This window comes from Lepisma saccharinum, chromosome 2 (assembly GCF_977018435.1).
Source record: "Lepisma saccharinum chromosome 2, izLepSacc3.1, whole genome shotgun sequence".
Taxonomy (NCBI): domain Eukaryota; kingdom Metazoa; phylum Arthropoda; class Insecta; order Zygentoma; family Lepismatidae; genus Lepisma; species Lepisma saccharinum.
Window position 1 is genome coordinate 77,651,915 of NC_139230.1, and position 144,179 is coordinate 77,796,093.

Sequence of the window (144,179 nt, forward strand, 5' to 3'; positions counted from 1 at the left end):
CTTGTTATTTTCCTTGTTCAGAAAATATGTGTTAGCAAGATAGAGATCTAAACATGCCTCTACGTTGTGTAGTCCAGGACATTCGATTGTATCTGGAGAAAAGCCGATCTCCCTACGCCGTTTTATGAAATCACAGTCTGTAGTCACATCTATTCCCTCGTCCATCGGTTCGTTCTTGATAGGGACAGTTTCGATTTTGAGGGGTTGCACACGTTTGCGAGTTTTACGTTTGGAAGCATCATCCTGACGGGTCATGCGCTTCACTAGTTTGTCGTGTTTTTCCATTCTCGAATCCCTACCAGCCTCCATGATGTTTTCACTGGAGCTGTCTCGACGGCACTGAGAGAAAGATGCAGCAGCACACATTTATATAGCTTTTTGCATAACACGACACCGGATCGCGTGGATAGAGCAACACGATTGATCCCCTCTCGGGCACTTGCAATGGGGTAAACATTTGAAGATCTGACGAAAACGGTGAAGGATATATCCATCTTTACTGACACCGGGCGGAAATGCTTAAATGAAATCCTTGGTCGTAACATGGCGTGCTTTGTAATAAGCATACACGCAACAGTAATGTCCGCACGTCGTGGCCAACACCCCCTGTAAGGGAATGTTGTTGTAAGTCCAGACCGAGGAATGACGGTTCAGGAAAGTTACGAATTCTTGATTCAAAGGATGCAATCCTTATGAATCGACATATTCAGCCACATTGTTTTTGCCAAAATAGAAGGCCACCCAGTGAGTACCCTGGAAGTTGGAAGTGTCGGTGTTTGCGATTATCAAGGCAGGGGTAGGAAACGTCCGAGGTAAAAGATCTCTCGAGTAAACACCGTAGAAAATGTTCTTGGTGGAACAGTTTCGAGATAGAATCACCTTGATCTGCGACGTATTCATGCTGCCTATGTTTTCGAAAACGGAAAATGAGAGTACAGCGTTCTGTTATCTCTATACTCTCAAGATGATATTCTTCTAATATTTGGGGGGACGGTTGCGTGTCAACAGGTTTTGCAGACAGTACTTCCAAAGAATCACTATTATAAATATCATCACAGGTTGTCAGTTCGATGAGTTTTCCCATCTCACGTTACATATGTTTTCATATGTTTATAATAATATTTCTGTCTTTGGTCATTTCTATGCTCCCAGGGCTGCTGTCAAGTAGTTCGGGAAACGATTGTATGTTCACAGGTTTTGAAGTTGTCACTTTCGAAGAAACACTACTATGCTTAATAGTACGTGTTATGACTTTGGTAGGTTTTTCCATCACAGGTAGTATAATGTCTACATCAGAACTGTCTCGATAACACTGCGAGCCAGAAACACGAGCACACATATTTATATACAAGTCGGTCTCACTGATGGAGGATAACACTTCTGTCTTTTGTTATATCTATTGCACATTCGAATTCAGCATACAGAAGGCATGTTATATTTTCCAACAGCTGGGGAGAAAATTGCATCTCGGCTCCTATGATAACTTGTTCCTGGAGACTGGTGTGCGTGTCGTTTCCTGAAGAGTCAGGCGTTATGTCGAAAATCAGGAAAAAGGATCCGTTCTCGAACATTTTCCTTGTGATCTGGTGTCCGTAATTGGCGTGGTGAATGCCTGTACCGGAAAATAAAGTTTGATAGGCACGTGTTATCAATCCGCCGTTCCCTCCTGTGGTGACCCGCAAGGGTTCGTAAGGTACGAGTTCTCCATTTTTCACAAGATGGAAAGAAGATAGATTGAAACTTCTAAAGTCGAACGGATTTTTCTTAGAGTCTCCGAGAAAGCTGGCGGTGGATACCATAGCAAAAATAACAACATTCGGAAAAGCACCTTGAAAAGCATTATCGATCGAAATCTGCTGCGTTCCGGCAACGTAAGAATAAGCTTTGATGACGCTTCTGGTGAACGAATAATGGGCTGGAGCGTAAGAGAGTGCTCTGTCTATGGCCAAACTGGTGGTAGGAGTAGGAATGACGTGATTTATTTCGAGAACAGCCTTTAAAATTTTTATTCTGGTGGTTGGTGAAGTCTGATCTCCCCAGATGTAAAAAGCATCACGTGACCTGGCTAGATCGATACGTACTTCAACGCCGTTGACCAGGTATTTAGGCTGGTGGAAAAATCTATGTGCAGTTTTCCCATAAGTTCGACTACGGCAGACACTTCCGTAGGATTTCCGGTTGTCGGAACGTGCTGGAAAAAGTTTTTTTCTGGCGGTAAAACCTTTGTTGTCGGTGGTGATTTGATTTTGATGTCCAGGTGTGTCCAAGTACCACAAGGCATTTGTGAGATGCGTGTTCGCAGCATCGCTGCCGTAATTGATTTCTGCTTCGAAGATTGATTTATATGCGTAATTGTTATCGGCAACTGTTACAGCGATACCGTTGAGAGCCACTGTAACTTGTGAAAAAAGTGAATGGAGAGGATAATTTACGACCCCGCAGTTTTTTGTGAGGGCGTTGGAAGGTTCGGAAGCACTCATGGGAGACCCATCTTGATTGACCATCTGCGTTAGCAGACGAAGATAGGCAGATGAAAGATCTAGAAAATCTGTTCCTGCCGGCGGAACGGCAAACTGAAGTATGTTCTGATTATCGATGGAAGCGATAGGCTTGTAGGCGACCGTGTAAGTTTTTTCGACATTTTGCTGAATAGGTTTTTTACTGAAAAGATCGAACTGCGAGATCATGCAAGTGTTATTCTCCATCATTATCCAAAAATATCTTTTCCTGCCGCCTTCTGTTTAATTTTCCTTTTGCGTGTTGTCCTAGATTTTGTGGATGTTTTTCTCCGGTTTTTGGATGCGCTTTTTTTACGGATCGTAGATGTTCTAATACGGGTGGCTGAACGTTTTAACATCGACTGAGCAATTTTTGTTGCAGGTTTTGTTCTTATACCGGAACCTACCAGAGAGTCGATTTTCCGTTGCGCTTTACTTTGAAGATTTTGACCCGCTTCACGTACACGTTGACGAACGATAGTTCTCGGAGTTTGCTGGCTTGTTGCAATGTCGGTGATAATGTTAGCGCCTGTTTTTAAAGCTTCTTTTCCGATCGCTTTTGCACCACTCCAGAGTAGAGGTTTCACCATTCTAAAAAGTCCTGCAAAGAGAGACCCCAATCCTCTCCCTTTCTGAATTCTAGTTGAACGATAGATGGGTCCAATTCCCCCACGGATCTGATTACTGTAATATTCGGTCTGCGAATTCATGGTGATTCATCAGCTTTTCGACATAGACTGAGCAAAATTATTCCTTACTGTTTTTTAAAAGGACTTTGCTTTCCTACGAAAATGTAAAACAGCTATTGTAGGTACGGAGCCGTTTCTCAAAGGCAGGAAATATCCTTGTCTATCATACATCGCAATTTCTATTGTTTCGAAAGAACCTTTATCCAGAGAAACGTAATGAATCGGATTAAATGTATGATGGGCTACGGGTACTGTGCAAGATGATTATGTTTCCGAATACTGTTTTCGGGCAAGACGTAAAAGACGTAGCATTTCTCCTCCGACCAATTGCTGTTTCACGAGATCGGAATAAATGAATATGTAGGGGTTTTTATCCACGACGTTATTGGACACTGCGTGCGTAGAATAAATAGATTTCAATACGTCATATCGAAATTTAGCGTAGTCATCAGTTTCGTCTATGGGTGTAACAGTATTTGTTGGAACACCTTCCGATTCAGGATCGGGAACCCCTATCACGGACAGATGTTTGTTCACAGCCTGTTTAAAGAAAAATCTGAGATGAGTAGGAACAACGGCATTAGCAGGGTTTGTTTTCAGGAACTGAATGAACTCCTCTATTGTATATGTTGCTGCAGGAAAATAAAATGCCTGCTCGTTAATATAGAGTGTATTATCCGTAGAAACAGAAGATCCCGACGCGTCCCATTGCGCTTCCAACAGAAAATGCCAGAATTGCTTAAGAACGTTTCTCCGTATTTCCAGGTCGTTGGGGAGGGATTCTTCGATGGTAGAGATCAGATCCTCAGCACTTGCATACGTCCGAACAGGAAAGGTTACCGTTCCGTAATCTGTTTCCAAAACATTGTCGTATAGAGTTGAATAATGCAGTTCTGCTAATCCGACTTCCCACAATTCTGGAGACAGATCGATCCGTTTTGCAAGTTTTACGTTGAAATGGGTCAGCGTGTTGTTCAGAAAATACTTCTCCGATGCAGATGACGGTAGGTAAACATAGAAATTATCGTCCATTCTCGCCGAACACAAAGAACTCACTGGATCGTGGTGACGATATATTTTGATATAAATATGTTTTGGAAATTATTTTTCTGATAACTGTTTTACGGAAGATGCCTTGATCCACGAATCGAAACTAGGTGGATATCCGAGCCAGCGAACCAGGTATTCCAAATTTTTTACCTTTTCCCCGGCTGTTCAAAATCTTATCAATTTTATACTCTTCGTCAGGATCCAAATAAACTTTTTGCAGTTTATGTTTGTAAAATGTGCCTTTTACAGGTTCTTCGTTTAAATCGTCTAATATGTATACAGGTACAGATGATCGCTGAACAAGGGAGTGGATTTTGAAAAGTTCTCGTGACCACGATTGTTCGTATCCCTTCTCAAAATGTCCTTTGACGACAGAGATTCGTATGAAATCACCAACATTCAGATCTGAAGACGGTTGTGAAATATGTCTGTCAGGTTTGTTGAGACGTTTCCACACGATGTAAACGTTAGACTCGTTCACATCTCGAGGTGCGATCCCTATGGAACTGTGGATAGTTGTATTGTAACCTTCGAGAAGTTGCGGTAAAATGTCTACGTAACGTCTTGTTTGTTTCGATGTGAAATATTTCCACATTCGTTCTTTCAATGTTCTGTTGAAACGTTCCACTACACTTGCTTTCACAGGATAATTTGAAGCGATCGAGAAATTTATATTCTCATTTTTTAAAAACTTCTGGAATGTAGAATTTGTGAACTCCGTTCCTTGGTCGGTCTGTAGTGTGACAGGTTTTCGTCTGCTTTGTCCGAAAATAATTTTGAAAGCTTCGGTTACCGAATTGCTTGTTTTATTTCTTAGTGGTAATGCAAAGGCATATTTTGAGAAAACATCGATCACTGTCAGAAGATATCTGTATCCATCGTTATGTTTTTGTATCGATGTCATGTCGTTGAGATCAGCTTCCCAAAGCATGTCTATGTTCCACACATTGTAATGATTTCGGGGGAACCTTTTCCTTGCAGGTTTGTGGAGAGTGTACGTTTCCTGGTGCATCAACCATTTTTTTACCGTATTGCGGGATATATTTTTATCCCGTACCGCGTTCCATAAACGATCTACAGATGAGAATGAAGCACGGTGTCGGGGATCGTAATATATTTTGGTGAGGATTTTATCGTGTTTTAACTTAGGGACTCCCATGACTGATCTCTCTGTCTACGGCTTTTTCTCAGAGGAACCAGCTTGTATGCGTCAGGTGTTCTCAGAAACGGTGTAGTTTTTCTGGAAACACGGACAGCCGCTTTCTTCTTCTTTTTCTGTTTCTGTCGATGAGACGGTCCAGGGCTTTCCGTTGACGACGCTGAGAAGTTCAACGTCTTCGGATCAGGAAGTGTTTTTTCCTGACGTTCGTCTATCAAATGTTGAGCCGTAGATTGGTACTCGTCGATGATATTTTTTTTACTGATGACGTGTATTACGGGGTAACGTCTCAGCCAGGTTCGGAGGAAAGAACGTCGATCCTGGCGAAATAGTAGAAGAACCGTCGTTATCTTGAACAATAGGAATTTGTAATGGTTCTTTGGATATTCGACTCAGCCATAAATACTCGTCCAGTTCCTTTCTGTAAAGACACCATTTCTGATCGTCTGATATATTTTTCATTTTTAGAATATCATTCATTTTTTTATCCAGAACGGATAATTTCTGAGTTACAGACGAGTCGGAACCGCGAATACGTGCTAACTGTTCCGGTGAAAGGACGATCATCTTTTTGTAGGAAGATGACATTTCTCAATGAGGAATGAGAGTACCGAGAATACCCGATAACAAAGAACCTAGAAGTAAGGGTAGAAATCCACCTTTTTGCACAAGTAGTTTTCTTCGTTTTTCGATGTTCACTTTCGGTTTCACGAGATTGCGTAAGACCGACTTGTAAGGTGTCAGACGACGTTTTGTGGACGGTTTAATTTTCACGTTTCCTTTTAAAACGTTCAGGCAGCATTCGCTGATGAAACGAATTGTCTTTTTCGGAGCACTTTTCAATAATGATTTACGGATTTTGGTCGGTGAATTTTTGAACACGTGCAAGAAAGGTGAATGTTTCTTGAAAGAAGACGAATGTCTATTCCTGTTAGAACGTGATTTGGTACGTGTCTTCCTCGTTCTCCTGATCTCGATGTTTTAAACATTCCTGAGGAAGATATGCAGTTGAGTAATTCTGGTTAAAAATGTCTGTCCGATAACGTAAAGGATCCGGTGTTGACTGTGAAAGATCAATATACAAATAACTGAAAGGTTGAGTGGTAGCATCTATATATACTTTTTCGAGTTCCTTCATGCGGTGAGGATGAAGTTGTCGTGCAAACACAGTGAATTGGTTCATATCTCGCGGATTTTTAAAAATAACGAAATGCTTCACGTTCAGCGAAATGTCTCTGCAATTTTTCCCTTGATGAAAAAGATTCTGTGTTATGAACACAACCGAAATGTTTTTGTGATGACTGCCTTTTGTGAAAAGGTCGGCGACTTTTTCTCCTTGAGCAACCATCATAAGATCATCAAGGATTATGAGAGTAGGGGTTTTTCCGTTCCACGACTGCCAATCGACGATCCCTTTATGATATTGCACATCTCGAAGATTTTGTGGAATACTGTTTTCCTGATCGTAACACCATACGATTTTCTTGACGGGTCCTTCGACAAGATGAACGATGGAGTCGACCATATTTGTCACAAAAGTAGTTTTTCCACTTCCTGATGCTCCGCAGACCATCATGGTGAAAGGATGGGAAAGTGTAGGAAACATGCTTTATACTGGAGATTTGAAGAAAAATGAAGATCTGGCACATTGTAAACACATTTTATACACTGACTGTCCGAAGAAGGGTTCAAACTCTTGACCGCTACAGACATATTTTAGTCAGCACAGTATCCGAAGGGATACGATAAATGTTCATCGTCGAAACGTCGTTTCAACAGTACCGGCTGAAACAGCTTTTTTTCATATGTACTGATTACTCGGAACTGTTTTGTTCTTCTGATCCTGAAAATATTTTCGACCATAACTTCAGGTTGCTCACTGTTTATCATGTCGCACATGGTATCAAAATTGACCAATTCCGATGTGGAGGTATTCAATGTGATTCCTTTCACTTTACAGATATACTGCGGTTCGGAGCACGGTTTTGTTATTTTCATGCTGTAACTTTTCGGTCCCGTTGAAACAAACTCTTCACAAACTGCACCGGGTCCGAAATCTGCCAATTCATCGGTGAGTTCTCCTAGTGCGTCACCTGTCTGGGGATGATATTCCATTTCAGGACTATCTACGTAAATTACAGAATCTGTTTCACAATAACATATCCTGTCCCCCAATTTTTCGAGAAGTTCGTACAGTTTCAGACGAGCATGGCATTTTGTGAAGGCTCCGATAGGAACATTTACTTTCCTGTTCAGACTGACAGCCTCTTCAACATATTTCCAGTTCACTAAAACGGTGTCCTGATTGATGAATACGACTCCTCCAAGCATTATATTTGGATCAGTCATTTTATCGAGAAAATCTTTCGATTCCTTGATGATGGACGTCTGGGAAAGGTTGTCCCGTTGACAGAACTTGCCCCATAAAGAATTAAGGCAAAGTTTAGCCAGAGTACGTTTACCAGGATTGACTTCGATACTGTTTTCTTCCAATAGAATACCCTCCTTATCGAAATATTTCTGTATGTACTTCTTCTTATCCTCGTCGTTCTGACACCATGAAGGCCAACCGCTCGCTTCCTGTTTTATTTTCAAGAAGGTGTTGACATAACCAGCAAAAAGTCCTCCAGTTTTTGTGACAGGGTCGTACATCGATGTTTCATACTTCCACACTTCCCATACCGACAACACTTTGTAGCCTAAACTACAAGCTTTACGCACTTCGGCGATGACCCAAGTCCCCGAAAGTGCGCGTTGTTCATCGGAATGACTGCATGTACCTTCACATTTTAATCTGATAGCACATTCGTTACACAAGACAAACATCAGTTTTCCATGCATTTTTGTAGGTAAAACAGGATGTAAAAGGGCTTTTTGTGGCAGAACAGTACATTTTATGAGCCCCTCCATGTTCAAAACCTCATTTACCGAAGGAATAGATGTTCCTAGAAATATGGTAGGATGTCCGACAGGATAAGCACAGTATTTGTTCACATAAGGGTACAAACTTGTAAAATCATAGTACTGTAATTTTTCATTTTCCTTGATTTTGTAATACGTCCTGACTGTTTCAACTCTTCCTCCATATAAGGCGTCTCGTGGATTTAAAGGAATGCAGCAAACGATAGGATGTGTCGATAGATGTCTATCGAGTTCAGGATCTGCTTGCAATATTTTTTTGAAATCGCATTCCCACATTGTGACGACACGGTATCCTTCAGAACGCAATGCCTCAAGTTTACTGCATGTTGTCTCGTATCTAAAGGCTGCTGTGTTCAACATGTCGTTATATCTCTGACTGTTACTATCCTGATCTGTTTTTTCTTCTTCTTCTTCGTCTTTCGGATACATATCTCTGTTAATTGATATGCAATGTTGACAACCATGCCAGTAGCATCCAAGCGCCTCGTACACTGTCTGCGTCTCCTCGTGATAGCCGTCCACTTTGTAACGTCCTCCTATGACATATTTTTCACGAGTACGTCCACCGTGAAGAAGTATTACATGATTCTGTTCTTCAACGTAGGTTAACCATTTCAATGCGAACTTGGACATCTGATCTGCATGATGGTAACCTCCTTTAGGGATTATTCCAATAGTGTTAGACGGCATAAATTTCTGTCTGTAAATTAATGAACAGGCAGATGCTATTGTGATGCAGTCCCTGAAAATGTCTATTTTGCATATTTCTAGAAAATTCTGTCTCAACTTTAGACATCCTTGTCTCAACTTTAGACATCCTTTTCTCAACAGGGTCACATCCTTGATGCAATATTGGAGAAGTTCGTTTTTGTTGTTAAAAGGTATATTTCTTTCACATTCATTGTTGTACCAGAACATGAAACGGTGTTGATCTTCAACCGTTTTCATATATTCATATCCGTATGCAGAAGGAGGAGGTGGCTGTCCTATGTAATTTCTATTTTTGTAAGTGTTCCACAAATGTGGATAATATCCTTTCTGCACAGGTAAACCAAACAGTTTTGAAAATCCTGCAAGATTTGACTGAACATAGTTGAGACTGTCCACAAAATGGAGATTTTGGTATGTCATGCAGACAATTTTGGTTCCATCTAAGATAACACGAGGTTTCATTTCTCTTTCCAGCATTCTCCGTAATAGAAATGTACAATCGTAACCTCGTGCATTGTGTGCACAGATGGTTATATTGGTAAACTTATGTTGCAATTCGAGATACGACAGAAATGTATCTACAGGGTCATCCCAGAATATAAACTGCCTTGTTCCACAAACAGAACACGAAACTGTTAAATCCTCTCTTTTGTGACATGCGTGACAGGCTGTCTGCACCACGATAAGATTCGGAAAATGAAGAAAAGTTTTTTCTTTGTCAGAATAAGGAATATCAGTGTAGCATTCGAAATCGTAAAACACAAATAGAAATTTTGAGTTCTGTTTAGGTTTCGGTATAGGCATGTAGCAGAAATGATTTACAGGTGTCACACAATTACACACAGTACAATATTTCATGTTGCATCTATGTACTTTCTCATATCTATTGTTTGTGAGAATAATTCTGAAACATCGGGAACACTGTTGGATTTCGCTACAGACAGTACCGTTCCGGAATGGTGTAGAAACATGATTTGTGAAACATTGTTCATTTCTGAAATTTCTGTGACATGTCTGACATGTTCTACGGACACCCGGTTCAGGTACACACGGTGGAGTTGCACGGCACATACAACATAATTGCTTACACATGTGACTATGAGGTTTACCAAATATGAGCTGGTTACACCCATGACATTCTTGTTTTGCTGCAAATGCTCCAACACGGTTCACTATCACATCATAATGTTGTCTGGTATTATCATACAGAAGGTATATAAATTTTGAAACATGTTCAACCTGTCCTTCAAACAGAACATCTTTAGCATCACGAAGATTGTTGTACACAATAATTTTATGATCTGTGAGAACTTGCTGAAATTTTCTCAGTTCAGGAATTCCACTTCCGGCACACGCATTGTCTGTCAGATCTACATCTGCTTTCCGCATAAGTTCGAAAACAGGTTTAAGAAGATTTCTATTTCTTCGATACTGTGAATAGGACGGATCATTATCAGCATGGGCTTTTCCTATTACCAAAGCTTCAGCTAAACAGAGTGTTTTTTTCCTATTCGGCACACCGACGATACTCCTTTTTTGCGTGCTTAACATGTAATTAGGTAAACAATATGTTCGCTTACCCCCACCTCCGACAGGTATGTTGACATGATCAGCACGCAAAATTAAGCGATCTGTAGCAGTGAAGGTTTTCGCACTTTGCAATATTTTGTACATGATATTCCACACCATATCACTTTGTAATTGGTCACACCTATGCCACCCGATGTAAATATCTTTCACGGTTGGGTCAGATATGTTAGAGAGAGTTAAACCTATCTTGTCTTCATCCTTGGTGTCTTTCTTATCGTAGGTGATAAGATTTTCAACACCTTCACGGATCCATGTGTGAGGATCGACATTTTCTGGAGGGTGCGAGAAACTGAATTCTACACGACGTCCTTTGGAACGGAATTTGGGATATTCACGTTCTTGAATGTTATGTAATATTATGTTCCCTATTTGTTCACGAGGCACTGTATCACGTTTTCTTTTCTTACCTCTTCTATCTGATACAGAAGCACTTTGGGATGACGGTTCTGCTGAGGGTAAGGGATCCGGTCTCCATGACGGTCCTGGTAAAGGTTCCGGGTTTGATCCGGATGCTGTGTTTCTGGAAGTTCCTGGTGGTGTGACGGTTATCTGCTTCTCCTCGGCAACTCTGGATACAGGATCGGGTGTCGATGACGGGCCTGGCGACTCTTCGGAAATATATCTCCATCCTTCTCCGGTAAGATTGGGTACGAATGATGTCACGGTCTGTAGTAGACGGTCATACTCCTCTACTAGGGAGATACTTTCTCCCGCGATGATTTTTTGCGCGATGATAGTCAACACTTCCCGCAACTGTCCATGTGTTGTGTAATATCCATCACGATAACGTGCTAACAGATCGTCAGCGGATAACTGTACATCCATGACCGTACGATGACTGTTTCACGAACACTGTGTTGTGGGGAGAACACTTTTCTTTATATACGCAAGCATGACAAAGCAGTTATTTCCGTTCCTGGGCTGATCTGTAAACTCTCCGGAAATCTGTAACAGTCCTCTAGTAACCGTCTTCGCCTTTTCTGGCTGATATGAATGCTCATGTTAAATTCTCGGAAAAAGCTAACTGTCTTCACCAGATGTTTTCCTGGCTGATATCAAACCCATGTAAAATTCTCGGAAATAGCTAAATGTCCTCACCAGATGTTTTCCTGACTGCTATGAAACCATCTAAAATTCTCGGAACTACTTAACACTCTTTTCCAACCGAGCCTAATTGGACTAGAGTGAAGGCAATTGTAGATTCGGAATCTGTACGTCAACACCTTTAAATAGAGTATATGGACGGAGGTCTACGGCCAAAATAACAAAAACCAAGATGGCGGCCAAGATGGCGGCACCCATTGTCATGACGAGCTGAGATGACAATTAATTGTATAATATTACCTAGTAACCGTCGGTGATGTTTACTGGCACCTATCTGTTGTAGGTAAATTGAAAAACTCGAAAAACATGTCCGGAAAGTTTCGAAGGGGCGTCCAGCCGTCCCTAATTGGACTAGAGTGAAGGCAATTGTAGATTCGGAATCTGTACGTCAACACCTTTAAATAGAGTATATGGACGGAGGTCTACGGTCAAAATAACAAAAATCAAGATGGCGGCCAAGATGGCGACCCCCACTGTCATGACGAGCTAAGATGACAATTAATTGTATAATATTACGTAGTAACCGTCGACGATGTTTACTGGCACCTATCTGTTGTAGGTAAATTGAAAAACTCGAAAAACATGTCCGGAAAGTTTCGAAGGGCCGTCCAGCCGTCCCTAATTGGACTAGAGTGATAGCAATTGTAGATTCGGAATCTGTACGTCAACACCTTTAAATAGAGTATATGGACGGAGGTCTACGGTCAAAATAACAAAAACCAAGATGGCGGCCAAGATGGCGGCCCCCATTGTCATGACGAGCTAAGATGACAATTAATTGTATAATATTACCTAGTAACCGTCGGCGATGTTTACTGGCACCTATCTGTTGTAGGTAAATTGAAAAACTCAAACTCGAAAAACATGGGGGCCCCTATTGTCCGGCCCTGTGTGATTTAACATAAAATTGATTTGCCATATCTGTGCATTTTCAAAGGGCGATTCCGACTCGGTTTGGCCCCGGGAAGACATAATAGAAATAACTTTGCATTTTCAAAGGGGTTCGACTCCCCCTGTGTGTTCTAAAGACAAAAAACAAACTGATTGCTTTAATTTTGTATTTTGCAACGAGTCCGCTCAAACCCTGTAAAAACGAATTTTCCATATGTGTAGGTCGACACTGATTCTGTTTATTTAAGAAACAAACGCAATTACAATAACGCTACATTTTCAACATCATCTATTTCACAATGCTCTTTCTCAGACGTTCTCTGAGGACCTAACAAGGAAGTTGGTTTTGCAATTATATCTCCATAATTTTATTATCTGTCTGGATGAAACAAGGAAGTACTATGTACATAACGTTATCAGAGTCAACCGGATGCAACAAGGAACTACTGTGAAACTCATCTCAGAACTGCAGGCCTCAGTCCAGCAATTTCCTCCTTGTAAATCTGTCATGATGTAATAAAGAACTCCAGCCACCGCAGTTTAATTTCTTCTACAGATTTCCGCGTAACACGCTTGCTAATGACTTAAGCATGTAAGGAAGTCTGCAGAACTTCTGAAACAGATTTTCCTCCACTCATTCTGTTACTTCGTGCTGGATCAAGAAGAACGTGCGATGGCTGATGGAAATTTGGTACGTACCTATTTCATATTCGTATTAAAATAACATATTTTCTGTATACACCATATATTTTTATTACAAAAAACTATTATACATATTTCATTATACCCATTAAATGCAACACCACTCAATGTAGACGTTATATGTACAATCTCGGGTTCGATTCCCGATGGAAACCTATGGTTCTGTGCATAAATTTAAAATCAGATAGATTGTTTAATTATCCCACAACTGAACGAAACGTCTTAGTGTATTAGTAAGATTAGTAATGTTTATTCGTTCAGTTTTCTCTTTTTTAACATCTCCACCATCCGTTCCTCTAGCTCTTTCCCCGTTCCCCCTGTTTTCTTATTTTCTGCTCTTTCATTCCTTACACTTTTAAATAGTTCCATTAACTCGAAACAGATTCTTAACGATAAATGCGAGGGTACATATTGGACTCTCTGTATGTTTTCTACAAAATCACCAAACACTGCCGCGTTTCTTTTTTTTTCAATAATGAAGCTGAATATTTTCACCAATGTGTCCACCTTCACTTCAAAATCTTTACACGTTTCTTCTAGTCGGTGCAATAAATCTTCGGACAATCCGTTTTCTTCGCAGAAATTGACGTAGCTGGCTACATGCTTTTCTACTTGTCGTGCGTGAACTTTGCTCCACAAATTTCTTCTCTCGTCTGTTGTAGTCCCCGTCTCCTCTTTTACGTCACCATACAGTAGACTGAACCCTAGTGGCAGCGTAGTCATCTGAAAATAGACAGAAAATATATTAGTTATATATATATGTTTCACACAAACTGTAATCACTGTTATATATTAATTCACACATATTTTCAGGAACGTAACATGCAGCAGGGGGAGGCTCTGCGGAATGCTTTTGATCAATATCAAATAGGAATAGAAGAACAAGAGCACTTCGCAGAGCTCACCAGGGATGTTAGGAGGTGCCTGGAGGAGCAGGCGGACATCCATCGGCAATACGAGCAGACGTTGGCCGTATTCGCACTTCGGCGTCGACTCAATCGGGAAAGAATGGACGACACTTTCCGTTATTATCGCCAAAGGTAATTATTTTAATTTATTTCTTATAACATTGTATATTTTGACATGGCCCGACAACCTATCGACTATCCTTGTAGCTCAATTATGGACAGATGGAAATTTAAATCTGAAAAATAAAATCGAAAAATAAAATCGAAAATATAAAATCGAAAAATTAAAATCGAAAATATAAAATCGAAAAATAAAATCGAAAAAATCGAAAAAGTTTAAAATGTTTTAAACAAGTTTAAAACGTTTTTGAACAAAATTGAAATAAAAGACCCTCAGTCACGATCCTGTTTCTCCCAGACCTCACGTTTCAAAATGCCCTCAGTTGCGGCCTGGTTTCACATGCATGTTCACCATTTTCCGATTATATATGTCACATACCACTTTTTCTTTTATAGCCAATATCTACATGGAACCGAATATATTTTTAATTATTATATATTGTTTTACAGCATGGCTCGACGCAATGCTCGTAGGGCCGACAACCTGCTTCAACTGATACCTCTTGCGGTCCTCAGAGGCGATGTTCGTCCTCCTTCTCCTGCTCCGGATGAGGAGGAACATCCACCCCTCATTAATTTGGTGCAGCGGGAGGAGGAGGAGGAAGAGGAGGACGGACATCGTACGCCTCCATTACCTCCACCAGAGGACCGGGAACAGCCAACCCCCCCACCATAGGCTGTACATCTCCAAAATAAACCTCTGCTGCCACAGGTAATGATTTTTATTTTCTCACCTTTCAAGCTGTTACGTTTTCTGCTTCCGACGTGTCAGTCTCCTCTATTATTTCGGGGAACTCACGATGTGGTCCTGTACCTCTCGAAAACTGCTCTTCAACTTTATGGACACTGGAAATAAAAGCATATTTTGATCTTAGATCGTTACGCCGTAACGGGTTGTAACAATAGTCGGCTAACTCTTCTAAATCTAATGCAGTACTTTTACTCCTAATGTATCGCTTACCGACTCCTGTAGGGGTACACTACTGTTAAACCACTGAAATATTTCACCCAGTGATAACATAGACTCCCGATATTGTTTTCTAAATATCTGCATCAGAGTTGCAACATCACTATAATCCACTATCATGTATTTTTTGTGACACCCCACTCGGTACAGCAGGGGAATCTCCTCATTCAGTAAATGTTCCAAATTTTCGTACCGTGTCAATTCGACAGCGGCACGCCCACAATTTAAACTCTCATCCGCCATCATGATATATTTTGTAACCAGACAACGTAGGGGAACATGCAGATCGGATATATCTACATGTTCCGAATTTAGTTCCGATTCTGTCTCCATACAGATGCAATATTTTGAGGAAATTCCCGATACTACAGTAAAAGGTCCTGCATTATATCCGTGAGATGCTATCTCACCGGCTACACGATCGCTCCACACATGGTACGGCAAATGACCGTATACAGGTGCTCTCTCAAAAAGGTAATGTGTCTCACATAATCCTGTTCTACGACTCTTGATGTACTGCATGCTGATTGGAAAACCATTACTTTCAAGTTCCATAAAATTCTCATTCACTAGATCTCTATTGTAAAATGTTATTAAAAGAGATTCCCTGTACCTTACCGGACTATCAAAAACCAACACTTTGGGACTATTACTCTCAAATATTCTCGATTTAACACCATGCAGTCTTTTCGAATCGGAGACTGTTACAGGGTATGCAAAACACATTGCCTTCCTCGGAGAACACTCTATGTAACCGTACAAAGGATTATACTGCATATTTTTATCAGCATCATGTTTTCTTTTCCTCAACGTTTCACCCCTACCACCACTACTTTTCTTTCCACAGCGTCTCAACTTCTCATATTTGTGTTGTGCAGCATTATTCACTTCCCACGATCTACTAAATTGCTGTTCCGTAAAATACTTAGGAACGCTCACGTACGGGCTGTCATCCTTAAACATTTCAGGCTGTACCGACGACCGTGGTGTCCGTGGAGGAGACGGCAGTAGACGGCTACTTCGTGATGTCGTCGTCGCTGGCAACAAATCTGGAGCAGCAGGTTTCATCCCCATTACACTGCCGACAAATTGCAATATCCAGCCCCCTATACCCATTTTACACTTCTACTCACCTCAAGATAACCCACTATATATATTATATATATACCAGGTAGGATTGATCCGTTGAAACTGATCACTTTTCTCACTATAGTATCTGCAACCTGACAGGCGATTGTGCTGGCTGAGCTGTGGACAGTTATCCGGCGGACAGTTGTACCTCTTATGATGCATATCTGGTTCGTTCCATTATATATATTTTCCTCCCGACGATCAACACAGTCATATTCGATACGTAATCTCTCGCGCAGAGCATCCAACGCCCACGTGCCTCTCCTATCTTCTTCCTGTCCTGGTACACTGTACACACTCAACTCTTCCGAGAATCGTACTTTTTTTACTCTGTATAATTTATCTACATCCGTCTTCTCCGGCACTTTTTTCTCCTTATGCTCTTTCTCCATCACGTGCTATCCCACATGCTTTGCAGAGAACCCTCCTTCCAGCACAGCATTCAACCATTCCGCACATCATTCATCCGGTCCATGCATATCACTCTCAACCGTCCACACACACACACATATCGCTCACCAATTCCTGGAACCATTTAACGATAATCTTTCTCGCAACACCAAACCAATTAACACCAGATATCAAACATTACTCATTCCCCGAAACCATACTCTCATCCCACACAATTCCTAGAACTCGAACACTCAACACTTCAACGTCATCTGCTCGAACATTCACCAGACCCTGAAATAATCTCCCGTCAAATTTCCTTGAAAAACAGACCTTAAAACACTTGACTCAAAACTGCAAAAGCAATTACCATTCCCGACCCATTACACAAACCACATCCATTAATTCTCACAACATTTCCTCGAACCAACACTCAACAAACCCCATTTTCCAAGAACAGGCACTTAACCTTCACCGCATGCCTTAAAAGCCTCATCAACGCCATCTGTTTTCAGACGCCGGAAATTCCGAGAAAACCAACCGTCACCGGATAATCGTCGATACTTTTCCTCCTCCCCAACCCACATTCCCAGAATTTCAGAATCATCCAACGACATCTGTTTCCAGACGCCGGCAAAACGGGAAAAACCCGAATACTTTTCATCCTACCCAACAACCAATCAAAACGCTCCTCACAAAATTAGGCCCCCACCCATTTTAAAACAGCCCACCAATCAGAATCATCCACACAAATTCACCCCGCCCATTTTATGACGTCATCGCGAACAACAATAACACTTGCTTGCCCACACAACTACATCATCAATTGATCTTTGATCGATCTTTTCCAATCAATTGATTTATCGACTTCAAAAGGGGTGCATTACTACTGTTTTCACACTCCTAGGCTTCCCCGATGGCGCAGTGGTAACGTCGTCGCCTTGTAATCAAGTTGCCCCGGGTTCGATACCCGGTGGAATCACGTAGTGGTTTGGATCCTACTTTAAACTGTAGGTCCAGACCCGATTAGCCTATCTGTGCATAAAGTTGACTTAAAACAACAATTGAATCAATCAATTTTTACATGCTGTTCTCAATTATCCTCAATTTTCTGATTCTCCGTAGTCAACGCACAAAAGTTGCAAATTTATGGTCGGTCACCTTATCGAAAGCAATTTTTCATAAGTGTAGAACACAATTTTTGCACGCGTGGAAGGTAACAGGTTTGAGTTTGAGTTTTGTTTTAAGCCCACTTATATGGATTTTTAGGGTCGATTACTAGCACCAGCAATGTTCTCCCCAACAACTGGCTGCACTTAATAATAAAGCTCATTACAGAGAAAGATTACGTAATCGTAATCGATAATTTTCGCAGGAATGCCAACATAAGAACAAAAAGAAAATTACTCTGGAGTGGTTCACCACCCCTGTTGCCACCGAAAGGTGCTTATTACTGCTTCCCCCTTAAATATTAATACACATCATTTTCGACCTCCATGCACAGTGATTTCTCGAATGAAAGAAAAAGCCGAACTGGTGGTTTGGTTTTACACGGTTTTATGAAATCAAGAAAATAAACGAAAAAGGGAATAAAAATGAGACAATGGAGAGAAGTTAGACAGAAATAGAGATGGGGACAGCGAGACAAGGAAAGTTAAACTCAGGAAACAAGAGTGGTGTGCCTGAGAGCCATAGTTCTCTTGTCCGTCTTCTATACCAGTGGTTCTCTTCTTTGTGTAACTCCGGCTCCTATTTTTTTTTAAGTCGATGAACCGATTCGAACAATTTTATTCGTAAAGAGATACCAGGATAAACGTACCAATAATACAGCCTAATATTTGGCCCTGGCTTACGTACAGACTGCTGGCCTCCCTCCCACGCGGGCAGGCTAGGGGGACGGGTGGTCGGCCCGACCAACCCTCAGCCGTTGTAGGACTTCGCGACTGGATTACGCTCACTCACTCGGAGCTCCCCAATTTCCTCACGATGGTGGGTTGCCACCGGTCACAGGGCGAAAATTCCCGGAGAATGAACCCGGGATCGAAACCATGCTGTCCCGCAGCTTCCGTCCAAAGCAAGATGCCTTAGACCGCACGGTCACAAACGTACCAGTAAAAAATAATAATAATGACAAGAATAACAACATTATTATTATTATTAGTAGTAGTAGTATCAAAGACGTTATTATCGTAAATTACGCAAAAAAGAGGTAGAAGACGATCTTTTTAAACGTTCAATTTCACATTAATAATGGGAAAACAGCACATAAGACTGTATTTTTTAAAGACAGGAAATGAATGATAAATGCATTCCGAATATAATTATTTTTTACATGTAACATGTGTAAATATCATGTAGAACATGTGTTTCGCACATATGGAACATGGAGCGAAGTAAAATAACCAAACACATACAACTTTCTAACACTAAATTGTGCACGTATTCAAAGTTTATTTAACACAATGTATACTACATATATTATTTAATTATTTTTTTACCCCCTACAAAAATTTCTGACGACTCTCTCTAAGCCATATGATAAAATTAAAGAGGCTGTGTTTGACTACATAATGTCGAAAATTATACATTGTACTGCTGTAAAATTGAAGTATTTCAATGTTTATAATTTATGTAAGCTTTATTTCAACCTGCAGAAGTCTTAACACAAACTGTTGGTATATCAATATTGTCTTGGAAAATACTGCCATTTATCCATAAATCTTATCCAAAGGATCCTGAAAATTGCCAATCTTTTCTAGGTACCTTTGTGTCTCTATATCACTCAAAAATGTTAAGTTATCCATTTTGTATCCGATCTTTTATAAGAAAATAAGCTCGGTGACTACCTGTATTCCACTTGTTTACATTGGAAAATTGCCCAAACCGGAAGTTCTTTCCCCACCATCTAAAATCGAATTGTCTGATCGATTATTTTTTGTTTACTCAGGAATAACCTCCATACTAGAAAAATAAAAAAAAATAAAATGTTATACTTTACTTACACCCTGATGAATGTTCTAGACACCCCAAGGTGCCCTACTTGAATTGTTAGAATTGCATTGCATCCTTTATTGGTCAAAACTTTGACATTCGACAAATATGAAACCTTTCATTACTGAAATGATTTCTTCGATTATAATGCCATTAATGCTTAGTATTAATTTTCATATTAAGCTTCATATAGGGATTTTTTTATACACTTTACGTTATGGAACCAAGAATCCTTAACGTGGTACAAAACCAACCAGCCACATAATGACGTCACGTGGTTGCATACGTAGAGTACACAAAATGTCGTATTTAGAGTATTCAGAAAAACAACTTTAGGAAAAGAGTTCTTCGCCTTCATGTTCTCAACACGCCGTGAAAGTGTATTGTTAACATAGGGTGGCCTAGGCGTTACTTGAGCCCCTCTCCCACCAAATTTCACCATAAGAGTATTTTTGTCAATCTCCTGGATCCTGAGGATCATTATAATTACATGCTGGGGTGGTATTGTCATAGAAGACAACATACTTCTATGACATACCCTTTCCTCATTTTGAAGTTTGCCCTCTCCCTGTGTTTGGCACAACGGTACAAATAAGATCAAATAGCATGTGGAGGTGTGGAAAAATTGTAATAATAGAAATAAATGAGTGAGCCACTGTACAAATAAACCCCAGGAGCAGAATTAATCAAGGTCGATGCTATTATCTCGCAATTGCATTGTTTAGAAATTAAAATTCCAACTTTTTTACTTTGTAAGCACATTTTATCACGACTTGATGAGTCCTTAACTACAACTTAAATAATTTAGCGTGCAATTTTAAGTATACCCTTTCACCGTGTAAACATCGTATGTATGCACACACTTCCATGAGAACAGAATAATAACAACATTTATACAAATATAAGTACAGACAATAATAATAAACCGTAAATGGCAAGATAGTGAAGGCAGGGCCGAAAAAGTGAAATCACTTTTCGGTTTTCGAAAGTCAAATCACATAAAACAAATTATATACCATACGCTTACAATAGATTGATTGATTTTTATTCGCATTTCTACTACTTTTGGCTAATCGCGAAGATGCCAATGAGTACACTCAAAAAAGAACGCCCAGGCCGGGATTCGAACCCGATGTGCCGACCACTTCGGCTCGTTTACAATAGACCTTTCAATCAAAATATTTTTTCATGGCAAGGGGGAAAATTAAGTATGGTAAATTAAGGAAATGAATATGCAGAATTTTCAGCAGGGTACATTTATTTCAACACAAAATACATGTATATAGCTAACAGCAACAAAAGAACTCTAGGTACCAGTTCCTCGTAATTCACAATCTCATCAATCTAGACTTCTGGTTCTTTTTACCAATGAGAGCTCTGACAAGAGAAAATGAAAAGTTGTAAATACAAATTTTAGTATATATTGCACACACACTAAACTACAGATAAAGGAAAAAATAATGAAGCAAATTTATGAACCGTAATAAAAAATAGTAAATAAAGGAATAAATAGTAAAAAAACACAGAAATTTTCCTATTCCGTCTGAATAATTCACTTTTATTTATTGCATTATCAAAATTATTCCACCGATAATTGAAACAGATATTTAGAAAAATGTCATGATTACCATAGGATGAACACAAGACACAATTAAAAATCTCGTACCTTCAATGGACCTCTTCCTAGTTTTCAGCTGCTTGTTTCTAGAAGCAAATGGTCTGAAGGCGTCTCTGATGAAAGTCAGTCCACTGGACAAAGGGTTGACCCGCTGCTCCTTCATCTTCCTCAACACCCTGTCCGATTTGCAAAGGGAAAACCAGCGGAAGCTCACGAGGGCTGCAGCCAGCAACGAACGGTTATCAAGGGTCCTGATGATAAAGAATATATATATTAGATGTAATATGATGAGCATCATGATCCACACTAAAAATTACATTACAATATAATTGAGGGGGGCATGGGCGATTACGCTTTCAAAACATTTGAGTAAGATCAATAGGAGCCAAAATGTGTATATCCCTGAACGCAATATTTATTTATTCTTTCGATGGGCACTCTAGATTAGGTTTTCTTCTTTCAAAACCCTTAAATAAATTCTGGGAAAATGCACACATCAAAGTAGATTCGAATGAGTATAAAGTGAAGTAGAATAGGTAAAAAATATTCAGTACACAGGCTAAACATTCTAGAAGTTACCTAAAACTATTTATTTAATAGTAAAGGAACACAAGAGCATGTGAGAATCTTCTCCACATCGACATCTAAAATTAAGCGACTCCCCCCCCATTCAGACAACTTTCAAAACTTAAAACAAAGCTCCACGATACAAAAGCCTACCAATATCTGAATTCACTTGACAAACAAGAAAAAGATTTATAACCGAACGATAAAATTTCATAATATACAAAGAGACAATGTTCAAAATAATACAATAGAAATAACGTAAACGTATCTCAGAATAATAACGGCAATTTCCGGGGGCAGACTTCCAAGGATATCCATCTTGCCTTCCGAAGTAACACAGCTTACGCCCATTGCAAGAAGCAGCGAGTAGAAGTTTTCCATAGCTCACAGGATATGGAGAATAACACGCTCAGAGGATCACAGCCAGGTTACAAGTGAGGTCAGATTTTTTTTTTTTTTTTTTGATTCGTTGACATGTCGGGATTTTTAGGTAGTTTCTAGTTTATTTTACTACAATCTCGTTATTTTTATTTTTACATGATTTACTAGTGGGCATTACATAATTTGAGTTTTACCTCCCGCATCTGTCGCAAGGAGGGGAAATCTGAAGTGTTCCCTAGACGACACAAAGACGATCACCACATAAAACATATAATCAGTCAGATGGCAGCTAGCAGTTCCTGAAGGATCTGAAGTCTGGCATCTGAATCTTCAGTGCGGCGAATGGCTTGAAGTCCGTCCACCAGCACTCGTAGCGGTTGGAGTAAAGCTGGATTCAGCAACGTGTGTATCAGCCGACGAAGGACTTCCAAATCGTTAGCTCGCTGTGGTTGTGGGCTTGGAGATGAGTCCATTGATTGGCTGGGAGAAGGCGCAGCCTTTTCTGATTGGTTTTCAAGCTTCCTGGGTTGGGTGGCACTCTGCTGGTCTCGATGAGATGGTGGAATGGCGCTCTGTGACGAAGTCGAAGCTGGTTGAATGGACACCGGCTTAGGTGGTGGCTCCTTCTCCTGGGTTGACTTCTTTGTAGTCCTACTTTGGGAAGCTTCCAATAATCGGAGAAACACAGGACAACCCTTATAGCTGGCTGTGTGTGCACCTGAACTGTTTGCGCACTTCGGTGGTATGTCCGGAGAGCGCTGTGAGCATTTCGCTATCAAATGACGCTGTCCGTGGCCGTAGCGTTGGTAGCGGTGACATTGAAGTATTTTTTGGGATCGAAGTTTCTCCACAATGACTTTGAAGCCTTTGTAATTATCGAGTCGATATATTTCCGATGAAGGTGTGGCCGTCTCGGAGTAGAGTTCTGCTCGTCGGAGTGTGATGACAACTAATGGTTGTCTGTTGTCCTGATGTTTGCAATCGGGACTTGAAGAGGCTTCCGTAGGAGGTGAGGGTAATCTGGAAAGACGTCTAAATTTCTCCACATGAAAACCTAATGTTTCCAGGCTGAAATAGATTTGGGCCTCTGAATACTCCAGAGGAATATGACGAATCACCACCTTTCGGTAGTTTTTTGCTGCTGAGCCAGCCGCCACCTTTCTGTTGTTGTTAGGGCCGTGCAAATATTGCCACACCCTCTTGAAGTCAGATGCAGTTGCACATATAACCTTGAGTTGAACATAGAGCATGGCGAAAGTAGGACACGTGTCAGCGACACGCCGGATATTATCAGCTATGGTAGCGCAATGATTCGTTCGAATGAAGATGGGTCGGACATATTTGTCCGTACAAAATGGGACCTCGTCGCATCGTTGATAACCATACGGCGTTGACGAAGTTGTGCTGCTTGAAGTCTCACTCCATGTCGTGCTCTCCCTGCGGCATTTCGCCCTCGTTCCGGGCAGGGAAGATACGGACATCCTGTCCGATCATGGTCTAGGCAGGGGGTGAGGTCAGAATGTGAGCACCCCTTAATATAAGGTTACTTTCACTCGGCGAAGTCAATTCTGATAGGCTGGCGCTCTTGACCTTTCACTTAGCAAGGTGAATGGTGGGAGGTAATTTTTCCAAGCGTTTTTCCTAAATTTGATATCGATAATCTGTGAAATATTCATATGAACATTATATTGCGAATAAATAAATAAGTAATATCGCTTTTGCATAGTTACGGTCTTGTGTTTCGACAATCAGCCATATTATAGTGGTATAGAATATGAATCAATAATTTCCACGAATGGAAGCCCGCTCACCTAGAATTAAACGGCATAAAATAGAACATTGCAAATTATATAATTTTATATTAGGAGGCCTGGAACTAATAACATCGCGTGTCTTACTAACTGACTACTATTTCTCGCCGTAGAAATATGAGAAGGAGGTTTTCATGTTCGTCTGTTGTGATGTGTAAAAATCCCGGGGAGAGGTGATCTCAATAACTTCTCTTGATGCACCAGATATTTTATACACAGAGTTTACCCCCAAGAGTAAAAAGTTAACAACAAGAAGGGGAATACTCCCTTATACACCTTCCAAGTACGCCCTGTCGTCGTGCGACAAATAAGGTACATAACGCATGCTCCACATCCTTTTGTTATGTAACACCGTGCGTCACAGTCGCATGCTACATGTTGCTTCATTGGAAAGGTTTGTTTACTGATGTTTACTTTCACGAGATACTATGTCTCCTTGTTTCGAAATTATATTATATATTTGATTTCATCTCCATCATTTTATGTGAATAACTAAATGAAAATAAATATGAATATACCACACATTTGTGGTCTTAAGTCATTGACTTCAGAACTAGAAACTGTGTTGAGTTGAAATGGTTCCTGGAAAAACCGTCATGAGTCATGCTAACTTTTGGCGGAAAACAGCGTCGTCTTCATCCCATAATATACGCCAAAATAGAAGCGGTGAGTTTTGTGGTATTATGACGACGGGAAGTAATAAGTATCAGTTTCCTTGACTTACTATTTATTCAATACGAACACGTAATTGCAGGTATTACACACCGTACAAACGTCAAGCCACTGCTCGATACCCAGTCCGACGTCAAGCGATCTGCCGTTTCAACTGCTAGCACCTCCCCCTTCCCACCTCGCTTGAGCCGCGAGGCATGAGGAGCTCTGAGGTCGTTCACCACGTTACAGCGACGTTCCTACCTCTATACACTCTAGTATAAAATTATTCACATGACACAACTGTCATAACTCCCCTCTCTTGGAAGAAAAATTTCCTTCAAGTGAAATTTTTACAAAATAAAATACACTCATACTTTGTGTAGTTACAGTTAAACTGGTATCCATCATGGTCAAATACACTGGGTATAATCAATGCAACAACTTTTATGTTAAAGAAAATATAAAAATAACAAATAAATATAAATAATTTTAAACAAAATCTAAACCTTTCTTTGATCTACCCAAAACAAATGTTTGTACAATTTTGGATTTAGTTTTTCCAATTGGCTTAAATAACAACTTCTTTTTTCAACGGTACAATTCCAGATTTTTAGATTAACACTGTGATGGTTACCACTGATATTGCCAGTTTTCAAATCTATTACAATGTATACATTAGTTGCTTGTTTGTCAGTTACCATATACGGACCTTCATAGACCTCACAGTACTTTTTAGTGCGATTTTGTAGGAGGCTGCTAAGATAATGGGTTTTTACAAATACCAGGTCTTTTATTTTAACTTCAGGTCTATTTTCTTGTTGCAAGTTGTACCTGTTATTCCTTTTCTTCCTTGCTTGGAAACCCTTTACAAAAGCTATATATAGCTTATCTTTACACAGAGAAATTTCATTAGGCGGTAAATTAAAATAATTCAAAATACATGAGTTAAGATCTCTATTTAGTTGTAACTCGGAGGGAGCAAATCCTAGCTGTGTGTGTACACTATCATTTAATAAGCTTACAAATACATCTATATATTTCGGCCAATCTTTGTGGTTGTTTTTACAAAACACACGCATAAGCCGGTTGAGTTCAGAATGAATTCTCGCAACTAAATTAGAACTAGGGTGATATATTGGCGTATACGCCAATTTTATACCTAAGCTTGTTAAAGTGTCCACTGAGTTAGAATGAAACACCGTGGCGTTATCACTGACTAACCTGTGTGGAATGCCAAAATGCCTGACATATCCTTCTAGCAAGGCTTTTACAATACTGTTGGCCGTACCTGACCTCATTGGATAAGCGAACAGATATTTAGTGTTAGCATCTTGTAAGGTTAGAAGAAACCTTTCTCCTTGCGAGCCTTTAATTAATGGTCCTTGTAGATCCAAAAACAAAATAGTTTCACGCTGGTTACAATGTTGTTGGAATATGCCCTTGGACGGATGTCTACTCGGCTTCGTTCTCATACATAGTTCACAATCTTTGATATAACTCAGAATGCCTTTTCTCATACCAGGCCAAAAGTACAGTTTCCTAACTCTTCTGAGTACTTTTTCACAACGAAAGTGGCCCATATTATCATGATAATTCCTCAGTATTGCAGAAACTAAAGATTGAGGTATACATATTTTCCAGATGTTCTCAAAGTGAAAATCTCTTATCATCAAAATTCCATTGCATACTTTATAAAACTTTTTCCAATTTCTACACCTTTGAGGCAAACTTACATTTACATTTTCACAATTGTTCAAATAATCAATAATACGTTGAAATAACTTATCATTGTACTGTTCTTGGACTAATCAAGGGGTACCCGGTGGAGGCACAAGTGGTTCGGATTCCACTTTAAACTGTAGGTCCAGTCCCGATTAGCCTTACTGCGCATAAAGTGGACTTAAAACACCAAATCAAACCAAACCAAACTGTTCTTGGACTAACAACTCTACAGGTATATCTAATACTTATTTTTAAACATTACGTTATTGTTTATGTGCATCAAGATCGGCTCTGATGCTGAAAATTGTCTGGACGATAAGTCCGCTAGAACATTGTCAGATCCTTTGCAGTATTCTACAATGAACTGGTATTTTTGAAGTTGAAGGGACCAACGCAATAAGCGAGGGTTCCAATTCTTCGAATGGTTCAGCCAAGTGAGACACTTGTGATCACAAACTAATGTAAATTCTTTACCCAAAAGATATTGATTACATTTCTCAATACAAAATAAAAGACTTAAACATTCTAGCTCGGTTATGGTGTATTGTTTCTCATAAGCTTTCAGTGTACGACTTACATAACTTATTATTCTTTTCTCATCATCAATTATTTGATACAAATATCCTCCAATGGCAAGTAAAGAAGCATCTTCTTGGACATAAAACCTTTGATTAAGATCAGGATGAAATAGTTTAGCATCATTAGAAATTTCTTGCTTGAGCAAATCAAAACTCTTTTGTTCCTTCTTAGTCCATATCCATTTCTTACCTTTTCTTAACAATTCATATAAAGGTGCACATATGGTAGCAAAGTTTGGAATGAATCTTCTCATCCAAGAGAAACAACCTATTATTTTTTGAAGTGTCTTTACATCCTTCGGAGTAGGAAGATTGAGAATAGCCTCTACTCTCTCTGGATTTACTCTTATACCTGTTTTGTCAATAATGTGACCCAAGTACAATAACTTTTCTTTACAGAGGAATGTCTTCTTGAGACGTACAGTCATACCACTCTCTCTTAATTTAGAAAATACACTTCTTAAATGTTCTATGTGACTTTCTAAAGATTCACTTCTAATGCATAAATCATCAACATAAATGATAACATTCTCTGACAGAATGTCGCCTAATACCTTGGTCATTGCCATCGTAAATGCTTGTACTCCATTACATGTACCAAATACTAAACGTTTGTATTGGTATTGTCTACCTTCAAACAAAAATGCAGTATAATTTTTAGATGATTCTGACAACAAAATCTGGTGAAATCCAGAGGACATATCGACCAGTGATACATATGGTCTACCAACAAATCCTTGTAATGCCTCTTCAATATTAATTGGTCTAATTTGACTAACTTTTTGGTGTTGATTAATATTCCTGAAGTCAGTACATACCCTTACACTTCTATCAGACTTAGGAACTATTACTAGTGGATTTAAATAAGGTGAATCAGAAAGTTCTATAATGTCCCACTCAAGTAATTTTTGAATATGATCTCTAACATTTTGTCTGTAATGATAGGGTATTCGATATGGCTTAGAAACTAAAGGTTCTGTTGTATCTAATTCAATATGATGTTCATATTTAGTACATAAACCAGGTTTTTCATCAAACAGCATCCTAAATTCAAGTAACAAATCAAACAGTTGCTTCTTTTCATCTTCTTCGAGTATTTCAGCTTGCATAGCTTTTAATTTAAGATCTTCTACACTAGCAACAGTTATTTCCTCTTTTGACTTTTGGGTTACATTAAGACAACTACTCTCTGCCTCTTCACTCACATCAAAAGTTGGACAAGATATAGGTAATAATTTAACTAACTTTTCACCTCGTTTGGTGTGTAACAATAAAGAATTTTCCTTGAAGTTTACAAGAGCCTCTACATTATACAAAAAATCTAAACCTAAAATAATTTCTACTGTCAAATGTTTGACGACAACAAACTGAACAAAAAACATAATATCTTCAATTTCTATATCCACACAAAATTTTCCAAGTACTTTCTGTTTTCTTTTTCCAGAATAGTCAACCAAAATAATGTATTCTATTGGCTCTAATTTAGGTCTGGTGACTTCGTTAGTAATACTTTTCCATTTGTTCTCTGACATCAAACAAATGTCGCTACCACTATCTACTAAGCATTTACTCTCTATCCCATTAATATTTGCAAAGATAGAAGTTGTATTCTTGACTTTGTTCCTGAGGTTTACAGGTAACATTAAGTTATTAGAACTATATTTCGCTTCATCTTCTAACAAGTCTTCATAAAAATTAATATCTACCCTACATACGTTTTTAAGGCATGATTCACAGTTTGCTTTACTAGAATTTTCATTAGAAATTTGTTTCTTAAATCTTCAGTATTAAGATTGGCTACTGACACAATATTCTCATCTTCGTCTATGCTATTCTGTGTCACAATAACAATAGACTCACTATCTAGTTTAAAGGTTGTTCAGGCACAAACCAGGGCGCATTCCCCCTAAGTGAAGACCCACCATTACCATTTTCTCTTTCTTCCCTAGTACTAGATCTAGGTTCACTTCTTTGAGGATTGTTTTGAACATCATCGTGTGACACAGTGTATGTACTAGTATTTCTATACCTAGGCCTACTATTATCAGCATTTATACGATTTTGGTTACTATAATTGTATCTACCTCGAAAGTTACTATTTCTATAGTTTTTACCAGAATATGGAAAACGGTTTACTCTCCAAGACCTTTCACCAGATCTACTATTATTATCCGTGGCATATCTCCTGAAATTACCAGAATTCCTTACATTAGTCTCATGGCTTGTATTAGAATTTTGCATATTACTTACACTAGTGTAGAGATATGGAGATTACTAATACGAGAACACCTCGTCATGGTAATATTTACGCATGTTTATTTCCTGGAATTGTCCTACCAGCGGGCGATCCCAAGAATGCGCTAACTTTGTAACTTCCGTGAAGCATTGACTGAAAGGCAAACGCGTGGATCTAAACAAGATCTAGCGTGTTCGAAAGGTTTAACAACCTTTCGAAGCCTAAGATTATAAAAGGGAGCTCATTCCCCGAGCTCGCTCTCATTTGGATCATTAAGCTCATTTGACTCTCATTCGACGCTCATTTTAGAACATTAGTCTCTGATTACACTTGGACACTCTACAGCAGATTACAACTACAGAACTACGACGACGGAACACGAAGTTACGGCTGCCTAGCATGCAGCGAGTCGCGCGGGATCGCTCGGATTTTCGAGCCAAGGGTCGCTGAATCGAACCTTGGCACCAGTCACAATTCGGTCTGCAAGAAGCATCTGGACAAGAACATTACTCGCCTACGAGGTATGAACAAGCGTGAATAACCTTTAAATTCAACCTTCCATATCTCTTCCCTCTTAATCGGAGCAGGTTCAGCTAACAGGTACAATTAAGCTCTACCTAAAATGTATTAGTGAAACATGGCTGGTACCTCAGATCCCAGGTAAGACGGGATTACAACATGTTGGAGGTGCTTCAGGCCCTTTTTACAATTGAGTACTCCTCTGTACAAATTGCTTTAAATTAAGTTAGCCCCCCTCCCACTTTGGGAGCATTTTTTGAAAAATAAATTTTTAGTAATTTCAATTCATACTCCCACAGTACGCTTAAGATGCGTCAGACCCAGTGACAATTTTGTATATTACCCTATGGAATACAACCCTTCTTTTCTTTTTGTGCCGAGTCCCCCCTCCAACAAAATCTAGTTCTTCTGCATAATTTTCATTCAGTACGTATTTAAGCATCATTCACACAGAAATGAGAACAATTGCTTATATTTATTTGACAGACGACATATTAATGAAATAAATAACTGCATACCCATACTTTCATTTGTTCTTTGGTCAGCGCGACGAACTTTAGTCTATGAATACGTCACAGATAACATTGCACGAACACCTAGATGCCTCCCTCGACCAAATTATAGAGTTAGTTACCCAGTAAATTCACAACCTTTATCACCAGTCCCCTCCCCTCCACTAACACGGTTAAGATCTGCTAACAGAAACTACCCTCAATTTCTACTAGGACTAGAAACTCCCACCAAAAACCGACACCAACCCTTATAAAGCACTCCAACTAACGTCCCTACTACGTCTAGCAATACTAATAGCCCTGATAACGTTACTGTAGAAATTCCCACTACTAACATGGCCACTCCAATCCCAACTGCGTTATATCCGACGCCCTTTAGCGGGAACGACCCCAAAGAGGTCGAGCCCTTTTTCCTCAAGTTTCAAAATGTAGCATACGCCGCGGGATGGTCGGAAGCTAAGCGTAAAGAGTTGTTGCCTTTATTTTTGACTGACACCGCTTTGACTTATTTTCATGATATACAGAAACGACCTAACTTTGCAGACCTGACATATACACACATCAAAAATGAACTAAGTACTTTGTTTAGAGGCTCGTACCTATGTGCGGAGCCCGTGCAAATAGTCCTAGCAAGGAAGCAATTGATTACAGAACCAATTCACACCTATGTTATTGCTAAGAAGGCATTAGTCCAGCAATATTTTCCGAACGCCACTGAAGAACAGACTCTATCCTATATCATCACGGGACTGCGAGCCAAGTACATTGGTTGTTTAACTAATAAGCACTTTGCCAAAACAGAGGAATTAATAGCCCACCTACAAAATTTCGAACGCCAACAATTATTGATTAATTCCCGTATGATGGACGAGAAGTTTGATATTGACCAGGCAATAGCACAAGCAAGCTTGCAGCATCAGACATTGACTCAGACGCCACTTCACAGCTGTTCTCATGCACAGGTTTACTCCCCACTCCCAAGTAATCCGCCGAACCCGAATCAGCAATTTGTAGCATATAACCAGAATCCAACCTTTCTCCCACCACCCCCCGCTCATCAAGTCCAAAGTCTGCAATCAACTCCCGCTCCCGTCGTTCCCTCCCAGACAATGTATCAAGGACACAGTTTCCCTTCTCAGTTTTCCGCTTCGCAGCCTATCCTGGTTTCTCGACCAAGTTCTGAAATTCCCCCCTGCACGGCGCCACCAGCTGTGTCCAACGTGGAACACGCTCAAAGTACTGCCTCTAGTGCCGAGGTAAATAAGCTTTCGTCACAGATGGCGAACATAGCCTTGCATTCACAGGAAGAATCATTAAATTCGAATTCCCTCCTTGCCTTCTGCTCAAATGTTCTGGAATTTGCGAAAAGTGCTAATCATAGCACACATGATAGAGGTAATAGAGTTCACAACAAGGGGAATAATAACTCCCCTTCCTACAGAGGTAATTATAAGGCTAATCCAAGAGGAAACTTTAGATCGAACTCTCGAGGCCAATTTAGGAGTAATAATAATAATAGGTTTCAACGTCGAGATCGGACTCGAAATATGGGTAATCGCGACGATGCAAATCCAACGGCCTGTACGTTCTGTGGTCGCTATAATCACGTGAGCGATAAATGCTATTACAAACCACAAGGAGATAATAGTTTAAACTAAAATCATCTTCGACTTGCAGGAACGAAATCGAAGATAATGGTAGAACAGACAAAGTTCCTATCATTGAGAGAAATGGCTTATATTATATCCATAGTAGCATACAAGGGAAAGGAGTAGATTTACTTATTGACGTGGGTTCCCAAATATCAATTTACCCCTCCCACCTCCTTCCTTCTGAAAGATAAACCTACAAGGTAAAGTCCACAATCCAAGGTGTGTCCGGATCAAAACTGAGTGCGTCTGAAATTGTAGTTCTTCTTATCGTAATTGGAAAGTATAAATATTCGCACCCGTTTAGAATTATAGATTCAACAAATGTAACTCCCTTTTTAGCAAATGACATTTTGCGAACGCAGAGGTGCGAGATGTCGTTAAAAGAAACTACAATAACTCTTCATCATTTTGGACGTACTCCAAGTTATAGTATTTTGAGGTCAAAGTACAAAACTCACCAGGTGTCGCATGACATATTCAACCAAATTGAAAATGCAAATGTTTATACGGGGAAAGCTACCTTTTCAAACACAATTCAGTTAAGTCCACGATCAAAAACTTATATCAATTTGAAACTTACCACTACCACACCTAACACCCCTAAGCCTGTACTTTTTACCCCATCTGCTTCCCTTATGACTCAGCATGCAGTAGTCCTTCCCAATGCTAAAGTAAACCCTCAGTCACCTGTCATTCACATACACAACCCTACTGAAAGCACAATCACTTTGGAAACTGACACGATATTAGGCGAAATATCGACGTGTGAGATTTTAAATGACGTCACTTCCATTTGGGAAAATAACAGCGAAGATGTCGCATTTTCATTCGCTTGTAATGAAAATAGCACAGTAAAACAACATATCAGTGAAAGTCAACAGAAATTTGACCCCTCCCTCCTCACAGTTAACCCTGATATTCCCCGAGAAGAAAGAGAAAAAAATCCTAAAGCTCGCATACACGTATGCAGATATTTTTCTCTGGCCAGGGGATAAATTAACTAAAACTATTGTTTTGGAATATGACATCACGCTGACAGATAACACCGCAGTGTATGCCAAAACCTACCCTATACCCTTTCATTACAGAGAGCCCATGAAACAGGAAATTAAGAAATTATTAGACCAAGGTGTTACAGAACGCTGTGAAGGGAGTCCCTATCGACACCCAGTCCTATTGATCAAGAAACCCAATGGGACTTACCGTTTTATTTCCGACTTGAGGGCACTTAATGACGTGATAGCTCCGATTTCATTACAGTCCCCAGATATACAAACCATCATGGCAGAGATGGCTGGTAAGAAATACTACTCAATTTTGGACATGTCTAGTGCATTTTTTCATGTTCCATTGACAGAGCATTCTAAGGACATTACCGCCTTCTCCATTAACAATCTTGGTAGTTTTAGATATGCTCGGTTATGCCAGGGATTGAAAACATCCCCCGGTGTAATGAACCGCGTAAGCGAACTTGCCCTTAGTGGAATAGACAGTTCAGAACTTTCTGTTTATACTGATGACATTATTATTTACAGCTCAAATCTCCCACACATGATTAACATACTGGACAGTGTTTCAAAAGTTACGAAAAGCATCCCTTAAATTGTCACCCTCTAAGTGTAGGCTAGCCTTTACTGAAGTAAAAGTCCACGGTAACCTGGTATCTCAAAAGGGAATTAAGATTTCAGAACATATTCTTAAAGCTATTTTGGAATATCCCACCCCTACCACCAAACGCAAGCTTCGTAGTTTTCTAGGACTTGTAAATTTCATTCGACGATTTGTGCAAGGATTTGCAGGACCAACAGAATGTTTATTCAAGCTTCTCAAAAAGAATGTCAAGTTTGAATGGACTGATGAACACGAGAAAAGTTTCGAAATACTGAAACAAATGATCACTTCCGCCCTTATCTTCCGCCCTTATGACCCTAAGCGCCCCTCATATGTATTCATTGATGCTAGCGGAGAAGGGATTGGCGGAGCGCTGTTACAGTCTGATGAAGAAGGAAATTTACATCCATGTGGTTATTGTTCACGAGCCTTAACATCAACAGAGAAAAAAGCTGACACATTTTCCCTCGAAATAGCAGGTGCATATTATGTTTTGAAAACTTTCAAATTTTTTCTTATGAATCAACATTTTGTGGTTCTCACAGACAACAAAGGCTTATCATATCTTCGTTCAACTAAACACCATAGTTTTATTTTGGGAAGAAGAGCTCTTTATTTTCAAAATTTAGATTTCGAAATAAGGCATGTCAGCGCCAGTAAAAATGAACTTGCGGATGCACTTTCCCGTGCAAGCTTACCGCTTGAAAAGACTAATCCTGACAAGAAAAATAATGATGATGATGATGATGCCCTGTTCTTTCATCAAGTATTTCATGCACAAGCAGAAGATTTTGATATTAGCTCAGAACAACGTAAAGACCACTATTTAAGAGACATTATTGACGTTTTAGAAAACAAAGATCAAGCTAGTAATCCTAAGCGAGAAAAACTTTCCTATTCTTATGTACTCAATAATGGCGTCTTATACAGGACTAATAAAATGAAAACTGGTTATCGGGATAGACTTTGTATTCCCCATGCATTAAGAAATCAAATTTTCGATCTTATACATGCACGTAAAATGAATGGAAGTCACCAAGGCGCACAAAAGTAATATAATTTAATGCTTATGCTCTACTTTTTCCCTAATATGAAGAAATTTGTGTACGATAAGGTTCGACATTGCATCCCTTGCCAGATCTCAAAGAAACCACAAGGATCTAAACCACATACCCTTCAAACATTTCAACCTGCCCACATTCATTTCCAACGAATTCATATTGACGTCTGTGGGCCATTAGTCTTATCTAAAACGCACAAATACAAATATTTTCTATCAGTAGTTGATAGTTGTACTAGATAAGTCATTACAGCTCCTTTGGCTAATCATGATGCACAAAACATAGCAACAGCTCTACTTGAGAAAGTCTTTCTAGTCCATGGCCTCCCGGAAACTATTTATTTAGATCGCTCAACACCCAATTCAAGTTTACTTTTACGAGAGTTAGATAATATTACAGGCGTACAATTAAAATATGTAGACACTTGTGCACATTTCACGAATGGGCTAGTTGAGAGTTCATTTAGCTATTTAAAGAAAGTCATGAGAGTTTTTGTGTTGGAGAAGAAGGCTTCATGGTGTGACTATTTAGCTAGTGCGACGTTCAGCCACAACATTACAATCCATTCTGGATCACTCCAGAGCCCGTATTTTACTTTGTTTGGCTACAACGCAAGGATTCTAGCAGACGCAGTCCTTCCTTCGAACCCTGACAATATCTCCCAGACGAACGCACAGAGACTTGAACTCCTGACATCCATACGTAAGACCGCTCATGACAACTTACATAAACGTTTCGAACAACAGAAACAGTACACAGACCGCACTTCTAGGCAAATACAGTACTCACCAGGCCAACATGTGTGGATTCTAGATGCCACTCCGATTCCCGGCGTGTCAAAAGCTTTTGCGTCCTCTTATAAGTACTAAAGGAACTATTCTTCGAAAAGTTAACGAGAATTCCTATGAAGTTACTTTCATCGACGGAAGAAGCAAAGAAAAAAGCGACACGATTACCGTCTCTAGACTCAAAGCCCGCTACGACTAGTGCCATAAAAAACCCACTAACATATACACTAACGTTCGTTAACACTCCACTCCGTTATCACTTTCTTTAGCCTCCTAGCTACGTACATTGCACATGCTAACATCCCATGATCCAGCACTTTCCCACGCTTACCCCCCACTTCTTCACTTCCCGTGCTCGCACTGCACTTCTGCATCAGAACGAACTAATTTTTATTTTAACAAGCCCAGGATTACAGAATGCTACCCCAATCGTCGGAACATTTATAATAAATCCCTTGCCTAATAATTAATTTCTCCTGATATTTTAATGTTATTGTATAATTTGCGATTATACGCATAGTAATAGTCAGAACATATCACTTAGCTGATTTGACTCATAAGTACTTAGCGCGTTTATGGTTCTAACTAGCAAACATTTTTTTTCCCATTTGCTGGTACATATACGCTTAAATTAAAAAAAGTACAAAGAAATAAAGAAAGAAAGAACTAAGATAGAACAAGATCAACGATTTAAAGAACAAATGAACTGCGTAGAACTTGCTGAACTTTTGGCTATTGGCCATAGCAATTTTTTTTTATTTACGCTCAGGAGTAACGCGAACTGCTTCTTTGAAAGCTGCAATGCACTAAATATGTTAACAAAGCATATAATAAATACAGGCAAATGTTCCCACTCTCTCCTCTAATTTTATAGTTCAATTATTGATAGCATACAACAAGGTATAGCTCATATCCCATGAAATTAAAACCTACTCTCTTTTTCCATGAACTTTTATATAAATCTAGTACTTATTCTTTTTCACTTATTTTTCAATTTTTTTGTTTTGGTTAGCGGCGAATCGAAGGCGCTTAATCCTTTGCCCACAATACACGTAAATTTCTTGCAATTATTTTTATATACGACATTTACACATATTACAGACGGAAATGACTCGTAATCACTTAGTTCGTTCTATTATCACTGAACTCCCCTTTCTTTTCTCATTTCATTCCCGGCTAGTATGGCTACTCCACCTACTCCCCCCCCATTGCCCCCCGGCGAACTTTCCTCATGTAAACCTGTCCTTCATAAACAGGTCCTCTTAAAAACTCTGCGTCATATAAGTAACCCCGACCCTTCGCCGTCACTACGATCAGATATTACCTCCCCTCCCCGTCAACATTATTCCCCAGTTTCATCTGAAAGTCCTTTTTCTGTCAACTTTATCACCAGCCATCATTTATTATAACTCTGCTCCACTACCTTTTACATTTTCCTAATTTTTTCCCGTTTTGCGCTTGTTTCATTCTCATCGCCACGATTCCTGCTGGATCACTCATCATGACGACCTCCTGCCTGAGCATCCGAGAGAGAGATCTTGGCTCATCGAAGAGACCGGATGACGATCTTGTGGACTTCCAGCACCGAAGGACCCAATTTTGTCTGAACCGATTGGCTGATTTTTCCATTTTCCCGGCCGCGCTGCAGAACTGGAGCGTTTTACTCAGGAAGTCTCCTGCTGCAACGACGTCGTACGCTTGAGTTCCAGACTGCCATTCAAATGACGTCACGGCGACCTACATCGGCTAAACCCCTCCCACTCAGTGCGTATTGCCCTTGTTTACCTGTCATCACGTGGTACGCATGGTCATTTTCATCGGCCGCAAGTGTGTTCCAGTGTTCGGCCTCCATCAAATAACGTCAGGCTCACCTATTTAGTAAACAAATATGTCGTATACAGCGCCAGGGTTGTGACCACGGGTGCTGACCCATATTTTAGTGGATTTACATTTTAACGCCCTGTGTGAGATACGAGTCTTTGTTTTGTGTTTTATCGTCTGCTGCAGAGTACGTTCCGCCTATAGCGACGTGCAGTCTACGGCGTTGCCATGGTGACGTTAGCTCAATGCTCCGCCCAACCTTATGCGTGTGTGTTTTTCAGTGTGTACTTTGAACTCCGCAAACAGTAAACAAACCCACGTGTGTTCTGCGACGTTCTTTCACTGTGTAATGACAAGTGTTTTTCCAGTTGTTGTCATGTTGTCGTGTTCCATTCCAAACTAGTTAAGTGTCAAAACTATACGATTGTTTCTTTTCTATGCCTCAAGACTTTGTTTGTTCTTGCTCCTACTCTGTGAGTATACAAGAGGCTTTGACCTACAATTGAATTTTTTTTCTCTACGTGTTTTTAATTTTTTTTTCAACGGTGTTTGGTGCTACGACTCTTATGATGATCTCAATTTTTTTGTGGTGATGTGAATCTTATGGTGAATAGTTTGATGTATTGGTTTTCTACGGATTTTGAAATTTTAATAAATGCTAATTTTAAATATAACCTCCTCGTAGATGGTCGACCATCACAGAGTGGATCGATTAACTTAACAAGGGGAATGTAGAGATATGGAGATTACTAATACGAGAACACCTCGTCATGGTAATATTTACGCATGTTTATTTCCTGGAATTGCTCGACCAGCGGGCGATCCCAAGAATACGCTAACTTTGTAATTTCCGTGAAGCAATGACTGAAAGGCAAACGCGTGGATCTAAACAAGATCTAGCGTGTTCGAAAGGTTTAACAACCTTTCGAAACCTAAGATTATAAAAGGGAGCTCACTCCCCGAGCTCGCTCTCATTTGGATCATTAAGCTCATTTGACTCTCATTCGACGCTCATTTTAGAACATTAGTCTCTGATTACACTTGGACACTCTACAGCAGATTACAACTTCAGAACTACGACGACGGAACACGAAGTTACGGCTGCCTAGCATGCAGCGAGTCGCGCGGGATCGCTCGGATTTGTGAGCCAAGGGTCACGGAATCGAACCTTGGCACCTGTCACAATTCGGTCTGCAAGAAGCATCTGGACAAGAACATTACTCGCCTACGAGGTATGAACAAGCGTGAATAACCTTTAAATTCAACCTTCCATACCTCTTCCCTCTTAATCGGAGCAGGTTCAGCTTACAGGTACAATTAAGCTCTACCTAAAATGTATTATTGAAACATCCCTGTGACCTCAGATCCCAGGTAAGACGGGATTACAACACTAGATTGATTATTTCTTTTAGTTTCATTAACAACTTGTACTTGTCTAATACCAACAGGCCTTCCATCTCTCCTAATTTCACCTTCAGCACTTGCATACAAAGCTTCATGACGCGCAACCAATTCCGCGGCGGTACCAAGACTAATATTAGGTTGATTTAAGATTGCTTCTCTAACTCTATTTGGTAACTGTTGGGCTACTAAAATAGTTTTTTGCTGTTCTGGCATGTCTGGCTGAATGGAATTTAGTAAATTAATCTGTGACCAGAAATAATTTAACAGAGTTTGTGTACTTTCTTTGCTGTATCTCTTGCACAAGACATTTGCAAGACATGTTGACTTCCACGATGCACTTTCAAAGGCATTAAGGAAAAGAACGTTAAAAGAACTATAATCTACAATGTGTAGTTTCTCTTGAGAGAACCAATTTTTAGCAACACCTTTCAAAAGCATTGGTACATACTTCATGTAATATTTTTTGGGAACATTTAACATATCCAAGCGATCCTCAACCTCTTGAAGAAATTGTGACGCCAAATAATCCATCCTAGTTGCAGTAAATTTAGATAACCTATCTAGATCAGAGTACTTAAGTGTACTAGGTACAAACTTCCTTCTGTAACTACTACTTTTGTGATCAGTTCCACTTTCCGAACTACTATCATGAAATTTATCTCTTGACATGCTTTTTGCAACTGTACCTCTCTTATAGCTACTTGCAGATTTACGTTTCAGCCCCCTTAACTGAACTTTAGTTTCAGAGCTAGAAGATTTTACATCTGAATCAGATTCTCCTTTACGTAATGGTCTTCGCTTTCTAAACGTGATATATTCATTTTTTTAAATGGGTAAAGAAGCTTTCTTTGCTTCCCTTTTCTGTTCAGACAATCTAGAAACATCAGGACTAACTAAGCCTTGTACTCTAGTTTCTAATCCTAAAGAAGATTTTACCGGTTCAGCACTTACTCTTAAAATGGAAAAATCATTCGTTAAATCTCTAACTTGATACCGAATATTCTCCAACTTATCATCTAGAACCTCATATTTGTTAGTAATCTTTGTAAGTTGTTGTAAGAAACCCTTAACAGTAATGTCATTACTAGATATTTTCTGTTGAGTTAGTTCCAAAAATCAGACGGATTTCACCACAATATGTGATTTCCTGCGGAAAAACAGTATAGGCTTCGCATACGGCTCGTCCGCTGCGGAAAAACTTAAGGTTGTCATACGCGACCTCCCGATGGATACCCTTCCAGCTAATATCCAACAATATTTGACAACCAGACTTGGATATATTGTCCATAGTGTGAGTCGACTTACTACGCTCGACCGCAACCGAAGGGACCCCCCCCCCCACAGAGGACCGGCGTTCCAGCACGACGCGACGACCATTACCCCTCATGATGGTCGTCCTGCCTAATTCTACGAAATCTCGCGAGATTTTTAAATTGACCAATATGGGTATCCTCCAGATTAGAGTGGAAAAGAACCACTCAAAGCAAATCCTGCAATGCCACGCGTGCCAACGGGTGGGGCACGGCCAGCGGCACTGCTTCGTCACTCCCCGCTGCGTTAAGTGTGCGGGGCCACACAGGTTTTCCGACTGTCCAGAGAAGGAACTGGACACCAAACCGAGATGTGCCAATTGTGGACTACAACATTATGCCAGTTATAGGGGATGTGCCCTATTCAAGAAAGTGAAAGAAGATCGCAAGACCCGATCTAACCAGCCACGCCGAGCAGAACCACGGCCCATTCGACGAGATGTTCCCGTGAGGACACCCGCCCGGGAGCATCGTCCGCGAATTCCTTCAAGTTCGACCAATCAGAAGCCCGCAGCCAGCCAGAGAGACCGACGTCCTCAAGCGCCTCGACCGGCACCACGCCCCGCTGCACATTCGACTTCTCATCACGAGTCACTATTGGAACTCCTCCAACAGCTGGCGAAACCCGACGTGATTCCAGGACTGTTAAAATTACTCCAGGGATTGCAACAAATCCGGGCTGCTCCGGACACATCGACTCGCCGACGAGTTATTGCCCAACTCGCCGACGAAATGGTGCCGTAAGGCGCAATGTGTTGTCCCTTTTGTCCATTTATGTGTTATTGTATTTTGGGTTGGGAACATAAGAAATGCACTCTCTTGCGACAGTTGCGGAGAGAAATTACAATTGTTGATGTACCCCATATTTTTGTAAATAAAGAAAAGTTTCGATGCCTGAAAATGATGTAATACCAAGATGCAGGCCCCAAAATAAGCTGATGTCATGACCGCTTAGACGGTCATTAAAAAAAAAAAAAATAATAATAATTGCAGGTATTCCACAACGTACAAACGTCAAGCCACTGCTCGATACCCAGTCCGACGTCAAGCGATCTGCCGTTTCAACTGCTAGCACCTCCCCTTCCCACCTCGCTCGAGCCGCGAGGCATGAGGAGCTCTGAGGTCGTTCACCACGTCACAGCGACGTTCCTACCTCTATACATTCTAGTACAAAATTATTCACATGACACAACTGTCATAGTATTTTGTAAACTTTGTGCATAGTCTTTCTTTAATTCTAAAACTGAATGAGAACTTTTGAAAAGTATAGAGAAGTACAATAGGTAATCATAATGTTTACACCAAATAACGTTCACTGAATAGTAGTGTATTTTAGGCGGTTCTGCGCCACAAAAAGGATGAGCCATTTTTTTACGATTTAACCTCAGTTATAGCCTTTCATGACAATTTTTTTGTGGATTTTATAGCGTTCAAAGACAATTTAGTGCAATTTTCATGGCAACTAAATTTTCACAAAAGGATGAGCCCTTTGATCCCTTCTTTTTACGATTTAGCCTCGTAGCCTTTCATGACGATTTTTTTTGTGCCTCACGATCTTACGAGATATAACTTAACCTATTCACTGATTATATTTTCGGTCGATATTAACCTACCGGGTCATATGGTGCAAACGAGAGCCCCAAACCCTTTTTTTTGGCCCACCACCTGTTGACAGACACGTTGGACATGAACATTTTTCGATTGATGAAAATTGTTTCTATGATGACCTATACTAATTTTGGTATGGAAGGACAGAGGACATCGAGGCTCGACCAACACACTAAACCCGACCTCTCTACGACTACATGTTCGGAAGTTACGAGTAATCAAAGTTTTGGGGGGCACCCCTTGCCCTTGAACTCAGGACCACCAAACTTGGCATACATACTTTACATCCCTAAAATCGACAAGGGGTGGTGTTTGGGGAGATTTTTCGAATTATTTTTTCTCTATCTCGCACCGTTTTCAAGATATTTGCTGGACTTGAAAAATTTTCGACACAGGGGTCAAATATGATAACCTACGATCATTTTGTTAGCAGCCGATGCTAACACATCTTTCCACGTTGATCCTATATAAAAAAAATCTGCAATTGGCCCAGCCTTGACCACCAAACTTGGTACACGTACTCTACATCACCAAAATCAACAAGGTGTGGTGTTTGGGGAGATTTTTCGATTTATTTTTTTCTCTATCTTTTACCGTTTTTGAGATATTTGAAATTTTTAACGCTGGACTTGGAAAATTTTCAGAGACGCGACCCATATTATCTACGATTATTTCTTGGACGACGAAAATGTATTTTCTGCAATTGTTCTGCCCTTGAACTTTTAGAACCTCCAAATTTCGTACACGTACTCTACATCTCCAAAATCGACAAGGTGGTCAACGGGGGAGGTTTTTCGATTTATTTTCGCGCTATCTCTTACCGTTTTCGAGATATTCGCTGGACATGTAAAATTTTCAGAGGTTGTGCGTTTCCCTCACAAATTTTGATGCGTTAGAACTGTTCTGTTATTTTTTTGTTTTTCACATTTTGGACGAAGGACTTCTCGGCGACCAGGATGACGCTGCCCACGGTGTCGTCGGGCAGTGCATTGTGAAATTCGCATATGATTTTGATGTTGGTGCGATCGTTGACCACCACCTGCTTCCTGATTGATTGATTGATTTGGTGTTTTAAGTCCACTTTATGCACAGTAAGGCTAATCGGGACTGCACCTACAGTTTAAAGTAGGATCCGAACCACTATGTACCTCCACCGGGTATCGAACCCAGGATCCCTTGACTACAAGGCGACGATGCTACCACTGCGCCATCGGGGAGGCCTAACCGCCTGTTTCCTCTTCGCTGGACGTGTACGGGAAAAAAGAGAACCTATCGAAAAACAGCATATTCTTGGTTAATTAACATGGATGAATGGAATGTGTGATAACTAAAGTTTTTTTCTCATCTGATAGGAGGGGAAAAAAGTTGATTTCGGCATCTGAAAAAAGAAAAAGATTGATCAACAAAATTGGAATTGACTATCATTATTTATCCTCGTCGTTGCGATGTAAAGAGGAGAAGATTTTTCCATGTGAGTTTTCGTTATATTATTAGTTGGTTATATTATTGTCTCGTCCTTTAGATCTGTTAGGAGACACAAACTTCTTAGGATTTTATGTATTTATAATATAATAATTTTTTAGTTTCTGCGATATTATACTTATATTATCTTACTTATTCTTCCCTTTTACATTAACTATCTCTCTCTCATCTAGTTTCATATTCTTATTAACAATTCTACAAGCAACAGCGTTGTTCTTACATTTTTTGTTCAATGCAACATGATTTTATTTTTTAAACACACTTAATGTATGTACCTCTTTCAATGAAAGGAACGAAGTTTTTTTGCATCCATGGACAAAATTATTACTTTGTATATATTTTAACTTTCAGAAGACAGAGAAAAGTAACACACATTTTCCGAATGAATATAATTTTTCATTTGTTAGTACTTGAATTTGGAAACTGACACTTTTTACGATTGTTTTTTGTGAGTATGTGTTAAATCACCACGCCCTTCCTTGAGCAATATTATTCCCTTGCTGCGACGAACAACAGTCAACTGCCTTTGTTGTACATTTAAAAAAGGTACAGAACATGTTTCTAAGAGGTAGGGAGATAATTGATCAAGATAGAGATATCGGAGAAAAGAGAAAATTTGTAATCTGAGGATAATGAAAATTTTCCCTATCGTGATAAACGGATCAACTTTTGCAACATTTTATTCTTTGCTATCATGTCACCCATTTGCATTATCATCGGTTGGATTACAAATAATGTGGAGTTCAAAAATCAGAAAGGGCATCCAGTTTTGTATCGAATAACACACTTATAACCCAAAAACAAAAAATACATTAGAATCTTCGATACCAGGTGCACGTCACTATAAAAACTGCATGTTCCGAATAATTCATCAAGTTCAAGGATGCAAAACTTGCAGTTTTCACTCTTCAGTTTTCTTTTTTTCAGCCCTCCACGCTAACAATCTACTTCCGTGCCACATCACGCCAAGAGCATAGTTCGCTAACTGTCACAAACATTAAGAACAATCACTGGAAACTACGGGGTGTGAAAATATATTTTTTATATAATTTCCCCATAAAACTACAAGATACCATCATCGAAAAAAAATGATCTGTGAAAATTGCTACATGAAAAATTATAAAAAATCTTAAAGAAGAAAAATCCATTTAAAAAAATAATCACCAACGCAACTATTTTTTTAAAAAATTAAGGATTATTAACATTTCTAAAACGGAACACAAAATTTGACGGATTATTTTTTTCTGCTTTATACACCATCAACGAAAAAGAAAAATTATTCACCACCCTTCCACCTTGAACACACACAATATTTCTTTTTTGTTGCTTCGTATGAATTGTACGCTTTTTTTTTTCAAATCGGTGGAAATCAAAGAAAGACGGATCTCGAACATGGGCACCCTACTCCCTCATCAAAATTAATTGGCCACCAAATCTCATGAAACATCGATAAAGGATGCGCTTTCTATTGAAAATATAATTATTTATAAACGTGCAATGCGTGATATTCTCGAAAAACTCAACCCTCTCCGTCTCTTCAAGAATTCGAATCCAAGAGATATTTTTAAAAAATGGAGGAACTACTTAAATGTTCATGTAGGAGATAAATCGGAAGTAAATGAAGTACACACAGCAGAACCTAACTTCATTGAAGTTAAAGATGCTATTAGAAGACTAAAAAATACGAAAGCACATATCATTGATTTTAATACCAGCTGAGTTAATTAAATATGATGGGTATTCGATAATATGTCAAATTCATAAATTAATTTGTTTAATATGGAATTAAGAAAAATCCTTCAACAGCGGAAAGAATCCATAATTGTTCCTGTGATAAAATGAACTGCAATAATTATCGTGGAATTTCTCTACTCTCAACAACATATAAAATATTATATGTCATTCTTTTAACAAGACTAACCCCATACACTAATGAAATAATATATGTGGTTATCGATGTGGATTTAAACGTAACAGATTATTTTGTTTCACATCAGACAGACACTTGAGACAAGTGTGAATATAATCAAAATGTCCTATCAGCTATTAACTGATTTTTTAAAAAGCATATGATTCGGTCAAAAGAGATAAATTAGTCGATTTAAAATACCTAAAAATCTAGTTAATATGTCTGAAAAATGTACAATTCATGATAGGTCATAGAAGAAAAATGCATCATATCTATTGATCTTTAATTTTGGCTTAGAATATGCTATTAGGAAGGTAAAAGAAACTAACGAAGTACTAAAAATAAACGATGTGACTCAACTGTTAGCATATGCAGATGCTATAAATACAATTAAGAATAATGCTAAAATATTTTTCAAAGTAGCTAAGGAAGCTAGCAAAGAGAAAATTACAGGCCGCAACCAAGTGATAATTACTCGATTTCAACCAGTTTCCAAATTCAAGTACTTAGGAGTAATACTAACAAATGAAAAGAATGATTAATTCGGAAAAATGCATGTTATTTTTCTCTTCATAAACTTTTGTCTTTTCCTTTAATATCTAAGAAACTAAAAGTTGAAATATACAAAACAGTAATTTTGACTCTGGATGTGAAAACTTGATCCCTTGAAGATAAATTGAGAGTATTTGAAAATAAGATCCTCAGGAAAATATTTCAGCCTAAAAGGGATGAAGAAACAAGTGAATGGAGAAGGTTACATAATTTAGAAGTACATAATTTATATTTATTTCCAAATATTATTAGATTGATGATTAAATCATTAAGACTTAGGTGGGCACGAATGAGAAAGGAAAAAAAAGAAGGGTTTACAGGATTCTTGTTAGGAAACCTGATGGTAAAGGACCAAAACGAAGATGGAGATGGACCTAAAAGAAATCGGTAAGGATGGAATAGAATATATGTAAATCTTGCTCAGGATAAGGACAAATGGAAAACCTATATTGCTGCAGCCATGAACTTTCGGATTCAAGAAGGCTAGAGAGTTAGTTAGTTAATTGGTATTCAATGTAATATAATTTCACTTATTTCAGAAACCTAAAGGCAGCAACATGATATTCATATTGCAAAGGAATTTCTACAAAACTCATTTTCCTCGTACGTTTACCAATAGCACTTACATCCTGTTTTACTTCAAATCTTCAATTATGCGATGCAAGAAGAGAAGAATTTCCTTGACTTGATAACATGAGTTTGAGCGTTGAAAGAAAAATAGAAATGTTAATTAAAGAGCTGTGCTCAAAAAACAATAGAAACACGCTTTTGACTGACGAGCGGGAAACATATTAGAAATCAAGGACGAAAATTATAAACTGCGAATGCATGCTTCAGAGGAGAGGGGATATTCAAAAGGAGGTGGAACACAGTAAAGCTCTTCCATGATAATTTTTGCTTTCTGATCATAAACGCTGTTGTAATTATTATTATCATCATTGAATGGTTAATTAGGTGCTCTGTTTACGCTGTCCCTCCGAATGAAAGATGGAATATATACAAGCCTGCGCCTCCTAAATTCATCGTGGATATGAGGATGAATCGCGAAATGAGACGAACCGGAAATTTCCAATAATTTATTTTTAGAATATGCTTCGTTAAGGAGGTCAAATGTCAAGTTCCGTAATTGGATTGCTATTCTCTTTATAACTTGTTAATTTTATTACGAACGAAGAAAGAATGCATGGCACTTAATGCTGTAATATTATTGATTATATCATCGTTTATCTTGTCCGCATCGATTAATCTCCTTATGTTCTTCTTATTCGTCTTGTCGTATTCGTCCAGACCTTAACGTTGAAACGTTTATATAGGTACGATGGAATCGTTTACCTTAACGTTGAAACGTTTATATAGGTTCGATGGAACGTACTGTCATCCTCATCTTCACGATAAGTCAAACGTGTCACGAAAATCGGTTGAACAAGAGAGAACATAAAAAAAAAATAGAACCTTCGAATCGCGTTCTTCAACCTATCTGCCCCTGGAATGCTACAAAAAAAAAATTGTATTGGATGAAGATGACAACATCCATTGCTGAAATTTCTCCGGCGTTCGCTGGATGATCATGAAAAATTACATTTCTAAAATTGCAGGGAGAAGAAGTAGTGATAGTCAGCCGCTTGAGCAACTTCAAGTGGGTCTCAGTGTTGCCAACTCACCCCAAGAAAATTTCACCATATGATATTTTACAGGCGACGCTAACCTACAAATATGAGTTTGCAACACTGACTAGTTGCTTCACAAATCTTTTGCTTCTTTAAACATTTTGCCATATGATATTTCAGAGGCGAAGCTAACCTACAAATAAAAGTTGACAGCGTAGCCTTCTAAGATGATAAGTATGCAGTAAGATGAAGAACAGTTGGTGATGCTAACTGGCAATAGTGGTGGCGGTGCAGTGTTAATGCTTCCCCCCTCCTCTTCTTCTCTGTCTTTCCTAGCATACTGATCTATTGCATGCTAACCAAACCTCTTAAGCAATATTGGGAGGCAGGCTCTTGTAACGCCCCGTATGTATGTATGTAATGCGATTTGGGGGGAAGGGGGGCCAAATTTTGAACTTACGGCTTAATTAATCTGCATGCATGCTTAATGTTTGACTTCTTCGTTTCTAGTTCAACATGAGATACACACAATTTTACTTTTTGAAGTACAGATAACATTTCTGATTAATTTTGCTGTCTAAATTTAAAGTGTGATCTATCGTGAACTAAACTAACCTCACTCACCCACCCAGATATAGCCTTACAGGTGACTCAAAAGCAGAAAGTAGTGCATAGCGTGACAGGTGAACTAAACTAAGCTCACCCATTCACACACACACACACACACACACTATGCCTTACAGAGTAAGGTAGCTATATAACTTGTAAGGGGCAACACACAAGATCTATTGGAAACTAAATTAACCTACGACCTAAGCCATTGACACACACACCAAGTCTTCCAGATAGGGTATAAGCAACTAACCTCTTGCAATTGTTTTTATATTTTCTGACGGGGAAAATTAACCTACGGCTAGCAACACTGTTTGAACTGCTTTCGACGAGCAGTGTTACCAAACTTACACTTCGCAAATATTTGTTTCTATAGGCTAAAGCTAATGCTCTACAGCTAGAAGCTTGAAACATATACTCACAAAACACCCTAGCAGAGTATGCTAACTTACCTCATGTAAAAAATATTACCTAGTACGGGTTAAGCTGTGACATACAACTAGCGATTGACACGACCACCTGACGAAAATAAGACACACAGACAGAGAGAGTGAGACAGCTTATACGCAGTTTTCCTACACATGTACTGGGATTAAAAGGTAACTTGCAACAACTATTTCACTCACCTCCTATCAATATCGCCTAACATATAATAAATTAACCACAGGTTTTTGATACTTGCTGCCAGAACATGGTGGTTTTAGACTGTAAATTCAGCCCGATTATTCTATTTGTGAAGAAAGAAAAATGATGATGCCTGCATTTGGAATATATAATTCTTACGGTATTTTGCGTGCCCCAGTAACCTTGCAATCGATTCACGGAAGCTATGACGTGTATTTCCTGTTTCGCGAACATACGAGAACCTTTCACAACTGTTTTTAATGTTGCATCAGATAATATATTGCAAGAGCGAGTTGGTTGTGTATATAAATCTAGTCTTGGGAATGGACATGAATATAATGTCAAAATTATTGCATAACTTAAAACATTGATAAAAAGGACATTTATTGCACTGCGCTTTCTAGCAAAGGTAAATGTGGAATGCAAAAGCTCAGTCCCCGGCCCCTCAGAGATTCGAATACTGTTAGGTTAAACAGCATAAAAATTTCATCACTGACAGCAAGCATTGTCATATGGACAAAACAGATCTAGTAATGAATTTATAACCTGAGCTGTCTTGCAAGTCTCTCGAGTTTTATATCTGGTGAAGGAATATGATGCCACTATAAACTGTACACAAAATATGCAGTTCCTGGCATGAGATGGACGAGGCTTATGAACCTCGACCTATACAGTTGTACAATGGATGTTTTTTTTATTAAAGCATAGCGGTGTCTTTCCGTTTATTTCCATGTCAACGAGCGTGCATGCAAAGAAGGGAGAGAGACCATAACAGATAATTCATATTTCGATTTTTGCTAGTCACGATTCACCTGCTATCTAGAAGAACACTGGACGACGGCTAAAAAAACAAGGGAACAAGAGAAATGTTACCTTTTACTCCTTTGCCTGTGTGTGATGAAATAGTTTTACATGCATATGGCTGCATCGTGATGCGAGGCTGAAAGCAATTCTAAATCAGTTTCGGGCATCTTCGCGTTCAGCCAACAAGGAAAAATAATAATAAAACATTACACATTTAGGGCGCAACGGCCACAGTACGGTATTGTCCATGCATGTTAAATTTTTTTTTTTCTGAATATACATACATATCACTTTTGCAGTCTCCAGATGGGACCGGAGCTTTAGTTTTTTTTTTGTTTTTTTTTTGGACAAGGGGGTTCAGATCAATGCATGGATTAAAACTTTTGTTCACATCAAAATAAAAGAGAGAATTTTACTCCACTGCTCACTTGTTCAATATTTTTATTATTGAAAAGAATGAGGCGCCGTATAGTCTTCCAAGAGCACACCTCGAGGCGTACCTGCATGTATGCAGAAACATAGTTAACTTCTGTTGTCAAGCAAATGGAGATTAAAAAAAGAAGCGAAGCTATTTTGGTTAATGGTAACGATGAGGATGAATAATGGTTGTTTGGTGAAATTGAGGAAGTGGGGCACGTCTGCTTCGAAGCGCATTACACCAACAACTACAATTGTCCCCCCTCCCCACACGAGGCGGTTAACAGAGGTGTACTTTTGTCGGTCTACGATTCTGAGAGCTTAAGTTACAATGTTTACCTATAGCTGTACATATAGAGAAAAAAAATGACATGAGCAATAAAATGTAACAATACCGATCTAGACCTTCGTCGGGTGACGTAGTGGCAATCCCACCCCCGATGGTGTATAGACTTAAATGTTTGCATAACATGAAATACTGTTAATGGAAATGTGTCGCGTCTAATGTTCAATATAAAAATCGGATGACAAGAAAAATAAGAAAAGAAATGTTGCGGGCAGATACCCAAACACACATATGATCAGACAGGAAATCAACGATGCGTTCATAACTAACATGTGATTATTCAAAATTGAAATAGTGCAGTGAGAAACAACCAACTAACTAACTTTCTAAACTTCTTAAACACGAAGAGGACAAATATAAGCCCATCCTGATCTGCGTCTATTCACTCTTTTTCCATCCTAACCGATTTTGCTTTTAGGTCCATTCAACCCCTCATTTTATACGAGCTCCCACTGCCCTGATGGTAGAGGAAGCGAATCTATTTATCCTTGCCAAGTAGGACGATGTGTGGGAGTCTAATTTATTTATACATGTGGTTGCTTGGATGCTTACAGAGTATGACAAAATACCCAAGGATGCCATAGCTTGTGCGATTGAGGCATTTTCTTAAGTACATATTTTGATGAGTGTAAACAATTAAGTAAGTCACAAGGGACTGAGGCATGGTTCGAATTTCTCGGTCTAGGTCCCCTATTAAGAAGTTCTTCTCGAAATTATTCAACCACTCTCTCTTCTCCTCCTATCTTCGTAACCAAAAAAGGTTTTCTCAAACGTTTAGACGACTACGATAACGTTGAAATGTAAAACATTGTTGCATTGTAATCAAATGAATTCGTTGAATATGCATAACAGTTCTCTCTAACCTAATTGAACATTGAAAAATAAAATTCAACAATTAATGTTATTAATAGAGTTAAACATTTGCCACTCTGAAATGGCGACGGAGAACAACTAGGCTATCATAACATCATTTTCAGCAGGATAATAATAACAATATTATATATATATATATTAAGGATTAGGCCCAAGGGATTCTTATTTCACTATTTTATTTACTACACTCGTTTCTAACCTGTCCACATTGGAAACCGAAAACACAAGTACGAGAAACTAACTTAGGAGAGGACATACAAAACTCTGCCGGGCTCATCTTGAAACTTCAGTAGATATTTGTCATGGTACTCCCTTTCTCTACCCCTCCTTAAATTCGATTCGAAAGGCACAATCATTCCAGTTCTTGAATAAGAAGCGCGTATGCTTTCAGAAAGAGAGAAGAAGAAATAAATAAATCAACTCATTGCATATTCTTCATGTACGTACGTGTATTTTAAGCTTGGTAGCAATGTGACAAGAAACAATATGTTTTTTTTTCTTTTACTCTTCAAGGAAGTTTTTTTTTTTTTCAACTTTTTGTTGGGTGGCCCAACAGGAGTGGACGAAATAGCTTATTCATACAAAACTGGAAGCTTGCTTTCCTTTCAACAATGGAAAACATATTATTTCCAGTGAAATATCGACTCAACTACCTAGAACGGCTACCACGGGCTTGGTGACTGAACATTAAAAACTACCGAGCGACTTACTTCACAGCAGTGTCACTTAGTTTCAACAAGAACAGTTCAAGGCTTTCCGGGTGTCCTGCAAGGTTCGGCATTTATTTTTTTAATAGCAAGAAGATGAACTCGCTTTACAATATGAAGACCCCTCTCACTGTGTCTGTTTTGGCGAACGTCACGACTGTGTTTGTGTCTGTACTGTGAGTAAAATAAAAAAATTGGAATATATCAGGCAATGCGACCTCTTTTTTCGTGATCCGAACTTCGAACAGAAACTTGCAATTATGCTTGCCGAAATTTCAAGTGATGTGTCAGATATTGAATTTTTCCAATACAGAGGGCGAAGAATATATTCAAAGCAATCATGATACTGATTCATATGTGTCAGTTGACGGCGATGAAGACAACCAAAGCAGTGGACCTGATATAGTAAGTGACAAATATTTTTATGGTAAAAAATAGATTTAAGAGATCTTCAGTGGAGACTACGAGACCGGAATATAATAAATTTCTTTTTTTTTTGTTTCATCCCGAACTACAGAGAAGAAACAAAATAGATCCAGTTGATGCATGGGGCTACATTATCACAGACACTATGCTGGAGAACGTGCTAAAATGGACAAACAAAAAAAAATTGAAAATGTGAGAAAGAAATACGTTAAATCTGATAGAGTTGTGCTCAAATCTTGTACCCTTACAGAACTGAAAAGCTTCCTTGGCCTCCTCATTTACAGTGTAATTTTAAATAGAACAACAAAAACTTTCGATCTCTTTTTGCTACAGACGGAACAGGACATACTTCGAGTAACCATGTCATCAGCTAGATTTGCAGTACTTCTGAATTGTATGACATTTTTCAACCCTGAAAGCAATTTTGCAAGTTCTGAGTGAATTTAATGTCAATTCTCAAGCTTGCTATTCGCTTCGTGCTAATATAACTAGAATTAATAATCAGAACCCATTACATTTACAATACTTATCTCTATTGCGATAAAGAAACAAATGGGCTAGAGTTATGTGAAAACGAGAAAAAAGCTTTCTGTAAATAGGCAGGCTGTAGTAAGACTGTGTAAACCTAATTTTGATACCAACAGAAATGTAACTACTGATAACTGGTACACTTACATGGAATTTGTAGATGTACTGTTAAAAACTGGGCTAACTATTGTAGGAACAATGAAAAAAGAACAGAAAAAAGATTTCACCACAATTTCAGGCTCAAAAAGAACGAAAAGTTGGAAATAGTATATACAGCTTTACGAAAAGTGTTACAATAGTTTCTCAAGTACCTAAAAAAAAGAGGAAAGCCGTAATTCTCATTTCAAAATTTTGTGTTTTGTCTAACAATTGATTAAATTAAGTACCGAACATTATCGAACAGCTATTCTCGAAACATTATACTGAAATGTTTACATTATAATAAGTGTCCTTGCATAGCCGTTCCAGTCTTCAAACTGCTCCCAACACGGCTTCTGCTTGCTTTTCAATAAAATCTAAATTATGTGCAGTTCAATTTACGGTGCTAGCGTGTCTCACTGCTACACGGAAAATCCTACAGGAGTTTATTTTTCCTGGAGCTCTGAGACTCACCAAACCCTATATGGTACTGAGTATCCTCATCATTGCGATGTAAAAAGAAACATGAGTGTCCGTGTTGTGAATGGAAGGGCCAGAAAATCGCATGTCATGGCTTTTGATGTTATCTGTAAAAAAAAAAAAAAAGGATAACGAGAGCGAGGATTGTGTCGGAAATAAACGTGTAGAGGGCGAGGCTTGTAGCATGAAGTTTAAAGAATGCCAGTTTCTAATAGCTCGGTATTAACCAACTAATTCTCTTGCCTTCTTAAAACCGAAGGTTTAGCAACAAAAGCCTTCTATCTCTCGCCCTATAAATGAGCAAGATCAATCAAATTTTCTTTCTAATTCTGTGCAAATCACACGGCTGGATGCTTGCGTGAATCAGCCTCACTGTTTATTCTTTCCGCTAGCTTTTGACCTTGACCATTGATCATGCATTTTTATTGCATGTTTCCCATGTCAGCACAATATATTTTTCTCTTGGATCATTCATGACTATGAGGATGAAAAAATCAGAAATGCAATGATATTTAACAAGCAGTATATATGTTAAAAGTTCCTAGAGAGGGATGTACTTGACACAAGAATATAATTACCAGAGAATGATTGATTGAATTGCAACTTTAAGTTCGCTTTATGCAAGGAAAGGCAAATCAGGATTGGACCTGTAGATCGAACCACCATGCGCCTCCAACAGGTATCAATCAAAACCTGGCATTTTTTTTATTACAAGGCGACAACGCTACCACTTCGCCATCGGCAAGGCATAATTACCAGAGAATAACTGCAACCGACACAGTGAGAGGGGTCTTCATATTCTAAAACGAGTTCATCTGTTGCTATTAAAAAATAAATGCCGAACCTTGCAGGACACCCGGGAAGCCTTGAACTGTTCTTGTTGAAACTAAGTGACACTGCTGTGAAGTAAGTCGCTATGTGTTTTTTTTTTAATGTTCAGTCACCAAGCCCGTGGTAGCCATTCTAGCATCTTAGAAAGGTAGTTGAGTCGATATTTCATTGGAAATAATATTTTTTCAATTGTTGGGGGGAAAGCAAGCTCAGTTTGTATGAAAAAGCTATTTCGTCCACTCCTGTTGGGCCACCCAACAAAAGTTGAAAATAAAAAAAAAACTTCCTTGAAGAGTAAAAGAAAAAAAAACATGTTGTTTCTTGTCACATTGTTACCAAGCTTTAAACACACGTACGTACATGAAGAATATGCATGAGTTGATTTATTTATTTCTTCTTCTCTTCTTCTGAAGGCATACGTGCTTTTTATTCAAGAACCGGATTATTTGTGCCTTTTTTTTAAAAAAAAAAATCGAATTTAAGGATGGGTAGATAGAGAGAGTACTATGACAAATATCTACTGAAGTTTTAAGATGAGCCCCGCAGAGTTTTGTATGTCCTCTCCTAAGTTAGTGTCTCGTACTTGTGTTTTCGGTTTCCAATGTGGACAGGTTAGAAACGAGTGTAGTAAATAAAATAGTGAAATAAGAATGCCATGGGCCTAATCCTTAATATATATACGTTGATAAGCATATTGTTATTATTATCCTGCTGAAAATGATGTTATGATGATAGCCTAAGTGCTCTCCGTCGCCATTTCAGAGTGGCAAATGTTTAACTCTATTAATAACATTAATTGTTAAATTTTACTTTTTCAATGTTCAATTAGGTTAGAGAGAACTGTTCTGCATATTCAACAAATTCATTTGATTACAATGCAACAATGTATTACATTTCAACGTTATCGTAGTCGTCTAAACGTTTGAGAAAACCTTTTTTTGGTTACGAAGATAGGAGGAGAAGAGAGAGTGGTTGAATAATTTCGAGAAGAACTTCTTAATAGGGGACCTAGACCGAGAGATTCGAACCATGCCTCAGTCCCTTGTGACTTACTTAATTCTTTACACTCATCAAAATATGAGCTTAAGAAAATGCCTCAATCGCACAAGCTATGGCATCCTTGGGTATATTGTCATCCTCTGTAAGCATCCAAGCAACCACATGTATAAATTATAGTCTCCCACACATCGTCCAACTTGGCAAGGATAAATAGATTCGCTTCCTCCACAATCAGGGGAGATGGGCAGTGGGAGCTCGTACAAAAGTCAGTATACCATGAGGGGTTGAATTGACCTAAAAGCAATATCGGTTAGGATGGAAATATAGTGGATATATAGATTTTTCTCAGATCAGGATGGGCTTGTATTTGCTATGATTTCGTGTCTGATCATATGTATTTGGGTTGAGGCTCCGTATCTGCCCCCGCAACATTTCTTTTCTTCTTTTTCTTATTATCTGATTTTTATATTGAACATTAGAAACGACACATTTCCATTAACAGTATTTCATGTTATGCAAACATTTAAGTCTATACGCCATCGGGGGTGGGATTGCAACAACGTTACCACTACGTCATCCAACCTAGATCAGGATATGTATTGTTACATTTTATTGCTCGGGTCATTTTTTATTTTCTATATGTACAGCTATAGGTAAACGTTGTAACTTAAGCCCTCAGAATCGTAGACCGACAAAAGTACACCTCTGTTAACCGCCTCGTGTGGGGAGGGGGGGAATTGTAGTTGTTAGTGTAATGCACTTCGAAGCAGACGTGCCCCACTTCCTCAATTTCATCAAAATAGCTATTATTCATCCTCATTGTTGGTATTAACCAAAATAGCTTCGCTTCTTTTTTTTTACAATTTTCGTAGTGATCTCCGTACGCACTGGGCATTTGCAGATTAACAAAAAATGTCTGAAGTTTGAACACGTGACCCTCCCTTCATACCGGTGCAAGCTGTTTTTTGTCATTGTTCTCCCGGATTATTCAAAGTGCCTAATTTTCGCATATTCAAATACACACAGCTGAAGGGAGTTCATGTCATATTACTGATTTTAAATTGTATTCTCGGGGCCATGCACACATTTCCTAACATTGCTACCTTGTAGTCGATGAGTTGTGCAGGTACAGCTGTGAAGTTGTTAATAAGACCCAACACAGACAAGTCCCCCAACACTGCTTTTGGACATAGATATTTTTCTTTTAACTAGCAAATTGTTATGATTACAGTACACCCATATCAGTATAGAATAACATGGTGCCATTTTCTGTTTCTGTTGCCAACAAAAGCAAATCTACAGACCACAGGTTCGAGAAACAAGACATTTTTTTAAAAAAATTCTCCAGCACATAACATGGACCACCTATAGCGATGATATAATATAGATTGAATTAACAAATATAATTCAAACTTATGTAATGAGATTTGGTTTAGTATTTAAGCACAGCAGAAAAAACAAACTCTCCATTCGCTTAACATCAGAGGTTAACTATATTTTTGCATACATGCAGAAGTACAAATGTACGCCCCGCGAGGTGTGCTGTTGGAAGACTATACAATGAGACACGGCGCCTCATTCCTTTCAATACAAATGAGCAGTGGAGTAAAATTATTTCTTTTATTTTGATGTGAGCAAACGTTTTAGTCCATGCTTTGATCTGAACCCCCTTGTACAAATAAAACAAAAGCTCCGGTCCCATCTGGAGACTGCAAAACTGATATGTATGTCTATTCAGAAAAACCAAAAGGTTTTAACATCCATGGACAATACCGTTGCGCCCCTCCATGTGTAATGTTTTATTTCCCTTGTTGGCTGAACGCGAAGATGCTCGAGACTTCTTTCGAAATTATTTTCAGCCTCACATCACGGTACAATTTCATCACACACAGGCAAGGAAGTAAAAGGTAACATTTCTCTCGTTTCTTCGTTTCCATCGTCCAGTGTCCTTCTACATAGCGTGACTAGCAAAAGTATTGAAATCGAAATGAGAATTATCCGTTTTGGTCTCTCTCCCTTCTTTGCATGCACGCTCGCTGACATGGAAATAAACGGAAACACACCGCTATGCTTTATTAAAAAAAACATCCATTGTACAACTGTATAGGTCGAGGTTCATAAGCCTCGTCCATCTCATGCCAGGAACTGCATATTTTGTGTACAGTTTATAGTGGCATCATATTCCTTCACCAGATATAAAACTCGAGAGACTTGCAAGACAGCTCAGGTTATAAATTCATTACTAGATCTGTTTTGTCCATATGACAATGCTTGCTGTCAGTGATGAAATTTTTATGCTGTTTAACCTAACAGTATTCGAATCTCTGAGGGGCCGGGGACTGAGCTTTTGCATTCCACATTTACCTTTGCTAGAAAGCGCAGTGCAATAAATGTCCTTTTTATCAATGTTTTAAGTTATGCAATAATTTTGACATTATATTCATGTCCATTCCCAAGACTAGATTTATATACACAACCAACTCGCTCTTGCAATATATTATCTGATGCAACATTAAAAACAGTTGTGAAAGGTTCTCGTATGTTCGCGAAACAGGAAATACACGTCATAGCTTCCGTGAATCGATTGCAAGGTTACTGGGGCACGCAAAATACCGTAAGAATTATATATTCCAAATGCAGGCATCATCATTTTTCTTTCTTCACAAATAGAATAATCGGGCTGAATTTACAGTCTAAAACCACCATGTTCTGGCAGCAAGTATCAAAAACCTGTGGTTAATTTATTATATGTTAGGCGATATTGATAGGAGGTGAGTGAAATAGTTGTTGCAAGTTACCTTTTAATCCCAGTACATGTGTAGGAAAACTGCGTATAAGCTGTCTCACTCTCTCTGTCTGTGTGTCTTATTTTCGTCAGGTGGTCGTGTCAATCGCTAGTTGTATGTCACAGCTTAACCCGTACTAGGTAATATTTTTTACATGAGGTAAGTTAGCATACTCTGCTAGGGTGTTTTGTGAGTATATGTTTCAAGCTTCTAGCTGTAGAGCATTAGCTTTAGCCTATAGAAACAAATATTTGCGAAGTGTAAGTTTGGTAACACTGCTCGTCGAAAGCAGTTCAAACAGTGTTGCTAGCCGTAGGTTAATTTTCCCCGTCAGAAAATATAAAAACAATTGCAAGAGGTTAGTTGCTTATACCCTATCTGGAAGACTTGGTGTGTGTGTCAATGGCTTAGGTCGTAGGTTAATTTAGTTTCCAATAGATCTTGTGTGTTGCCCCTTACAAGTTATATAGCTACCTTACTCTGTAAGGCATAGTGTGTGTGTGTGTGTGTGTGTGAATGGGTGAGCTTAGTTTAGTTCACCTGTCACGCTATGCACTACTTTCTGCTTTTGAGTCACCTGTAAGGCTATATCTGGGTGGGTGAGTGAGGTTAGTTTAGTTCACGATAGATCACACTTTAAATTTAGACAGCAAAATTAATCAGAAATGTTAACTGTACTTCAAAAAGTAAAATTGTGTGTATCTCATGTTGAACTAGAAACGAAGAAGTCAAACATTAAGCATGCATGCAGATTAATTAAGCCGTAAGTTCAAAATTTGGCCCCCCTTCCCCCCAAATCGCATTACATACATACATACGTGGCGTTACAAGAGCCTGCCTCCCAATATTGCTTAAGAGGTTTGGTTAGCATGCAATAGATCGGTATGCTAGGAAAGACAGAGAAGAAGAGGAGGGGGGAAGCATTAACACTGCACCACCACCACTATTGCCAGTTAGCATCACCAACTGTTCTTCATCTTACTGCATACTTATCATCTTAGAAGGCTACGCTGTCAACTTTTATTTGTAGGTTAGCTTCGCCTCTGAAATATCATATGGCAAATTGTTTAAAGAAACAAAAGATTTGTGAAGCAACTAGTCAGTGTTGCAAACTCATATTTGTAGGTTAGCGTCGCCTGTAAAATATCATATGGTGAAATTTTCTTGGGGTGAATTGGCAACACTGAGACCCACTTGAAGTTGCTCAAGCGGCTGACTATCACTACTTCTTCTCCCTGCAATTTTAGAAATGTAATTTTTCATGATCATCCAGCGAACGCCGGAGAAATTTCAGCAATGGATGTTGTCATCTTCATCCAATACAATTTTTTTTTGTATGTAGCATTCCAGGGGCAGATAGGTTGAAGAACGCGATTCGAAGGTTCTATTTTTTTTTTTTTTTTGTTCTCTCTTGTTCAACCGATTTTCGTGACACGTTTGACTTATCGTGAAGATGAGGATGACAGTACGTTCCATCGAACCTATATAAACGTTTCAACGTTAAGGTAAACGATTCCATCGTACCTATATAAACGTTTCAACGTTAAGGTTCTGGACGAATACGACAAGACGAATAAGAAGAACATAAGGAGATTAATCGATGCGGACAAGATAAACGATGATATAATCAATAATATTACAGCATTAAGTGCCATGCATTCTTTCTTCGTTCGTAATAAAATTAACAAGTTATAAAGAGAATAGCAATCCAATTACGGAACTTGACATTTGACCTCCTTAACGAAGCATATTCTAAAAATAAATTATTGGAAGTTTCCGGTTCGTCTCATTTCGCGATTCATCCTCATATCCACGATGAATTTAGGAGGCGCAGGCTTGTATATATTCCATCTTTCATTCGGAGGGACAGCGTAAACAGAGCACCTAATTAACCATTCAATGATGATAATAATAATTACAACAGCGTTTATGATCAGAAAGCAAAAATTATCATGGAAGAGCTTTACTGTGTTCCACCTCCTTTTGAATATCCCCTCTCCTCTGAAGCATGCATTCGCAGTTTATAATTTTCGTCCTTGATTTCTAATATGTTTCCCGCTCGTCAGTCAAAAGCGTGTTTCTATTGTTTTTTGAGCACAGCTCTTTAATTAACATTTCTATTTTTCTTTCAACGCTCAAACTCATGTTATCAAGTCAAGGAAATTCTTCTCTTCTTTGCATCGCATAATTGAAGATTTGAAGTAAAACAGGATGTAAGTGCTATTGGTAAACGTACGAGGAAAATGAGTTTTGTAGAAATTCCTTTGTCAAGTTGAATACCATGTTGCTGTCTTTGGTTTCTGAAATATGTGAAATTATATTACATTGAATACCAGTTAACTAACTAACTCTCTAGCCTTCTTGAATCCGAAAGTTCATGGCTGCAGCAATATAGGTTTTCCATTTGTCCTTATCCTGAGCAAGATTTACATATATTCTATTCCATCCTTACCGATTTCTTTTAGGTCCATCTCCATCTTCGTTTTGGTCCTTTACCATCAGGTTTCCTAACAAGAATCCTGTAAACCCTTCTTTTTTTTCCTTTCTCATTCGTGCCCACCTAAGTCTTGGTGATTTAATCATCAATCTAATAATATTTGGAAATAAATATAAATTATGTACTTCTAAATTATGTAACCTTCTCCATTCACTTGTTTCTTCATCCCTTTTAGGCTGAAATATTTTCCTGAGGATCTTATTTTCAAATACTCTCAATTTATCTTCAAGGGATCAAGTTTTCACATCCAGAGTCAAAATTACTGTTTTGTATATTTCAACTTTTAGTTTCTTAGATATTAAAGGAAAAGACAAAAGTTTATGAAGAGAAAAATAACATGCATTTTTCCGAATTAATCCTTCTTTTCATTTGTTAGTATTACTCCTAAGTACTTGAATTTGGAAACTGGTTGAAATCGAGTAATTATCACTTGGTTGCGGCCTGTAATTTTCTCTTTGCTAACTTCCTTAGCTGCTTTGAAAAATATTTAACATTATTCTTAATTGTATTTATATCATCTGCATATGCTAACAGTTGAGTCACATCGTTTAATTTTAGTACTTCGTTTAGGGCCTCCCCGATGGCACAGTGGTAGCGTTGTCGCCTTGTAATCAAGGGGTCGCGGGTTCGATACCCGGTGGAGGCACAAGTGGTTCGGATCCCACTTTAAACTGTAGTTCCAGTCCCGATTAGCCTTACTGTGCATAAAGTGGACTAAAAGCAACAAATCAATACAATACAATAGTACTTCGTTAGTTTATTTTACCTTCCTAATAGCATATTCTAAGGCAAAATTAAAGAGCAATAGATATGATGCATCTTTCTTTTATAACCTATCATGAATTGTACATTTGTCAGATATATTAACAAGATTTTTAGGTATTTTAAATCGACTAATTTATCTCTTTTGAACGAATCATATGCTTTCTTTGAAAATCAGTGAATAGCTGATGGGACATTTTGATTATATTCACTCTTTTCTCAAGTGTCTGTCTGATGTGAAAAAAATTAATCTGTTACGTTTAAATCCACATCGATAACCACATATATTATTTCATTAGTATATGGGGTTAGTCTTGTTAAAAGAAAGGTATATAATATTTTATATGTTGTTGAAAGTAGAGAAATTCCACGATAATTATTGCAGTTCATTTTATCACAGGAACAATTATGGATTCTTACCACAGTTGAGTGATTTCTTCTTTATTCCATATTAAACAAATTAATTTATGAATTTGACATATTATCGAATTCCCATCATACTTAATTAACTCAGCTGGTATTAAAATCAATGATATGTGCTTTCTTATTTTTTTAGTCTTCTAATCGCATCTTTAACTTCAATCAAGTTAGGTTCTCCTGTCTGTACTTCATTTACTTCCGATTTATCTCCTACATGAACATTTAAGTAGTTCTTCCATTTATTTAAAATATCTCTTGGATTCGAATTCTTGAAGAGACGGAGAGGGTTGAGTTTTTCGAGAATATCACGCATTGCACGTTTATAAGTAATTATATTTTCAATAGAAAGCGCATCCTTTATCGATGTTTCATGAGATTTGGTGGCCAATTAATTTTGATGAGGGAGTAGGGTGCTCATGTTCGAGAGCCGTCTTTCTTTGATTTCCACCGATTTGGAAAAAAAAGCGTACAATTCAAACGAAGCAACAAAAAAGAAATATTGTGTGTGTTCAAGGTGGAAGGGTGGTGAATAACTTTTCTTTTTCGTTGTTGGTGTAAAAATCAGAAAAAAATAATCCGTCAAATTTTGTGTTCCGTGTTAGAAATGTCAGTAATCCTTATTTTTTAAAAAATATAGTTGCGTTCGTGAATATTTTTTAAAATGGATTTTTCTTCTTTAAGATTTTTATAATTTTTCATGTAGCAATTTTCGCAGATCATTTTTTTTCGATGATGGTATGTTGTAGTTTTATGGGGAAATTATATAAAAAATATATTTTCACACCCCGTAGTTTCCAGTGATTGTTCTTAATGTTTGTGGCAGTTAGCGAATTATACTCTTGGCGTGATGTGGCACGGAAGTAGATTGTTAGCGTGGAGAACTGAAAAAAAGAAAACTGAGAGTGAAAACTGCAAGTTTTGCCTCCTTGAACTTGATGAATTATTCGGAACATGCAGTTTTTATAGTGACGTGCACCTGGTATCGAAGATTCTAATGTATTTTTTGTTTTGGGTTATAAGTGTGTTATTCGATACAAAACTGGATGCCCTTTCTGAATTTTGAACTCCACATTATTTGTAATCCAACCGATGATAATGCAAATGGGTGACATGATAGCAAAGAATAAAATGTTGCAAAAGTTGATCCGTTTATCACGATAGGGAAAATTTTCATTATCCTCAGATTACAAATTTTCTCTTTTCTCCGATATCTCTATCTTGATCAATTATCTCCCTACCTCTTAGAAACATGTTCTGTACCTTTTTTAAATGTACAACAAAGGCAGTTGACTGTTGTTCGTCGCAGCAAGGGAATAATATTGCTCAAGGAAGGGCGTGGTGATTTAACACATACTCACAAAAAACAATCGTAAAAAGTGTCAGTTTCCAAATTCAAGTACTAACAAATGAAAAATTATATTCATTCGGAAAATGTGTGTTACTTTTCTCTGTCTTCTGAAAGTTAAAATATATACAAAGTAATAATTTTGTCCATGGATGCAAAAAAACTTCGTTCCTTTCATTGAAAGAGGTACATACATGAAGTGTGTTTAAAAAATAAAATCATGTTGCATTGAACAAAAAAATGTAAGAACAACGTTGTTGCTTGTAGAATTGTTAATAAGAATATGAAACTAGATGAGAGAGAGATAGTTAATATAAAAGGGAAGAATAAGTAAGATAATATAAGTATAATATCGCAGAAACTAAAAAATTATTATATTATAAATACATAAAATCCTAAGAAGTTTGTGTCTCCTAACAGATCTAAAGGACGAGACAATAATATAACCAACTAATAATATAACGAAAACTCACATGGAAAAATCTTCTCCTCTTTACATCGCAACGACGAGGATAAATAATGATAGTCAATTCCAATTTTGTTGATCAATCTTTTTCTTTTTTCAGATGCCGAAATCAACTTTTTTCCCCTCCTATCAGATGAGAAAAAAACTTTAGTTATCACACATTCCATTCATCCATGTTAATTAACCAAGAATATGCTGTTTTTCGATAGGTTCTCTTTTTTCCCGTACACGTCCAGCGAAGAGGAAACAGGCGGTTAGGCCTCCCCGATGGCGCAGTGGTAGCATCGTCGCCTTGTAGTCAAGGGATCCTGGGTTCGATACCCGGTGGAGGTACATAGTGGTTCGGATCCTACTTTAAACTGTAGGTGCAGTCCCGATTAGCCTTACTGTGCATAAAGTGGACTTAAAACACCAAATCAATCAATCAATCAGGAAGCAGGTGGTGGTCAACGATCGCACCAACATCAAAATCATATGCGAATTTCACAATGCACTGCCCGACGACACCGTGGGCAGCGTCATCCTGGTCGCCGAGAAGTCCTTCGTCCAAAATGTGAAAAACAAAAAAATAACAGAACAGTTCTAACGCATCAAAATTTGTGAGGGAAACACACAACCTCTGAAAATTTTACATGTCCAGCGAATATCTCGAAAACGGTAAGAGATAGCGCGAAAATAAATCGAAAAATCTCCCCCGTTGACCCCATTGTCGATTTTGGAGATGTAGAGTACGTGTACGAAATTTGGAGGTCCTAAAAGTTCAAGGGCAGAACAATTGCAGAAAATATATTTTCGTCGTCCAAGAAATAATCGTAGATGATATGGGTCGCGTCTCTGAACATTTTCCAAGTCCAGCGTTAAAAATTGCGAATATCTCAAAAAGGGTGAGAGATAGAGAAAAAAATAAATCGAAAAATCTCCCCAAACACCACCCTAGTCGATATTGGTGATGTAGAGTACGTATGCCAAGTTTGGTAGTCCTGAGTTCAAGGGTGGACCAATTGCCGATTTTTTTTATTTTTTTTTTGATTGCTCGTAACTTTCGATAGGATCATCGTAGACACATGCGTTAGCATCGGCTCGGGCTATCAAGATAAACATAGGTTATCATGGTTGACCCCTCTGTCGAAAATTGTCCCAGTCCAGCGAATATCTCGAAAACGGTGAGAGATAGAGACAAAATAAATCGAAAAATCTCCCCAAACACCACGCCTTGTCGATTTTGGGGATGTAGAGTACGTATGCCAAGTTTTGGTGGTCCTGAGTTCAAGGGCAAGGGGTTCCCCCCAAAACTTTGATCACTCGTAACTTCCGAACATATAGTCGTAGAGAGGTCGGGTTTAGTGTGTTGGTCGAGTCTCGATGTCCTCTGTCCTCCCATACCAAAATTAGTATAGGTCATCATAGAAACAATTTTCATCAATCGAAAAATTTAAAAGTCCAACGTGTCTCTCAACAGGTGAGGGACCAAAAAAAAGGTTTGGAGCTCTCTTTTGCACCATATGACCCGGTAGGTTAATTTAGACCGGAAAAAATAATCAGTGAATAGGTTAAGTTATATCACGTAAGATCGTGAGGCACAAAAAAAATCGTCATGAAAGGCTACGAGGCTAAATCGGAAAAAAAAAGGGCTCAAAGGGCTCATCCTTTTGTGAAAATTTAGTTGCCATGAAAATTGCACTAAAATGTCGTTGAACGCTATAAAATCTACAAAAAAATCGTCATGAAAGGCTATAACTGAGGTTAAATCGTAAATAAAAGGGCTCATCCTTTTTGTGGCCAAGAACCGCCTAATATACACTACTCTGAATAATAAATAAAAACAGGATTTGTTGTTTTTTGTTTTTTTTGCCTACAAGTTCGTTTTGTGGCTTCGTCGGTAACAATGTAATTTATGTTTATATTATTTTAAATCGCCAAGGGGACATTTATTGAATGTAGCTTTGGTGTAGAAAAATATGATATGAATTATGAAATAATGATAGGAGATTTTTCTTGTGCGTGAAATGTCAGTGCATGTCCAAACTAATGATGGCCAGATCCGGATCCTCACGGATCCGAATTCCGGATCCAAAAAATTTTCGGATCCGGTACCGGATCCGTTTGGCCATCCCACATGAGAGCTTCTTTGGAAAGTAAGAATGTGTTTATAACATATTGTTAGCTGCTAATATACATGCATATACATATATATATATATAGTGCGCGTGCGCGATTTGTAATTAATACACTTACAAGTGAGGTTATATAAGTGTCCCCCTCCGATTTCCATGAAACTTCGCAGGTGTATAGAGGGGCCCAAAGGAAGAAGTACTTGTTTTGTGTTTCAGCTAAAAAACTGTTTTAGGCGCAACACCCCCCCCCCCCCCAATCAAATGTCAAGATGAGGAGAAATTGAAGTGGGGATCTGACCCCGAAACCACGTAAATATGGCATAGGAAGAAACAGGGAGCATAGGGTCCCTCTATACACTTGCCAAATTTCATGGAAATCGGAGGGGGACACAGGGGTCAGATCCCCACGTCAATTTGTCCTCATCTTGTCATTTGAGGCGGGTTTTGCCCCATAAAACAGTTTTTTAACCGAAGCAAAAAAAAACGTATGTCTTCCTTTGGGCCCCTCTATACACCTGCCAAGTTTCATGGAAATCGGAGGGGGACACAGGGGTCAGATCCCCACTTCAATTTATCCTCATCTTAACATTTGAAGGGTGAGTTGCCCCCTAGAACAGATTTTTAACCGAAACAAAAAAACACGTATTTCTTCCTTTGGGCCCCTCTATACACATGCTAAGTTTTATGGAAATCGGAGGGGGTCACAGGGATCCGATCCCCACTTCAATTTGTCCTCACCCAACATTTGAGGGGGGGTTGCCCCTAAAACAGTTTTTTAGCCGAAACAAAAAAACACGAATTTCTTCCTTTGGGCTCCTCTATACACCTGCCAAGTTTCATAGAAATCAGAGGGGGACACTAGATAACCTCCCTTGTTAGTCTTACACTTTGTAATTATATAACACTGCATATATTACGTATAATGTTTTAATTTAATTTTTAAAACTGTAACTGTAGAACAATTGTATAATTTTTGTATAATATTTCTATCTTGTTAAATATGTTAAAAGTTTCATCCTGGAATGGAATGTCTCACATTTATGTGTGTTTCCATTTCCAATACATTCTAATGAATACATATTCGTTTCAATGGAATTTACAAAATCACCTCTGATATTTTATGCTAAACAAGTAAGATTATTTTTGTGCACGAGTGTGTTAGCCGAAGAGTAGCAAATTATTTTAGGAACAACACTTGAAAAAAAATCTTGTAGGACTAACAAATGAAAAATTTCTTTGTAATCGAAGATCATAATACCTTTTAAGGTGTGGTAATATTATAATGGGATTGAGATACGAAACTATCGGATCCGGATCCGGATTTTCGGATCCGAAACCGTAATTTTCGGATCCGGATCCGTTTGGCCATCCCTAGTTCAAACAAGTGATCGTCCTTACGAATGAAAAACTCTTTACATATATCAAATATTTAATTTGGCTATTATATATATGTTCTTTGAAGGCTGTGTTAGGGTTTCGGACATGTATTTATTTGTTAATAAATATTACCTATTTTTGAAGATTACCTGCGGTATTGGAATTGTACAAAGTAATTCGGGGTTATTTTTCAGTTTCAGAATTTGTAAAGGAGACAAAACTTCAAGGTTCGATGTAAGCATTACATCGGATTTGCCCTCGTACTTTTTATTTAGTGCAAATCTTTCAATTCCGAGTTCAACGATGAATCTACTGGTTGCTGCATGTTATTCGAGGAAATCAAGTCTTGTTAATGCACCCGGCCTATGTTGTATGCCTGCTTAGTGAAATGCATACCACAGTTTTGTCCGTCGAGTTAACATTAAAAATAAGATAGATTTTACTGTTGCCTTGCGCAGAAACAACACATTTCCATGTTGAGAGTTACAAGAGCCAGACCGCCCGAATTTTGAAGTTGCTCAGTGTTGTTGATATCAAGATGGATAATAAAGAATTATAAGTGGTGCTAGTAGTGGTTATGGACCGGTTGACAAACATTAATTGGGGATCAAAAAAACCTCAAAAACTCACTTTCTCTCCACGTTCTGCGACTCATTTATTGCGCTGACGATGTTTCGCAGCGAAGAAAACAGCACCAAAACATCAAAAACTCACTTCAATTCACTGAAGTGGGCCACAGTGTTGCAAACCTACGAAAATTTCATCAAAACCTCAAAACCTTACTTTCTCTCTACGTTCCGCGCCTTCATTCGTTGCGCTGACACAGCGTGATGAGTAAATAATGCACTCTCTCATCCTTGAAGGATGAATGCACCTTATCGTAATTTTCCAAGTCCCGGTCAAATGTTTAGGCTATATATATCGTGACCTTTGTAAACCTACCTCTTTCGGGAACGATGTGCCACACACACACGCGCGCGCGCGCCTGTATTGTGACGCAAGCAAACAAACAAAATAATAATTGTTTTTTTTTTCCACATGTATGTAATGCGATTTAGGAGGAAGAGTGGGGCCAAATTTTTTGAACTTATATTGAAGATATATATATATATATATATATATATATATATATATATACTTATTGTATTTAGTGTTTTTTTTCGGTATCGAAAAGCGACTGTCATATCGTATTTGAAAAAAAAATATTACGCTTTTGCCTGTGGATATCCAGAAAAACGACAATTTCGTTCCCTCTCTTTCTGCGTGTGCTATCAACGTTGACACAATGACACAAATTCAACAATACGTAGGCCTTGGGACGAAGGAAGTTATACTTCCTTGTTTTTTTTTTTTTCAATAGCCGAACGATGGAATTCCCTACTGACGTATACAATTTGTTTTGTTTATATTTCAATACACATGATGCTTAGGTTACAACAGTTGTTAACATCAGGTCTGAGAACTGTTGAGAAATAGTGACGTCAGTTAACAGCATTGGTAGCAGTGATGCGATGCGATGCATTAACTTGTGAATTTTCGAACTCGCAAAATGATGTGGCTGAAATGTAGGGGAAGAATGTTCTAGAGAAGATTGTCTCGGATTTCTATTGGTCCACGTTGCGTTGGCTGTTATTTCACTTTTGACCTAATTAGAAAACCGTATAAAACTTAAAGCGCTAGTGTAGAAAGTTCTCTTTCATTTTGAACGTCAGTGAAGAACATTTCCGCAGGATTTTCCAAAAGTAAGTAACTTTGTTTCTTAGCTTGCATGAGTTGGCTTTGATTTATAAGTATGGCATTGCTTTTGTGAGTTGATTCTTGAAACGAGCCTAACAGATATAAGAGATTGTGGAAGGAAGGTAACTTTCTGAAAAACCAAACAGCTCTTATGTATTGTGGAAGAAAATATACTCACAAAACATGCAAAAAGAGAGAGAATATAGAAGATGTTTCATGTCTCTCTCTGCTTTTATATATTTGAAGCATGCATTTTGGTAGCTGGAATATCTTTTTTCTTCTGTGTGCCGTTGTTGGTAGGTAGGAAATATGTGTGCGGGGCATATTTCAAAAAAATAAATGTGTTAAATTGTTAGAGGAAGGCAAGAAAAAATGGAGGAGAGTTGCGTGTTTTTTATATCTAGTGGAAGTACTGATTGATTGATTGAGTTGGTGTTTTTTTTAAGTCCATTTTATGCACAGTAAGGCTAATCGGGACTGGACCTACAGTTTCAAGAACCACTTATGCCTCCACCGGGTATCGAACCCTTGATTACAAGACAACGACGTTATCGCTGCGCCATCGCAGAAGCTAGTGGAAGTACTGATTGATTTCATGTTTTAAGTCCACTTTATGCACAGTAAGGCTAATCGGGACTGGACCTACAGTTTCAAGAACCACTTGTGCGGGTATCGAACCCTTGATTACAAGGCTACCGCTGCGCCATCGCAAAGGCTAGTGGAAGTACATAGTTATTCGAATCTTATTTATTTAAAATATTTAGTTTTTTTTATGCACGCTTATTGATTTTAAACCTAAAATTAAATAAAATCCGGCAATTATATCCAATTATACTTATGGCTACAACGAGCATTCGCAAAAAAATATGGCTTGAGATTTTTTTTGCTACGTAAACAAAATGGCCGACATGCCAAATATGAACAGGCTATATAGATTTGAGAGAGAGATGGATAGAAAAAAAAGTTAATTAAAATTTAATTTCATGATTGCAACACGGAACTTAATGATTGATTGATTGATTTAGTTTATTTTACTTCGCGTTTTGTACCTCTTGGTTAATTTGCGAAGATTGGGGATGAGTGATGAAATGGATGAAAATGGACATTCACAAACAACCATACCCGACCGGGATTCGAACCCGGGACCCTTGGCGTCGCAGCGCGATGTGCTAACCACTCGGCCACAGGGTCGGGCAAACACGGAACTTAAATATACATACATAAAAAATTAAATGTTTGGTGCTGATCACATCACACATTACCAACTATGTATTGGACTTTCCATATGCACAGATATGAATTTATTTTTGCTTGATGTAGTGCAAATATGTCGTCAGGGGCCTCCCCTATGGCGCAGTGGTAGGCTTGTATTCAAGGGTTCGATACCCGCTGGAGGCACAAGTGGTTCGGATAACACTTTAAAAACTCTGTAGGTCTAGTCCCGATTAGCCTAACTGCATATAAAGTGGACTTAAAAAAACACCAACTCAAATGTTGTCTGGTTCGGGTGACCTGGACCTACAGTCTAAAATATCATGGTATTATTATTCCTGCAATTATTTGCAATCTTGGCCAGAGAGAGAGAGGAGGAGGAAAAAAATAATATTTTGTTTCAATGTCGAGCCTATATTTTAAATTTATACATGTGCGCATGCGCGCAGGGGGTAAATTTTTTTTTTTTGATCGGGTGGGTTGTAAGGTGAGTGAACATGTAGGAAAAGTACTGATATATTGATTGATTGATTGATTTAGTTTATTTTACTTCGCGTTTTGTACCTCTTGGCTAATTTGCGAAGATTGGGGATGAGTGATGAAATGGATGAAAATGGACATTCACAAACAACCATACCCGACCGGGATTCGAACCCGGGACCCTTGGCGTCACAGCGCGATGTGCTAACCACTTTTTTTTTTTTTTTTTTTTTTTTTAAATATTATTTATTTACAATTTTTCTTTCATACAGTAATTTTACAGGTTTTGGATCACAATAATTCTTTTAACATTCCATCAGCACCTTTAAAAAATGTGCGAATAATATTTTTCTTTTATCTTGAGACACTTTATGATATTCCTGTTTAACATATATTAAAAATTGATCATGAAAATCTATACCTTTATATATGCAGACAAACAATATATAATGTCCAACCAACCATTGTACACTACGCAATTTAGTACATGGAAAATACGAAAACGTAGGTAACATTATGTTATGCACAGTAAACGCATTGGGATGGGTGCGACAAATTTTTCCTAATAACACACATAGATATTTCCATGTTTCACGTGTCCGTATGCATTCACTTAGCCAGTGTGAAATCGAACCATTTTGTTTACACCTACCACATAGTGGGTCTTGTAACAGTTTTAATTTATGTAATTTCTCTTCCGTCACCACTATATCCTGTACCACACAGTACCACGCAGATTTTACCAAGGGCGATAAATGTGGTGCGTGAACATTGTTCCATATTTTGTGCCAGGGATGGGTTGGTTGATTAATCATTATCTTGCAGCTAGGCAATGTTGCCAAACAACGTGACTTGTATAATTGAGATACTGTTGGTAGTTCAAGAGATTTCGCTGAAAGTAGTATATAACAAATTTCTAGCACTGATTCTTGTAAATATTTATAATGCGGTGGCACCGTTGCTATAGCGATCGGAGACTGCAATGGTATGGTGTCCAAAATCTGCTTAAGTATCACACCCGTTAAACTGTCTGGGAAGTTTACTAACATTGACATATCTGCTTGTACGCGGAGAGCTTGGATTTTTAACTCCACATGAGTCAGGCCAAGTCCTCCGTACCGTACCGGCAGACACACATTCTCGTGACTCACCCGCAACATTTGGTGTGCCCAAAGAAACCAGTTTATCGCACTCCTTATCTGTACAAAATCCAATTTTAACCACTCGGCCACAGGGTCGGGCAAGTACTGGTATATACATAGACCAAAGTTACATGGTTCTAGGCCCCATAGGAGCCAAGAAAATCAACGTCTTGGAAAACGTCTTAAGACAAATATCTTAATCTTTAAGAAAGTCGACTTCCGGTATCTCAAGATGTTACTTCCGGTCTGTCAAGAAAATTTTCTTAAGACAAAAATCTTAAGACGTTTTCCAAGACATTGATTTTCTCGGCTCCTAATTGAGCTAGGATGATGATTTTAGGTTTGTTGTATAGGATTCGACGAGAACTATTCGACTAGCAAATAAAATCGATTCCACCCCCTCGAAGTTTCGGAAATACAGACAATTTTTTATTTTTTAAGAAACTTGATTTGCCGGCTTAGTTTTTACTCTAATTCGAAAATTTTGATAGCATTCGATACAAAATTAGAAGTACTCTACAACCTATTGGAGGGATGATGACTAGTGCCTGCTGTTTTCGAGTTATTTTGGATTAAAATTTCAAGATGTAATTTCTAAGATGTTTTGTAATTCATAAACTATGGGTTGTAGGAAAAAGATTCTTGCTCTATCTGCTATTGCTCGACGAATACCATAAACATAAATAATGCTTATGGTTTGATTTAAAAAATGGCGACCTTAAAATAATTCTGTTTTCTGAAATTATGATTTATACTTCATACGCCAAGAGGGCTGAGGGTTAGAAAAAAAAAGTTTGTTTGGTAGAATTATGTACACATAATATTTTTGTGTTTTCTATACACAAGCTTAATTATTTTTTTTCAATTATTTACAGGATTGATTAAGAAGCAAGAAGTAGTATATACATAAATAGCACACTCACACCAAACCCAGCACCATCGCGAATTAGCCTTCCAAGGTTTTTTTATTGCACAGCATTTATATACTCTATTATATATATAAATAACATACCCCACAAATATTATTTTTTTCAACAAGATGCAATCGGTACAAATTTGCCCCACTTGTGAAACTGGTGTTTCACCTAAACATTTCCAAAGGCACTGTCGTACCTGCGTACCTGGTAAGCGTGTGACCGCTAAAAAATCATGTCCCAGGTGCGGTAAACATATTACCATTAATAATTTGAAAAAGCATATAACATCATGCAAAGTCGTCGGAGCACCTGTTCCACAACCGTCGACCAGCTCGACCAAGAGGAAAGCGGAAGCCGACTCGCCACCATCCGCCAAACGTGTCAAGCCTATGGCGAAAGCGAACCAGTCTGCTTTCGAGCGTTTGTTAGAGGACTTTGTCCTCACTTCGGAGGGCTCATGCGACGTGCGTAGCTTTTTGGAGAACGTGCAAGCCAAAATTATTTCCATCCTCGGCGATGCGCTTGCAACGCACTCCACCAAATTCTACGCATCGCTACGTTGCCAGTACAAGAAGCCGTCTGATGAAATTTACAGCTTCTGCCACAACACCAAGGCGAAGACGCTGCATCTGGCGGATGTCGAAAACCTAGAGGTCATCTACAACAAGTTTGCCGAGGAGCTGGTGGCGAAACAAGAAGAACACCAAGCTAAGGGCTCGGGGGGTTCACTGTGTGGCGATCCTCACGAACTGTGCGTCAAACTTTGCAAGTTTGTGCCTCTCTCCGCCTCCAGCTACGTCCCCTTACCACCTACCATTGCGGTAAAGAAGGCCGTTCTGAACATTCAGAACAGTGACGCCAAGTGCTTTCTCTGGTCGGTGCTTGCAGCGTTGCACCCTGTCCACTGGAAAAACCAACCACGCCGCGTTACCCACTACATGCAGTACGAGTTGGAACTGGAAGATGCCATGGCTGGGATCGACTACCCGGTGGAGGTCCCGGACATTCGCAAGTTCGAGGCCCGTACACACAACCCTCGGTTGGCCATCAACGTTTACGGTCTCACCGAGAACAAAAATGTGGTGTACCCTATCCGGGTGAGCGACGTAGACGACGATGATGCTCGAGAAATTCACCTTCTGCTCATCAAGGACGAGACCCATCACCACTACACCCTCATCCGTTCCCTCTCTCGGCTTGTTTCGAGCCAACGGAGCAGTGAAAGTCACCACATAGAAGTTTGTCGCAGGTGCTTGTCAACTTTTGATAATCGAGAACAGCAGGATTACCAGCGCATCAGAGGTCCCAACATCGCTGCAGAGAAGCTCGCTCGCCACAAACTTTATTGCAATGCCAACGAGCCGGCTGTGGCAGTCTTACCCAAACCTGGCACCGTGGAGCGTTTCCACATGCACGGTGCCATGGTAGAGCACCCCACTATCATCATCGCGGATTTCGAGGCCTTCCTCAAACCCCTATCCACTTGCGATCCCGATCCCGAAGTTTCCTCCACCACCCCTTACCAACTCCACGAGGCATCCAGTTTCGCATACGTTGTGGTGCGACGAGACCAGCACATCGCCCCCGAGCCCTACGTGTATCACGGTCCCGACGCAGTTAAACATTTTCTAGACAGGATGGTTGTGGAAGCCAACGAGATAGGGAAGGTACTGTTGGCCCCCAAGTCTATGCTCCCACTGTCCCCCGACGATCAACGTAGACACGACGAGGCCATCGCTTGCCCTGTCTGCGTCGAGGAGTACACCGCCAACAACCGTAAAGTCCAACACCACGATCACTTTAACGGTAGGTATGTTGGTCCTTGGTGCAACGGATGCAACCTCATGGCCCGGGATCCGCGCTTCATCCCTGTGTTTTTTCACAATGGCTCGGGATACGACTTCCACCATCTGGTGCCTCACTTTGGGTACGACGACATGCGAATCAACGTCCTGGCGCAGAACGAGGAGCGTTACATTAGCTTGAGCAAGTGGGTGCGAATCCCGGGATCACGCTCTACCGTCGAGCTTCGCTTCCTCGACTCCCTGAGGTTCCTCCAGGCCAGCCTCGATGCTCTCGCGGGGAAGCTCAGCGACGAGCAAATACTCATTACCTCTGCGAATTTTCCGAACTTGGACGCCGGTCTCTTCAGGCGTAAGGGGGTCTACCCCTACGAATACGTCACAGACCCTACCAAGTTCGCGGAGATGTCGCTACCTCCTCGAGCAAACTTCTATAGCAAGCTGCGAGGCTCGGGCATCTCTGAGGATGACTATAACCATGCTCAGTCCATGTGGCGCGAGCTGGATTGCCAAAATCTTGGGGACTATCACGATGCGTACCTCAAACTTGATGTGACGCTCCTCGCTGATGTGATCCAGGCGTTTCGTGCAACTGCGAAGACCATCTACAAGCTGGACCCTGCATACTTCTACAGTCTTCCCGGACTGGCATGGTCGGCCATGCTTCTTGTTACGAAAGTCAGGCTTGAGCTTCTTTCGGACGTGGAAATGATGCTGTTTGTAGAACGTGCCGTGCGGGGTGGAATGGTCCAGGTGTCGCAGCGACACTCGCACGCCAACAATCACCACATGGCCACCGGTTACGACCCCTCACAACCGTCCAGCTACATCATGTACACGGACGTCAATAACCTCTACGGACACTCCATGATGCAGCCACTCCCCTTTAGAGGCTTCGAGTGGGCTGATCCCTCCAAATTTGACGTTGAAGGTTTCGACGATGTGGAATGCGGATTTTTTGCCGAGGTGGACCTTGAGTTCTCCGAGAAGCTGCAGGATTTGTTCTGCGATCTTCCGCCAGTCCCGGAATTCAAATGCCCGCCTGGCTCGAACCAAGCAAAGCTCGTCATGGACTTCGAGCCCAAAGAGCGTTATGTCCTGCACTACCAAAACCTCCGGTGGTTGATGAAGCAAGGGGTTACCGTCCGCACAGTACATCGAGTTTTGATGTTCGAGCATTCTCCATGGTTGAGGCCATACATCGAGCTCAACACCAAACATCGCACAGTCGCCACTTCTGATTTCGATCGCGATTTCTTCAAGTTAATGAACAATGCGGTGTTCGGGAAAACTATGGAGAATGTGCGAAATCGTGTAGATGTGAGGCTAATATCAAACAAAGCACAATGTCGCAGGCTCGTAGCAAACCCGTTATTCAAATCGAGGACCATTTATAATGAGCAGCTGGCTCTGATTCACATGAAGCAAGGTGAGGTGAGGCTCACCAAGCCCATCTACGTTGGAGCCACGGTTCTGGATCTGAGCAAGCTACACATGTTCGAGACGTACTACGACATATTACGTCCACACTACGGCCACAACATCTCGCTTCTCTACACGGACACGGACAGCTTGGTGTACCACGTTCGCACAGCCGACGCATATGGGGATATAGCCACAGTTCCATCTTTGGTTAACCTCTTCGACACCTCGGGCTATCCCCAGCAAAACAAGTACGGCATCCTGGCTCGCAACAAGAAGGTGCCTGGAAAACTCAAAGACGAGAAGGACGGTGATGTAATTCTCGAGTTTGCCGGTCTTCGCGCCAAAGCCTATGATATTCGGGCAGAAGGATCCATCACGAAAAAGGCTAAGGGTGTGGGCAGGCAGGTCGTCCAAGAGTACCTCAAGTTCGAGGATTACGTCATAACCCTTCAAACTAGGACGTCAATTCCAGGAGTGGAGCAACGCATCCAGAGCGTCGACCATGTGTTGACAACCAACCAGGTGAGAAAGGTTGCCCTGGACGCACGCGACGACAAGAGGTGCGTTCTGAAATGTGGGATTCACACGCTCCCATGGGGCCACCATCGTCTAGAAACTAGTAAGATATGCCTCAAATGTAGTAAATAGTATGTATGTATGTATGAAAAAAAAAAACAATTCATGTAACAGATGTTCTAATTTAATATAGCCAAGATACTAGAACAATAGTGTTTATCTTCAAATGCAAAAAAAAAAAACAGGTGGAGGTTTGGGATTTTTAGCGGGACTAACTCCCTGCCGCGCCCTACGGGGTGAATATGGGGCACACGCAGGGCCAAAGGGGAAGTTCCTTTGTGCGTTCAAGTGTGATTTATTTCTAAAATGCATCAAAAATAATTTTTTTATTATTTTTTTGTTCCAGATTATTCTCACAAATGTAAGAAGGTGTTCCTCGCAGTACATCCTAAACATTGCGTTGCAGGTTAATCTAATATTTGAACCTACGGTCAGTATTTTTTTTTGAGAATTATGTGATTTTTTTTTCTTGTACTTAAAACTGTTCGGTCACTCTTTCATTCTTGACATCATACACAAAAGACTTCTCTGCAATCAGGATGACGCTGCACAGAGTATCGGCAGGCAGCGCGTCGTGGAACTCGCACACGACCTTGATGTTGGTGCGATCGTTGACCACCACCTGCTTCCTTTTTGTGGTGTTGATGACGAACATCGGCCTGCGGATTTTGAATTCGCTGGGAGTGTAGTACATGTCCACGCTTCCCTCCGTTACCCTCTTGTAAGCCGTGTAAGCTTCGTAAAGTTTGAGGTAATCGTCTTTGGTCATGTCGAGGTTGTAATTCTCGCGCGGGAATACTTCGTTCCTGCCATTCTTGAGATAAACGTTCTTGATCTTGCAGTCGTCGAATTTACTGGAATCTTTCTCCTGGTTGTTATCGCGCCCGGTCTGAAAGAGCACTACGACGAAATCTGGCATGTCGAACTGTATGTTGTTGAACTGCGTCGTCAAGTCGAATTCCATGTGACTTCCCGACGCCAATTTTTGCACGCACTGGTAACCGTGAAAGTGAATGGGCACCTGCGGACTTTTCAAGATCTCCGCTTTGTACTTGAGGGCGTAGTTCGTTTCGTATTCGACGATCGGCATTCTCAACTCCATGCTCCGGATGACGCACTTGGCTGCTTCGGGTAATGTGTTGGCTATCGGCGTGCCGTCTGCGTTCAAGTTGGTGTATCGCATCAGTGCGTCGTTGTCGTTGGCCGCTCTTCGAAACGTGATCCTCAGTCCTCCCTTCCACATGATCTCCTTGTAGTCGGAGAAGAATCCCGGAAGCAGACGCATGGGAAAGAGCACCGTGTGACTTCTCGTGGATATTTTGGTCCCCGCTTCGAACCCTCCCGCCTGGTAGTATGCCGCGTTCGTTTTCGATAATTTCAATGTTCCCACTGCCGTCGACGTGATGCCTGGATAATCGATTCTGTCGATGACGGTGTTGTGTTTCCTCACCTCCACCTGCGAGAACAGGTGAGGCACGAAGTTGTCCACGAGTATCAAATTTACTGCTGCGGGAAACGCGTCTCCGCTTTCTTTCTTCACCACGTCGAATTGAAGGTAGAGGTCCGCTCTGTGAGGATGAACGAACCCGTCCCCTACGTCCACGTCGTATTCGATCTCCCGGTTCGCTTCGTTCAAATTTGCGAACGTGCGACGGTTCGGAGGAAAAGATTGCAATTCGTAACTTTCGATTTGCTCCATGATGTGTATGGTTATTTATTATACGTTGATCTCCAGGATGGCAGTGGTCGTTGCACCTGCGAAATCCACCACCTCTCCTTTCTCGTTCGTGACCACCAACTCTATGTTGTCTATGCGGTTGCGACATACTGGAAAATAGATCGGCGAAGAGGGTGTGTAGATGATCGGTTCCATGAACTCGGAACTTGGTTTGAAAGTGGCGATGATTCCCGTCTGCTTGTGACTTCCTAATCCGTCCGAGGATTTCGTGATCATGCCTTCCGCCACGTTACAGTGTACGTTCAGAGTCTCGATGGCCAAGAATTTAGGAATATTCGTTGCTACGTTCTTGATGCCAGCTTCGAGTTTTGTGTTGTTCTCGAAACCTAAAAGTTCTCCCACGGTGCCCAGGTCCAGGGTTTCCGTCGCCGATAGGATTTCCACTCTGTGCGTGACCGAATTTTGAGAAAGGTACGTGCCTTTGGGTAATTGAGCTTGCAAAGTGGAAAGATTGTATTGGCCTGGCGTGACGACGATGTGTTCGCTTCCGACGCTAATTTTGTTGTTGTGATGCGTGACGTTAGGTATGAGGTACATGCTGTAGAATGCACGCAGAGCCACGGATTTAGGATAGACGATGTCGTCGTGCAGCGTGAGTTTCAAGATCGAAGATTCGCTCGTGAGATGGAACACGCCCATCCTAGTAATGCTGTTTGAGGTTCCACAATGCTTTCTGGAAATCTTCGATCGTAGGGTTAATTATTTTAGAGAGAAACGCGAGCACGGAGAGACAGAGATGACCGCAGTTCTCGTCTCCGAAATTTTGAATGCGTTCGTCGTTGTAGTATATAGGATTGTTCGTTTTCAGATAATTGACTAAATTTGTAGGTGGAACACCTCCGAAAGAATCGAAAACGAATGCTTTGTTGTTGTCATTTTTGTGGTAACATATCCAATGCGTGCCTGGATTTTCTTGACCGTCCAAGTTGACTACTCCGCATTCTCTTTTTTAACGCTTGAAGGTAACGAGTCGGACATGAAAACTCCTCTGAAGTTTTTGATTTGTAATGGTTCGATCAGAGATTCAATGTCTCGGTTGGTGAGTGCTGTTTCTTTTTTTTAAACTTTTTCATCACGCCCTTCCCCTTCTTCTCCATGGCCAGGTTGTGACGTTTCTGTTCTTCCAATTCCGCCTTGTTCTTCTTCGAGTCGATGACGGTTTTCGCGATGGCGGCGCTTCCGCCGGCCAAACTTCCAACGGCCCCCATTGCTGCCAGGATGGCCGGGATGCTGAATATGAAACCTCCGATCTTTTGCTGTTTCCGCGAACGCTGCAAGCGTCTCAATTGAGGTGTGCTGAGAAGTAATTTCATTCCGTGTCCTTTGCTCAAGCAAGAACGTTTCTTCTCGCGTTGTTTCTTGGTGAGTAACCCATCGAGGGCACCTAGATTTTTCAGATTGGAGTATGGTATCTGGTACGCGACACCTTTGGGCTTCATGTTTTTTTTTTTCATGGTATGTTATTTATATATATAAATATTCTGAGATTTTTTTTGTCTCGTGTAATTTTTTTTTTTCAAGGTATGTGTTATTTATATCGTCTCACTCAAAACAACTGTGGCGATGTGTTATTTATATATATGTATTCTGGGAAAGAAAAAAGTTTTTGCTTCGCCTAATGCTATCATGTGGTTTACAAGATCGACAGTTTCAATGTTCGACGCGTACCAGTCTTCGGTAAATCTTCTTCTCCCCTGCCTCCACTCGTGCAGCTTGTCTAACCTATCGTCAATTTTTTTGTTTGCGGCTCGAAAGAGAGTCTCTGGGGATCGGAACATTTTTTTCATTACGCTTATTTCTCGGAGGTGATCCATGAAAATCATTTTGCACGGTGAACGAAATTCTGGCGTTACTTTACACAAGTCTATGAGTTTAGTTACATCCCCGTCGAACGTGAACGTAAATATTTTGTGCAACACTTCGGGAGGAAGTTGAGTTATACAAGTTGTTATTTTTTTTCATGGTATGTTATTTATATATATATATTCCGGGGGTTGGGGTGTCTGTGATTAAACAAATTCTATTACGTGCTTCGTTTTCTTGCCAAGAAGTTCCTTTGTCCCCTTGTACACGATTCGAGTTTTGTTCTCGATTAAAATAGATAGCTTCTCGTCGGATAACATGTTAGCGTATCGATCTGGTAAGAATAGACTGTATTGTCCGTTGAGCAACAGACGCACCTTGGGACCATACTGGGTAGAAACAATTGAACCGGAAGTTATCGTGTAATTTTTGTCGACTTCCAATTCCTGAATTTTTACATACTCGACTGACAAATTTAGCATTTGTTTTAATGCTTGGAGATCACTCATTTTTCAATCGTCATATCGAAGAGAAATTTCAGGGTGTGTGTGTTAGAGAATTTTAATTTTTCACAATGTGTTATTTATATATACCGAAGAATTTTTTTTTGATCTCGTAGATTTTTTTTCACTATGTGTGTTATTTATATATCAAGTTTTTTTTTTACTTGTACATTTTTTTTGACAACTTTTTTTTTCTGACGGTAATAATTTTTCCACGTCAACTTTTTTTAACGATAAAAAATTTTTACGATAAGGCAACTTTTTTTCTGACGGTAATAATTTTTCCACGTCAACTTTTTTGACGAGACAAATTTTTTTGACGATAAAAATTTTTTACGATAAGGCAACTTTTTTTCTGACGGTAATAATTTTTCCACGTCAATTTTTTTTGACGAGACAAATTTTTTTTGACGATAAAAAATTTTTACGATAAGGCAACTTTTTTTCTGACGGTAATAATTTTTCCACGTCAACTTTTTTTTTTGGCGTGACAAATTATTTTGACGATAAAAAATTTTTACGATAAGACAATTTTTTTCTGACGATGTCCACGTCTACTTTTTTTTGACGATAAAAAATTTTTCCATGGCAATTTTTTTTTTTGACATCTACATTTTTTTGACGTATATTTTTTTGTCTCATATTTTTTTGACGTACATTTTTTTTTGACACGTATATTTTTTTGACACGTATATTATTATTTTTTCACAGTGTGTGTAAGAGGAAGAAAGCTTTTGCTTCTGAAAACGAGATGATGTGCGTTATAATATCTGCCGCCTTCTGTTCAGACTTGCACCAATCATCCGTGTCCATCCTATCGTTTAATTTTTTCCCTGCGGTCGAAAGAAGAGTGTCGAGATCAACGCACCTCAGACCGCTGATCTCCCGAAGATGGTCCTTGAGAACCATTTCACAAGGGATGCGAAATTCCGGCGTCGTTCTTGCTATGATTACAAGTTTCCCTACATCCTCACAATCTCCGTTTACTGCGTGTTTAAATATTTTACATAGTAGCTCGGGCGGCAAATCAGTTATACGAGACATGTTGTTATTATTTATTTATTTTTTACTCTATGTTATTTATATACCCCACCCAAGTTTTTGTTTCGTGTTCATGGCGATGGTGGTGCCCAGTGCGGCGACCCGTTCACCCAGCGATGCGTCTCTGCTGACGAATCTTTCGAAAGCGGCACGTTCCAATTTCTTGTCTGCTTCGTGACGTGCATCCAGATCGGTGCGAGTGGTGTTGTAAGCGATGTCGTGATCTTTGCATGCCGCGTCCAACGGATTCACACCCTTGTCTCCTCTCTCCAATCTTTTCTCGAGTTTGGTACCCGGTCCGCAGTACTGGTAGCCAGGTAAATGCATCTCGAAAGGTAACTTGTTGATGATGTCGTTCACGAGTCCCTTTCCTTCGGCCACGTTCCAGAATCTCGGAGGCAGCGTGTTGATGATTTTGATCAGGTAACCTATACCCTTGTCGTCGTTCACGATGAAGTTGGAAAGTTTCGTGCTGATCATGTCCACGATGCCAACCTTCTCGTTGTAGAAATTACGATTGCCTGCATTCTCTTCGCCGGCTATCACCAACAATCGGTCCACGAGCTTCCTCACGTCGTCCACCCAAACGAATTCTTTGGGTAACGTGTTGTAGCGTTTGACGCCGCTTCCACTCTTCACCTCGTTCCAAATCGGTTTGATGAGATTCCTGTATTTCTCACCGCTGCTCGATTTCACCCTATTCTGCGAGGCATCGTTGTTCTGGTACATGGCATCCGTCATGATTAGAATTTCCCTGTAACTCTGGTAATCTTCGTCGGTGTAATCTTTCGGCTGCTTTTTGGCAACGAGTTCCCACAGTCCCACCGTACCCGGATACCTGGTCCAACTATTCTTGTCGCCTAAATTAACTTTAATGTCGTTGCCTTCGAAGGTCACCTTCGATTTCCCAATCTTCCACACGACGCCACCCTCGTTGGTTTCCATGCTCGGATACAATCCGAACACTTCATCCTTGTCGAACTTCCCCGTGCTCAGGTAATCTCGTGCCAAAGGTCCCAACTCGATTTTATCCGACGACGTGCTGCTTATGGCTTGACGTCGTGGTACGTCCTTCAGTTCGAACGGCGTCGAAGGAATGCTCGAAATGGGCGTGGGTACAGCGTAACTTTTAGCTGCGAGTGGTACGAGTTCGTTGATCAAATTTTTAATTTGTTCCGTGACACCTTTAATTTCTTTACCTAGATCGCTGATGGCGTCGATCACAGGTTGATCCTGACGTTTCTTCTCTTCGTAGAATCCGCGATTCTCGGATTTCCAACCTTTAAAGCGTTTCGCGAGGTAATCGCGAAGCTTAAGATTTTCGTCTTCGATTTTTCGTTTCGTCGTAACGTTTATTTATACACGTCGTTTCTCACAACGTTGCAACGTTTAGAAAGTCGTTGATTTTGTTTCTGTATTTTCCGTCGTTGGGTTTCCTCGTCATGTCGATCGTCGCGAATCCGAAATCGTCACTGTTCCAGCAAGAATAACAGCGTTCAGAAAATTGATTGTAGTTCATGTCTCCGCCTACGTAGTCATCGTACGCGTGCTTGAGGTTGGTGTGATCTTGACGAAACAAACATATGAAATTAGCGTTGTCGCGTAGTAACTGTTTTGGAATTTTGGAAATCGTTTGAGCTAGGTAAAAGCAATCCATTCCTTTGTGACGACCTTGCGTGAAAAAGTTGCGAATTTCATTTTGATTTTCCAGGATGACGTCGTCGAACACAACGACTGAATTTTCACGACAATCGTCGAGTGGTTTTATTTCCGAAGCGAACGTTGCAATGTCCAGACCATCGTACAGTTTCATCAGTTGCTGGTATTTGGATTGCTCCAAACTTTTTGAGAACACGTACAGGTGCCTGTTCTTCCAATCTAACCAATTCGGTGCGAGGAGAAAATTGTCCACGAGCAGTGTCGTTTTCCCACACCCTGAAGGACCTACGATTAGACAGCGGATGCTGTCGGGAAGCAACTCGCCGTTCTTTTTTTTCGTTTGACTTTCCGAATCCGGTAGACGCTTCACCACGTTCCACGTACTCACAAGATCACTTCGTTCGCGTCGATCCAACTCTTTTCCGGAAGTCCCAGCCATTTGACAAACAGTTTGTCACCTTTCCTACGCAATACTTTCTCGATGAGGTACGTGTCGGGGTGTTTCGTTTTAGAGAGTTCCTCTTCGTAAAATCTTCCTTTCAAAATCTCGCCGCTACTATCTTTTATTATATACGTGTGTCGGTTTCCGGGTAAAACTCGAACCACCGTAAAAAGTTCGGTGCTTCAATTTTTTGTGAATCCCTTCTCGAAGGTGCGTTTGAATTTGCTGATCCTCACCTGGTCTCCAATTTTGAATTTTGATTTCTTGGTAGTCGTGGGAGTGTACTTTGGACAGTAAACTGTAGAAATTAAACGCTGCTCGTCAGATTTCGTAACGTCAGCTGGCTTCATGCCTATCGTTCTGTGTACCGTATCATTATAGGTGTTGACGAGTTCCGGCGGGATGTCGATCCATTTGTAATTTCCCCGAAGCGTGAATCGTTTCCACATGTGTGTTTTCAAGGTTCGATTAAATCTTTCCACGATGCTGGCTTTGATGTGACTGAAGGTCGAATAATGTCGAATGTCATGTTTTTGAATAAACTTTTGGAATACGGCGTTGTAAAATTCTTTACCGTTGTCCGTGTGCAAAAACCGTGGTCGTCTGTTGCTTTCGCGAAAAATTAATTTGAATGCTTCCGTGACGCATGTTCCCGTTTTGGCTTTCAAAGGTACTGCCCATGCGAATTTCGAAAATGTGTCTATGACGGTGAGGAGGTACTTGTTGCCCTTGTTCGATTTATGTACGTTTTTCAAATTGCCGCTACTCATCTCCACGAGGTCACTTTCCCAGAGGTCGTCGATGCCCTTGGTTGCCACCGCCAAACGTTCGTAGTTGCGGCGTGCAGGTTTATGCAATTCTTCGACGATGGCTTGCCTAGACATTTCTTTCTTTTAGAGATTACGTTTGAAGAGAAGCACCAGCGTGATGGGATTCAAAGAGGGTTGCACCTCGCTCGTGTTTTTGAACGATCAGCTTATCGCCGGCACTCACGTCGAAAACGGTAAGATCTTCGTCTTCGTGTATTTCATATATGTTGCGCGTTTCGTTCCAACGTGCCAATACGCGTAGAGAGGTCGGGTTTAGTGTGTCGGTCGAGTCTCGGTATCCTCTGTCCTCCCATACCAAAATAAACATAGGTCGTCATGGAACCCATTTTTTTCATCAATCGAAAATTTCCTGCGTTAAAACGTCCTGCGTTAAAAAAAATCTTAGGATAAAAAAAAACCTACAAAGACAGAGACATGGACATTACATATAGACATAGACATTAGACAACTTAACCTAACTTAACCGGGAACACGAGCCCGGGGACAGGGGGAGGGGGGACCCCCGGGGACAGGGGGTGGTTAGTCCTCCGAAGCAGTGGTTGAACGCAGCTAATGATCGAATATTGTTTCCAATGTGCTTTGGATACATACATGAACACCATATATATATATATATCTCAAGATCAACATATACATTTAACAACCCCGTTCAGAATCCGTAGACTCAACACAGAGAAGTAAATATACACGCTGATCAAGACTCCTAGACACGCTGAAAAACTTTCGACCACGACCGGGTTCGAACCTATAGGCCACACGTAGAACGAACAATAACAAGAACGAGTGAACGCCTTAACAAGCACGGCTACGGAGGAGAACCGAAAAAGGTTGTGTATAATTGTTCTTTTATGCATCCACGCAGTGTTGCCACATGCCGAGATTTTTAGCCAAAAGAGAAATTTCGATTAAAAATACCACAATACCGCAACTGCACCACCGCTAATAATGCTGCTTTTTACTACCACAACTAATTATTATTCTATTATGTCATTTGCTTAGGTGAAGGGAAAAAATGGTCCAAAAAGGGAAATTTTGCCCCTTGGGAAGGCCCTCATAGTGTGGCAACACTGCGTCCACATCGCCGGTGGCGACATCTAGTAGCAAACACTAGAACTATTTCCTCAGGTATCGTCTTCATGTTCTCGACTGAAATATTAAATCAAACGCGGAGTCCAATGTCGGTGCGCTAATAAAAAAAATAATAGGTTAAGTTATATGACTGAAGATCGTGGCCTACGTATTTGTTGAATTTGTGTCATTGTGTCAACGTTGATAGCACACGCAGAAAGAGAGGGAACGAAATTGTCGTTTTTCTGGATATCCACAGGCAAAAGCGTAATATTTTTTTTTCAAATACGATATGACAGTCGCTTTTCGATACCGAAAAAAAAAACTAAATACAATAAGTAAGTAGTATAGTAATATGCCTTTGACAACAACCCTGATTTTTCGACCCCTCAGAAAATCGCATCGAAACCTCAAAAACTCACTTTCTCTCCACGTTCCGCGCCTCATTTATTGCGCTGACGATGTTTCACGGCGCAGAAAAGCCGGTACGAGTAAATTCACTTTCTCATCCTTGAAGTACGAATGCACCTTATCGTAATTTTCCAAGTCCTGGCCAAATGTTTATATATCGTGACCTTTGTAAACCTCTCTCTCGGGAGAACGATGTGCCACACACGCACACGCGCGCGTATGCCTCTCATTATTTTCCGTATTGTGACGCAAACAAACAAATAATAATTGTTTTTTTTTAGGATCCCTGGCCCCTATAACCTCGCCAGGGGTGCGTGGTGCCCAACCAAAAAAAAGTAAAAGGTTCTAACGGCTGCGGTTGTAGATAACCACACCTCTATAGAGTTTAACGTGTTTTTTTTTCTCAAAGATCCTATGGGACACCTCTGTTTGTCAAAAATTTGAGATATTTGCGATTTAAGATTTTTTTAAACGCTGTGGACTTATAAAATTTTCGATTGATGAAAAAAAAAATGGTTCCATGATGACATATGTTTATTTTGGTATGGGTGGACAGAGGACACCGAGACTCGACCAACGCACTAAACCCGATCTTTCTAAGACTATTTGTTCAAAAGTTACGAGTGATCAAAATTTTGGAGGGTGGGCTAACTTCTTACCTCTTGACCTCAGGACCACCAAAACTTGGTACACGTATTCTCCACCTCCAAAATCGACAGGGGGGGTAGCTTCGCTACCGGAATGGGGGTGTTTTTCGATATATTTTTTCGATAACTCTTACCATTTTCGAGATATTTGCAATTTAAGATTTTTTTAACGCTGTGGACTTAGAAAATTTTCGATTGATGAAAAAATTGGTTCCATGACAACCTACGCAAATTTTGTTATGAGAGGACAGAGGACACCGAGACGATGCTAACGCAAGAAATCCCAGCTCTCTATGATTATTTTTTTCGAAAGTTACGAGTGATCAAAAACATTTTTTGGCAATTGGCCCACCCTTGACCTCCAAGAACCTCCGAAAACTTGGTACACGTACTCTGCATCACCAAACTCGACAAGAGGGTCAACGGGAAGGATATTCGCGTTATCTCTTACTGTTTTCGAGACATTTTGCAATTTAACGCTGGACTTGGAAAACGTTTCGGTAAACGTTCTTATACGTTCTTAAACGTTTCAACGTTTATATAAGAACGTATAAAACGTACTGTGATACTCATCTTCACGATTAGTCAAACATATCATTCATTGGCTGTTCATATATTCCATCCTTAAATTCTAATAATTATGTATTTTATCTAACAACAGATTAAATTAAATACCAAACATTATCGAGAAGCAATTCCCAAAACATTATACTAAAATATTAAAATTATAATAAGTGTCCTTCCATGGCCATTTCAGTCTTCAAACTGCTTCCAACGGCTTCCGTACGTTGATTCGCGATTAGTCAAACATGTCAAATGTAACTGCTATTAATAAACGTACGAGGAAAATAAGGTTTTGTAGAAATTCTCTTCTCAATAAGAATACTATATTACTACCTTTATTACATTAAATATTAATTAAAGTAGTGCAAGTTAGGCGTTTCAAAGTCGTACTTAGTAGGTATTGTTTTTTTTTATCAATTGAATATTATTTTTTGACATATTTTGACAATTTTTTGTCGATGTTTTAGCGTTTGACGATTTTTCAGTGCAATTTTCACTGCATCTCATTTTTTTCCCACTCGTACTTGGTAGGTATGTATTTGTAGCCTCTTTTTTTATCAATTGAAAATCAGTTTTTGACATATTTTGACAAATTTTTGTCGATGTTTTAGCGTTTAGCGATGTTTTTGTAAAATTTCCTATTTTTCTTTTTTTTCTCACTCGTACTTGGTACGAATGCCACGATCTTACGTGATATAACTTAACCTATTTATTTTTTTTTTCGTGCTAAACTACACGAGAGCCTCAACGTGCTTTGACCTATTTTAAAGTAGAACCATAAAGACAGAGCTGCAACCGAAAGTGAGGCTCGAAGTGAGGCTCGGTGAGGCTTGCCTTAATGGTTTGCTCTTGTAAGACATAAGCCTTATTTTCTCGCAGTGTTGGCAACATTTTACTCGAAATAAAATCACCAAGGTTTTTTTCTTGGTCTAACCTATGTTATTGAACTGCGTTGTTACGTCCAAACCTGCATGACTTCCGAACACTATTGGTTTTATTCATATTTTTTCTCACATATAGGCGTACGTGATGAATCCGCAAACAGATTTTTCCTAAGTCTTACCGTTTCTAAGATAACCCCACTTCCGGTTGCCATTTTGGATTTCTGAACATAGATTCTATTCATATTTTTTCTCACGTATAGGTGTACCTGATGAATCTGCAAACAGATTTTTCCTAAGTCTTACAGTTTCCAAGATAACCCCACTTCCGGTTGCCATTTTGGATTTCCGAACATAGGTTCTATTCATATTTTACTTACATATAGGCGTACGTGACGAATCTGCAAACAGATTTTTTCTAAGTCTTACGGTTTCAAAGATAACCCCACTTCCGGTTGCCATTTTGGATTTCCGAGCATAGGTTCTATTCATATTTTACTTACATATAGGCGTACATGACGAATCCGCAAACAGATTTTTCCTAAGTCTTACCGTTTCCAAGATAACTAGTAGTGCAGGTTAGCCGGTTCACCAACCGAAAATGGGGCTCGGTGGGGCTCGGTGGGGCTCGCCAAACCTCAAAAACTCACTTTCTCTCCACGTTCCGCGCCTCATTTATTGCGCTGACGATGTTTCACAGCGTAGAAAACAGCACCAAAACATCAAAAACTCATTTTGATTATTTGGAGCTCACCAAAACCTCAAAAACTTATTTTTATTAATTGAGGTTCACCAAACCTCAAAAACTCTTATTTTTTTTTATGTTCAGCGCCTCATTTATTGCGCTGACACAACGTGATGAGTAAATAATGCAGTTTCTTATTCTTGAAGGATGAATGCACCTTATCGTAATTTTCCAAGCCCCGGTCAAATGTTTGTATATCGTGATCTTTGTAAACCTCTCTCTCGGGAACGATGTGCCACACACACGCGCGTGCATGCCTATATTGTGACGCAAACAAACAAACAAATAATATTTTTTTAAGATTCCTGGCCCCTAACCCCACTTCCGGTTGCCATTTTGGATTTCCGAGCATAGGTTCTATTTATATTTTACTTACATATAGGCGTACGTGATGAATCAGCAAACAGATTTGTCCTAAGTCTTACTGTTTCCAAGATAACCCCACTTCCGGTTGCTATTTTGGATTTCCGAACATAGGTTCTATTCATATTTTACTTACGTATAGGCGTACGTGATGAATCAGCAAACAGATTTTTGCTAAGTCTTACTGTTTCCAAGATACCCCCACTTCCGGTCGCCATTTTGGATTTCCGAACATAGGTTCTATTCATATTTTTTCTTATATATAGGTGTACGTGATGAATCAGCAAACAGATTTTTCCTAAGTCTTACTGTTTCCAAGATAATCCCACTTCTGGTCGCCATTTTGGATTTCCGAACATAGGTTCTATTCATACTTTTTCTCACATGTAGGCGTACGTGATGAATCCGCAAACAGATTCTTCCTAAGTCATGAATTGGAGGGTTCTATGGCAACCTATATTAATTCTCGTAAGAGAACAGAAAACACAAAAAAAACAAGTTATGACGTAATGTGATGAGTCATATCTAACGTGGCGTCTTCTGATTGGTTAATTATTACAGGTGTTTTCAATACGGTCCGTGCTTTTATTATATAAGACGGCATACACTGCAGATCAGTCAGTCTCGTGAGAGCAGCCGAAGAGTACGGACGTTCTGTTGCAGCGCTCCTTGTTTTTGTAAAAAAATAGGTATTTAACTTTTTTTGAAGCTACATACCATCTATTATTTCAAGTTCAAAGGTGTTTCACGTGGTTTTTCATAGTAATTTTGACCAGATTGAATTTTGACGTGATCGTGCATTTTCTATTTCACCTCAAGAAATTCTATATAAATAACATACCTGAAAATTGTATCGCTATATACTAGATTTTTTGATTTCTGTGATTTTCGAAAAAGCAATGGCATCCACCACCAGTTTCAATCGTAAAAATGATAAAACTGAATGTGTTACTTGTGGGAAGCTAATCTCAAGGAACAATTTATCGGTACACAGGGCAAGATGTAGCGAAACAGGTTCGAGAATTAATCGTTCGTCACCTTCTAAGTCTTGTGCTCGATGCGGAAAGATGATCAGCATTACAAATTTAAGTAAACACCTCAAAATTTGCAAACCATCGACCGAACAAGGAACATTGAAAAGAAAAATCGATGATCCAGGAACCGAAGCTTCCACTTCCAAGCAAATTAAATTATCCAATGAACGCAAACCAATTAGATCTGCATTCAACGACCAACTCCAGGATTTTTCAATTAAGTCAGAACCTGGCCGTGACATCCTTAGTTTCTTGGATGAAACGAAAACATCTGTACTAAATATTTTGAAAGATAAACTTGAAAACAACTCTATAAAAGTATACGTTGTTCTGTTTTCCGAATACGAGAAAGTTGATGGCACAACGAGTATTTTTTATCATCGTACAAAAAATCAGACTCTTTATTTTGCTGACGTCGAAAATTTGGACAACTTCTATTATAAAGTTTCCAACGAGCTGGTTAAGAAACATGACGATTTCGAGGCTAAAGGGTCGGGATGGTCTCTGTGTGGAAGTCCTCACACGTTAACCGTTTACGTGAACCAATTCTCGCCTCTTCGTGCATCCAGCTACGTTCCTCTTCCACCGAACATTCAACACAAGAGGGCTGTGTTAAATATACAGAACAGCGATAACAAGTGTTTTCTCTGGTGTGTGTTGGCTGCACTGCATCCTGTTCATTGCAAAAATAATCCAGAACGGATTTATCATTACAAGCAATACGAGTCCGAATTTGAAAGTGTAATGTCTGACATTGAATACCCGGTGACATTGTCGAATATAACAAAGTTCGAAAATCGTGCAGGAAAACGCATCGCTATTAATGTATATTCCTTCACGTCAGATAAATATCTCGTGCATCCCGTCAGGATAAGCGATATCGACGATGACGATGCTCGTGTAATAAATCTTCTTCTAATTTCAAACGAGGATGTTCATCACTACACGCTAATTCGTTCTCTATCACGTTTGGTCAAAAGTCAAACTACCAAGCATGAACATTGCATCGAAGTTTGTCCGAGATGCCTAACCACGTTCGACGATCAAAAACAACTCGATTATCGAAAATACACCGGACGTCAAATTGCTATCGAGAAACTTGCCGAACATAAAATTTACTGCGGCAACAACAGACCGGCTAGAATGTTGATGCCCGAAACGAACGAAGTCGAAGAATTCAAAATGCACAAGGCATTGTTGGAACATCCCGCAATCATCGTCGCAGATTTCGAGTCTTTCCTGAAACCACTCTCCTACTGCGAACCGGATCCTGAAATTTCCTCCACAACGCCGTACCAGCTTCATCAACCTAATAGTTTCGGCTATGTTGTTGTGCGACGTGATAAAATAAATGAAGCATATATATACCGCGGGCCAAATGTAATCGAACACTTCCTGGAAAAAATGGTGGAGGAGGTTGAGGTAATTGGTAGCGTACTGCTTACATCAAAACCGATGACACCTTTAACTGAAAATGAACTTCAAAATTACAATTCCACTGAGGTGTGTCCGGTATGTGATCAAAGTTTCACTGATGAGAACAAAAAAATATTCCACCACGATCATTTCAGCGGAAACTACATAGGTGGAATTTGCAACACGTGCAATCTAAAAATCCAGAAACCTAAATTCATCCCCATATTCTTTCACAACGGAAGCGGATATGATTTTCACCACCTGGTGAGACATCTTGGCTACGATCCGAAACGTATAGGTGTCTTGGCCGAGAATGAAGAACGCTACATTAGTCTCAGCAAGCAAGTGTCGATTCCGGGAACGAAAACAACAATCGAGATGCGCTTCCTGGATTCGTATAGATTTCTCTCTGCAAGTCTGGATGCTTTAGCGAACAAACTCACCGACGATCAATTTAAAATAACTAGAGCTAGTTTTCCCAACGTAGACGTAGAACTCGTTAGACGTAAAGGGATTTATCCTTACGAATATGTCAGTGATGGTTCTAAATTTAACGACGACGCTCTTCCACTTCCAAGAGAATTTTACAGCAGACTCAGAGAGAAAGGAATCACGGAAGAAGAATACCAACACGCGCAACTCATGTGGGAGAAATTAGAATGTAGGACACTCGGAGACTACCACGACGCATACTTAAAATTGGACTTGACGATACTCGCGGATGTTTTTCAAGCGTTCAGGAAAACGGCAACGAATATTTATAAATTAGATCCAGCGTATTTCTACAGCCTACCGGGATTAGCGTGGTCGGCAATGTTATTCCAGACAAAGGTCAAGCTGGAACTGATATCGGACGTTGACATGTTACTTTTCATCGAAAGAGGGATACGAGGTGGAATGGTGCAATGCGTACAGAGACATGCAAAAGCTAATAACGTACACATGAAAGAAGATTACGATTCAAATCGAGCATCGAATTACATCTTCTACGCCGACGTTAATAATCTCTACGGACATGCCATGGTTCAGAAACTTCCTTACGGGGGATTCGAATGGTTAGATCCCACTTCGATAGATATTATTCATTTCGACGATAGCGAGTGTGGTTTCTTCGCAGAGGTAGATCTCCAATTCTCCGACCACCTGCACGACACGTTTTCGGATTTGCCTCCGACTCCCGAAATCAAATGTCCACCCGACTCGGTTCAAGACAAGCTTTTGTTAACATTGGACCCTAAACAGAGATACGTCGTCCACTACAAGAATCTCCGGTTTTTGATTGGGAAGGGTGTTCAGATAGTAAATGTTAGAAGAATACTAAAGTTTAAACATTCCACGTGGTTAAGACCTTACATAGAAACTAACACACAACATAGAACAGCTGCCACTTCCGATTTAGACAAGGACTTCTTTAAATTAATGAACAATGCGGTGTACGGAAAGACCATGGAGAATGTTAGAAAGCACGTAGACGTGAAATTAATTTCCGATAAGAATAAATGTCGGAAGTGGATAGCCGATCCTAGATTCAAGTCGAGAAAAATTTACAACGAGAATTTGGCACTTTTCAATCTAGATATAAAATTGATGAAATTCAGAAAACCAATTTACGTTGGCGCAACGGTTCTCGACTTGTCGAAACTTTACATGTTCGAATTTCATTACGACGTGATGAAACCCTTCTACAATGATAAGATATCACTTTTGTACACGGACACCGACAGCTTTATTTACAGCATACAAACACCTAACCTATACGAAGACATAAAAAATCCTTCCATGCTTGAGTATTTCGATACTTCTGCGTATCCTCAACCCAACAGATTTGGGATTCCATCTCGTAACAAAAAAGTCCTAGGTAAACTGAAAGATGAATGTAACGGTGATATTATTGTCGAGTTCGCGGGTTTGCGTTCGAAGATGTATGCCATGAGAACAGAAAGTAGCGTCACGAAGAAAGCAAAAGGTGTGGGCAAGAATACGGTGGAGAACAAACTCACCTTCCACGATTACATCGATTGCCTTTACTCACAATCGACGATACTAAGTATAGAACAAAGAATCCAAAGTGTAGACCACGTGATTACAACAAACGAAGTTAGGAAAGTAGCATTAGATCCGCACGACGATAAAAGATGTATTTTGTCTTGTGGAATCCACACGTTGCCTTGGGGACACTATCGTTTAGAAAATAGTAAAAATTGTAGGCAATGCAATTGAAAAAAAATAAACTTAAATAACTATAACTAAAATAAAAAAAACTTTGACTGTCTCAAATTATCACATACACAATAAAGAACTAGCAAGGACAATGAATCTCTTTGGTTTCCGAAAGCAAACAATGGAGACTGTACACCGCAAGGCAGATCATGAATTTCTACCTTCCATGTTATCTAAACTCAACGGCCTGTTGATCAATCAATTTTCAAAACGTTGCTCTTCTTGCTGGAACAGGGACGATTTCGGTTTCGCTACGATCGACGTGACGAGGAAACCCAACGACGGAAAATACAGAAACAAAATCAACGACTTTCAAAACGTTGCAACGTTTCTCACAACGTTGCAACGTTTTGAAAGTCGTTGATTTTGTTTCTGTATTTTCCGTCGTTGGGTTTCCTCGTCACGTCGATCGTAGCGAAACCGAAATCGTCCCTGTTCCAGCAAGAAGAGCAACGTTTTGAAAATTGATTGATCAACAGGCCGTTGAGTTTAGATAACATGGAAGGTAGAAATTCATGATCTGCCTTGCGGTGTACAGTCTCCATTGTTTGCTTTCGGAAACCAAAGAGATTCATTGTCCTTGCTAGTTCTTTATTGTGTATGTGATAATTTGAGACAGTCAAAGTTTTTTTTATTTTAGTTATAGTTATTTAAGTTTATTTTTTTTCAATTGCATTGCCTACAATTTTTACTATTTTCTAAACGATAGTGTCCCCAAGGCAACGTGTGGATTCCACAAGACAAAATACATCTTTTATCGTCGTGCGGATCTAATGCTACTTTCCTAACTTCGTTTGTTGTAATCACGTGGTCTACACTTTGGATTCTTTGTTCTATACTTAGTATCGTCGATTGTGAGTAAAGGCAATCGATGTAATCGTGGAAGGTGAGTTTGTTCTCCACCGTATTCTTGCCCACACCTTTTGCTTTCTTCGTGACGCTACTTTCTGTTCTCATGGCATACATCTTCGAACGCAAACCCGCGAACTCGACAATAATATCACCGTTACATTCATCTTTCAGTTTACCTAGGACTTTTTTGTTACGAGATGGAATCCCAAATCTGTTGGGTTGAGGATACGCAGAAGTATCGAAATACTCAAGCATGGAAGGATTTTTTATGTCTTCGTATAGGTTAGGTGTTTGTATGCTGTAAATAAAGCTGTCGGTGTCCGTGTACAAAAGTGATATCTTATCATTGTAGAAGGGTTTCATCACGTCGTAATGAAATTCGAACATGTAAAGTTTCGACAAGTCGAGAACCGTTGCGCCAACGTAAATTGGTTTTCTGAATTTCATCAATTTTATATCTAGATTGAAAAGTGCCAAATTCTCGTTGTAAATTTTTCTCGACTTGAATCTAGGATCGGCTATCCACTTCCGACATTTATTCTTATCGGAAATTAATTTCACGTCTACGTGCTTTCTAACATTCTCCATGGTCTTTCCGTACACCGCATTGTTCATTAATTTAAAGAAGTCCTTGTCTAAATCGGAAGTGGCAGCTGTTCTATGTTGTGTGTTAGTTTCTATGTAAGGTCTTAACCACGTGGAATGTTTAAACTTTAGTATTCTTCTAACATTTACTATCTGAACACCCTTCCCAATCAAAAACCGGAGATTCTTGTAGTGGACGACGTATCTCTGTTTAGGGTCCAATGTTAACAAAAGCTTGTCTTGAACCGAGTCGGGTGGACATTTGATTTCGGGAGTCGGAGGCAAATCCGAAAACGTGTCGTGCAGGTGGTCGGAGAATTGGAGATCTACCTCTGCGAAGAAACCACACTCGCTATCGTCGAAATGAATAATATCTATCGAAGTGGGATCTAACCATTCGAATCCCCCGTAAGGAAGTTTCTGAACCATGGCATGTCCGTAGAGATTATTAACGTCGGCGTAGAAGATGTAATTCGATGCTCGATTTGAATCGTAATCTTCTTTCATGTGTACGTTATTAGCTTTTGCATGTCTCTGTACGCATTGCACCATTCCACCTCGTATCCCTCTTTCGATGAAAAGTAACATGTCAACGTCCGATATCAGTTCCAGCTTGACCTTTGTCTGGAATAACATTGCCGACCACGCTAATCCCGGTAGGCTGTAGAAATACGCTGGATCTAATTTATAAATATTCGTTGCCGTTTTCCTGAACGCTTGAAAAACATCCGCGAGTATCGTCAAGTCCAATTTTAAGTATGCGTCGTGGTAGTCTCCGAGTGTCCTACATTCTAATTTCTCCCACATGAGTTGCGCGTGTTGGTATTCTTCTTCCGTGATTCCTTTCTCTCTGAGTCTGCTGTAAAATTCTCTTGGAAGTGGAAGAGCGTCGTCGTTAAATTTAGAACCATCACTGACATATTCGTAAGGATAAATCCCTTTACGTCTAAAGAGTTCTACGTCTACGTTGGGAAAACTAGCTCTAGTTATTTTAAATTGATCGTCGGTGAGTTTGTTCGCTAAAGCATCCAGACTTGCAGAGAGAAATCTATACGAATCCAGGAAGCGCATCTCGATTGTTGTTTTCGTTCCCGGAATCGACACTTGCTTGCTGAGACTAATGTAGCGTTCTTCATTCTCGGCCAAGACACCTATACGTTTCGGATCGTAGCCAAGATGTCTCACCAGGTGGTGAAAATCATATCCGCTTCCGTTGTGAAAGAATATGGGGATGAATTTAGGTTTCTGGATTTTTAGATTGCACGTGTTGCAAATTCCACCTATGTAGTTTCCGCTGAAATGATCGTGGTGGAATATTTTTTTGTTCTCATCAGTGAAACTTTGATCACATACCGGACACACCTCAGTGGAATTGTAATTTTGAAGTTCATTTTCAGTTAAAGGTGTCATCGGTTTTGATGTAAGCAGTACGCTACCAATTACCTCAACCTCCTCCACCATTTTTTCCAGGAAGTGTTCGATTACATTTGGCCCGCGGTATATATATGCTTCATTTATTTTATCACGTCGCACAACAACATAGCCGAAACTATTAGGTTGATGAAGCTGGTACGGCGTTGTGGAGGAAATTTCAGGATCCGGTTCGCAGTAGGAGAGTGGTTTCAGGAAAGACTCGAAATCTGCGACGATGATTGCGGGATGTTCCAACAATGCCTTGTGCATTTTGAATTCTTCGACTTCGTTCGTTTCGGGCATCAACATTCTAGCCGGTCTGTTGTTGCCGCAGTAAATTTTATGTTCGGCAAGTTTCTCGATAGCAATTTGACGTCCGGTGTATTTTCGATAATCGAGTTGTTTTTGATCGTCGAACGTGGTTAGGCATCTCGGACAAACTTCGATGCAATGTTCATGCTTGGTAGTTTGACTTTTGACCAAACGTGATAGAGAACGAATTAGCGTGTAGTGATGAACATCCTCGTTTGAAATTAGAAGAAGATTTATTACACGAGCATCGTCATCGTCGATATCGCTTATCCTGACGGGATGCACGAGATATTTATCTGACGTGAAGGAATATACATTAATAGCGATGCGTTTTCCTGCACGATTTTCGAACTTTGTTATATTCGACAATGTCACCGGGTATTCAATGTCAGACATTACACTTTCAAATTCGGACTCGTATTGCTTGTAATGATAAATCCGTTCTGGATTATTTTTGCAATGAACAGGATGCAGTGCAGCCAACACACACCAGAGAAAACACTTGTTATCGCTGTTCTGTATATTTAACACAGCCCTCTTGTGTTGAATGTTCGGTGGAAGAGGAACGTAGCTGGATGCACGAAGAGGCGAGAATTGGTTCACGTAAACGGTTAACGTGTGAGGACTTCCACACAGAGACCATCCCGACCCTTTAGCCTCGAAATCGTCATGTTTCTTAACCAGCTCGTTGGAAACTTTATAATAGAAGTTGTCCAAATTTTCGACGTCAGCAAAATAAAGAGTCTGGTTTTTTGTACGATGATAAAAAATACTCGTTGTGCCATCAACTTTCTCGTATTCGGAAAACAGAACAACGTATACTTTTATAGAGTTGTTTTCAAGTTTATCTTTCAAAATATTTAGTACAGATGTTTTCGTTTCATCCAAGAAACTAAGGATGTCACGGCCAGGTTCTGACTTAATTGAAAAATCCTGGAGTTGGTCGTTGAATGCAGATCTAATTGGTTTGCGTTCATTAGATAATTTAATTTGCTTGGAAGTGGAAGCTTCCGTTTCTGAATTATCAATTTTCCTTTTCGATGTTCCTTGTTCGGTCGATGGTTTGCAAATTTTGAGATGTTTACTTAAATTTGTAATGCTGATCATCTTTCCGCATCGAGCACAGGGCTTAGAAGGTAACGAACGATTAATTCTCGAACCTGTTTCGCTACATCTTGCCCTGTGTACCGATAAATTGTTCCTTGAGATTAGCTTCCCACAAGTAACACATTCAGTTTTATCATTTTTACGATTGAAACTGGTGGTGGATGCCATTGCTTTCTCCAAAATCACAGAAATCAAAAAGTCTAGTATATAGCGACACAATTTTCAGGTATGTTATTTTATATAGAATTTCTTGGAGTGATTACAAAACTCAAAAATTCAATCTACTGTAAATAGAATTTCAGGTATGTTATTTATATAGAATTTCTTGTGTGCGAATACAAAAACTCAAGAATTCAATCTACTGTAAATACAATTTTCAGGTATGTTATTTTATATAGAATTTCTTGGGGTAATTACAAAACTCAAAAAATGAATCTACTGTGAATATAATTTTCAGGTATGTTATTTTATATGGAATTTTCACGGGGCGTACAATATTGTCAACGGTATTATATTTGAGCGAGCCGCTTGTCGCCTAAACACTACAGCTCACAGGTCGGGAAAATCTGACATGAAAGCAGATAATACACTTATGCCTTATTTATATATAATTTTCACGGGGCGTACAATATTGTCAACGGTATTATATTTGAGTGCGTCGCTTGTCGCCTAAACACTACAGCTCACAGGTCGGGAAAATCTGACATGAAAATAGATAATACGCTTATGCCTTATTTATATATAAATTTCACGGGGCGTACAATATTGTCAACGGTATTATATTTGAGCGAGCCGCTTGTCGTCTAAACACTACAGCTCACAGGTCGGGAAAATCTAACATGAAAGCAGATAATACGCTTATGCCTTATTTATATATAATTTTCACGGGGCGTACAATATTGTCAACGGTATTATATTTGAGCGAGCCGCCTGTCGCCTAAACACTACAGCTCACAGGTCGGGAAAATCTGACATGAAAGTAGATAATGCGCTTATGCCTTATTTATATATAATTTTCACGGGGCATTCAATATTGTCAACGGTATTATATTTGAGCGAGCCGCCTGTCGCCTAAACACTACAGCTCACAGGTCGGGAAAATCTGACATGAAAGCAGATAATACGCTTATGCCTTATTTATATATAATTTTCACGGGGCGTACAATATTGTCAACGGTATTATATTTGAGCGAGCCGCCTGTCGCCTAAACACTACAGCTCACAGGTCGGGAAAATCTGACATGAAAGCAGATAATACGCTTATGCCTTATTTATATATAATTTTCACGGGGCGTACAATATTGTCAACGGTATTATATTTGAGCGAGCCGCTTGTCGTCTAAACACTACAGCTCACAGGTCGGGAAAATCTGACATGAAAGTAGATAATGCGCTTATGCCTTATTTATATATAATTTTCACGGGGCGTACAATATTGTCAACGGTATTATATTTGAGCGAGCCGCTTGTCGTCTAAACACTACAGCTCACAGGTCGGGAAAATCTGACATGAAAGTAGATAATGCGCTTATGCCTTATTTATATATAATTTTCACGGGGCGTACAATATTGTCAACGGTATTATATTTGAGCGAGCCGCTTGTCGTCTAAACACTACAGCTCACAGGTCGGGAAAATCTGACATGAAAGTAGATAATGCGCTTATGCCTTATTTATATATAATTTTCTCGGGGGCGTTCAATATTGTCAACGGTATCATATTAGAGCACGTCGCTTGTCGCCTAAACACTACAGCTCGCAGGTCGGGAAAATCTGACATGAAAGCAGATAATACGCTTATGCCTTATTTATATATAATTTTCACGGGGGGGCGTTCAATATTGTCAACGGTATAATATTTGAGCGAGCCGCTTGTCGCCTAAACACAACAGCTCACAGGTCGGTAAAATCTGACATGAAAGCAGATAATGCGCTTATGCCTTATTTATATATAATTTTCACGGGGGCGTTCAATATTGTCAACGGTATAATATTTGAGCGAGCCGCTTGTCGCCTAAACACTACAGCTCACAGGTCGGGAAAATCCGACATGAAAGCAGATAATACGCTTATGCCTTATTTATATATAATTTTCACGGGGGCGTTCAATATTGTTAAGAGCGTTAGTTTTTGTAGAGCTCTCTTTTTCCATCTTTCCTCTATACAGTGAAGACACAATTAGCTAACCTAGCATACAACATACCTTCCTAATTAATATGGATATTGTCACACACTCCTCTTATTTTATACTGTTGTAAATAGAAAAGATTATGTACGGTAAATGTTTTGTACATTATAGGAAAAAAATGCAAAATATCCTCCAATTTTAATTCGAATCGAGTCGAATTTTTACATATTTCCACGCCGCCACATATTGTCCTATTTGCTTCTTTTACTTGCCTTGCTTAATTAACTCTCGCTAATTAGCATTTTTTTGGAAGAAGTCAACTAGAACAACATATGGCGGTATGAGAAATATGCAAATCAAAGAACATTTTAGCAATATATGGGCCCTAGCAATTAGCTTTCTCGACTAAGAGTACTCTTTCAAACGTCTTCTGCTGATCGTATTACTAAACGAGGACGTTTAAAATTTTTGGGTGTTGAAAAAGTTTGACCCTACTTTTTTATTTCTATTGTTTGCTAATAGATGGCGCTAATAGTACCCCCTCCTATCCCCTCTCCCCTCTTCTCCTCTGCTGTATGGCAAATAGCACAAACATAGAAATCAAGATTTTGGAGAGCAAAACATAAAATTTGCATGCATCTGATGTCGAACCAGGAACTTTTATCTTTCGGGGAGTCAACATTATTTCTTACTCAGTCGTCATATAACATGAACGCACGCAAAGATTCACATGTGCTTTTATTATTTTGTGTTCGGTAAGTACAAGTATATTCTTACATAAATTATTGTTTAATTTAATAAATTGTAAAACTCGGAGCCTGCTAAACTAACACTCCTTCTGTATTTCATTAAACTATTGAAAGCGAATGTTGCGTGCACGCGGAAATAGCACAGAAAAAAAAAACCGGATGGAAGCAATTTAAAATCACTGGGGCAAGGTCAGTATTACGAGAGCGTAAAAAACACGTGCTTCCATTCAACTTCGAAAAATAAGAATGAATATGTGCATACAGAACACATATGCTTTCTTTTCACAGTTGTAAAATCATATAAATTGTGCATGAAGTAAGTTACGAGAAGGCTCTCTCAATTAGGTACAAGTATTGTACAATTAGGTACAAATTGTTGTACAATTATTTCCCCCAGTTGCCCAGTTGGAGTTGGGGGCATAACACTGGTATTATTTGTAATCACAGTGCTTACTCATGTATTTTGTTTAATATTTTATTTCAAATTCACTGTCAGAAACTAGTGTTGCCAGTTTCTGCATGTAGGTTTACCTACTCTGTTGGTTGTCACTGTCAAGTTTTTAGTATTCGTACAGCATAAAAAGCTATAACCCCTCCCCCTCAAAAATATATACACTGTATACGCCAAGATGCGCAATAGCCTGGCAACACATCATGAAAAAACATGCCAAGAAGACCCAGTGGGTTTATAAGTCAGTGCTGCCAATTCCTATTTGTAGGTTAGCTTAGCCAGTGAAAGATCATATAGTAGAATTTTTGTAGAGTGGGTGTTTGCGAGTTCCACGACGCGCTGCCTGTCGATACTCTATGCAGCGTCATCCTGATTGCAGAGAAGTCCTTCGCCTACGACGTGAAGAACGAGAGGGTGACGGAACAGTTTTAAATTCATAAAAAATTGCCACATACTAAAAATCAACATCCAACACATTTTAGGTTATATAAAATTTGTGAAAACCTTATAATACTGAAATATTAAAACAAACGGAGTCCCCCTTGTAGGTTAGTTCGGTGCGTAAATAAAAAAAATGATAGGTTAAGTTATATCACTTAGGATCGTAAGAAAATTAAAAAATCGTAAAAAAAAAGATAGGTTAAGTTGTATCACGTAACATCGTGATATACCTACCAAGTACGAGTAGGGAAAAAAAATGAGTGCAGTGAAAATTTGTACTAAAACATCGCTAAACGCTATAACATCGACAAAAAATTGTCAAAAGTATGCCAAAAACTTATATTCGATTGATAATCGTAAAAAAAGGATAGGTTAAGTTGTATCACGTAACATCATGATATACCTACCAAGTACGAGTGGGGAAAAAATGAGTATGGTGAAAATTTGTACTAAAACATCGCTAAACGCTAAAACATCGACAAAAAATTGTCAAAGTATGTCAAAAAGTGATATTCAATTGGTAAAAAAAGAGGATACCTACTAAGTACTATTTTGAAGCGCCCCAATAGCACTACTAATTAATTAACTGATTCTCTAGCACTCTTGATTCTGAAAATTCGTGGTTACAGTTCAATTTGTACTTATCCTGAGCAAAATTTATATATATTCTATTCCAATCTTTACAGATTTCTTTTAGATCCATCTCCATCTTCGTTTTGGTCCTTTACCATCAGGTTTCCCAACAAGATTCCTGTAAAATCTCCTTTATTCCTTTCTATTTCGTGCCCACCTAAGTATTCGTGATTTAATCATCAATCTAATAATACTTGGAAACTAACATAAATTATGTACTTCTAAATTATGTAGCTTTCACCATTCACTTGTTTCTTCACCCCTTTTAGGCTGAAATATTTTCCTAAGGATCTTATTTTCAAATACTCTCAATTTATGTTCTTTTTTCAATTGTAAGAGACCAAGTTTCACACCCATATAATACTACAGGCAAAATTACTGTTTTGTATATTTTAACTTTTATTTTCTTAGATATTAAACGAGAAGACATGCATTTCCTGAATTAAACCTACTTAAGAGACCTGTAGGAAGACCAAAACAAAGATGGAGAGACAACGTTGAGATGGACCTAAAGGAAATCGGTAGTAATAGAAAAGAGTATATAGAACTTGCTCAAGATAGGGACAGATGGAAGGCCTGTGTTGCTGCAGCCATGAACCTTCGGGTTTAAGAAGGCTAGGGAGTTAGTTAGTTAGTTAGTGTGTCTCACTGCTACACGGAAAATCCTACAGGAGTTTCATTTTTTCTTGGAAGTCTGAGATTCACCGAACCCCCCATATAGTACTAATTATCTTCATCGTTGCGATATAAAAAGAAACATAAGTATTTGTGTTGTGAATAGAAGAGCCGGAAAATCGCATGTCACGGCATTTGATGTTATCTGTAACAAAAAAAGCATGAGGATCATGTCGGAAATACACTTGTAAAAAGCAAGGCTTGCAGCATGAAGCTTCGAGGATGCCAGTTCCTAATTAGCTCCGTATTAACCAACTAATTATTTTGCCTTCTTAAACTTGAAGATTTAGCAACAAAAGCCTTCCATCTCTCAATTTTGTACTAATCACACAGCTGGAAGCTTGCGTGTATCACCCTCACTGTTTATTCAGCTCTTGACCTTAACTACTGATCATGCATTTTTTATTGCATGTTTCCCATGTCAACACAAAATATATATTTTCTCTTGGATTAATTTTAACTATGATGATGAAAATTTAAGAAAGAGTAGAGAGAGAGAGAGAGAGAAAGAGAAAAAATACCATAACAAATAGCTTCTAACATTTTAAGATATATCCTACCATATTCTACATATTAAACGAATTCATTTGATTACAATGCAACAACATTTTATTATTACATCATATGTTTCAATATTTTCATAGTCATCCAAACGTTTGACAAAACATTTTTTTTTTTAGTTACGAAGATAGGAAGAGAACAAAAAAGTTGAATAAATTTCGAGAAGTATTTCTTAATAGGGGGACGCAGTGTTTTAATTTTTTTTTTATTTCTTTCTTTCGTGTAACCACTATGTTATCGATAGGAACAAGGCAAGACCAAACATTACCACTATGTTATTATATTGAAGGGGGGGATTTTCCATTATCACACACAAAACTTAGTACCTGTCTGCATCCATACCTAGATCAAAAGATTCGAACTTATTTAATTATTTACGCTTGTGCTTGTATTTGCTCTCTTCGGGTTTTAAAAAAAGCTTAGAGAGTTAGTTAGTTGGTTGTTTCCCACTGTACTATTTCAATTTTTGAATAATCACATGTTAGTTATGAATGCATCGTTGACATCCTGTCTGATCATATATGTGTTTGGGCTGAGGCTCCGTATCTACCTGCAACATTATTTCTTTTCTTCTTTTTTCTTGTTATCTGCTTTCTATATTTAACATTAGAAACAACACATTCCCATTAACAATATTTCATGTTATGCAAAACATTTAAGTTTTATACACCATCAGAGGTGTGATTGCAACAAACGTTACCACTACGTCATCCGACAAAAAAGCCAGAATCGGTATTGTTATATTTTATTGCTCAGGTTATTTCTTTTTTTTTTTTGTATAGCTATAGTGAACATACTAACTTAAGCCCTCAGACTCGTAAACCAACAAATATATACACCTCTGTTAACTGCCTTGTATTTGGGGAGGGGGTAGCTGATGGTGCAATACACTTTGAAAGTTTTGTTTTCTAAGTGCCACACACATCAATTTCATCATAATTATCATTATTCATCCTCATCGTTGCCATTAGCCAAAAATTGCCTCTTCCTTTTTTTTTTACAAATTTTCGTACTGATATCGCCTTAGCAGATTAACAGAAATCGTCTGAAGTTTGAACTCGTGACACCTCCCAATACCGTTGCAAGCTTATTTGTGATTGTTCCCCTCAATTATTAAAAGTACTTCACTTTCATATTCAAAAATATACACAAGTAAAAAAAAAAAATTCATATCACATTAGTGATTTTAAATTGTATTCTTGGGGCCATTTTCTAACATTGTTGCCTGATATTAAAATAAGCGAAAACACGCTGCCATGCTTAATAAAAAGAAAACATCCATTCATTGCCAGATTGTACAACTGTATAGGTCGAGGTTCATAAGCCTCGTCCATCTCATTCTAGGGACTGCATATTTTGTATACAGTTTATAGTGGAATCAAAACACAGGTTGTTAAGAATATCGTCAGTAAATATGAGAATTCTTGCTGTGAAATTTCTATGCTGTTTAACCTAATAGAATTCGAATCCCTGAGAGAGCCAAGTACTGAGCTTTAGCATTCCATATTAGCAAAACCTTTATACATACGTATTTATAACCTCAATTTACTAATCAGGAAATCCCCCTTAGCCAACGAATTAGCACATTTATATGACCTTCTATAGAGGAAGAGGACATGACATGGAGAAACTCTAACTATTGTCATTTGGAACCTTTAATTGCCCCCCCCCCATTGTTATTTTTGGATCAATTACCTTTTCCAAATTAACAACAGGACTGAGGCGGTTCCTAAATGACAATAGTTAAAGACATATTTTTAGCGAATTACGCCGGCAGAAGCTAAGTACGTGTTGCTAGAAGACCTTCGTCGTTGAAAGTCACTTATAACCCATTCACTAAGAAATAAGAAAAAAAATATTGACGTACTGAAAAAAAAAGTTGACTTGTTCACCGAGTTCAGATGTTTACTCATTGATGACTCCGTCGTTGTCGTCTATCAAAAACCTAAAAGTACCTTAGAAACAGTGAGAGTTAACAAAAAATCTCCCCTTGTCGATTTTTTTTGGTGACGTAGATTGGATTGATTTGGTGTTTTAAGTCCACTTTATGCACAGTAAGGCTAATTGGGACTGGACCTACAGTTTAAAGTGGGATCCGAACCTCTATGTTCCTCCACCGGGTATCGAATCCGGGACCCCTTGTTTACAAGGCAACGACGCTACTACTGCGCCATCTGGGAGGCACTGGTGACGTAGAGTACGCGTAGAGAGGTCGGGTTTAGTGTGTGTCGGTCGAGTCTCGGTGTCCTCTGTCCTCCCATACCAAAATAACCATAGGTCGTCATGGATCCAAGTCCACAGCGTTAAAAAAAATCTTAAATTACAAATATCTCGAAAATAGTAAGAGTTATCGAAAAAATATATCGAAAAACACCCCCATCCTGGTATCGTTAGATACCCCCCCTGTCGATTTTGGAGGTGTAGAATACGTATTCCAAGTTTTGGTGGTCCTGGGGTCAAGGGGTAAGAAGTTAACCCACCCCTCCCAAAAATTTTGATCACTCGTAACTTTTGAACAAATAGTCGTAGAGAGGTCGGGTTTAGTGCGTTGGTCGAGTCTCGGTGTCCTTTTTTGACCTTCTAACAAAATAAACATAGGTCGTCATGGAACCAAATTTGACCCCTCTGTCGAAAAATTTTCCAAGTCCACAGCGTTAAATTGCAAATGTCTCGAAAAAAACAGTAAGAGAGAGAGATATAGCACAAAAATCCTCTCCGTTGACCCTTTTGTCGATATTGGTGATGCAGAGTACGTGTACAAAGTTTTTAGAGGTCCTGGGTCAAGGGTGGGCCAATTGCCAAAATATTTTTCGTAACTTTAGAAAGGATGATCATAGAGAGAGCTGGGATTTCTTGCGTTAGCATCGTCTAGGTGTCCTCTGTCCTCCCATACCAAAATAAACATAGGTCGTCATGGAACAAGAAAAAATATTCCGAAAATTTTCTAAGTCCAGCGTTAAAAAAATCTTAAATTGCAAATATCTCGAAAATGGTAAGAGTTATCGAAAAAATATATCAAAAAACACCCCCATCCCGGTAGCGAATCTACCCCCCCTGTCGATTTTGGAGGTATAGAATACGTGTACCAAGTTTTGGTGGTCCTGGGGCCAAGGGGTAAGAAGTTAGCCCACCTCACAAAACTTTGATCACTCGTAACTTTTGAACGAATAGTCGTAGAAAGGTCGGGTTTAGTGCGTCGGTCGAGTCTCGGTGTCCTCTGTCCTCCCATACCAAAATAAACATAGGTCGTCATGGAACCAAATTTGACCTCCATCTGTCGAAAATTTTCCAAGTCCAGCGTTAAATTGCAAAATGTCTCGAAAACAGTAAGAGATAACGCGAATATCCTTCCCGTTGACCCTCTTGTCGAGTTTGGTGATGCAGAGTACGTGTACCAAGTTTTCGGAGGTTCTTGGAGGTCAAGGGTGGGCCAATTGCCAAAAAATGTTTTTGATCACTCGTAACTTTCGAAAAAAATAATCATAGAGAGCTGGGATTTCTTGCGTTAGCATCGTCTCGGTGTCCTCTGTCCTCTCATAACAAAATTTGCGTAGGTTGTCATGGAACCAATTTTTTCATCAATCGAAAATTTTCTAAGTCCACAGCGTTAAAAAAATCTTAAATTGCAAATATCTCGAAAATGGTAAGAGTTATCGAAAAAATATATCGAAAAACACCCCCATTCCGGTAGCGAAGCTACCCCCCTGTCGATTTTGGAGGTGGAGAATACGTGTACCAAGTTTTGGTGGTCCTGAGGTCAAGAGGTAAGAAGTTAGCCCACCCTCCAAAATTTTGATCACTCGTAACTTTTGAACAAATAGTCTTAGAAAGATCGGGTTTAGTGCGTTGGTCGAGTCTCGGTGTCCTCTGTCCACCCATACCAAAATAAACATATGTCATCATGGAACCATTTTTTTTTTCATCAATCGAAAATTTTATAAGTCCACAGCGTTTAAAAAAATCTTAAATCGCAAATATCTCAAATTTTTGACAAACAGAGGTGTCCCATAGGATCTTTGAGAAAAAAAAACACGTTAAATTCTATAGAGGTGTGGTTATCTACAACCGCAGCCGTTAGAACCTTTTACTTTTTTTTTTTGGTTGGGCACCACGCACCCCTGGCGAGGTTATAGGGGCCAGGGATCCTAAAAAAAAAAAACAATTATTATTTGTTTGTTTGCGTCACAATACGGAAAATAATGAGAGGCATACGCGCGCGTGTGCGTGTGTGGCACATCGTTCCCCCGAGAGAGAGAGAGAGAGGTTTACAAAGGTCACGATATATAAACATTTGGCCAGGACTTGGAAAATTACGATAAGGTGCATTCGTACTTCAAGGATGAGAAAGTGAATTTACTCGTACCGGCTTTTCTGCGCCGTGAAACATCGTCAGCGCAATAAATGAGGCGCGGAACGTGGAGAGAAAGTGAGTTTTTGAGGTTTCGATGCGATTTTCTGAGGGGTCGAAAAATCAGGGTTGTTGTCAAAGGCATATTACTATACTACTTAAGTATATATATATATGTATATATATCTTCAATATAAGTTCAAAAAATTTGGCCCCACTCTTCCTCCTAAATCGCATTACATACATGTAGAAAAAGAAACAATTATTATTTTGTTTGTTTGCTTGCGTCACAATACAGGCGCGCGCGCGCGCGTGTGTGTGGCACATCGTTCCCGAAAGAGGTAGGTTTACAAAGGTCACGATATATATAAACATTTGACCGGGACGTGGAAAATTACGATAAGGTGCATTCATCCTTCAAGGATGAGAGAGTGCATTATTTACTCATCACGCTGTGTCAGCGCAACGAATGAAGGCGCGGAACGTAGAGAGAAAGTAAGGTTTTGAGGTTTTGATGAAATTTTCGTAGGTTTGCAACACTGTGGCCCACTTCAGTGAATTGAAGTGAGTTTTTGATGTTTTGGTGCTGTTTTCTTCGCTGCGAAACATCGTCAGCGCAATAAATGAGTCGCAGAACGTGGAGAGAAAGTGAGTTTTTGAGGTTTTTTTGATCCCCAATTAATGTTTGTCAACCGGTCCATAACCACTACTGGTGCTTTTTAACATTATGCATACATACGAGTACTAGATGCATCAATATTACCCACGAATGAAAAGGTGACTCGGTGGGGTGCGATTTTCATGGCGAGGCCACATGAATGATAATTGATAAGCTACAGAAACAATGAACTTGGTCTGTGAAAGTTATGTAAATGTACAAATTATAAAAAAATACTACTGTTCTATTTAATTAAATGTTATGCATTACCATAGGCGTTGCCAGAAATTTATCTACGAGGTAGGGGGTTCAGGCTTTGATAAAACTCAAAACAATAGAAATAATAAACATAATAATGGTTATGATTGTCATTGTAGAACAATATTATAAACTAATAAAACAAAGCAGTTTTATACCTATAATAACTTTATTACATTCTCCCTTCGGGATGCTGTTCTATTGGGTCCACCAGATGAGCGAATATGCAGCACAAAGGTTTTTTTCACATTCGATACAGTTATTATACTGAAACGTATAGTACTATATTTTGTTATTTACATTCACACGCCTTGTTAAAGAAAATAATTTAAGTTAGGGGTAAATTTTGGTCATAAAGTTTATATTGTGCTACCTCTCACATAAAAGTATCTACTTTTTGGAATTTTGAAAACTGTAGATCCATTTATTCTATCATTTAAATGGTAAAGTATGGTTCCTGCATTTTACATTTTTTTCCATCTCCAGCATTTTTTACTTTGGTTTTTCTGTTGGAATCATGGGCTTAGGAAAGGATGGGGGGTCCGAGCGGGTCCGTTGGAAATTGACATCGTTCATCGTTCGTACATAAAAGCAGAAAACTTGTTATTTTTATTCATAATGAAGTCCTTATGTATTGTTAGTAACAGAAATGGAGTCAATTTAGTTAGTATTCGACCAGAATAGCGATCGAACCGTGTTAAAAAGGATAACGTAAAATACAGGAACCAGGTTGTATTTCTATGTTCTACCATTTAATCCAACAAGTAAATGATTCCACAGTTTTCAAAATTCCAAAAATTATAATTTTAGGCGAAAGGGATGCAAAAGTTAATAACATTACAATGACTTTGAATTTCAGTACACTAACTGAGTGGAATGTGAAAAAAAAGTGTGAAATGAAATTTGTACTAGATATTCACTCATCTGTTGAATCGAGTAGTGAATTCTCCCCATTTAAGTAATAATAATAATAATAATAATAATAATAATAATAATAAAAATTGGAATAAAATTGGTTTATTTTAATATAGTTTAGTAATCATCATTGTATAAAAAACAATTTTATTTTTATCAATTTTTATTAATGTTATTACTTCTACTATTCAAGCTTTATTATTATCCCAAGTTCCTGCAAAAAAATTCTGAAAATGCCAGCCCATGGAATTAATTTGTTATTATTATTAACAATAAAAATAACATAGTTTCTGTTTTTTTTAACTGGAAATGAACGATGCGAACTTCTAGGAGCTGGTCAACGGATCAGTTCATATGCATTACATACATTTTCGGCTACGCAAGAAAATAGAAAAAAAACGCTGGTTTGTACCGTCGTACAAAAATACACTGTAACATTTTTCTCCAGGTAAACTTGTTACACTGCAGTAATACCACCACTACTAATAATAATAACAGAAGATTAGGAATGATTGCTAGTGAGAAAAGTCTGGCAACAGAATAACATTGAATGATGCTGTAACTTGAAATTTCCATTGCAAAACTTAACTCGCTGCTTTTGCTCTTCTCAATTCAACTCCAATATAATTTATGCAAAACATGAAGCTACCGTGAATGCATGTACACATGTTAGACTACCGGAATTGGTTTTCGTATATCTTTCGCCTGTCATAATAGAAACTTTAATATGAAAATCACAGAGAATCTTCAGTGTTCAGCGTTACAAGCAAGAGCTGCAGCACCTTCTAGCAGAGCGCAAACCAGACGACCGCTTTCACTGCCGAATGAGAACGTCATAACTACAATGTCTAACCAGAGGCCGTTTCGTTTTCGTGGCGTATATCATCAATCTGGTACTACTTCTAAGGTCAATTTCTCGCAAACTATGTCAAATTAACACAAACTATTTTGCACAACGTTAATAAAATAATGAACGGCATGCAGTGATACAGTTAAAATCATATTTTAGGTTAGAGTGGAAATGTCCATTCTTCCAGTCTTGTTTTCTTCCCTTCTTCATTCTGTACTTGAGACTTTGTTATACACTGCTTAAAATAATTAGGGGATCAGGCAAAAATAAGTAGGAGATCAGACCAGAAATCAAAACTCATGTAGGCATACTAATACCAGATCCTTTATTTCATTCTGAGATTAGTTACAGCAAGATATGCTGTCATGATACCTGATGTTAATGACATTAATGACATGTGACGCGATATGACAATTAGAGCATCAGTAGGACAGCACAAAAAAGCACAAAAACAGACACAAACACTACAGCAACTCTCCTCTAGTACGGTGTATGGTCTCCTCTAACGACCAATACTGCTGCACACCTGCGTGGCATGGAATCAATGAGCGGTTGGGGGATACGTCGCCACTTCTTTCACAGAAGGGCAATTTCCAGCTCTGCACGAGTTGTGGGAGGTGCTGATCGAGCTGCAACTTGTCGGCCTAGTTCATCCCAGATGTGCTCAATTGAATTTAAGTCTGGAGAGCAAGCTGGCCAGGGCAGATGCTCGATACCCTCCTGGTTCAGCATGTCGTCCACGAAACCAGCTCGGTGTGGACGAGCATTATCATCCATGAAACAGAAAGAATCACCAATGGCACCAGCGTAAGGCACGACATAAGGTCGGAGGATCTCGTCTCTATACCTTCGAGCTGTCAAGGTGCCATCGCGGATGATGTGCAGGTCCGAATGTCCACCAATACTGATTCCTGCCCACACCATCAGTCCACCGACACCATATCGGGAGCGTTCGTGCACAAATGCTGGGTTGTTTAGTGTTCGCTTTCCCTCCAGATGAGAACACGTCGACTGTCAGGTTCCACGCTGAATCACGACTCATGAGAGAACAGAACGGACCTCCATTCGACATATCCCCAACCACGATGTTTCTCCGCCCAGTTTCTATGGGCTATACGGTGTTGTAACGTTAATGAAACACACACCATGAGCCTACGTGCATAGAGGCCACCTTCATGAAGACTATTACGGACAGTTTGAGATGACACTCTGCGTCCTGTTGCTGTTTGACAGGCACGTTGCAGTAGCGTTGCATTCTGCTCCCTGTTCGGACGGGCTGTGATTAAGAGATAACGGTCCTCCCTCGATGTTGTTGTTCGTGGACAACCTTGTCCTTGTCTTCTGCAAACACTTCCTGTAGTTTCAAAACGATTCCATACTCTGGAAATCACACTTTGCGACACTCCAATGGTGTGTGCTACCTGGCGTTGTGACTGCCCAGCTTCAATCCTTCCTGTGGCTCTCCAAGCCATAGCTTTCGGTAAATCACGTTGGTGCAGCCTTGCCTTTCTCACCTGAACCTTTGCCTTCCCCAACTGAACTGTATCGCTAACCAGAGATGCCTAACATACAAGTCCGGCACGCACACACTCCACCCCTCTACCCTTTGATATCACCAGTGCAAAGGTTACGTCATGTTTAAGGCACTGGAACTTTCGTTTAAGGGGCTTTAGCAGCTGATTGTAGCTTATACAGATGCTGACAACATATCTGGTCTGATCCCCTACTTTTTTTTGCCTGATCCCCTAATTATTTTGAGCAGTGTATATAGACATGAATATTGTTCCCATAGTTTATGTTAATTGAGACATCACATGCTTGCAATCACTGTACACCTGCCAATGATTTCTTTTGAATAGTAGCTTCACCTAATTGTGTATGGTAGGTACAAATGGGCCTGGTAAAGGAAAACTATTGTAGGTGGCAGCACCCCTGTTGTGTCCCTACGCTTTTGGTGAGCAATTAATCTCCAGTTTAAATACATGGGGAATTTGATGCTGAACGTGCTGCTATTACATTAAATTGCAAGTTTAATTTCATCTAACCTCAGAAATTATGTCGGAACATGATAGATAAATAATCAGTGCTGTGAAACTAAGCATTTTAATAAGACGATCGTCAACAACAGAAAAAATATCGGAACTCAAAAATGCCTTAAAATTTGCACAGCACTTGTTTACGTCACTTGCTATTTTCACAATTTAAGTGCTTTATTCTTGTGAATCTGGTAAAGAATAATACATAACAATTCCACCCGACTGTATTTTATTTTTATAATTGCTATTAATAACTGGCTCCTTCTTTTACGTGATATCATACTTTTCCTCATGGCTATTAAATATGTTTCTCTGTTTCATACATACACATTTATCGAGAAGAATAGTTATTTCAAAAAAATATTTTATATTCTGTCTTGCAACCACTGGAATTATAATTTTAAAATTGTTTTACCCCAAAACAAAAAGGACGAAAATACGGGTGGAAAATGTCTACTTAATACAAAGAAAACAAATGTTAATATTAAGTTATCGGATAGCGCATAATAATAAATATAATACGCTTACTCGCTTAATACATCTTCTCTTTGTAATTTGGTGAGTTTCTCCGATTCATACTCCCGCCGTTGAATTACAACACACTCGCAAGTCGCAACAAGAGGAGTTGTATAGAATGTGGTATTACTGGGCCACAAAAAGTATGACCCCCCTTAGATTGGTTTTGGCTATACTTAAAACTATGTCAAGATGCTTATCTAAGCTTATTGCCTACAGTGTGCTGCTACTCTGTCGAATCCAAGAATTTAGTAAAATAGCCCTCGGGGATTTCCCGTGAAAAGTATGACCCCCCTCAGATTGATTTGGCTACACGTACGAAAGCTGCATCTGTCAGATTGTTGTCCATAGGATAATAATAAAAATAAGGCCCTCTTGGCATCGTTTTGGCTACACTTAAAGCTAAGCCAAGTTGCTCATATGAGCTTATTGCCTTTAGTTACAGCGCCTTGAATAACGTAGTGTGGAAAACGACCCAAGAAACTGGTTCCCCAGACGGATGAGAAACATAGATGGCAGTGCGATCAATGTCGGTGCTAATTTTCTTATGAAAGTAATGCGGCTTTGTTAGTTTTTGTAATATGTTATGTAGATTAGTTTGTCTAGAAAGGCGGTAAGTGAATTGATGGAAACAGTTATATTTGTGGAGTGATTTGCAGTCACGAAATGACATTAATTTGGAAAGAAAAGTAAAATAAAATTAATAAATACATAGCATGCGTAACACAAGAAGAAACATAACAAAGTGATTTCGGACGTCAGGGTTTTGGATTGTGTACTAGAGTTCTATTTTTCTATGTTATTAGAATATAAATAGTATCCTGAGAGATATTTCATACCGAGGCGACAAACCACAAGTGTCGCTTGGAAGCGAGCAGTCCGTAATCAACGCAGCCTCTCGAACCGTAGGGACACAAGCTCGGACTGCACCGTTTCCTCAAGGAGATTTTACACCAAAGAGACACGCAAAATACGATACGAGGATTTCACACCAAAGCGACACGGGTCCTTCGGTCCAAGGCAACTTTCACACCGAAGCGACACATGTTGCTTGGAAACGAGCCAATCAAGAGCAACATTTCACATCGTAGCGGCATGACGGGAAGCACAGGCCAGCGTTCGGTATGTGAAATCCTCAAGCGATAAGTGTCGCGTGCCCCTTGTCGCTTTGGTGCGCAATCTCCCTAAAGCAAGACACTCATTGCATCGCGCATGCGCGAACAACAAACCACGGCAACATGTTGCAAGCTATTGAGGAAATGGACCAGTTTGAGCGACGCACAAGCGACAAAGCGACACGTGTGACTTATCGTGTCCCCTAGATCTGTTGTTGTAATGTGCGGAATCTTGTGTCGCCTATCTGTTGTTCGCACAATTAGCAGCGAACGCTTGCCAATAGACTGAAGGCACCATGTCGCTTGTCACTTAGTTGGGAAGTCCCCCTGTAGCGCGTCGCTTCGGTCTGAGCACCCTTCCTTTAAGGAGCTTTCTGACCGAAGTAACAAGTAGCACGCGAATACGCCATATGAACGTGTCGTTTGCTGTTTGGGCCCTCATGTGCAATGAATGCTATTTTACAGTCTGGAAGTGTGTGTCACTAGTGTGACAGTGTGAACATCACGTGTCACTTGTCCCATTGGTTTGAAGTTTCCTTTCACTCATGTCGATGGCACTAAGAAAGTTTTGTGGGGTCCCCCTTGTCGTTTCATGGAATCATCATTATCATCATCGCCGCGATTAGTTTAAAGCGGAAGAAAAGAGACAGTAAATATCCAAAATACAAATGCTTCAGTGTGTATATCTTTAAAAGAAATGATGATGATGATAATAATAATGAACCAATTTTATACACAAAAATTTAGTTCCCAAGAGCATTCCACGCGTATTTCTTCTCCCGTATTATTAACGAAAGTATGACGATAACAGGACGTGGTCGACTGTCTAGAATGTTCGTTAATATCTTCGCGACCACTGTACCAAATATCATAGCAATTATCACATTCATAGAAATGCTTCATGTAAAAGAATCAGACGTTGCAGCGAAAACTCCATCTACTTCCATTATAGGCAGACGAATACCAAGCACCGGGTTCAACACCAGCGCCTCTAGCGGATCATTTTCGAGTGGAACCAGTCAAAGCGCGCAGAACTGTGCCGTTTTCCACACTACGTTATTCAAGGCGCTATACTTTAATGTAATACTCTGTAAAGTATAATCGCCCGACCCTGTGGCCGAGTGGTTAGCACATCGCGCTGCGACGCCAAGGGTCCCGGGTTCGAATCCCGGTCGGGTATGGTTGTTTGTGAATGTCCATTTTCATCCATTTCATCATTTCATCACTCATCCCCATCTTCGCAAATTAGCCAAGAGGCACAAAACGCGAAGTAAAATAAACTAAATCAATCAAAATCAATCAATGTAAAGTATAATCTTATTAGCTACACCCACACCCACCTTACCCACCCCCACCCACACCTACACCCACACGTACGTGTAAACGTGGTCTTATAAGGCCCGAGTGAGTGTACATATGTTGTTGGAACCACTATAATTTGATAAATTAGCAAAATCAAATTCATTTTAAAATGTCGAGACCATGCATGTGATTACAAATACCACCGTGGTTTTTGAAAATTATCATTTATGCAGTTTTCCTGACGAAAAAATGGTTACTATTCTTGTTGGAACCTGGTACCAATATCACCTGTCTAATTTACGTGTTGTAATTTTAATACAATTGCATCCGTTGTGGGTACCAATCAATATTGCAAAACCCGTCCAACCAATCACAATTCTTGTAGGTCACATGATTTCTTCCTGTGTGTAAGCAGCTACGTGCCATACCGAATTGGGCAATAGTTGTGAAACGCGCTTTACGGCGTCAAATGAGAGCACGTAGCTTGCAAGTATCTGTCTCGGCGCAGAGCATACGGAAGGGGAGGGGAAAAAAAAAGAAGAGTTCCTCTCGCGGCGGAGTTAGGAAGGGATTAACTGCGGCGCAGTCAGTGGCGTACTTAAGGAGTTTTTGCCCCACTGTGGAATTGAGAAAATAATCACATTTACCCTAATCGCTGACTCTTAATTTTTACTTTGCATACTTTTTTGTGTTGTTTGAAGATTTCAGAAATCAAAGCAGGCTTGTGTGGCCTATCATGCCGCAACTGTGTGAAACGAAGCTCTTTAATGGAACGCTACCAAGCGAAACGCAATAGGTAACAAGCGACAAGAGATACGTATCGCTTGGAATTGAACCCTCAGTAATCAATTCGACCTTTCGCATTGATGCGACAGGGCAAGCTGCACATGTCGCTTTCGCCTCGGTGCATTAGGTTTTTCGCGCATGAGCGGTGAATTTCTTGCTTTAGATCGAAGTTGCCAGTGTTCATGGGAGTCCGTAAGGGGGGGGCAAGGGGGACCCGTGCCCCCTTTGGAAAATGAAAGTCAACCAAAAATTATATATTTCACACATATAATTCCATTTCAGCCACAATAATATGAGTTAATTAATGCACGAACATGATAAATTCAAATGTAAGCAATGTTTTTTTGAAGGAACATTGGGTAAAATGTTGCTTATTTGCTCCCCCTGGAAAAAAATACCTTCCTTGCCCTTCCCTGGAAAAAAACCCTGCTGACGTCCATGCCAGTGTTGTCTGTCGATTGTCGCCTGCCACTTGTCGCTTCGATCTGAAGTCTCCTTGAAGGGGTCAGGGGAAGAATTCTGACGGAGGCGACAAGCGACAGTGTGCTTCCACATCGACAAGAGACACGGGTCCCTTTTGTCTTGTAGACTAAAACATTCACCGCCCGTGCACGACAAGTGGAGGCATCACGATGCACAACATTGATAAAGTAGCCAGTTTGAGTGACACAACCAAGCGACATGCAATATTTGCAACTTACCGTGCTGCATCAGTTCGAAACGTTGCAATGATTACCGAGGCTTGTCGCTTGTCGCGTTACGCTTCGGTCTGGAATCTGCTTAAACGGCATAAACGGCAGGCGACTAGCGACATGGAGATTTTATACCAAAGCGACAAGCGACAAGCGACATTAGACCATTCAATATAAGGCAAAGCATTCACCGCGCATGCGCGAACAAAAGTACGAAGCGACATGATGCACGGTATTAACAAAACTGGCCAATCAGAGCGACACGCAAGCTACAAGCGACACCTGCATCTCGTCGTGTCGCTTCTGTTCGAAAGGATCAATTCATTACTGCTGGTTCGCTTCCAAGGGACATGTGTTGGTTGGCGCTTTCGTGTGTAATCTCCCTTACAAGGCAAGAAAGTTGCAAACGACAGACGACAAGTGACAGGCGACAAGCGACACTAGCACAGTTAGTCTAAATCCAAACATTCACCGCGCATGAACTAACAAGAGCACTAGGTGACAGGATGCACGGTATTGAGAAAACGGCCTAATCAGAGCGACACGTGCAGCTTGTCCTGTCGCTTTGATACGAAAGGTTGCATTTATTTCTGAATGCTGGTTTGCAAGTTAAGCGTGTCACGTGCGGCTCCCCTCTGAAAGCTACACCAAGCCATTGTTTTATTGAATTCTCCTCAGGAAAGGAACAGAATGCTTATACAAATACAGTTTCCGTAGATCATTTGCGAAGCCACTCATTATATTTGAAACTCTACTTTATGTGCACACTCAGCGTGCAATATAATCAACTGAAGCGGCCCTAACAAATTATTCGCTGGAACTAGGATCTCACTTTCCTCATCGTTGTGAAGGGTCACTCGCAATAGAATTGTTACCATTTTATCTCTCTGGTTGAGAACAGAATTTGGAGACTATAGTCGACAAAAAAGTTATTTCTCTTGGAGTTATTAGATTGGGAGAGGAGGGTGGTGCTTCAGATGGCTGTTCCATATAGACTGTACATTTGAACAAAAGGAGCAAAGGAAAAGTAACTTATTTAATTTCTTTGTAAAATGAATTAAGTGTTAATTTACCAGAAGTCCAGTACAGCAAAACTATCCAAGTTTATAATGGTGTGAGTCTTAATGGACATTTTAATTAAACCTTTCTTAACAAACTGATTCAATATTGAATAGGGTAGTGGTTCCCTAAGGGTGCGCCGCGGCGCCCTGGGGTGCCGCGAAATGTTTTAACTGAAATGCCACTTACTTGTTAGTCTACACAGGGTTTTAGATATGATTGTTCCAAACATGTGCTTATTTAGTACTTTTTACATAAACAATGTTTCTGAATTTGAAATATGTGCTTATTTTTTAACATAAGGCAAGCAACCTAACAACACTAACTTAGCGTTGCAAGTTTTAGATAGGCCTATGCCTATATTCTGACTTGGGCGCCGCGGAAAACTTTTGAAACTACAAAGTTTGGGATCCCCTGAAATAAGGCATAAATGTAATAATGAATGATCGACGTATAAACTTGATGTGAATCGTAGAGAAATGTTTGTTTCGCGAATGGAGCGAACAAGAAAATGTTTTATAAATCTCATTCCTTGCAACCACCCAATCACAGTAACTGTTGATCACCTGACCTCTACTTCCACGTCACCCATGAAGCCTGCTGGTGCTTCTTTGCGTCCTAGCACCTGGACCACAAGCATTTCGTTTTCGCGCCTTTTTTACCGGACGCCCGGTCCTTTTTTATTTCGGTAGTTCTTCTCGCAGTCAAGTAGGAGGGGTACGAGTTCCACTTAAAGCCTCCCCGATGGCCCTGCCGACCTCCGTGACGGTGTGGTTATCACAGAGCGCTACGACGTCAGGGGTTCCGGGTGCGAGTCCCGGGTAAGGCACGGGTATTTGTTTGTCCAAATGAGAAAAACTGAAAATTGAGAATAACCGAGAAATGAAAATCTTGATAATATAGTGAAAAACGGGGGATACTTCCGGTTAGGGGTATTCCTAAAAAAAATGGCGTATTGGTTGCTTCGTCGCCTTGTAATCAAAGGGTCCCGGGTTCGATACCGGTGGAGGCACTTTGTGGGTTGGATTCCACTTTAAACTGTAGATCCATTCCCAATAAGCCTTACTGTGCATAAAGCGGACTTAACCAAGCACAATATGTACTATTTTGCGAATGTGGGAGTTGTTGAAAGGTTCCCAATATAGCTATTTTGTTCTTTGATTATTGGGCTGGTTTAAATAGAATTAGTGAAGGCAACGAGAGCAAGTGAAATATTCATTCGAGAATTAGACTGCAAGAATCACTAGCAGAGTTGTCTGTTTCCATCCGAATCGTGGCGCGCCAAAAGCAAGTTCCGAGCGACCCAGCTGGCCGCTGGCGCCAAAGTATCTGGAATCGTCTCAAGCAGACCGACCTGCAGTGAGCACACAGGCAATGAATTCGGTTTCTGGTGAAGTGACACTTATATATACAGGGAGTCCATAAAGTCCTGCAAAAAACTAAAACTCTATAATTTGAAAACTATTAAGTTTATTAACAAAATATTGTGTGTGTACTTACAGCAAGGTTCAAAGTTTATTTCTTGCTTGTTAGGTTCATCGCCAAACCATCAATTGTGCACCATTCACATCCAAACATTGTTGCAGTCTTTTTGTGAAACCGAGAATTGCGTGCTGACTGTGCTCTCCTGGGATATTCAGAATCACATCTCTTATTTTTTCTTTTAGGTCATACAGATTAGCTGGTTTCTGTGAATACACCTCGGTCTTTACATGTCCCCACAACCAATAATCGCAAGGTGTCAAGTCTGGTGATCTTGCAGGCCAAGGTGTGTGCCCTCTTCGGCCAATCCATCTACCTTGAAATTGTTCGTTAAGAAACTGCCGAACTTAAAGGCAAAATGCGGCGGCGCCCCATCTTGTTGCATGTGGACGTCATTGATGATGCCTAACCTATTAAGTTCTGGCACATGGAATGTCTGTAGCATGTTCAGATAGTTGTTGCCATTTACCGTGTCTTCCTCGAAGAAAAATCACTGACTGAATCACATCGTCACTCGATCCTGGCCTTCCACTACATGGCAAATCTGACAAACTTCCTGTTGCCTTGAACTTTTCATACCATCTCTTGATACTTGAATTTGCTGGGGGTGGTTTCCCATATGTTGTCTGGAACTTTCTTTGCACTGAAACACAAGATTTTAACTCTGTAAACCACAGAACACACTGTGCCTTTTCCTGGATGGACGCCATCTTAAGTCACATGATCACGTGATTACCAGTGCAAGCGTCACTGAGCAGTGTGGCCAGAACAAAACTTTAAACTTCCACCCTTCTCACCCAAAAAATGTGTATTGTTAAACGCAACAGCTAAAAAGTTATAGAGTTTTAGTTTTTTGCAGGACTTTATGGACTCCCTGTATATACAAGACCAGGAACGTGACCGGGGATGGAGGGTTGGGACAAGATATACTTTGTTAAATTTGGACCAAGTTATCTGTTTTTACCATGTATTTAGTAACTCTATAGTCTAACAGCCTTTTGAAGACCAGAGCTTATCAAATGGGTTCTTCGTTGATCGCATTCAGTCCCATCGACGCTGTTATCAGACTTTCTCAATAGGAGCCAGATCGTCCTTATTAAAAAAAGAAAAAAGTGAAGGGAAAGTGCTCCTCTGTGCAATACACCATGAATGAAGGCGTATAGGGAGCGTGGGGTTAGGGCCTCACACTTTCTTGATTACGGCCGAAGGTGGGGGTGACGTGATCAGCACCACGTCCCTTGCCGCCTTTACCCCCAGAGTTTCCTCCAGGTACCCACTTTATACGACGATGGGTGGACACCGGAGCTGCCTGAACAGGTGGAAAAATTTCCGGTTCTCCCCCGCCTGGAGAACCTTATTAAGTCTTTGAATTATATTAATTGTGTTGCGTCATCACCCAAATTTTGGAGCTCTCATCTAAGTTCGAACCCGGGACCGCAGATAATACGCAGGAGACCTTTTCATGGTAAGAGTATGATAATTACAATGGAATGAGAACCCAGGAGCTAGATATTTGGCACCCTAGTAGTAGAGTGCCCATAATATTTTGACCCCAAAACGGGACATCCCAAGGAGATCAGTGTACCTCCTCCCCTCCTGAAAAATCAGTTAGGCCTAATTATAAATTTATTGTTATAATTAAAGTATTATTATTATTTTATTATTTGAAATATGATCTCTCGTTGTCAAAAGCTATTATTTATTATAATCTCGGTGTGACTCACACAGTATTTCTGGTTCCTTCTGATCAACCTTTGATGTTAGCCCTACGCAGAAGTTGGGGAGTGCCAGAAGTATGTATCAGAACCATCAATCTTCTTGAGAGCGGCTTTATTTTTCACCAACCGTTTGTAAATCTCCTCAAAAACCTTACCCCACACATCTGACGCGTGATTTCCCACTTCAGTTTGTGGTTTGTCCCAAGTTCATATTGAAACTGCATATACGTTTCTTGGGCATACTTATGCACTCTCTACAAATAACGGAACACACGCAAAACAATACAACTTTTTTTTTAGCATGAAATGTCTCAACTTTATACTTGGTTTTCAAGCTAACACCTAGACTTTTCTAAAACGGTACAAATAGTGTTTTTAAATCATATCGAAGGGACGACCGGGACACGCCTCTCAAACAGGACTGTCTCGTTCAAAACGGGACGTACGGTCACCCTATATAAATGACAACATAACTAAGGACCTAATGAGTGAACTGTTAGAAGGCACTCCAATATCAGCGTTTCCACTTCCATGTAATACGCCTCAGAAACTACGTTCTTGAAGGACATTGATGCTAAGTCCATAGTTAGTACATATTCTGCTAGGTTGTTAGTTATTCTGCGATTTGTCCATTAAGTATCGACGCTCCTCCACAGCCAGTTCTTACTGTTGCCTTAAAACTATAGTAGCTATTATTTTCTTCCTCTGTAACTGAATCATCACGTTATCGTATTTACGGCTGGAACAGAAGGCGGAGGGGGTGTTCCTTGGCTCTCTAAATCACTCGCTCGCTCCTTCTGAATTCCAGAGATTTCAAACCATCAACATGCGCATGTAATTTGATATGATCGAACAGTGGCGTGAAGAAGAAGGGTGGCCAATATTCCGACTGTGCTGCAGCGTTTCTATGTGGAAAGACTCGCGCACTTTTGGCGTGGCCATTGGCCACGACTTGTACGCTCGCATGCTTGACCTTCGGCCACGTTGTGGGCCCAATCATGTTATAGCTGGGGTTCCTCAATGATCTTAATGATTTTGAAGATGCGTGCATGTTGTATTGGATGAAGGGAAACAAGTGTATAAGTTCGCTTGCGTGTGTATATGCTCTAATATTTTACAAATATTTAACACATATTATTGTCTAGTTTCATTATAATAAACTGGGTACATATGGTCCGTTTCAAAATATTTAGATATTTCATATAAACGAATTAAATAGCGACATGTCTCGTGCGCTCGCCGACGTGGCTCCCTTATTTGAAAAGTTTTGAACATAACGTTATGTGTGTTCGGCCTCTTGTTTACTTTCTTAATAATAAGCTGGGTAAGTAAAAACAGTTTCAAGATAGTTAGTTGGATGTTTTCTGTAAACGGATTCAATAGGGACACTAAATTGGAAACGCAATATTTACGTATTTTGTGATTTTTACAATTTAAAACGTAATTGAAAAATAATTGTTTTCCGTCATTCCCCTCGAATTCCTCTGTAATAAATTATGAGGCTCATATTTTGAAATTCGAACAGTCTAGCATAATTCACTTAGTAGTTTCTGGGGTGAAAATGAAGTTCCCTAGCAACGTCTGTTGCCATGGTCAACAACAAGCAAGTTAAGCTCTGATATAGTAAAAAGCCTGGAATATGAGCAACTTCAAAAGAATTCCATTTCAACAACAACACAACTAAACACCTGGCTAAACAACAACAAGCTTTCCCTGAATGTTAATAAAACAGTTCTAATAAATTTTAATCCAGCAAAACAAATAAAAAACTTAAGAAGTCGTCAAAGAATGCAATGCAATAAAATTCTTAGGAGTATTGACAGACACAAACCTGTCTTGGGACATGCAAATTACTAATTTAACTCAAAAGTTAAGCAGGCTCTGCTACATGATGAGAATTTTGAGAAATGTTTTAACTTTGAATGTTTTAAGGACAGTATATTTTGGACAGATTCAAACTGTACTTACATATGGTATCTCTTTCTGGGGCAGCTCACCCAAAATGCAGAAAATTTTTATTTGGCAAAAACGCAAAACGCAATTTAAACAATATGAAGAATGTATCCCTCTCAAACCCAACAAAACAAATTTTCAATGAATTTCAAATATTACCTCTTCCATGTTTGTACATATTAGAAACGTTGTACTTTATTCATACAAATTCTAAAATCTTCTCAAAAAATCTGGACATACACAAGTACAGCACTCGTATGCATAACTCCCTCCACCTTTCTACTGTCCGCACATCTAAAACACATAGTGGTCTAGGATTTCAAGGTGTAAAACTCTATAACAAGCTGCCAGAGGAATTCAAGAATCATAATCCAACCAAATTTAAAATAACAGTAAAAAGCTTGCTTATGAAGTATTTGTTTTATAGCACAGAGGAGTACTTAGATCATATTTTTCATTAATAGACATAATCTTTGATTTTCTTCAATTTTTATGTTCACTAATACCCATAACCTTTGATTTTTCTTCTATTTTTTAAGTTATTCCATACTCTTTTATAGTTTTGATATGCACAAGTATGTGTTACTTCCTTTCTACTCAAAATCATACATGTAATTAACCTATCCCATATCATAGTGCTATTTGTACTTATAAGATCAAGTGGATGGAAATAAATCATATCATATCAGACTGTCTCGTGACTGTTAAACTAATGTAGTAGCAGTGTCATATTGTTTAATTGATTGAAATGAAAATTTTGTACATTTTGGGGGAGGGGACCAACATACATTCGAGTGTGTTAATTCCTTTGTATTCAAAATTATACATGTAATTTTATTTTATTTTTATTTTATACTCTTTATACTTTTAATATGCTTAAGTATGTGTTAATTCCTTTGTACTCAAAATTACACATGTAATTGACCTATCTCATATCACAGTGCTATTTGTACTCACATGATCAAGTGGATGGAAATAAATCTTATCTTATCTTATCTTAAGAATTGTTTGTCATTATACCTCCAAACATTTAGTTAAAACAAGCACGATGTAGATATTATCGCATTGAGTATACCAATATCTAATTGTATCTGGACTGAAACATCTTCTTATGTAGATGTCAACCTTGTTTGAAGCTCCTTCTCAAAACCAAGAGTGTGTGTGATCTGTGAGAAATAATGTAGCTTCACAATAAAGACTTGAATCAAACAAGATAGTTAGTTTAATGCTTTGTATAAACGAATTCAATAGAGACACTAAATCGGAATAGCAATATTTTACGTCTCTTGTCATTTTCGCATTTTTAAACGTAATCGAATTTCTACCTCTCCTCAGTAATAAATTCTGACGCTCATATTTTGAAATTGGAAAAGTCTAGCATTATTCACTTACACTAGATTTCGAGGTTAAAATAAACTTTCATTAAGTTCCCTAGCAACGTCCGTTTCCATGGTCAACAACAAGCACGGCAAGCTCTAAAGAATTGCTTGTCATTATACCTCTAAACATTTAGTTGAAACGAGTACGATGTAGATATTCTCGCATTGAGTATACCAATATACATATACGTAATTGTATCTGGACTGAATCTTATTCTTATGTAGATGTCATCCTTGTTTGAGGCATCTTTTCAAAACCAGGAGTTCATTCATCTGTGTGTGATCTGTGAGAAATATAATGTTAAGAATTAAAGGAAACAATGTGAGCAAAAAGAGAAAGCCATGGAAACGGTTGCTAAGGACGTGAAAGAAGGGCATTTTCACTCTTAAGAAAGGGCCAATTTTTTAATTTTCTCGGCTTTTTGGGACAATTTCATGGGGGGTCGTAATCGGGCATTTTTTGCCTCCGGGCCTTCCTTCATGGAGAACATTTATGTCAGTGAGTGGTGGGATTGGGTCTATATAGTATATATTGGACTCGCGTACTTTCGACGTGGCCTCTCTCGCATGCGTGACCTTCGGCCACGTTGTGGGCGTAATCATATTATAGATGGGGTAAAATGTCTGCATGTTGCATTGGATGAAGGGGAACAAGTGCATAAGTTCGCTAATTTAAAAAGTTTCAAAAGTTACTTTATATGTGTATGGGCTGTAATAAGGTACAAATATTGTAAAGAATATTGTCTAATTTCTTAATAATGAACTGAGTAAGTAATAAGTGTTTCAAGATAATTAGTTGGATGTTTTTGCATCAACGAATTCAATAGCGACACTAAATTGAAACTGCAATATTTACGTCTTTTGTCATTTTCACATTTTTGAACGGAATTGGATAATAACTGTTTTCCGTCATTCCCCCCAAATTCCTACCTTGCGTCTGTAATAAATTCTGACGCTCGTATTTTGAAATACGAAATGTCTAGTATAATTCGCTTACAATAGTTTTTGGGTGAAAATAAACTTTCTTTAAGTTCCCTAGAAACGTCCGTTTCCATGGTGAACAACAAGCACGGCAAACTCTCTAAATAATTGTTTGTTATTATACCTCTAAACATTTAGTTAAAGCAACCACGATGTAGATAATATTTTCGCATTGGGTTTACCAATATATATACGTAATTGTATCTGAGCTGAAACTCCTTATTATGTAGATGTCACCCTCGTTTGATCCACCTTTTCAAAGCCAGGAGTTGATTCAGCTGTGTGTTGTAGATCTGTGAGAAATATAATGTATCTCGGCAATTAAGAATTGAAGGAAACAGTGTGTGCTGCAAAAAATGTCCGTGGCAACGGTTGCTAAGGACGTGAAAAAAGAAGGGCTATTTGAGCTATTTTTTAATTTTCTCGGCCTTTTGGGACGATTTCATGGGGTGTCGTAATCGGGCATTTCTCGCCTCCGGGGCTTCCTTCATGGAGAACATTTGTGTCAGTGAGTCAGTCAGTGGTGGGATTGGGGCTTTATATATATTGGATAACTCGGCCTTTCATGTACAATTTTCTGAAACTTTGAGTGAAGTTACGAGCTAGGCACATTATAGCTCTGTTTGTATACTCTGTCCCGAGAGTGACTCGAGAGTGCTCGACCAATTAACGCGTGAGAGGGAACAGGGAAAATGGGAGAAAAAGGGATTTTAAATTCGTCGTTGAAATCTTCAGTGATACTTATTCTAAAGGTAAAAGGTAAATATAATCTACGTGCATTGAATCATGCTGTGAAGGTACACAGGGGTCAAAGGTGGAGCTCTCCCACCGTTGAAAGACCACAAGGTGAATGCAACGCGGTCCTGGAAACTCTCCCTTCTGAAGCATGACGTCATATGAGTTGCAGAGGCGGGCCCCGTTCCTCTGTAGGCAGGGAAGAAGTGAATTGGTGTTTGCAAAACAACAATATTTCATGAGTTTTAGAATATTAGGAGGGAACATTTAAGAAAGTCAACATCTTCTAAAGTCCAAAATTTAGCACTAAAATATTTCTCTAGAGCACGGTTTACTTTAGTTAGTCGTTAAACTCACACCTTGGAGTAAAAAGTATTCTTTGACAATTAGGCTATTATCAGTCCTTCTGATTTTTATCAGCCTGGCGTGCAGCATTTTTCATTGCATTGTATGGGTCATACGTAGATAGCTCGGTGGTCGAGCGTGTTCAGAGGTATACTGGCGACCTAGGTGCCAATGGATCCGGGTTCGATTCCCTGTGTGAGGTGTAAGGCGTGACGTTTGTGAAGAGTACGAATTCCACGCAGTAAAACTCTGGACCGCATTCTGCAGAATAATGAGGATCTGGAGCCCAGATGCACGGACAGTATAATCCTCTGCGGTTGCGTGTTGGCGCCCTGCATGCTGAGTTGCCCTTCAGAACATCTGTTTTTAACTAGGGTGTAGAGACTTGAGTCTTCAGACGACGGCAGTTCTAGTATTTGCTTCGACTGTACGTAATCACTGGCGTAGGCCGAGGGGGGATGGTTGAAGGGGCTACGGTCCACTCCGAAATTTTAAGAAAACCAACATTTTCAAATGAAGGCAGTGAAGAACTGGGAAATTGGGGACCAGAGTGGGTGTTAAATGTGCTGACGTGTCCATAATTTAAATAAATCAATCAAGTATTTTTAAGTTCCGGCCTGCATGAGTCTATCTTTGTAAGTGTAACTCATAATTCATCTTCGTCGTCGCCAATAGTGGCTGAAAAGCGATGTAAATATTAATGAATGCAAACATAAATTCTAGCTCTACGCTGTAGCAATTCTGACCACCTCTCGTACATAAATCAATTTTGTATACTTTTTCTCCTTGTCGATGCTTCTCAACAATATCTTTTTAGTAAAGGTAGAATGAGAATGAGAGAAAGGGAGATGTTTCCAGATGTTTCCAGCTTTGGCTGCAAATCGCTTCTCCCATCTGGCTAGAACTCGAGAAAAACCAAACTGTTAAAATTCCAATTTGGAGGCATTACGGGAAATATAACTTTCATTATTGTAGTGGTTGTTTCTACATATTTTATTTTTTGAGGACACATTCCAGGGTGGTCAGGCACCATTGGCACCCCCCGTGCGCAAGACTATGCCCTCACATATCAATTTTCATTTGCTTCATCTGTAGAAGAAAGTATTGACGGTAACCAAAATTAGCGATGTTGTTTCAAAGTGTGTTAATATCGGGTGTGTTGTAGAAGAAAAGAAAGCATTATTTACACTGTTACTCTTCCTTGCACTCGTATCGTGTTTCGTTTGTTAACTGGGACCTCCCCGTTGGTGTAGTGGTAACGTCGTCGCCTTGTAATCAAGGGGTCCCAGGTTTGATAGCGGATGAAGGCATAGGAATATAGTGTTTCGGGTTCCACCTTCAACTGTAGGTCTAGTCCCGATTAGCCACACTGTGCATAAAGTGTACTTAAAACACAAAGTCAATCAATGAATCGTTTGTTTACTGAACGGTGCTATTCGAATATGAGCAAAGCGCTTTCGTTACTTACGAAAAATGCTTCTACTTTAACAGAATTATAATCGAACCTTTTTATATCTTTCAGCTATGATTGCTTGGAAAAGTTAAAGGACGTTAGTATCGTAAAATCTCGGTGGACTCATTATCTTAGCACCAAAAATTCTGGGTTGGAATTCCTACGTCAGTTTCGTATCTCTAACGAGGCAAATAGGAAATAATTTGGAAATATGCTCTGCCCCAGGTTTCTCTGCAGCGGCCGAACGAAACCAAGTCTCTGCGCAATCAGTCAATATGGAGGACTGACTAATGAACGCGTGCGAGGGAACGGGATTGTGGTAAAGGTGAACAACGACCACCCTTTCCAGCAGCGCTCCGCTTACTCACTCTTCTCCTTTCTTGCGCAGCCTTGCTCCATAGATACCCGGGGCAGAGTAGAGAGAGAATTGGAAGAGACAGCAAACGTGCCATTTTGGTGGCAGTAGTCCTCACTGCATCTACGCGCAGTATCGGCAGTTTTTAAAAAAACAATGGCATCTATTTTCGTTGGTAATACATCAAAAGGTGAAGAAAAGCAAATGCTGTTATTCACTTTGTTGATGTCTGGTTAAGTATTTTCCTATCTCGTTGTTGTTAACTTTATCGAAAGAGATTTTTTTTTTACTCTGTAAAAGATAAATCGTAATTTTGTCACGCCTTGCATGTATCCTGCAGCTAAATATTGACAACAGTAAAAACGCAACAAAACCAGTGTAACAAAGGACTTTGGCCACGTGTGTAGAAATGAACGTTCCTTTCAACGGAACTCGCACGACTCCACCGCTATCTTTTACTGGCGCCTAAGAGTCTGGACTCTGGAGTTGTTTCGCCCAGACATGTGTGCTGGATCTGCTGCGAGAGCTCGAGTTTCGGGTTCACTTCCAAGTGAACGAGAGTAATGTATACACCCAAGCATCAGTGGCGTGTGCAGGGGGATAGTTATAGTTGGGAACGCAATACCCCCAATTGATTTAAGTTCGCTGCACAATTAACGTGAACTGCAAAGAAAGATGGGGAAATAGTATTACTGCTGTCCGCTATCGCAAGTCACGTAGTGGTAACGGTATCACATGTGACGATGCGGCGGTCTGGCGTTCGATCCCCATTAGAGCCTCAGTGGTTCAATTTCCACTGGATGATATTCATTGCGCGAAATCACACCCACCGTCATGGCCACGATTTCGGCAAACGTTTCGGGGTGTTTTTTTAACACACTTGATAGGCATTGCGCCTACAGTATTTGTGGCAGTGACTGAAGGTACGCATATAACGATTACATTCTAAATGCAGTTCTTCTTCATTTTGTTTTAGTCTCGTAAAGATTAACAGACTATCTATCAGACTATCTAAAAAGATGTGTAAGGCCTCACACACTCTTCGATCACGGCCAATTTGGAGGTGATGTGATCGGCACTACGTTCCTGTCGCCTTTACACCCCAGAGTTTTACCTCTAGTTACCCACCATTTATTTGAGGCTGGATGAGCTCCAGTCGCTTTACGCGGGGACAACGGCGGAAACATTTCGACCTTAGATCATCCAAGGGACTCCCGTGTGGCAGACAGGCGCCCTACTGACTAGATTACATTATATTGTGCATAACGATTATTTATTTGGAATCAGCCCCTCCCCCGCGCCCTTAATTAAAATGATATATTGTTAGCACTAGCTTACCCGGGGGGGGGGGGATTCCAGGCCAACCAAATTCTCAACTGCGGACATTTGTATTTAAAAAATGAAAATAAATTCAAATACGTTGCAATGGTCCCTACCAATATTTCTGAATTACTTTTGCTCATACAATGATGAAGGTAACGTACATAGGAGGAAAATTCACGCTGTGGGCCTATCAGTATGTTCCGCCATGAAACTTGTGCCTGTAACAGTGTACAATTGGTTGATAATTATGGAAATTAATGTAGCTATTATAATTACTTGAGAACAGCACATACGAAAACAAGAAATACCATTGATTCAACATTAACATGTAATTTTGAGGTCTAGTGAATGATAAAATGTGTGTGACACTCGTGTAATAATTGGTTCACATGATGGTCATTTTGCAATTATTATATTTGTTATATAAGTTATATGAACAACAAAAGAAGAAATGATTCATTAAAAAATTGTTCCATGAATTTTAATTTTAATGTTAAAAAGGAAAAAAAATGTCTGGGCCTCTGAGGCCCCCTCAGGTATGTTAATTTCTTGTACGCCAGGGGAAGCTAGGGATAAGAAAAACCAAACTTCTTCCAGTCTTAACTGTAGTTCTTTTGTAAAACAATGGTTTTATGCTTGCAATCATGTATTATATGGTATTGCTGCAAGGGTTCTTCGCTTTGGTCAGATTCCCATTCATTCAACAACTTGGCTGCCACCTTTCCTCTTCTGTCTTTTACTCCTGAGCTAGAATACAATTCAAATGTAGTCGAAAAAAGGTATAGGCTAGGTGATGTAATTTGTACCTCTTTCATCTTCGATTCCTACAGATCATAAAATTGTAAAGTCACGACTTCAATAACACAAATAATTTTCGTCGGAATAACAGTTTTAAGTAAGGTATAAAAATGGCTACAAATTGGCCGTGCTTCAACTCTAGATATTAGAGAACCAAGTTATATCATTTGAGCAGGTAAAAATACAAAATACGTATGTTGATAGGATATACGTATTGTAGAACAAAGTGAAAACTATAAAAACCAGTGAAATTGAAATAAATCTACATTTCTCAAGTAAGCATAAAGGAAAGGAAAAGTAACGCACAATTCTTGCAGTAATGATAAAATATTACTAATTGCGAGAGCTTAACCGTGAAACGATTGCCCTGCCATCGATATGGAGACACACGGGAACGAGTCATACAATTCGACAAAGACTGCTAGGCCTCTATTTTGACGCGAACCAAGCTTCGTAAGTTCTTTTTAACAAACATTGTTTCAATGTGTGCGAGCTACACCTCCGCAGTTCTATTCACTGGTAATGACCTACTAAAAGCGCGAATTTTCATGAAAGGCTAGCATGTGAGTCAATGTGTGAAGAACCCCTTCTCCTCGGATTAAAAGCGCGGAGTTAGAGTAGAACCCAGAGCCCCCTGGTAGCAGCAGATTTTTTGGCGGATGGAGTGGGGGAGGGTTGCACGTAATATTTCGTTTATACTGTAGGAAAGTTCAAGTCCGTGCTTCTCAAGTAAGACATGGATGCCGAAATATTGAGGACAGCGACAGAGTGCTGAAAACAACTTTTCCCACCCTCTTTTTTTATTTTTTTTACTAGCGTTTTGGATAAGATTGATTGATTATTTTTTTGTTTCAAGTCCACTTTATGCACAGGAAGGCTAATCGGGTTTTGGATAAAAGTATTTACATTTTGAAGGCATAGTTTCCCTTCCCTTGTAGGAATAATGCGGTGAATTCAGCAGCCCTACATAAAAGTAAAACATTTTACCAGTAGTCTTTAGGTGAGCCTACCTACAAAGATTTAATTTTCCATAATTGTAATTGCTAGTCAGTTAACAAAGCATACACCCTTAATCCACCATCGTGGAATTAACATTTCTTTTCTCATGCATATCTCAAAGTTCGACTACAGAAACACAATTAATTGACTTGGTGTTTTAAGTCCACTTTATTCACAGTCAGGTTAATCGGGACTGGACCTACAGTTTAAATTGGGATCCGAACCACTAGTGCCTCCACCGGGTATCGAACCCGAGACCCCTTGATTATACAGAAACACAATGACCGAAAATATGGGAATAAATAATATCACCCATGAAACAGCAAAATCAAGTTAAGGTTTTGGAACTAATGTGGTGAACGCTCCGTGCAGACTTGAAGACGCCAATGCAACAGTCTCTTTTCATCTTCCCAGTTATATCGTTTACGTTAACTTTTTATGAATATATATTTATTTATTTTATGAAAAATATGTATATAGAAGGTAATTAGAGGTACTAAACGGTATGCATATGTTTTTATATTCATTACTGCAAAGTATGTAATGTATGAAACTATAATAATTAATGTATATAGTATTGAAAATAAGTTTTCTATGGTTTATGAACCGCTATGAACGGTAGTAATGGTACGAAAGAAGACGGTCCCGGTATTCGAACCCGCGATATGTAATATTATTAATTAGTACTATGTAATAATGTACGTTATTATGGTATGAAACACGATGGTCTCACACGCTAGACAGAATACTGACTCAGAATTTCGACTCCGCTCTGATCCCAGACAGAGAGAATGAATTAATATTCAGCGCAGGTAGACGAGAAAGGAATTTTGGGGAAGCGCGTTCAAGGTCAAATGACGTCAGAACGTCACAACAAAGAAGGAACCTGATTGACCAATCAGAGACCGCGTCGGTAGATTTTCAGAACCAGTTTTCCCAAGGTTAACTAGTACGCAAGAACAGGGGAAAGCTATGCAATACTGTAGGGCAGGGGAGGGATTCAACCAGACAACAAAGGATGTCTGGAAATGCACAGCAAGGGTCAAATCTCTGAAGCTATGCGTCGCTTGTAGAACCGGTTTCCGCCGCCAATTAATATTCCGCTCAGGTTTGCCTCCAAGGCACAGGACGCTTTAGCGCAGGTTTTTTTTATCTGTACTATGAAGAAGGGAGAGTTATCATGGACGGGGCCTACAGTTTTCACTATTTGCTTTTATCACGGGGTAACGAACCTTGGACCCATTGATTATTGATTTAGGTAGTAAATTTATATTACTGTGTGCTATTTAACTTAATTTTCAGTTTATTTTTTTACCATACTTTGACTTTATGTCAAAACTTTTACAAGTTTTTATGTATTTTTACCAAAATAACACAATTTTAACTATTCAGGCAACATTTTTTATTAAGTTTTGGACTCGCAAAGACATTTTTTCAACTTTTAACTTATTATTTTACAACTTTATGTTAATTTTTTACCAAAATAACACTATTTGTACTATTCAGGCAACATTTTTCATTAATTTTGGACTCACAAAGACATTTTTTCAACTTTTAACTTATTATTTTACAACTTTATATTAATTTGTTTACCAAAATAACACTATTTATACTATTCAGGCAACATTTTTATTAAATCTTGGACTCGCAAAGACATTTTTTTCAACTTTTAACTTACTATTTTACAACTTTATGTTAATTTGTTTACCAAAATAACACTATTTATACTATTCAGGCAACATTTTTTATTAAATCTTGGATTCACAAAGACATTTTTTCAACTTTTAACTTATTATTTTACAATTTTATGTTAATTTTTTATCAAAATAACATTATTTATACTATTCAGGCAACATATTTTATTAAATTTTGGACTCACAAAGACATTTTTTACAACTTTTTAATTTATTATTTTACAATTTTATACCTATTTTTACCAAAATAACACTATTTATACTATTCAGGAAAGACTTTTAGTTATATCTTCGACACACAAAGTGTGTTTTTTCAACTTCTATCTGTTTATTTCACAAGTCCAGGCTTATTATTACCAAAATAACACAATTCAATCTGTTCAGGAAAGACTTGTAGTTACATTCTCGACACACAAAGTGTGTGTTCTCAACTTCTATTTGTTTATTTCACAAGTTTAGGCTTATTATTACTCAAATAACACAATTTCATCTATTCAGGATATTTTGTATTTACAAAGAAATTTTTTCAACTTTTAATTTATTATTTACAAGTTTATGCCTATTTTTTTACTCAAATAACACAATTCTATCTGTTTAGGAAAGATTTTTAGTTATATTTTCGACACACAAAGTGTGAGTTTTCAATTTTTATCTGTTTATTTCACAAGTTTAGCCTAATATTTACTCAAATAACACGATTTGAACGTGTTTTTTTTATTACATTTTGGACACACACACACAGATATATTTTCCAAGTTTACAGGATTATTCTCTAAGTTTACTCAAATAACACATTTTAAATGTGTTTTGAATTAAACTTTGTACACACGAAGTGTGTTTCGTCAATTCAAGAAAGTTTTCAATTATATTTTGGATGCAAAAGTATGTTTTGTCAAGTTCTACCCTTTTATTTTACAAGTTTAGGCTTATTATTACTCAAATAACCAATTTCATCTATTCAGACAACATTTTGTTTGTTATATTTTACTCACAAATACATTTTATCAATTTTTAATTTATTATTTCAGAAGTTTATGTAATTTTTTATTCTAATAACACAATTTTAACTATTCAGGCAACATTTTTGTTGCAATTTGGACTTACAAAGAGATTTTTTAAAATCTTTGTATTAAATTTTCTATTTATTGCGTTTTGTATTTCACATTCGATATTACAAAGTTCTATGGTGTGTATAATATTTCAAACTATTTTCAGGGTGTATTTGTTAATGCATTTGGATAATAACTATTAGGTTTTTGGATGAACTAATGTTAAGAATATTTCAACCAATCAGAAAACGCGTCGGTTTTATTTCATCCAATTAGAAAACGCGTTGATTTTATTTCAACCAATCAGAGAAGGCGTCAGTTTTGCTTATGAGGTATAAAAACTGCGTAAAAGCAAGCAGAAGCTATTTTGAGAAGTATTTGTGAAGCATTGTGTCAGAGAAGACGTCAAGTTGTGATTATTGGCCGTGAGTTTCAGACAAAGAACTCAAGAGAAGCTATAATTAAGGTAAATGATTTTTATTATGTAGCGTGTTTTTAAATAATATGTAAATGCTAATATTGAAACGAAGAAAACGTCAATACAAACCATAAAGAATATGCGTAATGTGAACAAGTACTACAACTATATTTCTATTTTTCAGATGCTTCTAATTTTGTATGTGTGACTGAAAGGGACCATTAGTGAAAGATGACGTCTTCAACCTCCACAAACAAGGCTAACCACACTACGGTGAGTACCTCGCAAGAGATTTTACCATTGGAATGTATATTTCTCCACTAGTTTTTTGAAATAATATATAAATCCAGAAAACAAAGAAACGAAAAAGTAAATACAGAAATGAATATGCGTAATATAAACAAGTACTACAACTATGTTTCTATTTTTCAGGTGTTCTTATTTGTGTACCTGTGAGTGGAAGGATCTATTACTGGAAATAACGTCAACGAAGTAACCGACAAGGGCATGAGTAACATGATTTCAGATGTTATCCATAAGGATTCTGTGTTGGAGATTTTGAAGAGGTATACACCTAGCAAGTATATTATATGCAGGGGTTGTTATCTAAATGTAGGCAACCATTTTTATGAGTGCGAGTGCGTATGCTGTAAAGATGAATTTCTGATTTCCGAATGTTTTTCTATTTGCCAAGGGGAAAGCCGTTTGTATGAATGCCAGCATTGTGTTGAGTGGATGTGCGAGAGAATCCAGTGTTATTTGCAGGATCAGGACAATACAAAACATATTTTTGATTTTTATATTACTAACCATGAGGATGTTGCGGATGCTTTGACGGCACACGAGGTACAGACAGAATACAAAGCTTTTTATAGTGTGTTATGTGAAATTTCAAACAATATCGAACTAGTGAAAACTTTTATAGATTCTATACGCTCAGCAGAGCTTACTTCTGGTAGCACAGGATTTTTGTGAGAGTTGAATAAAGAGAGACTGACTAATAACAGCGAAAATGGTACAATACATTATTGATGTACAAGGATTTATTTATAACAGAAAATTTATATTGCGTGAGATTTGTGTGAGTTCTACAAATTTGGACACTGTGTATTATGCGCTTGTCAGTGTTCCCGATTATTTCAAAGAGAACAAAGAATCGCGCTGGGTTAAAGACAATCTCCATGCATTAATGTATGATATTCCTTGTGGATGTGAAATATACTATGTCCGGAGGGCAGTTAGGAACTGGAACTGTCAAGGTGGTACATTTTTCTGCAAAGGAAAATCCCAAATTATCAAAGATTTGTTTAATATTGATAACATTGTTGATTTACAAACTGTAAACTGTCCATCCCTTAAGAATTTGTATATGTTTCAAGGAGGATTGTGCAAGTATCATTCTGATACTTCTCCCCCAGCTGAACAAGGTTGCGCATTCAGAAATGTTCAAAGACTTGTATGTTGGTACAATAATAAAAATATTAAGGTGTAATGTATTTTAGTGCAAATAATAAAGATTTGTGAAAAAGAAATGTTTTCTATGTTGTTATTTAGTTTTAAAGCCTGCATTCAAGGTATTTTCAAGTATTACCGTTTTTTTTTGAGTGATTGACTTAATACCAGGAGTTATACGAGCCGTATTTTAACTACAATCACTATATGTCTATGAGGACTAAAATCCACTGATTGAACCTTAAAGCTTAGGCTTACTATGTATATTGATTACTCACAGGACAACACGAATCTTACAGAGGATTGTAGGAGGCATAGGCCCACACGCCAGAGCCTTATTAGCCTGCAAGAACAACTTATATGTTGAATTGTGACTGTTTAGAAATAATATTTATAAAGTTTAAATCATTTTTATTAGATTACATATATATTTTGGATTCAAATAAAACACTCAAGTTAAGTTTTTTAAGTTTATTTTTATTTAATATACATATATAGAATATATCAAATTTACATATATGAAAAATACTCTACCAAAGAGCAAAAGTCACATAGGGATTACGATTTAGCCGATGCTGAAATTCTTCCATGAGGGATTTGTAGTAAGAGAGAATTTTTTGCCATTGGTTAAAGTTGAGGGTGACTCCACCAGAGATGTTGGTGATTTCCACTTTTATGTTTTCTCCACTGCCCTCGAAGGTGAAGTAAAGTTCTTCTATAATGTTTATAGATCTGAACCTGTCTTCTTGTGTGGGGAATCTGTTTTTGTAAGTGTCGAAGATCGCATCTGATTTGTACACGCATGATGGGTACTCTTCTCTATTTAGGACAATGTAATTTTTTCATGTTTCAAAATCAATTCAGTGTTTGTGAAAGTACCTCGAATAATGATATCCATGTTGGCAACGATGATGAATCTGGTTTCTGGTTTTATGTTGTTTATTTGGTGGGTACCTCGGATAGACTGCATTTTGGTTTGCTATCAATAAAAAGTTTTAAAAATATGCAACTAGTGCTACAAAAGGAACGGAAATTATCGACAATTTCTGGATTATAACTAAAATTCAGTTTGCCTTTTACATATCCAATATTTACAGACCAACACTAACTAGACTTCGATTTATATAAATGTAGCGGGAACTATATTTCTGAGAATCAAACTATATTAGGATTATATGTTAAACTTATACAAAACCAGATTATTCTATGTAAGTATATTTATATTGACTGGATTATTTAACAGATCAAACAGAAAGAAGGCAAAATTCACTAAACGTGGTCAAGGAGTGACCAACAGTGAGCTGAGGTTATATATAGAGGGTCGCTCTTTATAATTTTTACCTTCGCTGGATGATCGGCGAAGGAACGCACTTGTGGGCGGTAGAACCTGAATGGGCTCCACCAAGACATCGGAGACTCGAAGCAGATGTCTTGGTGGATGAACCCAAGTAGGGTCATAGACTGTGCCTTGGAAGTGTCAATCCCAGAATAAAATGCGTAGGACAGCCAGTTATGGATTTTAGATACCAGGTTTCGGTGTATCGAAATACAGGTCACATCGAAGATGCAGAACATATTTGTTTGATGCCAATACTTGGGGGTCTGCTATATTGATATTTCCAGCAGCCGTAATAAGTATCACGTTTCTTACAAGTTGTATTTATATTGCAATCAGACAACGTCCTGCATTTCTGCACTTCTGTGGGTCCAGTTCCGATTAGCTTATCTATGCATAAAATGGCCTTAAAATACAAACTCAAAACTAAAAATATATGGGGGGTGAACGTGCGTTCGTTTTTTTTTTTACTAAATTGGGAATCAACGCAAAAGGGATAAGCTTTATGAAAATAATGCAACTTTAGACAAATTAAGTATTACTTCTATTTATACTAAGTAATTTTATGGCACTTTTGTTTGTATTGGGTTAACCGTGACGATCTTATATACTTCTAAACTGTGAATAATGTGAGTAATGGTTTACTAATATATTAGTTTAAGCGTATCCTTCTCTCACTGACATTCGCCAGAATGCACAGTCAAACAGCTAAACCATAGGAAGGGGGACAGGGGCGTGACTTTTCGTGATAAGCAAACAACGGGTCAATTTTCCATTTCGGCTAATTATAACACACATAATACGTAACGTCGTTAACTTGTAATGAAAGGGTTCGATACTAGGTCGAGGCGTAGCCATTTCCCACTTTAAACTGTGGCCCAATCCAAATTAGCCTTTTTGTGGTACTTAAAAAGTGGAATTAAAGGAAATTCAACAAGAACCACCACATAATATTGTTTGTTACTGAGACACTTTTAACTGATTGTTGAAAATTTTCCCGTTTTTCTTACTTGATTTGGTTATGCATAGTTCAGGGCACGGTCTCTCATAATGCACCACCTCCAACATTTCGGTAGAAGTTCTTCAACTGAATGAAAAAAGATCCCTAATCGAGTACTTACCTGCACCACTGCAAATCGGTGGCTCGTCTGGTTTGTCATCCATGGCGGTCATTTTCAATATAGACCCTACTTTCACTCGAGATAGCAGAAGCACCACACGAAAGAACAGAATGACACAGGACGATGGCCACAGTAAAGAAAACACGTGTCCGCAGCAGCCACGCTACGCTACCAAATAGCACCCTCTTCCTCACCCTATTTGCAATGTTACATACGCTCTATATTTCGGAGTTACTGATCACATGCAGGATATGCCCAAGTATTGGTTGGTGAATTTACTTATAATAATATACCATACGGCTTTTGATCATTGACTAACTTTATAAGGTAATGTGTTGATTACTGAAAAGTTTCACACACGCATAATCGTACCGAGTTAGCTGGTTCCACGGATGCATGTAAAATGCGGGAATTTAGAACACTTTTGGGCAGCGTAGACGAGTTCTTTCCAACACCCTTGCCAAGGACAAACGCGGGCCTGGAATCGCTTGCTTTCGACTTTTTATTTAGCGTGAAGGGGGACGGACAGTGACCATGTAAGTACTGCATAAAGCATGACGTCCACTGAGACGCGGAGAAACTCAGCAAATGAACACGACAGACCCGTTTCCGGCGTCTCAGTGGGCGATAATCTGTAACATAACCTGCCAAAATTTTCGTGCTTCGGTTTCGCGCGTTTCACTGTAGTGGGCGTTACACCATTTGGTTTAAGTAGAAGCAGACAGCAGATCTGTTGCCGGAAATTTCCATGTTTCGCCGCGTCTCAGTGGGCGTCAAGCTTCAGTCTCTTCCTTGTAACGCGATCAGCTAACCCGCGTGGCTGAGCGAGCCGGTTTATGTTTGCAGGCAATACCACTGCAAATAGGAGAACTGAAAGGTCTGCACATGTAAATATGTTGTAGAAATTAATTCCATTCTAAGGCATTGAAAGACATGAACTTAAGATACAAAAATGTTAAAAAAACAAAAACGCAAGTGGTGCTTGCTCCGTTTCCTTTACCGCACGCTTCTGAAAAAGGGGGGGGGGATGTTTTCCCAGTGCGTCTCGGTCATCAGCTGTGGCTCTTTCTACACAACTCAATCGCCCTTCTGCTATCTCGCTGCCTGTTTGGGGCAAAGAATATATACAAACCATAATAATATTAATAGTGATAATAATAAAATCGTCTTTACTAGAGCGGGCGTTTTTCATCCGTTTCTAGCCCGACCCTGTGACCGAGTGGTTAGCATATCGCACTGCGACGCCAAGGGTCCCGGGTTCGAATCCCGGTCGGGCTTGGTTGTTTGTGAATGTCCATTCATCAATTTCATCATTTCATCACTCATCCCCATCTTCGCAAATTAGCCAAGAGGCACAAAACGCGAAGTAAAATAAACTAAATGAACTCAAATCAAATCAAATCAAATCATCCGTTTCTATCATAAATATAACAATGAGTCGAAGTGGTTGGTAGATGAGAGCAAATAAATTCAGACGCGCACAAATATTCTCGTAGGGCCTAACGTTAGTGCCTCTACTCTTCAACCTTACAAGATATAAATGAATGTCACCATTAAAGAGAGTACTTTATGTTGGTTACCGAAGATACCGAAAATGTCGGTTCTCAGTATATCGATATTTAGAGGTCATATTTTCGAGTACAGATAACGGATATCGATGGTTTCAGAAACCGGCCTCCGTGGCGGAGTGGCTAGCACAGCGCGCTACGAAGCCAGGGATCCCTGGTTCGAGCCCTGGCCAGAAATTGGCTGTTTGTGCGAGTCTCTTCATCAATTTCATTAGGTTATATGATCACTCGTCCTCAACTCAATTAATCGTAGGTGGCAGAAAGCGATGTAAAATAAACCAAATCAATCAATAGTTTTAACAGCACTAAATATACCCCGTTATGTGACCATTTCAGGATATTTTCTTTAATTTTGCCTGCTTTACGGTGCACTATATACACCAGCAAGTTAAAAACAAGGAAATGAAGTAATTAGCTCGAAGCGGATTACATAAAAATAACTCCATCGTAGATTCCAGCCGAGGCCACTCCCTAAATATCGTGCCACAGTAACCATCAGCCATGGAATCACTTCTTGGTGAACAAGGGCAATTACATTAACATATTATTATTAATAATATTAACTAGAATAGGATTATACACAGTGGCGGCGATTATGGGGGCGTGGGGGTAGTTGCCTCCCCTCAAATTTTGGCACTTCTTGTCCCCTCAACTGCGTCCTCTAACGAAATTTCCTGACACTCCACTCATCTCCACTTCAAAAGCAATGGAAAAAAGAAATAAGTAAGTTAAGAATGGATGACCATAATTAGAGGCAATCCAAAAGAGTGATCAGTTGAGAAGTCGACCCCATCCTTGAAATAATTTGATTTCGATCAGTCAAGTATGAGTTTTTAAACATTTAACAACGTTTTATATGAAAATCTTTATATTACATGAATGCGTGCGTTTCGTTGGTTCTCTTCCTACCGCGCCCATTTGCCATTGCTTTCTCTGCAACGTAAAGGTTGGGGGACGTTCGAGATTCGAACCCGAGGCTTTGTCCAGATGTCGGCTCGTTTTGCCCCGACTGTAAAACTAAAAAATTAGCTCCCTCTCCTATCAGGAGAAAGAAAACCTCGCGAAGTGACACCCCGGAGACTTCGTGACGTGAGATGATGCTCATTACTAGGGCTAAAAGGGGCTAGAACATCACCCTAGTTGTTGCCATCAATGGCAGAATTGCGATCCAGTCCCATGTCTTCATCTTTGCTTATGGGCGCGAGAAATCCCCCCCCCCCTTCCTTTCCCTCCTCCAGCCTGAGAATTCTCATTCAAGTGCTGGAGAGTAAACTTATACCTTGCAAGTGTCAGTCTCAGAATATTACGAGTATAGAGTGAGTTTTAGATACCCTGGTTCAATATCTCGAACTACCGGTTACATCAAAGATGCAGAAAGTACCGGAAAATAACGAAGGTACCGTTTCGATATATCGATATTTCGTTGTTGTCAATACCTGAGATTCCGGAATTTTCAAGTAACGGTAAATCAATAACTCCACCATCTTTAAAAAGTATAACGTTTCTTATCATTCATATTTAATTTCTAATCACACACTTATACTTATGTACACATGTGGAGGTTGTGTGCCTGTGCAGTGCTTCATTCGGAAGAAAGTATTCAGGTACTGTTTCTAAATTCGTAAGCAACACAAAAGGAAAATCCGAAGTTAATAAACAACTATTTATACTCGGTTATTTACAGCGCGTTTAATTTAAAATTGTACCGCAGTCCGCCCATTTACGAAAACCTAACGCAATGCATTTATATGTTTGTAATGGTAACACTACGGCTGCATAGTCACGTAGCTTGGTGTGGAACTTAGAGGCAAGGAAATTGAAAAGGAAATTAATACTTACTCTCATGATGCTTTTCCGGTGAGTTCAATTTTAAATTGAACGCACTGTATATTTTACGTGGCTTTTCTTCCTGTTTTGTTAATCGCGACGATTTTACATTTAGGTATTCCAAATTAATAATTTTGTATATTCACACGTCAACCTGCTATTATCCTTCACATTTATATGTTTTTACTTTATCAGTAACAAACTGGTAATTGCCATATTGCACAGTCGAACATCTAAGGAAAAGAAGGGCGGAAGAAAATATTATCGCATTGCATCTCGGTTCTATTTAGGGGTGAAACAGTTCCACATTACTCAATCGCGTCTGAACTGAATCTCCTACCTGCCCCAAAGGAACGATTCATTGATTATATTGCTTTACTTTACTTCGCTTCTTGTGTCACTTTTGGCTAATTTGCGAAGATGAGGATGAGTGATCATATGATGAAATTGATGAATGCACACTCACAAACTTCCGTGCCCAGGTCAGGATTCGAACCCGGGACCCCTGGCGTCGTACCGCGATGTGCTAACCACTCTGCCTTCTGGTGCCGGTCCAGAGGAACGAGTAGAAGTGGATAGTTATCTAAATAACTTACATAAGTTTGTTGGACGAATAAATTGGTCGCTGCAGAAAATATACATTGCTTTGCGTTGATTAAAATGAGTCTCAAAATATTTTATCATATACACTTGCTTCAAATTAGCAATCTCGTTACATAATTTTGTACAAGCTTCATGCTTTTAGCGTCTTTAAATATGTTGGCTAAAGAAGAGTAGTTGGATAGCCTCAGGCTGAATTTTTTTTAAAAGAAAATACGAATTGATCTAAAGTTATAGTATTTTCTGATCATTTTATAAATGTATTTAATAGTTCTGCTGTACACTCAGCGGCGAAAGAAACAGTAGTCGAATTGTCCACCACCATTTTCATTCGGTCTGTATTACACAATGTGATGAAACTGAATTGAAATAATGACGTCAATATGAAGAGGGCAATGCCTGCTTCGAACCAACATAGTGTCATTCCTTAAAACAGCACAGGATATAGAATAAAAAGTAATGAAGATAGCAATAGACAATTTGCCTACCATTACTTTGCTGTTGACTGTACAAAGTAAAAAGAAAACACTCTTTGGTGAGTTCCTTTATTTTCCACAGTGGGCTTTCAGAACGCCACAAGCGATAGCTAATTCTGTGCAACTTGCTTCGTGCCCTCCCTTGCTGGCAGCGTCTGCGGAGTAAAGAATGGCGCCAGGAAGTCTCATCCCGCGTTCGGAAAAGCTACAGACTCAGAATTGCGTTTGCATTAGCTGCTAGTCACTACGTACTTCGTTTTTGCCATCGCTGGTAATATCTGTACATCAAACTTGGTCCATCATCCACTTAAGTAGGATATAATTCAAGTCAATACATGCGAACTACAAAGCAAAACGGATGAGTGAAGGGTGGGGGGTCAATGTTGTTTCATCGTTTAATATAGCGTACGTGTCAAAGCAAAACTTTGGTCAAACCACATTCATCTGTGGTTTAACTTTGTTTTGAGTCCACGTTTTGCATTATAGGCTAATCGGGAAGGACCTACAGTTTAAAGTGGGATTCGAGCCTCTGATCAATCTACCCCAAGCAGGCATGAAAGTTCGATCTCGGAATCCCTTCATTACAAAGCGACAGCGTTGGGCATGAAACAATCAGGAAGGCCCATATCTTTGGAACGGAAGGCAGAATATGGGTGTAACATCATATTGACTCTTCGTCGTTGCCTTGTAATCAAGGGGTACGGGGTTCGATGCCCGGTGGAGGCACATAGTGGTTCGGATCCCACTTTAAACTGTAGGTTCAGTTCTGATTAGCCTTACTGTGCATAAAGTGGACTTAAAACACAAAATAAATCAATCAATACTGACTCTTCTTCTTTTTGCTTCGTGTACATGGTGTGAAATCACTGGTTGAGGTTTACGAAGATCTTAATCTACACGCACGTGCGCGCTAATATGTATACGCAATTAAATACAACATTACTAATTACTAAATCACTAAATATTTAGATATAACATTATTAAATACATTTAAAGAATTATTTTTTACTTTCATAAATATCAGATTTGCATAAAGTAGCAAACTGATTTCTTTACTAAGTGGTTAAAGATGTCAATTAATTTCAAAATTAATGAAATTGTTTTATTATGGTACAGCTGAAAGATTGATTGACTGAATTGGTTTATTTTACTTCGCTTTTCTGCCACATTTGGCTAATCGTGAAGATGGAAATGGCTGATGTACAATGAAACCGATGAAGGGACACTCAGAAATACCCATG